This window comes from Halichoerus grypus, chromosome 13 (assembly GCF_964656455.1).
Source record: "Halichoerus grypus chromosome 13, mHalGry1.hap1.1, whole genome shotgun sequence".
Taxonomy (NCBI): Eukaryota; Metazoa; Chordata; class Mammalia; order Carnivora; family Phocidae; genus Halichoerus; species Halichoerus grypus.
The window spans coordinates 71873370-71989640 of record NC_135724.1 but is presented as its reverse complement, the minus strand read 5'-3'; the positions used below and the strand labels follow the sequence as shown (position 1 = coordinate 71989640).

Sequence of the window (116271 nt, the reverse complement as noted above, 5' to 3'; positions counted from 1 at the left end):
TTGTGTCCAATCCTGTTTCATCCCCACCCTCACACTGCTTCCTCTCTCCTGCCTGGACTATTTAGAAGGAAATCCTAGCCCCGTACCATCTATTAAGTATTTTTTTTTTTAAGATTTTATTTTTTTGACAGAGACACAGCGGGAGAGGGAACACAAGCAGGGGGAGTGGGAGAGGGAGAAGCAGGCTTCCTGAGGAGCAGGGAGCCCGATGCAGGGCCCGATCCCAGGACCCTGGGATCATGACCTGAGCTGAAGGCAAAGCCTTAACTACTGAGTCACCCTGGCGCCCCTCTATTAAGTATTTTAAATATGCATCTCAATGGTAAGGATTTTTTAAAACATATCCAAATGGTATTTAATGTACCTTAAAAAATTAATAATTCCTTAACGTCATCATATATCCAATCATTGCTCAAATCTTCCTAGTTCTCTCAACTTTTTTGTTCAGTTTACTTGCACTGAGATCCAAATCAGATCCATACCTTGCTATTGGATTTCTCTTAAGTCTGTTACATCCATAGGTTCCTCTTTTCTTTCTCTTGCACTTTATCTGTTAAAGAAACCAGTTCATTTGTCCTGTTGAGTTTCCCACAGCTTCAGTTTTGCTGTATGCATCACTGTGGTGTTAATAAGCTCCTCCTACTCTTGTATTTCCCGTAAATTGGTTGTTAGATCCAGAAGCGTGACCAGATTCAGGCTTGGTTTTTTGGTATAACTATGTCATAAATGGTAGTGTATACTTCTTGTTGCATCATTTCAGGAGGCACATAATGCCTGGTAGTCCCTCTTTGTGATGTTAACAGCCCTTACTAATCATTGTCTAAAACAGCACCGTCCAACAGAATTTTCTGTCATGATGGAGATGTTCTCTATCTGCACTCTCCAACATAGTAACCACTAGGCACATGTAGCTAGCAAGCACATGAAACATGGCCCCTGGACTGAGGAACTTAATTTTCAGTTCTGTTTCATTTTAACTTAAATAGCCACATGTGGCTAATGGCTATCCTATCAGTGCGGATTTCAATTAATTTACAGGGTTTGCAAAATGATATGATTAAAAATGATGTGTTAAGCATTTAGAAACGAGTGCATTTCTGGGTAGAATAGGACAACAAAATTACAGAGAACATGGAGGGGTTATAGGAATAGCAGAGTGGTACAAGGGCAGAATGTATTCAGGAAAAAGAGTCCTGGAGTGAAGGGAATAGGGAGAGAAGGCTGCAAAATGAGATGTAGTTCGCTCATGAGGGCCTGGTTTGGCCTTTATTATTTTGTTGGCAACCAGGAACTGTTGAAGATTTTTGAGAGGCAGAGTCTGAACCTTAAGGTGGTTTTCAATGTCCAGGTTCTCATTTCTATAGGTCCAAAGAGTTGATTGTGAGTCAGTCAGCAGGATCTGGCCTCAGAGACTGACCAAATTATGGTCAGGTAATCAAACTATGAACAGGTGACTTGGACACTAGAAACCCACATCTTACCCAGGACTTTTCTGTCCTCCAGAAGTCCCCCTCGCATTCACAAGTGATCTTACACTATTCTTTGGATCTATATTGGAATAGTATCTCTTCGTTATACCATTTCTGTAGATTGCTATTTTCTTTCTTTACATTTCAATTTGTATTTCTCAAGAAATACCTAAACTTCCCCTCTGGAGGGAACTTGGGGGAATTGGTTATCCCCCCACTCACTGCTAGTGAACACCAGGAGGCTGGAGGTGGGAAGGAAGTGGAATGAGAGAGAAGACGGAGAAGAGACAGACCTGGGTGCCTTGCTGTGGGGCAGAGGAAAGGGAAGACAAACAGGGGTCTTGGTTCCAAGGCTGCCAGTGCCCATGAACCTGGGAAAATACAGCATAACTTCTTTGCATGTGCAGGGTGAATAAAATCCCTGCTTCCTTCTTTGCATGTGCAGGGTGAATAAAATCCCTGCTTCCTTTTTGCTAGCCACAAGGTGGCTTGTCAGAGTTCCCTGGATCCCTGTCACTTTAATTCAACACACAATCCTGTGGTTACTATAATCAGACCAGAGACTTCCTCAAACTGTAAAACCAACCACTGGAGGGTTCCCAGGAATTAAAGGAAGTCGGGCACATCCCCTCCCCCACCCCCTCAGCACTTTCTCCACACTCAGGACTTCAGGAGCCACCTGACACAACCAGAGGAGAACCAACTGACCTGCATCCGGTTTGGATTACAGAGGGCCGGAAGAAAGAATTGTGCTCACCTTTGCTTACTGGAACCAGATGCAGCAGGATTGAACTTTGTCCTTGGTGGGGGCATCATGACCCATTTCCTTGGGCCCCATCCCTGCCTCTTCCTGGTCATTTGGACACTTTTCCCATGACCTAAATCCAGTCTAAGGAAATGACAGTTGCCAAATACCCAGCACCAGAGAATCAAACGGGAGGGACCGCAGGTCCAGCTGATGTAGCCCACCCTTTGTCACGTGGAGGGCCCCAATTCCCTCCCAAGCCCAGTGAAGCGAAGTGGTTTTCAAGGCCCCTCAGCCAACTAACAGCTGCCAGGAGCCAGTCAGCTATTCTAACTCCTTGTCCAGTGCTTTCTCCTCCACAAAGAGGAGCCAGCAGGGCAAACTCACTCCACAAGTGTTTCCTTTGGTCTACATGGCATTTTTAAAATTTCTGAATGTTACCAACATTTAAAAAGTAGGAAAATTCACCTAAATACCTGGAGTTTTGGCTTGTCTTGAAAAATTGGAAGATCTGGTGTGCTGGGATTCATTTATATACCTATTTGGCTTCAAGAAGGATCTGCCTCTGGAATGTGGTTGCACCACCTTCATACCATTTTTGACCTAGAGATTATCTACTGAGTGCCAGCTTACTCAGTGGTGCAGATAAGTGGCTTCTCTGAGCTGGAAGCTTCTAAGAAAAGTCCACCCTCAATCCCCAAAGTTTTGTGGGGTAGCTTCTCCATATTCATTTTTTTTAAGATTTTTATTTTTAAGCAATCTCTACACCCAACGAATTTACAACCCTGAGATCAAGAGTCACATGCTCTACTGACTGAGCCAGTCAGGCACCCCTTCATATTCATATTCTTGATCCCAAACACTCTACTGGAAAGAGCTTTTGCCTGGGAGTTAGGAGACCTGGGTTCCCATCTCACTTCTGCTTCTAATGAGCTGAGCCATTTCGAGGTAGTCAAACTTGTTCCCTCGGGTCCTCAGCTGCCCGCATCTGTAAAATGGGCTGAGGGTCCTCTGTTGAGACCTCCAGGTTGTCCCGAGGACTCTCCTGACAAGCCACCTCACGGCTGCGCACAACCACCTTTACCAGCTCCGCGCCGCTCGCAGTAGGAGGCGCCAGGGCCCCCACAGAGCCCGAGCCAAGGGGCGGGGCCTGGCCCGGGGGCGGGGCGTCGGCGGGGCGGGGCGTCGGCGGGCGGGCCCCGGTGCCAGGTGCGATTTGGTCCTCCCCGGGCGCCGTAGGCGGTACATCCCGCTTGCGCCCGGGGCTGAGGTCCTCCCGCGCCTGAGGCGGCTGGCAGCGGGACCTGAGAGGAGCTGCTGCGGTCCCCGCCACCTCCCTATTTCCGCGTCCCCGGGACCATGGCCGCGCAGGCGGGTAAGGAAGGGCCTCCCCGTCCTGTCCCGCCGTTATCTCGGAAGCCCGGCCCAAGACGCCTGAGGGGACCTGGCAGCCTCGGGGGTTTCGGGCTGAGTGGACTCCCGTGGGTTCCCGCTCCTTAGCAGGAGAATTGGCGGGGGGGAGCACAACGCTCCTCGAGGAGGTTGTGGAGCTTCGGGAATTGGGGGACCGGAGACAGAAGGCTCCGAGGAGCAGGCGGTTTGGGCAGTTTTCTGAGAGTTGAGGTCCCTGGAGGAAGGGATGCAGGCTCTGTCAGGGGGCCAGCTTTTTTTGTGGATCTGGTGACCACAGGCCCTCAAATTAAAACTCATTTTAAGAAAGCTGGGGGCCTGGGTTCCCTTGGAATGAGGGATATGTGGAATATGGGGAGAGCGGGATCCTCAGGGTTCGGGGCAAAAATAAAGGGATAGAGAGTTACCCTGGGTTCTCGGTTTTCTGTGGAAAGTGGGGGATAGTATGACTTCTCTGACCGGATCCAAGGCTTCTCGCGGATATCTTGGTGCCTGTGATGCCCTGGTCTTAGGGCTCTTTGCAGGAACCCGGAGTGTGGGCTCCCTTGGAGTTTAGGACACGGATTAGGGGTTAGGGAGAGATTGGAGCATTCTTCCTGGGGAAGGTAGGCCCCGCGGGGTTCTGGGCCCTCCATGGGAGCTAGGTCCTCCCTTGGCTTCTCTGAGACAAGAGAGAAATGTCCAGAGGTGAAGGGTAGTTTTAGGGTTAGGTTAGCCAGACCTGCAGTCTCTTCCCAGTCACTTCACACACCACCCTGCAGCTTCCTGCCTTCCTGGCCTGTCCTCCCTGCACCAGGACTATCTGTTGACTATGTTTCCCGGCCACCTGTGTGGGGGGCCCGGCCTCTAGGTCGACCAGGGTCAACGTCCAGAAGCTTTCTAGAGGTGACAGGAGGGATTGGTGGAGGAGGGAGGCTGTCTTGGATATCTGCCCCAACTTCCTGGATTTCAGCCTGTGGACAGTCACTTCCTCCATCCTGAATACAAGGACCAGGCCACACATGGGTCACTTCCTCACCATGGAAGCATGGGATTTTTCTCCCCATTCTTGATAATAGGCTTCTGGAGAAGGAGGGCTAGGGGTATAAATGTTCCCTGTCCCTTTCTCTGATTTTTTTTAGCTTCCAGAGTTCTTCAGCTCAAATGATTTCCAGTGACTTTTTCTAACCTTTGTGTACATAAATTCCCTGTTTTGAACCTTGATTCACAGAAACTTGTAAAAGATCTTAGAGTGTAGTAGTGTTTATTAGATTCTCTGAATGAACCAAAAAGCTTTCTAGAGGTATTAAAGTGTCTAGGTGCATTAGTTTAGACATTTGTCCATAAAAATATTTGTTGGATACTTCTGTGCCACAAACTTAACCAAGCACTGAGTAGTATAATGATGAACAAAATGGACACAGTCCTTGCCTTTGTGGTGGTTACAGTTCTAGAGACAGAGAGTAAATAATTGAGGTAACAATGGAGATAAATGCTATAATAATTGAGATAAACAATGGAGGTAAGTGCTGTAAGAGTGTGTGTGTGTGGGGGGAGAGTGAATAGAGGATACTTTTCCTTAAAAAAGCAAATGTATTTAGGTCCTTGAGGATAAGTAGAAATTAGTGCATCAAAGAAAGGGCAAAGAACATTCCAAGTAGATGGAACAGCATAAAAAGGTGACTTTGAAGAGTTGAGAGTAGGCCAATATGGCTTTTTTTATGTCTGGGGAGACTCGGACTCAGAAATGACTTGTTCAAGGTTCTGTAGCCAAGTAAATGGCAGTGGTCAGAGTTCGTATTTTCCAACTTCAAATTCAGTGCTTTACCCTCTCACAAACACCAGAATCCTTTATTATCACAAACACCAGAATGAAGTTGTCCCTTGGAGTCAGAGAAGGAAGTGGGGCTTAAACTTTTACTTGTTCTGTCCAAACTGTTCCAAGACAACTCAGATTCCTGTGTAACAGGAGAATCAACAACAAAGAAAGCAAATATTTACTGAGTACCTGTGATGTCTAAGGCACTGGGCTGGGCCAAGTTCTACCTCTTAAAAATTTTAACAGATGCTAGAGCCAGAAGAGAGCTTGAGATAATGTAACTCTCCTTATTTTACATATGAAGAAACCTAGGGAGAAAAATGGATTCGTCAAGGGTCATTCAACTAATGGTAGAGCCAGGACTAACCTAGGATTTCTCCTCCAGTGCTCTTTCTGATATTCCAGGCTGCTTGAGATATAGAGTCTGGCACACAAAAAGTCCTTAGTAAATATTTGTGGAAATGAATAATACGTGGTTTGTCCCTTTGAGAGATTCACTGTCTATTGAGAGGAATTAAGGGGAAAAAAAGGGCAAATCAAAACAAACTATTAGAAGGCCTGTATGTGATAACATTATAGAATTTCAAAGGTAGGGGAGAGCTCTCTTCATACATCCATTCCAACAAATATATATTGAGTTCATACTATGTGCCAAGCACTTCTATGCCCTGGCGGATACAACAGGAAACAAAACAGACCAAATCCCTTCCCTAATGGAGTGTATGGTAGGAGAGATAGACAATATGTAAATATATGAATATCAAACATCAGGGATAAGTGCCCTGAAGAGAAATAAAATAGGATAAAGTCATAGGGACAGTGGGAGGTCAAGGAAGCCTCCCTGATTAATGACATCTAAACAGAGAAATGAAGCAAGGGAGTGAGCCATTTGGATATCTGGGGAAATAACATTTTAGGCAGAGGGAATAAAAGGGAATGAGCAAAGGCCCTGAGCCAGGAATGTGCTTGGCATTCTGAAGAACAGCAAGTTGTCCAGGGTGGCTACCAGATTTGGTCAGGAAATGCTGACCAAAATTTGAGGTAAAATTTGAGAAGTCTTAGGTGGATTAAAAGTGGTATGGGGGGTGGGGTGGGGTATGATATCCTGGTAGGGAAGAAACTGGAAGTAGGATGCATAGCTGGGCAAGTTTCAAGGTTTTCACAAAGGATGGTGAATTGATATGTGTGGTAGAGGCAAGAATGCACAAATAGGGGAATTATAGGAAGTGAAAGATAAAGCTGAGATGGTAGGTAAAGCCAGACCGTGTAGGGTTTAATGCTAGACTTGTGGAATTTTTCAGTCTACAGTAGAGACCATAGGTTTAGAGGCAGGGAGAGTCATGATGTATTTTATTTTTGACTATCAATCTGGCCTTTGTGGGCATGATGGATTGGGCAAGGGTGAGGAAGGCACTAATTTGGGGGTGGGTACAGTGGGCCCTGAGCTGAAGTGTTAATGATAGGAATGGGGAAGAAGGCACGGACCACAGGAATTACCTCACGTTGGGCAGGGCAGGGTAACTTGGATGGCCGTGGATATGGGATGGAGGGAGCGACATAGGGTCCAAGAGGACCACAAAGTTTTTTGTGTGTGTGTGTGTGTGTTTTTTTTAAGGACCACAAAGTTTTAAAGCTGAAAAGAAATCTATCATGTTCAAGGGGCTGTATTAGGCTTTCCACATTCCTGGTGGGTTTTCTGTGTCTTCTGGAGGCTGAGCTTATTCCCATTGCAGGGCTGGCTTTTGATCAGTGCAAATCTGGAAAGGGCTAGGGTTCAGGGGCATGTTAGAAGGGGTGCAGCATCACTTTGGCATTTCAGTGAGAGGACCTGGAGCTCTAGCATTCTTTTACAAGCCTATCATCCTTCTCACTCTTGACCTTTGTTTATATAGGAACAAGAATTAGACTCTTTTACCTATTAATCTGTACCCAGCGGGAGCTAGAACATGAAACCATTGCCTAGTTCTATTAGAGTATACCTTGAGCATCCACCCTGGCATTTTATTGTCAAGTCTTTCTGCCTGTAATTTCTTTTTTCTAGGAAAGAAAATCTAAAATATAGTTAAAGACATAAACTTTGGAGTTAGCAGACCTGTGGTCTAAACCCAGCTCTAACACTTGTTAGTTGAGCATTTCAGCTTCGTCTTCATAAAATGGGAACAGTAATAGTCTGTCTTCGTCTTACAGGATCTTTATATTCTATTAATTCATGCTCGCATGGTGCTTAGGACACCACTGTCATATTATAAGGATCAAAGTAGTTGGGTTTTTTTCCCGTATCATTGACAATGGGTAGAGAAATGCGGTTTGGGAATATATTAACTGGTTAACCAGTTCTCTGATAAGAAAATGCCTTCCCCCAGATAAGAAAATGCCTATTCATTCACAGTTAAGTAGACTTATGGTTGGAAGGGAGAACCTGAACGCTCGAAAGCCACAGGAACCATCTGTCTCATTTGTTTCTCTACCAAGTATTTTATTACTTTACCAAGTTTGCCCTGCTCTCAGCACCTGGTTTGTCCCTCTCTGACATGTGTTATTTCTGTACACATCCTTGTCTCTTACACTTCATGACTACTCACCAAGGGCCCCAGAAGTTCATGACCTAGTCTTTGTCTTGCACATGGGCATATAGAAAACATTCGCTGAATTTGTTTTGAAAACATTCCCTTCAGATTTTAGAGGTTAGTGTAATTCAACTCAACCTTTTCCCTAGCCAACCCTCTAGATATACGTGAAAGAAAAAAGAAAAGCTTTCAGTTGCCAACTAAGTGCCAGGCACTGCAGGAGGTATTTTCACATACATTAAGTTATTTCTCTTAATCTTCTTGGTAATCCTGTAAGGTAGGTGGTTATCCTCTTTTTAAAGATTAAGGGACAAGTTCAGAGAGATTAAATAATTTGCCCATGGACGCAGAAACAGGTTTCAAACCTAGGTCTAGCTCCAGCTCTTCTGCTTGACCCTTACAAAGTTTTCCTAATAAAATAAAAGGCAGATGGGAACAACATCAAGAATGAAACCTTCTGAGATGTCTGTGTATGTGCCTTAACCTGAAAAATGAGAGGCCCCTGGTTTGGTGTCGCCGATGCAGAGCTAGAAGGAATAATTTGATCCCTCCTCTTAGGAAGGAAGAATATAAGGTTCACAGAAGTCCAGAAGCTCCTTTAAAAATCATCTAATCTTTTTTTACACTCCCCTTGGTAATATTTGGTAAGCTAGTGAGGAGGAAAACCCTTTGGGATACAAGGGAGAGTATCTAGAGGAATGTTAATCATACTGTTAAGTCTTGTTGGTACTCACTTCATTAAGGTGTGATCTTTTCTCTCTTGGCTGTTCCCTACCAGTTGCTGCCCTGCCCCTCTGCTTCCTGCTTTATCCTGGGACAAGTGGGATTTATACACCTGACCCGCCAGTTCCCAGGGTGCACAGCAGTTACCGTACTAGTTGTTTTGTGCTGCACTGAATTGGCTGGGTTTTGTTCCTGGTTCTCATTGTCTAGTGGAACATGAGAAGCATCAAAGATTTTTCTCAAATGAAAGGATCTGTGCATGTTGGTTCAGGCTAGGCTTTATGGTCTCCTGAGCTTTCAGTGCCTGGAAATTTCTCACCACTTTGAAGTCTGAAAAGGACTGGTTTACAGAAACCCAGCTCTTAGACCAAGATTAAGGTGAACATTAGTGTCTTGTGAGAAATGCACAGGCAGAGCTGCGGTACCAGGCTGAGCCCTTCCACTGAATAACTGTGTAGTCTTAAGCAAGTCCTAACTTGTCTGAGGCTGCATATGATAATAAAAATGCAACTGGTCTGGTAGTTTCAGAACTTGGGTTTGAGCCCCTCCTGGACTAGCTTTCTGATGGTTAGGCAACCTGAGTCTCCTTCTTCAGGCCCATTTTTCTTTAAGAAAAATAAAAGGACTGGACTAAAGTAGATGATTTTTTTTTTTAAGTTTTTTTTTTTTTTAAGATTTTATTTATTTATTTGACAGAGACAGACACAGCGAGAGCAGGAACACAAGCAGGGGTAGTGGGAGAGGGAGAAGCAGGCTTCCCGCAGAGCAGGGAGCCCGATGCGGGGCTCGATCCCAGGACCCTGGGATCATGACCTGAGCCGAAGGCAGACGCTTAACGATTGAGCCACCCAGGTGCCCCTAGAGTAGATGATTTTTAAAAGCCCTTCCAGCCTTACCATCCTGTCATCCTACTCCCTACCCCAGTGGATTCAGGGATTATTTGAGGGCCATGTCACCAATTATTAAGTTGGGAGACAGAAGTGTGTATAAACTGAATATATATATATTTTAACTAAATATATCTTATGCCAGGATTCAAAAGATCCTGAAGGTGAGAACCTTTGTAATGAGCCATTTGTTGTAATTCTCCCCTCTTTGCATTGCACATTTACAACTTCTTTAAAGCAACAGATTCCGGTAATAACTGTAAAAGCAGTTTTCTGATTATTAAACACTTAATAAGGACCACTTATTGTTTTGAGGCCGCTGGGGACATTTACTTAATCAAACTCCCTTTCTGGCCTCTGACAATTAGTAGGCACTGTTGATAAGTCTGCAAATATGAGAAGTAAACACTATAGAGGTAGAGGGTGAAGGTCCTGGTACAATGAGGTATTTTCCTAGATGAAATATTTCCCAGGCAGACTGGACTCTGGATTGGTCTTTCATTGGGCCTCACAGAAATCTCCAGGACTTTGTATTATTATATTTCTCTTGCATTCCTTAGAATAAAGGTTGTAAAAGAGTTGGGGCCCCTGGCTGGCTCAGCTGGGGAAACATGCGACTCTTGATCTTGGGGTTGTGAGTTTGAGTCCCACGTTGGGTGCAGAGCCTACTTTAAAAAAAAAAAAAAAGTTGTAAGAGAGTTAGGATCATCAACTTTCAGGGCTGTAGGGAGCTGAAGAAGCCAAGAGTTTTCTTTTGAAGAGTATCTGGGCTTGAGAAGCTGAAAGCTTTGGATGAATATTCTTGCTCAGGTACTTAACTGAAAAACAGTGTGAATGCTCAACAGATAAACTGAGGCCTGTGCATCTACATGTGACTTTACCCATAGGTAGTCATCCTGAGAGCCTGAACCCTTATTCAATGGAATCATTCCTGCTGACCGTTGGAGCTTATCTTTGGAGATTACCTTCATAGTTGACAGTTGGATCCAACTTTTCAGTTGGATTTGCCACACAAAGGAGTGTCTCTTCTGCATCAGGTTTCATGCTAGGCTCTGGAGATTTGAAGATGATCAAGATGCAGTCTTTGTCCTTTAGATCTAGGAGTGGGGATGGGGGACACAGAGAGGGAGGGACTGAAGGAAATAGAAACATAATGAACTATAATTACAAAACTAATGATGTAAAGCAGGTATAGACAAAGTGAAAAAAGTCCCCCTCTGGGGGACCATCAAAGAAGGATAGAAGTTCGATTAAGGAAAAAGGTGGTAGGGGTGCCTGGGTGGCTCAGTCATTAAGCGTCTGCCTTCGGCTCAGGTCATGATCCCAGGGTCCTGGAATCGAGCCCCGCATCGGGCTCCCTGCTCGGCGGGAAGCCTGCTTCTCCCTCTCCCACTCCCCCTGCTTGTGTTCCCTCTCTCGCTGTCTCTCTTTATCAAATAAATAAATAAAATCTTTTTAAAAAATTATGTTAAAAAAAAAGGTGGTAAAGTATCTTATACACAGAATAGCTTGAGACGTGAATGTCAGGATGCAAGAAGATGAATGTGTGCAGCAGAAACAGAAAATAGATCAAGATGTGATTAAAGCATCTCTTTGTAACAGATGATGAGAAATAAAGTTCTTTGGGGCCACCTTGTAGAGGGCCATTCATTCCTTTAATAAATGTTTGCTGAAGGACTACAGTAGACCAGGGACCTGTCTTGGTTCCCCTAGTCCTTTGGAGCTGACAATAGCCGACTTTAATGATGTGTGAGGAGTTTGCATTCCTACCTCCGGACCTTTGCACATGTCTTCCCCCTCACCCCACCCCAGTCTCCAGTGTTATCCTTCCCTCCTCCTCTTTGCCTGGTTAATTCATATTTGTCCTTCAGAGCTAAGCTTGAAAATTATTTCCTTAAGGAATACTTGTTTGCCCTTCCCCACCCCCATTTTCCTAGTTATGAACTTGATTTCTCCTTCATACCACTTGCCCCCATTATATTATTGTTTCATATCTATGTTAAATCTGGGGCACCTGGGTGGCTCAGTCGGTCTAAGCATCTGCCTTCGGCTCAGGCCATGATCCCAGGGTCCTGGAATTGAGCCCTACGTCGGGCTCTCTGCTCAGTGGGGAGCCTGCTTCTCCCTCTCCCTCTGCCTGCCATTTCCCCTCCTTATGTTCTCTCTCTCTCTCTGTCGAAAAAAATAAATAAAATCTTTAAAAAATATATCTAGGTTAAATCTCTTTCTCATTTGCTGCTCTTTCCCCAGAACCGTGTTAGACACATAGTTGGCATGGAATTAATATTTGCTGCAAGAATGACTAAGGTGTGTCCGTTGAATTTAGCAATAAGCGGTCACTTTGGCCCTTGGTGAGACAGTTTCAGAGAAATGGTGGGGGTGGAGGTCAAGGAAGTGAGGAAATGAGGGCAGTGATGTGTAGATAACTTTTTAATATGTGTGGCTGTGAAGGGAAGAAGGGTGGTAGCTGGAGCAGAAAACAGGGTCCAGGTTTTTTTTTTAATGGGAAAGACTTGAACTAATGTAAATGGTAATTGGAAGGAGCCAATGGAGAAGGGAGTAGTGGTAGAGATAACGGAAAGTGCACATCTTCTGAGAGATGGGATAGGATAGAATCTAGGAGTGCCATGCTAAACAGTTGAGCCTTTCTTCTGTAGACACTGGGGAGTCTGGGGAAGCCAGTTAAGACTGGGAAAAGAAGCCAAAGATCTGAACTCAGGCTGTGGTGAAGGACAGGGAAGGATTGGAGAGACATTTGGAAGGTGGAACCAGGTGGATATGAGAGAAGGGAGTAGGGCTCTTGATTTTGTACCTCTAGAGCCTAGCACAGAGCAGGTGCTAAATAAGTGTTGATCGGATGGCTTTGGGTTTATCAAGACTGGAGAAAGGGCAGGCTCTGGAGGGTGTGTCAATAACAAGTCATCTTGAGTATCCTCATAGTGGAAAGTCCTGATTATTTTTGAATTTTGTAAACAGCCAGAAGTTATTGAGGGCCAAGATGCTGAATTGTTGAGTAAGTGGGTGGTCAATTTAGAGACCATTCCTTTGGGTTAAAAAGTAAAAATAAGAAACAAGATGTGGCTTAAAATAATGAGATTTGCTGGGGATAGGACACAGCAGTTCAAAAACTGACCTAAAAGCCCTTCCCTTTAAGAGTTCCAAAAATGTTTCAAACCTGGCAGATTCACTTGGATGTCTGTCTTCATTGAAAACCTTATGGGGGCGCCTGGGTGACTCAGTCGGTTAAGTGTCTGCCTTTGGCTCAGGTCATGATCCCAGGGTCCTGGGATTGAGCCCTGCATCGGGCTCCCTGCTCAGCAGGGGAGTCTGCTTCTCCCTCTCTCTCTGTCCCTCCCCATTCCACTTGTGTTCTCTCTCTATCGCTCTGCTCTCTCTCTCAAATAAATATCTTTTTTTTTTTTTTAAGATTTTATTTATTTATTTGACAGAGAGAGAGGTAGTGAGAGCAGGAACACAAGCAGGGGGAGTGGGAGAGGGAGAAGCAGGCTTCCTGCCAAGCAGGGAGCCCGATGTGGGACTCGATCCCAGGACTCTGGGATCATGACCTGAGCCAAAGGCAGACGCTTAACGACTGAGCCACCCAGGCACCCAATAAATAATCTTTAAAAAGAAAAGAAAACCTTACTAATTCATTGCTTGCCCACTATCCATAACCCAATTTGAATAAGTTTCTCAGACTTTGTGCCTTGGGGTTTGTGAGGATAATAGCGCATTCTCTGGGTCACTACCACCTAAAAAATCAAAAAGGCCCCTCTTGAGAGTCCGAGAATTTTTAGATTCATGTGGTGATCTCTCCTATCACTGTGGAACTGGAGGAGAGGAGCAGGTGGGTCAAGGTTTTAAAGCCTTCTTGTTTAACTCTCCTCTGGGGTATGAGGACAGCTGCCTGTGTCCTGGCTGCCCCAGAATGCTGCTAAGCAATCTTGAAGTGTCCGGAGCTGTGCATTGTCTATTCATGACCCCTGTGCCTGTGAAACAGGGTTCAGTGACTGTCACTGTGCCTGTGGCAGTCTGGAGTTACCCAGAGAGAACAAAGCTGCATACACGGAGCGTACAAGGGAGTCCTGTAACAACCTTGTCCTGCTTTCTAGGGCTGAGTCAGGTACCACAGCTTGATCTCAGCTGCCTTCTTTATTTCAAGAAGTTGGCATCTAAGCCACAGCAGGAGTGTTGTGTTTTGTCCCTTTTGGAGGGACATGGATTCACTCTGTGTTATTGCCTATGCTAATCTCTCAGCCTACACAGCCCTTCCCCATCCTTTCTCAGCCTCTGGCAAATCTTCCCCATCCTTCAAGGTTTAGCTCAAGTATTAGCTTCCCTTACAAAGACTTTCCTGACTTCCCTAAGTGGAATGAGCAGGAATCAACGTGGTGGAGTGAGTGGAGAGAGCATGGACTTCAGGATGAGTTGGGCCTGAGTTGGAATGCTGAATCTGCTGCTTGGCCTGACACCCCCTAGCCCCGGGTTTCAGTTCTCCCACCCCTTAAATGAATTTAATACCTGTTTCACATGATTGTTTTGAGAATTACATGCGATTGGGTCTCTGAAAGCACTAGCACAAGCCTTGGTATATAGGAGGTGTTCATTAAATGTTCTTTCCCTTCTATACCCATAACTTCTTTCTCCGAACCAAAATAGCACTTTGCTTCTAACTCTGAAATAACATCTAAGGGAAGAATTACAACATGGAAGAAGGATTCTTTTTCAGTGGATTTGCTCCTTGAAGAGCAGAGATGATGTTTTTGTTTTTTTAAAGATTTTATTTATTTTTTGACAGAGAGACAGCGAGAGAGGAAACACAAGCAGGGGGAGTGGGAGAGGGAGAAGCAGGCTTCCCGCTGAGCAGGGAGCCCCATATGGGGTTCAATCCCAGGACCCTGGGATCATGGCCTGAGCCGAAGGCAGACGCCCAATGACTGAGCCACCCAGGCGCCCCAAGAGCAGAGATGATGTTATCCAGCAGTCTCCAACATAGAGCTTGGAGAGGTCCCATGGGCCATGATGTTGGTTGAATGAATGAGCTCTTGCACTCAGTGATGGAATATCTATACAACGAGGGCTTTTGAGGAATAGGAAAAGGCAATAACACGTTCAACCCAGAGAAGTTTTTCTGGGTGCTTCCTGGGAATAGTCATAGGAAGGGCTGACCCTGAAAAGAAAGAGACCTTGTTCATTTCATCTACTCAGAGCTATAATAAGCAAGGGCTGAAATTCTAGGGAAAGGCAGGTTTTGTTTCATTGGAAAAAGGAACAATCAGAACCATTTCTAAAAAATGGAATGAGACTCAACTTTTGAGGCCATGAATTCCCTGTCCCTGGGGAGATGAGCAAGCTGGATAAGTGCTTACCAGAGATCTTGTGGAGGAGGGAATTGTGCATTTATCAGAGCACTGGCCAGCCCTTTCATTATAGGTCCGTTAACTCAGTCTAATTCTGCACGGTAGGAGTCCCGTCCCTGTACATCCTGCTACTTTGGGCCTCTAAACTCCCTGGTTTCGTGTGCAGGGGAAGATACCTGGAAGTGTCGGGGCTGTGGGGACCATGTCGCTCCAAGCCAGAGGCGGTACAGGACTGTCAACGAAGCCTGGCACAGCTCTTGCTTCCGGTGAGTGGGTTTGTCCTCCTGTCTTTGTCAGTGTCCTACAGGCCAGCCACTCCTTCATGTTCTGGAAAATACAGAAGTTTCTGACTTGACAGTTCCCATTTTGGTGTGGGTTGAGGGGAGGGGGAGGGATGTGCCAAGGAAGAGCACATGAGCCAATATCTGGTGTGAAAGTGAAAGAGCCACAAATGGGCCAGGTACAGCTAGAAGTAGGGTGAAGGGATGGGAGCAGCCCTTTCTGGGGTGTCTCAGCACCACCCTCATTTTACAGATGAGGAAACTGAGACCGAGAAAGAATGACTTTCCCGCAGCTACACTACTGATTATGCAGGTGCCTTAAGGGTTGTTTTTAGTGCAGTTGGCAGAGCCAGCCCTTCACCACAGGATGCTTCCCTAGTTTCTTGCTTTTTGTTATCTAATTTTATTTTAGCTCTTAGATTGTTTGAAGGCAGCTCAGTTTCTTAAAAATAACAACAGAGACTTTAAAGTTGGATTTGTTCCTGTTGTCTGAGACTCAGTTTCCTCATCAGGAAAACACAGATGTTAAAAATTTATCTCATAGACTCGTTAAGATCAAATGAAATCATATATGCCAAGGGCCCAGCTCATGATAGGCACCCACTGAAGGGTTATTTCTTTCCCCTGTGAGATTGGAATCTTCAAGAGTGGGAGCTTGTCTGCATTCTCCAGAACATAAAACAGTGCCTGGCCTACAGTCATTCCACATTGCAGGCTGGGTGGGCATGTGTGCCCCCGTGGTCTGAAGTGGTAGGGCTGGTGCTCACATCTTGAGAATGAGACAGACTGTAGACAGGCACCATGTGCTCTAGATTCCAGCTCCCACACACAGCTCGTGTTGCAAAGCATCCCCCGTGCTGATATCAAGTAATTTAATTGACCTTTAAGCACTTGCCTCCACCCGGGAACCATGTGGGGGGTTGTCCTGGAGAGCTCTGGCCTCTGGAAGAGCTGGAGAGGAACTAGCATTTTTCTGCCCTTTGAGCTCTAACTCAGAGCTCTCCAGTCTTCTCTGTGGATCTAATTGCCTTAGCTCTTCCTTTTACCCTCAGGGAAGTTGATTCTTTTTTTTTTTTAAGATTTTATTTGTCAGAGAGAGAGAGAGAGCGTGCACAAGCAGGGGGAGCACCAGGCAGAGGGAGAAATGGGCTCCCAGCTGAGCAAGGAGCCCGATGCAGGGCTCAATCCCAGGACCCTGGGATCATGACCTGAGCCTAAGGGAGAGGCTTAACCAACTGAGCACCCCAGGTGTCCCAAGGGAAGTTGATTCTTATTAAGGATTGGAACAGAGTGTCAGAGCTATAAGGGACCTACAGACAAAGCCTTTGGCTAGCCCTCTCATTTAGAGGTGAAGTGAATCCTAATGAGTTGCTAGACCAAGGCTCGCCTTGGCACCTAACCCATATGGTCATATTTATTCCTGCTGTTTTCCTATTTGTGTTAATATTTTCTATCCAAAATAAGCAGGATAGAGTAGAACAAGCTAATTTTTGGAATTTCTGGATTCTCCTAACACTAAAGAAGTTCAGAACCAGAAGGGACCACCTATTGTGTGATATAACCCTTCATATCACTGTTGAGAGGCCTGAAACCAAAAAGACAAAAAGAGTTACAAAGACAGGTCATGGATGACCAGAGCTGACCTTAGAACTGAAGTCTTAGGTCATTTGTGGGTCCGATCAGATGTTAGCTTGTTAGGGAACATATTTGTGTGTGCGTGTGCGGGTGTCAGATTGGGGTGGTAGAGAGGAAAACATACACATATATACATGCTCAGAAAGAAGTAAGGCACGTTATCATGGTGGATGAGTGCAGACTCTGGAATGAGACTGTCTGGTTTCAAATCCTGGCTTTGCAATTTATTAACTGTTCTTGGGTGACTGCCCTGAGCTTTAGGCACCTCATCTGTAAAATGGGGATAAGTACTCATCCCACAGGTTGTCGGGGAGGATTAAATGTGATAACCTATATAAAGTGCTCAGTATAGCATCTGACACATAGAATACCCCTAATATTCAGTAGCTGTCACTTTATATTATATTGTATGTCTCTATACACCTACGTGCATGCATTTCTTTCTCTTAATACACACCCATTGGTGTTCTAATGTGGAGCCTCAGAGATTAAGGTTAACCTTGAACTACCCTGGCACAGTTACACCAAAGATCACGCCTGTGGGGGAAGTAGAGCATCTGGGGTATGTCTCCTATTTACAGCTTTGTCTCAAGGACATAGTCTCTCTGATCCAGCTCTATTAGAAGGAGCACATTTCCTGACTTCTGAGCTTTCCCACGAAAGCTGGATGACATGAAGTCCTCAGATGGAGCCTAGTAATTTGCCCTGGGGAGACTGGCTGCTTTGGAGCCAGCTGACTTTTGCCCAGGTTGAAGGAAGATCTTCAGGGCTGGGAACAACTGTATCTGACCCCAGAAGTACAGAAGTAACCTGGTTATAAGGAGCATGGGGCATCAGCCTGAATGGTCTTTTAAATTCTCTGATGAATTCAGGTGTCTAGGCACAGGCCTGCTGAAAGCAGGACCCTCTCTTATGCTACCCAAAGAAATTCATTCTTCATGACTCCCTTCCAGCCTTGCTCTTACTCAGTTGAGTTAGTTACAATAAAGGAAATGACTTTTCTTTTCCCCTTCCCCCACACCTTTGTTTTCCTAGTCACAGGGTGGAGCTGGATATTCAATGGAGAAATTGCTGGGGTTTGGCCCAAACTCTCCTCCCTTTGCCTTCTCCTTACATTACCCCATCCCCCCATCTGCAGCCACATCCGTAATCCTGCCTCTGATAGACTTCCGCCAGATTCTCAAGTGCCTGGGACAATAGGAAGTCACTGAAGGCTGGAACCTGGGACTGTATAGCAGAGGCCAGCTGACAAACCTCCTGGAAGTAGCTTAGTTTGGTGCAATTGGGCGCCTGGCCAGGATCTTTCTGATCCTGGACACTTGTCTGAGTAGCCCTCCTGCTTCCTCTCCTCAGACTTCCCAACAGGCCTATTTGGTCTCTAGCAGTGCCACTGGTTCTAGAATTAGGGCCATTCTCTCTGAAGCTCTCTGGAACTGGCTTCCCTCTCCATGGAGGAGGCCAGGAAAGCAGCCAGACTGCATGTTGCTTGTAGCTGAGGTTAAAGTATGGAGCTGGCATGTTTTATGGTGACTTGGCATGTTGGAAAACCAAAGAACCTTGACAAGTTTTCTGATGATTGTCCTTTCGCCCTCATCAGAAGTGCTTAGCCAAGGAGGAGGGGTTGTGGAAAGAGGGAAAACTGCCTCTATTAATTCGTCTTTTTCGCCCTTACCTGGGACTCTCTTGCTTGACCTGGTTCCTAAGGGCATTATCAGAGGGGAAAAAAATCACCATACTTAAGGCTCCTGGGAACTCTTCAGGGCCTCTTTTCCTGGGATCACGAACATAGACTCTTTGAGCTTTCTCTTTTGAGAAGTGATTTCTAATGCCTATGCTCTGGAAAAGAAATAATACAAATATAAAGCTGTTGTCACTCTATCAGGTAACAGACCATTTCTGCTAAATTTGTGCCTTCAGGATAGGCGAGTGAAGAAATTGTACACATAGCAGCCAGAGACTGTGGTGTCATGGGCTGGATGACAACAGGATGGCTTCTGTGATGCTGAAAGCCATGCTCGTTTTCTCACCCACACCCCCACCTTAACAAGTGCAGTGCATCATAATTATAGTAAGAGCTACCGTTTATTGAGTGTTTACTATGTACCAGACACCATCCTAAGCATTTCATATTTGTATCATCTAACTTAATTCTTTTTTTTTAAAGACTGATTTATTTATTTCAGAGAGAGAAAGAGACAGCGGGGCAGAAGGAGAGGGAGAGGGAGAAGCTCAGCGGGGAGCCTGATGTGGGGCTCCATCTCACAACCCATGAGATCATGACCTGAGCCAAAACCAAGCAAGAGTCAGATACTTAACTGACTGAGCCACCCAGGAGCTCCATCTAACTTAATTCTTATAACAATATAATAACTATAGTACTGGTCATACCTATTTTACACATATAGAAATGAAGTTTACTTGCTCACAGTCACAGAGCTGGTAAGTAGCATAGCTGAGATTTGAACCCAAATCGTGACTCCTTGCTTACAAGAGTCTCTTTGCATTCCTGAACATGGTCATGTCATTTAACCTCCCTGAAGCTCAGTTTCCTCTTCTGTAGCTTCAGAGTAAGAACACTCATCCTGCCTGCCACACACTGGTGGTGTCAGATAACACTGAAGGGTATTGGTTTAAAGGCTTTATGAACTCTCAGGTGTCAAAAGTGCTGTTACATTTCTCCTGGGTCGCTGGCTGCTGGCATGGGAGTCTGTGGAGCAACCCTGCCCTCTGCTGTTATAATGTTGATGTTGCTGCTGCATTTATGGACCCAAGCCTTTGATTTTAGTTTGCTTATTTGTCTAGTTTATCTCTAAGGAAACAGCCAGCCAGCAACTCATTAAGGCTGGCAGTTAAACGGGGCTGGGGCGTGCCTGACAGAGGACAAACACCTGGGCCTTCCTCTGCCCGCACAAGGGAGTCCAGCATGAACACAGAGTGGGACTTCTAGTATATAGCAACATTATGTGACCTTCAACATGCCTTAATACTGCTCTGTTCCTTGGGAAGAGAGAACGAAGATCCCAGAGAAGCCCCACAGCCGCTGTTTGGTGCAGAGATGAAGGGGGGTAGGGTGGGGCCAGGTATAGACAACAGATATTTATTAAGCATTGTATTGGGAGTTTTGCTTAGATTATCTGATTCAACCCTTACAATAACCCTACAACCCCATTTTACATGAAAACAGCAAGGTCCAGAAAGGTAGAAGAACTTGCTTAGGGTCACATACATTTGAACTCAAGTCTCCCTGGCTCTGAAGAGGGTCCTCTTTCCACTGGGACTCCCCAGAAAGAATAATAGACTTGGAGTCAGAAGAGCTGGATTTGAGTCTTAGCTGAGCCAGTCTGGCTGTGTAACTGTGGGCAATTTCCTATCTCATCGTGAGCTTCAGTTTCTCATCTATAAGATGTAGTAAAAGTAGATGCACCTGAGTGGCTCAGTCGGTTAAGTGTCTGCCTTCAGCATAGGTCACACTCCCAGGGTCCTGTGATTGAGCCCCATGGCGGGCTCTCTGCTCAGCGGGGAACCTGCTTCTCCCTCTCCCTCTGCTGCTCCCCCTGCTTGTGCTCTCTGTCTCTGTCAAATAAATAAATAAAATATATATTTTTTAAGTTAAAAAAAAAAGATGTGGGACGCCTGGGTGGCTCAATCGTTAAGCGTCTGCCTTCAGCTCAGGTCATGATCCCAGGGTCCTGGGATCAAGTCCCGCATCGGGCTCCTTGCTCAGTGAGGAGCCTGCTTCTCCCTCTCCCTCTGCTGCTCCCCCTGCTTGTGCTCTCTCTCTCTCTCTGACAAATAAATAAATAAATAAAATAAATTTAAAAAAATTTAAAAAAAAAGATGTGGTAAAAGTAATCCACCTCACGAAGTAGTTGTGAGGATCAAAGAGGTGATGGAGGGGCGCCTGGGTGGCTCAGTCGTTAAGTGTCTGCCTTCGGCTCAGGTCATGATCCCAGGGTTCTGGGATCGAGCCCCTCATCGGGCTCCCTGCTCAGCGGGGAGCCTGCTTCTCTCTCTCCCACTCCCCCTGCTTGTGTTCCCTCTCTTGCTGTGTCTCTCTGTCAAAGAAAGAAGAAAGAAAGAAAGAAAGAAAGAAAGAAAGAAAGAAAGAAAGAAAGAAATCTCTCCCACTCCCCCTGCTTGTGTTCCCTCTCTCACTGTGTCTCTCTGTCAAATTAATTAATTAATTAAAATAAAAAAGGTGATGGATAAGAACACACACTGAAAACTTGAGGATGGTATGATGTAAAGGGTTAGCAGCAAGCAGCACATGGCAACTTTGTGCTTCTTACATACAATTTTGAGCATCATTTGCTATATTAAAGGCACCGAATTAGATGCTGTTGGGGATACGGATTTAACCTAGTGGCCTGGTCTCCTAACTGGCTCCCTCAGACAGCTGAAAAACAGGTAATAATGTGGAGCATGTCTAATAATGGGCTCTAGTCTGGCTTCCATTCTCATTCCCCTGAAACAGCGTTCCCTTAGTAAGTTTCCCGGGGACAGCCACATCGGTCCATCCACTGGCCATTCTTCAGGCTTCATCTTTTATGACCTCTCAAATTGCACTAGAGGTAGTAGAGACAAGTGAATGAGTTTGGAGTCAGACTGCTTGGGTTTTCATCCCAGTTTATCTTGAGTCAGCTGACCTTGAGTTTCTTTGCCACAGTTTCTTCATCTAGAAAAGGGGAAGTGAAATGCTTCCCACTTCAAAAGGTTGTGATGCTGATTAAATTTGATCATGTATTCAAAGCCCTTCGCTCAGTACCTGGCCATAATTAGGATTTAATAGATGTTATCATTTATTATTAGTGTCTTTGTCACTCTTGAAACCCTTGAATTCCATGGCATTCCATACTGTCCTGGTTTCCACCACCCCCCTCTTTCTGGTCATTCTAGTTTGCTTATCCTCTATCCAGCTCTGGAATATTGCTGTTTCTCCAGGCACATTCTGTTTCTCCCTAAGCAATCTCACCCACACCTATGGCTTCTATTGTCCTCCACTCACTGATGACCCCGAAATCCATATCAACAAACCTTTCCACTGGGCTCTAGTCCTGTCTATCTTGCTGTCAACTTCTCCTGTCCATTTGAGTGTCTTCCAGGCATCTCAGGCCCAGCTGGACTTTCGATCTTCCTCCCAAAACCAGCTTCTCTTCAATATAACCTGTCCTGTTGAATGGCACGACCATCCACCCCACTCCCTAAGTCAGAACCTGGAAGTGCTTCTTGATACCTCTTCTCTCTTATCCCATATCCACACCTGTCAGTTTTATCTCCAGATTATATTTTGAATACGTCCATGTCTTTCCATTTCTCCTACCACCACCCTGTTCAGGCTACCATTGTGTCTCACCTGGATAATTACAGTAGCCTTCTAACTGTGGATAGTCACTCACACCACCCAATCCAATCTCCACAAAGTGGCCAGAGTGACTGACCTTAAAAAAAAAAAATCTGACCACATGGCACTGCCGTCTCTCCATCTTTATATATCTCCACGACTTTGTAGCACTCTTGGATAAAGACCAGTCCTTAATGTGGCTGGCAAAACCCCTTGTGGTCTGGCCTCTCCCCACAACCTTCTGCTCTCTCTACTTCAGTCTCACTGCTCTGCTTCATGGGGTCCAAAACACACCCTGCTTCCTCTGACAGGCCCTTGTTCCTGCTGTTCTCTCTGCCTGGAATGCCCCCTCACTCCCTTTTGGCCTAATTAACTCCTGCTCATCCTTCAGATCTTTACTTGGATGTCTCAGGGAAATAGTTAGAGAATAGGTCATGGCCCCTGTTTTATGCTTTCACAGACCTTCCCTTTGAAGCTTTTTTTTTGTGGTTTTAACTTTACCTTTATTCATTTGGTCATCTCCTTAGTGACATCCTGAGACCTCTAATATTCTGTAAGTATAACCTAGTCATGGACCATGGGACATTTTGCCTCCCCATTGTGTCACCACTGAGCATATCGTTGGTATGGGGGAGATATTTGTTGAATGAATTGCCAGGGGGGCCAAGAGATAGGATGTAAGCGAGGCTTTTCCCTGCCCTTCCCCATATCCTTCCCTTAGCAGCCACTGTGGCTGCAGTTACTGTAAGTGGCAGAGATTGAGTTGTTTTGGAAAATTGTCTGGAAGTGTCAAGGTGAGAAGTTAAAGCTTTGTCTTCTTCCTCCAAAGGAAACAGAAAGGATGACCCAGAGCTGTACTTCTCTGTAGGTACCAGCCAGACAGGAACAAACCCTGGAGAGAAAAGCAGTAGAGGGAAGAATGAGTCCAGCTACTCTAGACCAAAATAATTATGAATTGAAATCTGACAAATTTCAATTCTAATCATCAGTTTGTTTGTGTAGAGGGGGAGAGAGGAATAGAGGGAGAGAATCTTACGCAGGCACTATACCCAGCACGGAGCTGACATGGGGCTTGATCCCACAACCCTGAGATTATGACCTGAGCCAAAATCAAGAGTCGGATGCTTAACTGACTGAGCCACCCAGGTGCCCCTATTTTTTAATTTATTAGAGAGAGAGAGCAAAGTGCACAGGGAGGAGGGGCAGAGGGAGAGGGAGTCTTAAGCAGACTCCATGCTGAGTAGGGAGCCCAATATGGGGCTCGATCTCAGGATCCCAATACCATGACCTGAGCCAGAGTCGGACACTTAACTGACTGAGTCATCGAGGTGCTCCTATTTATTCGGTTTTTTATATTTTATTTTTTTTTAAGATTATTTATTTGAGAGAGAGAACATGAGCAAGGGGGAGGAGCAGAGGGAGAGGGAGAAGCAGACTCCCCACTGAGCAGGGAGCCCAATGTGGGGCTCATCCCAGGACCCCAAGATCATGACCTGAGCTGGAGGCAGACACTTAACTGACTGAGCCACCCAGACACCCCTGTTTTTTATATTTTAGAAATCTTTGAAGGATAGCATTAGCTAAAGGTATACCTTAAGTATAGTGTGGAAAAAATGGAATACTTCCTTTTACTTATGGGTGATTTTTGGCAGGGAGTGGGTGAATAGGTTGGTGATTCTCCAAGAAGTTGGAAATGAAGTTTGTCCTCTGGGGGTTAAACTACTCAGATCTACATCTAATAAGAGCAGTATCATGTGGTCATTAAGAGCACAGACTCTAGAACCAGATTGCTTGTGTTCAGATCCTGATTCTGTCATTTATTAGTTGTGCACGTTGGGCAAGTTACTTACCCTTTCTGTGCTTCATTTCTTCATCTATAAAATGGAGATACTAACCTTCTGCCTAGTTCCTAATGTTATCATGGAGGGGTAAATGAGGGAAGTCCTGTGTAGTACTGGGTAGGAACAGGGCCTCACATGGAGTGAGCACTCATGAGTGTTAGCCATTTGTTATTAGCTACTAGGGAGCCACATGTCTCTCAGAGCTGAATAATATGTGAATTGGTGATTGTCAAATATCTGAAGAAGTAATGCTCTTTTTTCAATTAAAAATTTTAATTTAGAGCGCCTGAGTGGCTCAGTTGGTTAAGCCTCTGCCTTTGGCTCAGGCCATGGTCCCAGGGTCCTAGGATTGAGTTCCGCATCGGGCTCCCTGCTCAGCAGGGAGCCTGCTTCTCCCTCTCCCTCTGTGCCTCCCACTGCTCATGCTCTCTCTCACGCTCTCTCTGTCTCAAATAAATAAATAAAAATCTTTAGAAAAAAATTAGTTTAAAAGCCAGTGGAGTAATGAGTGGCCAGCAGTGAAACAGAAAGTGAAAATCAGTGAGGCAAAACTAGTCACGTACGTGTCCAGATAAACATATTGAATCTGGATTTGGTCGCCAGAAGGGGGTTCTTTGGTGTAGACAGAGCTGGTTTGGCTGGCTCACTAGTGCCATCTCCCTTTAAGTCCATGCTCCCAGAACAACCTTGTGATGCCTAATTCAACTTCTTGGACTTCTTGATAACTGGAAGGGTCTGGAGGTGGTACCTGTATAGAGGATGTAGGTGTTGTAATTTCAAGTGTGAATTCATAAATGGACCGTGGGATTAATAAATGGTTAGAGCCATCCTAGAATGTCTTCACCTCTCTGGGTACCATGAAGTCCTGTTTCTGGACCTCAGAGGCCAAAAACGAGGCCTGAATTAGGGTCATTCACCAAGGTAATGCTAGCCTTGGAGAGGTCTCTGGGTGGACAGCCAGTCAACTTTTTTCTGACCACAACCCTTCCTTGTGTCTCTCTTCAGTATTGGCTTACTGGTGTGGATTTTTTTTTTATTTTTTAGCCTAAATCCTTCCTTTTACAGAGGAAGAAATTGAAGCCCAGAAAGGTTTAATGGCTTGCCTCAGATCACATAGCAAGTCTGTTTTTAGCCAGGTCAAATTATCAGGTCTTCTCTTTCAGGCCAGGGTTCTTTTCCTGGCATTACCTGGAGATTAAGGTATCCAAAGCATTTTTTTTTTTCCAGTACAGCCAGGAGAAGAGTGTCTATGTAAACACAGTTTTGGACACCAAATGTTGGACATTAAGTTGTATCACAGAGCAACAGTAGATGATTATCTATAAGGGGTCACAACCTCATTCTTACTTAAGTGCTTATAGCCCATATGCAAATCTCAGCTGTTAAAATGACCAGCTCAGTAGCGATGTTGCCTGAGGATGAAGCCATAGTTTGCTGTTAGTGAAACTAGTTGGCCAACAAACTTCATGTGGACATATCTGCAGCCAGTGTAGACTTGAGACATAAATGCCCATTCAAGGAGACAAATTGACAACTAAAGACCAGCACTCTCTTTGGTGTTTTAGGCTTTATGTTCCATTCATTAGGAACCTCTGCTTGCTTAAACACCTCTGATAACTCTTCACTGCCCATGGGTGACTCTTTCACCTGACAGACCTGCCTCTTGGTAATCTGCCCTTGCCCTCTCCCACCATCCCAGCCTCCTCTCTGATCACCTTTCACATGTGCCCTGCTCTGCAGCTTACAGACCATAGTCTGTTATGCCTCAGTGCATTTGCACATGTTGTTCCTTCAGGCTGGAATGCCTCTTGTCTGCCTGGTAATCAGCCTTTAGATTCAACTGATACATCTTGTCTCCTGTGGAGGAGCCTCACCAAACCCACCCTGAACCTTCCCCACCAAACAGAGGAGACTTTCTTCTTCTTTGTTATTCTCATACCTCAAAGTTCTATTGGTATTTGTTTACACATCTAACATCGCTCTTAGAGTATGAAATTCTCCCAAGTCTGGAGCCATATCTAGTTCGTCTTTGTATCCCAGAGCTTAGCAGAGTGCCCAGAGCGCAGTGGGTGCTCAGTGTTTGTTAGGCAAATGATGTTTTTGTCAAATGACGGCCTTTCTCTTTGGACATGTGGATGAAGCCCTTTCAGTATGCATCATCACCATCTCTTTGCTCTGCAGTTTTCTCCTAAGCAAGAGCTTTCCTTCTGAAGTGGGAGCATGGAATAAGACCTATGTCTATAAATGTCATTACAAAGCCTAAAACCATCAAAGCTCAAGGGATGGCATGCCTTTTGCACTGTGGCAGCTAATTTGCCTTGTATTTTTCCCCCAAGGGCTAGAATCCCCCTTCCCTTGGGCAGTACTGGAGGGGTGCTAACAAATTCTCTTTCTCCACATCCATCACTATTACCAGGAAAAACCTCCCAAGTACCTCAAACCAGATTTGAGGATAGTTTTCTTCTCTCTGTCAGTCATCTTCTGGTCATACCTTTCTGAGGCTGCTCTGTAGTGATCCTGCTTAGATCAGAGGGTGCTCTACTGGGCTCCCATCAATAGCACTGACTCTTACAGTGGCATCAGCTGTTTCTGAAATTGGCTGATGTCAGCCCTCATGTTTTGTTTCAGTTCCAAACGTGGCCTTTTCATGAGATGACCCTATATGCTGGCGTCCTCTTTTCCCACTATACCCTGAGTACCACTATAATGTCACTGAAGAAAAAAGAGAGGCAGCTACCGTGGGGTTACAAATGAGTAAGAACAATACCAGGAAGGTGAAAGTCCTCAGTGAGCCAAAGCTTTACAAAATGTCAGCCACCAAACATTTATTTTTTAAGCTCAATCCAGAATAAGAAGGTGAACAACCTATCTTTGAATCATTTCCTCATTTGTAGCCAGGGGGTAATAATGACCTATCCTGCTTGCCTCTCAAGGTTAGTGTGAGAGAAGAATGAAATCAAGTGGAAGAGTCCCTAGGAAAGAGTAAAGTAGTGGATTCAGTCTTCAGTATGCATCAGAAACACTGGGGCTTGTTTAAAATGCAGATTCTTGGGCTCAGTCTAAGCAATTCTTACTATATAGGCTTCTGGTAAGGCCCTGGAGTCTTCATTTTCAACAAGCTGCCCCCGGGAGTCTGATGCTGCTGTTCTCTCAACCACGTTTCAGAAATACCAACCACTGCAAATCAAATAGCAAGTGTAAAATAGTTATTTGAGGCAACTTTACTGTCTTGGACCTGGAATCCAAAGACTTGGGCTAAATCCCAGCTCTGCCAATTCCTAGATCCATGACCTCAATTCACAACCTTCTCTGTGAACCTTAGTTCCTCATATGTAAAAAGGAGATAGCAACCTCAACCTCACAAAGTTTTGAGAATTAAATGAAAGCATATGTGAGCAAGCCTACCTCAGTGCCTAACTCATGGAACTTAGTCAGTGTTTTGCAGAGTGGGAACTAAGTGTCCACGACTTCTGGAATGTGGTGTCATGTTAACAAACACCCAGCAAAAGATAATCCTTGGCATCCGTCTTAAGTGTCATGGAAATCTGGATAGAACCTTAGAGATTTAGTCCAATCCTTTGATTTACAGCTCATGAACTTGAAACTAAGAAGGGAGGATGGGAAGCCCAAGATGCATGAGGGTACCCAATCACATGAAATGTGTTTAGTTTTTAGACAGAAAATTATTGCCCAGTATACTGAAAAAGAAAAAAAAATGAAAAATCTTTGTGGCATAGTGGCAGAACCACTATTAGAAACTTTTGAGAGACCTTGTAGAAGGGGAGCAGTGCCCAAGTATGATTATTTGATCCACACCTGCCATGTACCAGGGATCTATTAGCAAAATAAAGGTGGAAATGGCTAACTGGCTCAGTTTTCAAAAAGGAGGAGAAAGAGCTCCTGGGAAAAGTAAACTCATAATCCCTTTGACTTGACTCCTTCATCAAATCCTAATGGAATTCTGTGGAATTTTGCAGATGATAGGACAATGAGCACTTAGAAAAGAGCCCATCACTAGGATTCAGCAGTAGTGAATTAGTCATGACTTCATGTTTTCACTGGGTTGCAAGTCATGAGACCCTCTCTTGATTTCCACAAGGCATTTGGTAAGCTTTTTCATGATATCCTGACAGTAAGAATGTGGACAGGAAACCTAGAAAAATCAGATTTAGGAATTCAACGCACCCAGGAGGTTGGGGCCCTATACTGGAGAGTTGGGATTCCTAAACACCTTGCTGGGGCTCACGTTGAAGAAAGGCATGGGATTTGATGTCAGCAAGGTGGCTTTTAATCTCAGTCTTGCACTTCCCAGCAGTAACCTTGGATGAATCACCTAACATCTCTGGGCTTCCCTTGCCCGGTCTGTGCTATAGGTATTCCTCATGAGGTTGTTACAGGGACTAAACTAGATGATGAGTATAAAAGCCCTCTGTAAACTGAAAATGCTTTATAAACATTAGTTACCATCATCATTCTAGTACTGTAGTTGCTGATAAGGAGGTTCCTGAGTCATACGCTTATGTACTGGGCATCTTTGGATGCAGGGTGAGCCTGGTATGGGCCTCATGTAGTTTGATCTGGCACTAGATAGATACAGGCTCAGAGCCATTCCTGTGTGTGGTGCTTAGGGACACATCAAGAGAACTCTTCCCAGAGGAGATTGAGTGCTCTGTTGGAGCTGGACCTGGAAAAAAGAGGAGACAGCCACCAGCCTGAAGATGGAGGAGGCTAGAGGAGGAGCTAAGACAGCAAAGGCTTGGGAAAGCCTACATGGCTGGATCAGGAAGTGGAATGGGGCAGGAGGTGGCCAGAGCCATGACCCTGGTGGGGAAGCTGAAGGAAGAGCCCCAGGAGGGGTGCCTGGGTGGCTCAGTCAGTTAAGCATCTGACTCTTGATTTCAGCTCAGGTCATGATCTCAGGGTTGTAGGATCTAGCCTCGCATCAGTGGGGAGTCTGCTTCTCTCCCTCTCCTTCTCCCTCTCCTCCTCCCCCCACTCTCGGGCATGCACTCCCTCTGTCTCTCAAATAAATAAATAAATCTTTTTTAAAAAGAAAGAAAGAAAAAGAAATAGCCCCAGGAGTCTTGAGTGCAGTGCACCCAGGCAGGCTTTGTCTTTGGACAAGAGCACTAGGAAAAAAGTGTAAGGAGGTGTTTGTTCCAAATCTTGGGACTTCTTTTTGTTGTTATCCATTTATCATTTTAAAAAGCAGCACTTAAGGGGCGCCTGGGTGGCTCAGTCGTTAAGCGTCTGCCTTCGGCTCAGGTCATGGTTCCAGGGTCCTGGGATCAAGCCCCACATCGGGCTCCCTGCTCTGCGGGGGGCCTGCCTCTCCTTCCCCCACCCCACCCCCGCTTGTGTTCCCTCTCTTGCTGTGTCTCTCTCTGTCAAATAAATAAATAAAAATCTTTAAAAAAATTAAAAAATAAAAAGCAGCACTTAAGTGTAAGAAAAAAATGCAGACAGTACCAAAATGGTAGAAAATCAATGCTGTTTTTAATCCCTGCTTCCAGATGTCTCACTACTTAAAAGGAGAAACTGATAACCAAGTAGTGGAGTCTTCCAGATGTTCTCTGAGGATTATGCACATAGAGTTTTTAAATAATAGAATTATAGTGTACACTCTTTCTGATACTTGGATTTTTTTATGTAACGCCTTACCTCATTATTTTTAACAGCTGCATAATATTCTATAGTATGCATGTGTAATTGTATTTAGCCCACTCCTATTTTTTTTTAAGATTTTTTTTCTTTGACACAGAGAGCACAAGCAGGGAGAGTGGGAGAGAGAGAAGCAGGCTCCCTGCTGAGCAGGGAGCCCAACGCAGGGCTCGATCCCAGGACCCAGAGATCATGACCTGAGCTGAAGGCAGACGCTTAACTGACTGAGTCACCTAGGTGCCCCGAGCCCACTCCCTTAATAGACACATGACTGTTCCTAATCTTTTAGTATTAAACAGGGCTGGATATGTGTTCTAGCTCATTCGTACTAATATTTCTCTGGGCAAAATTTCTTTTTTTTTTAAAGATTTTATTTATTTATTTGAGAGAGAGAGCACACATAAGCAGGGGGAGGAGCAGGCAGAGGGAGAAGCAGGCTCCCCGCTGAGCAGGGACCCCGACCAGGAGGCTCAGTCCCAGGACCCCAGGATCATGACTTGAGCCGAAGGCAGATGCTTAACTGAGCCACCCAGGCGCTGCCTCTGGGCAAAATTTCTATCAATGGAATTTCCAGGACTCCTGTTTTAGGAAGATGACTGCTATAGTCATGTTGAAAGAGAGGAGGAGCAGAGACTGGAGAAATGGTCAGTAGATGGGGGCAGCAGTGCTCACCTTTCAAGATTCGGAAGCTATGGAGTCTCCAGGAGCTCCCTTCCTTGGTTGGAGTCATCCCAGCCAATAGAGGGCCCCACAAGAACACAGTTCCTTGGGCTTCAGATCATCTGAGCAGAGCTGCCTTCTGAGGAGAGGTCCGAGTGATTCATTCATTCACCACTTCTCACCCGAGTGCTCACTTGGGTCTGCCAGCCTTGAAGGCTGTTGCCTTCAGCCTCTCGCATCTCATCTGGTTCTGAAGAATCAGTTTGCTTGGCTCCTCTTCAGGTTTCCAACTTGTGAAATGTGCAGATTAGTACCTCTCCTGCCACCTTATCCTGTCCATAACTGCCAGTCCAAGGATCCTTGCAGTTGCCTCTGGCAGCCATAACTGCTGAATCCTCTGCCAGCTGCTCTAGGGACCTAGAAGAGCAGCTTTCCACCCAGGGCCAGTATCCAAAGGCAGGAGGGGGAAGTACAGTCTCCAGTGTGACCTTTCACCTCCCAGTTCTGGGTGGTTTAGGCCCTTTGAAGTTGGCCTTGAGGAACCACACACTTGGGTCTGAGCAGCCAACAGCTTATCGCATCTGGTGATCAGTCCTTCAGTGATTCCTCCCGAAGTCTGGATTTATGGAGGTCAGATGGATTCCACCTAGGAGGGGCTTCCACTCATGACATGGGGAGACGGCTGCCCCTCTTTGAGGGAGAAGCAGTTTTCATGGCAATGAGAAGCCCTCACACTAGTTCCCCACACACCCACCCACCCACCCACCCACTGAGTCCTTTGTAAGCAGAGTGGGGGGAATCGAGAAAGCCTGCAGCCTCCTGCTCACATTCCTAGACACCGACTCACTGCGCCCGCCGCCGCTGGAACAGCAGAGCTGTGTGAAATGTCAAGAGGAGTTATGCTCATGGGCTCCCTGGCCCCAGTCTCTTTGTGGCTTGCATTTTCTTCCATCTGCACTCTGTTCATCAGATGGAAATCAGAGGGTGCAATTAGAAGATAATTTGCTAGTTCCAGACTTAATTGGGGGCCCCCTTCTTGCCTGATCGAATTACAAGGGAACATAATAGATTTTTGGTGAGAAATAGTTGGCTCTATCGCTGGGAGAAAGAGAGCTCCCAGCTTTCCAGCTGGATGGGCGTTTTGGTATCCTGTGTGTTGTTTCTCCTTTCCACCCTGCCCGACCTCCTCTGTTGCTCCTGTGTGGCCCCCAGGTTGGGATCCCAATCACCTCAGAGCTGGCTCAAGAGGTTTAAACTCAATTTGAGACCCAAGGAAAACAGGAAGCCCTCTGTAACCTCATAGGGTTGACAAATGTTGAAGCTGGAAGCTATTTAGAGACCTAACCAAGGCCCAGACAGAGGCAGCGACTTGCTGAAGGCCACATAGCTAGCCCATAGTGGTAGTAACAATAGTCTTAATGATATTAGCAGCTAACATTTATCAACCCTTAATGTGTTCCAGACTCTGTGCCAAGGGCTTACACGCAGTGAATTGTCGCATTCAAACCCAGACAGTCTGGCTCCGGGCCCAGACTGAGCTCCAGCATAGCGATGGTGGACCTCAGTATAGAAAGCCTGGGTTCGAACCCTGGCTTCTCCTCTCACTTATACAACTGGGTAACCTCATACAAGCAATTTAGACTCTGTACTTCAGTTCCTCCCTCTGTAAAAAGGGAGAAAGCATAGCACTACTGACTACTGTGGGTTAAAATTCATTCATATGAATGAATGCTGTGAGCAGTGCTTGGTGTAGAATGAGCGCCCATCCAGTGCTTACTCCCTGCTGGCTGCCTCTGGGGCTGAGCGTGGTGTCTGTGTGCCAGTAGATAGATGTGGCTGAGTTCTGCACATATGCCAAAAGCTAGTCTTCACTATTAGGGGCAGTAAACAGTGGTTGAGGGCCTTGGCTGCAGAGTAGAGGTTGGCAAACTATAGCCCATTGCCTGTTTTTGTATGGCCTATGATTTTTACATTTTTTAATGATTGGGCATGGGGAAGCAAAAGAATGTTTCATGGCACATGAAAATTACATGAAATTCAATTTTCACTGTCCACAAATAAAGGCTTATGGGAAAACAGCCATGTCCATTTGTTTATATTTTATATATGGACACTTACACACTGCAGTGACAGATTCTGTATTTGTGTAGGCCTGCAAAGCCTAAAATTTTTAGTATATATGCTGCCGAAGCGAGCACTTGCAAAGCCTAAAATATTTGTTCCCTGGCCCTTTAGGGAAAAAGTGTCGTGACCCCTGATCTACACTCACACTGACTGGGTTTGAAACCCCGCTGCACCACTTACTAGCTGTTTGTCTTCAGGTTATTGACATAACCCTTCTGAACCTCAGTTTCCTCATCTGTTAAATGGGGATGATAACATCTACCCCCATATATTAGCAATTTAAGTATGATAGATAACAAATGGAGAGCACTTACCACAGAGCCGGGAACATACTAAGTGTTTAATAAATGGTATCTTATAACAGGGTGCAAACACAGTCTCTCTTATCACATTCATTGTTACCCATGTTTCCAATCAATAGAGGAATGGGAAAAGGTTCCCTTGTATCCCAGCCACCACCTTTGCCACAGACTTTCCTGTCACGGTGACAGGGTGACTTCAGTGGAGAGGAATGTGTGCCTGGTGGGAGAGAGCTGCTGTTACTCCCTCAAGTCCAACAGTGAGGTCTGGACATGTCCCACTTCAGCAACCTTGCTTTTCCTCTCACAGTCCTGCAGGCAAAGGGATAAGGGGCTTTCCCAGTGGTGGGCTCTGGTTTGGTCATCCCATCTCAGCTGGTACTCCTCAGCCAGGCCGCCACTCCAGATACTTAGGCCCAGCATCCCCACAGGCACTCCCAGCCTTGTCCTCCATCGTGCCCCATTTTTCAGTTTGAGAAGCCTGGTTGCCATGGACACAGCAAAAGAAGCACCACTGCCCGCTGAGGCCAATGGATAGCGTTCTGGCAATGAAAGGAAAAATGAGAGTTAACAGGTGACCTGGGCTCCAGTTCCTGGGCTGTCTCCAACTTGCAGAAAGGCTTTGAGGGAGATATTTCCCCTTAAAGAGTCAGAATGAGCTCTGGGCTGAGAGCTCTTGCTGTGGAGCTCTCACAGGGGCTACATTTAAATCCCAGCCCTGGGGTGCCTGGGTGGCTGGTCGGTTGGGCATCTGCCTTTGGCTCAGGTCATGATCCTGGGGTCCTGGGATCGAGCCCCGCGTCAGGCTCCCTGCTTAGTGGGGAGCCTGCTTCTCCATCTCCCTTTGTCCCCCCCACTCGTGCTCTCTCACTCTCTATCGAAAATTAAAAAAAAAAAATCTTTAAATCCCAGCCCTGCCCCTGAACAGTATTTTGCCCTTGGGTTAGTTAGCTAATCTCTCTGAACCTCGCTTTCCTTGTTTATGGAGCTAATTCCCATCTTGGAGAAATAAGAGAGTGCTATACAGGGCTTGCTACGTGGAGAAACATCAGGTGTCAGTTGACACTCTAGGCGTCTTTTCCTCATGCTCAGTACAGCTCTGCCCAGAAGTGGAGTGGCAACCCCCATTGGCTAGCTCTGGGGGCTGTCCCCAGGCCAGGCAGAGGAAAGAGATGAATGGGGACCCTAGCGCCAGGACCCAGTAGATACCAGCCGGAGTAGAGAGAGGGCAGCTCTCTGGACCTGGGTCTCTAGTGTCTAGACCTGCCTCCCCAGCCCAAGAGACCTCCCCCTCTTTGGGGGGGGGCGTGGCTTGGCCTGGAATTGCTATCCTGTGCTTTCCTTCACCTCCGAGCAGAGTTAACTATCCTTTGGGCAGCTCCTCAGGCTGGGGACACTTGGAGGCAGATGGGCTCGCCCTCTCTCTCTGCCCTGCCCTTCCCGAACTCAGGGATGGACGCTCAGCTAGTCCTGGTTATTGTCTGTGGCGCTAGCCTGCAGCCTCCCTCCAGCCCAGCTCCACCCCTTGCCTGCAAGGTCTATTTCCTAATAGCTGCTCCAACCACACACCTCGGTTCCGCGAAGAGCCCCTCCTCTTCCTCCCTCCCTCCCTCCCTCCCTCATCAGGGGAGGGACTGAAGAAGAAGGCTAACTTGACAGCAGCGCTTCTTTCTTAGCTAGTCACCGGCCCCGGCCCAAGAATCCCTGTGTGTGTGTGGCCTCTGCAGAGAGGTGTTTCTCCCGGAATCCCGAGGGTCCATCGGAGCTTCCGAGAACTGGGGAGGAGCCATCCCAGCCATGACCCCCTGCGGGAATCTGCCGGGGGGCAAGTGGCCCGGAGTCCTCACGCCCCTCCGGCTTCTCCGGAGGGAGAGGTGAGCCCTGGGCAGCCCGCCCACAGCCAGAGGTGCCGGGAGCCCTGGGCCTGTCATGGTGGCCGTCCGCAGCCAGCCTGAGGCACTCCCAGACAGGTTTGCAGCTGAGCTTGTTTATCTGGTGTGGGAAGAAGATGGGGAGTTACTTGTCCGTCCCGGCTTACTTCACCTCCAGAGACCCCTTTCGGTGAGTTGGGCTCTGAGTCCCCCTCTCCATCTTCTCTTCTGGCCCCTGGTCCTGAGGGGAGGGCAAAGGCCTCCCTGAACCTGCTTCTCAGATTTCACTTGTCCCTTGACCATCGGTACTGTCAGAAAGAAGCTAGCAGAAGCTCTTCCCAAGCAGAATAGGCCTGGTGAAGGCTTCCACCATGTTCTAGGAATGGTGAGGTGAGGGATATGCCCAGACGGAAGCTCCTGGGGAACTCCGGCTCTCCTTCCCAGGCACACCTGGAAGAGCCTCCAAAAGATGCCGGTGACCCTGCCTGTTCTTGGTGTTACTGCTTCCGGGGGAAGGGCACAAATAGGGTGCTTTCTTCCAGCTTTCACATGTCTTACCTGCAGGCCGTACTGTCTGCCAGGAATTTGTCCCAACAAGCAGGATGGGCAGGTTTTGTCAAACAGCATAGAAGCTGGCAAGGCCTGGGTGTGGGCAGCCTGGTACACAGTAGGTGCTCTATAAACGTTTTTTCTATTAATGGCAAGCACATTTGCCTCTGGCTCTAAGGGCTTTTGAGCTCCCAGGTGACTACAGTTGCTAGGGAAAGGCCTGGGCAGGTGCTTCCGAGACTGGGGCAATTGGCTTTGGAGTGTCCTGAGCTTCCGCCCACCCCCCCACCTCCTCACTCCCGCCCTGCGCAGACCAGGTCCCCAGGCCTGAGACCTCTGCGGGCCTTTTACTGCAGGGCTTCTCAGAGGGAGATGTGGAAACTTTCTACTTCTGACCTGCCTTTCTTTGCTCTCTGCCCCACCCTACCTCCAACAGAAACTCCCCAGGGGGTTTCTGGCCCTCAGGGTCCCTCCTGAATGGAGCCATTCCTGGCCAGGGTGGGGCTTGTTTTCATTCTTTGGGAGCAGCCTGTTGTTCCAAGGGCTGCCTCCCCCTCATCAGTGGTCCTAGTCGACCTCTCCCTTTTGGCTTCCCCAACCCAGCTCCATGCCCAGACCTCGCTGCCAGGATACTAGTCAGGTGGCCATGCCCTGAGCAGAAAAGCACAACACCATGTGGTTTCCCGGAATTACTGGACCCTGGTAGAGTGGTGGGAAGCCTTTGGATTTGGGGGAGGGGGGAGGGAACTGGTTCTCAGTGCTAACTCTTCCAGGCATCCTGTTAGGCACTTTATCCTTTGATTCTCTCAAAGCCTGATGGCATTATGTATCCCCATTTTATGGAAGAAGCAACCACTTTCAACATAATTAACATGTGGGGTCTCTCTGGTCAGCCTTTCCCGTCTTCCTGGGTTTGTTTCATCCTTCAGGAGGCTGCACCTTCCTCTGCTCACACACCCACCAAGGGTAAGTCTCAGGTTTGCTTTTCTTTCCCAGCAGAGAGTCCAAAAAGGGCCCCCATAGTTTGCCTGGCACATTGAAAGGATGGCAAAAATTCTTTTCTGAAGAGCCAGTGGGAATTGATCTTGAGTTTAGGAGTAGGTTTTACCATGTGGAATCAAGATGCCAAGTGTTTGAAGTAGCCACTAGTTTAGACCAGGGCCTCATTAATCCCTCTTACTCTTAATCCTGGAAAGGCAGCATGGGGGAGGGGTTGTTCCCTTAGGAGCGAGGAATGCCGTGCCCCTTTTAATCTCTGAGGACAACTCAGGAGCTGGAGCAGATAATGAACTCTCAACCTGGACCTTTTGAGGTTCATGCCACCAGTGCCGCCCAGGTCTGCCTGTTCCTTGTCTTGCTGTCTCAGTGCCTCTGGGGAACTGACTACCTTCTCTCTGCCCCAGTTCTGGTTTGCCCAGCTGGAGTCAGGGGGGTACTGACTCACTTTAGCCCCTCCCGCCTCCCTCAAATGAGAGGCCACATTCCTGGAGCCACTTCTGAAGAGATAGCATGCAGGGCTCTGTGCCCCACAGGAGGGAGCACCCAGACCTTCTGCTCTCCCAGGTATCAGTCTGATCAATCACCACTGTCACTGGTCAGAAAACTGCTCCCACCATCAGCCCCCTCCCTTATTACAGGGCATCCTGACCAGATGCCAGTCCCCTCCTTAGGCCTCAGTTTGCTCTGCTGCAGAGCATAGGGGTTGGACTTTCTGGGCTCCTGAACACAACCCTTGCCAGATTCTGTGAAACAAATTAAGTCCTTGACCCCAAGTGTCTGGGGGAGTACAAAGTCCACAGGAGTTCTAGGGCTGTGGTTGAAGGAAAGTGACGCAACCAAATTCCACGGGGACATGATCAGGCGTGACAATGCACAAGGGAGGGACGAGGGAGCAGGGAATGAAGAATGTAATTTCTGTACCCTGTACACCTCTGCCGAGTGTGCGGTCTTCTCTGCCAATGCCACTAGTGAAAGGGGGGAGATACAATTATAGGTGTGCTTCCAAGTAAGAAAATGCCTCCAATTGGAATTTACAGAAGAGGTCAATTAAGGAGTGACTTTTGTCTGATATCTTTTTTTTTTTAATAGAGTGCTTGTTATCTTTTTTTTTTTTAAGATTTTATTTATTTATTTGAGAGAGAGAGTGAGAGAGAGAGAGCGCACAAGAAGGGGGAGCGGGAGAGGGAGAAGCAGACTCCCTGCTGAGCAGGGAGCCTGATGCGGGACTCGATCCCGGGACTCCAGGATCATGACCTGAGCCGAAGGCAGTCGCTTAACCAACTGAGCCACCCAGGCGCCCTTTGTCTGACATCTTTAAAGGATTTTTTTTTTATAGAATTTCCCTTAATGTCCAACATTGATTTAATGGGTTTGATTTACACATTGTCTCTTGAAGAAAACAAGTGTATCTTTGTATTCTAAAGCAACCCATGTTTAAAGGGAAAAATTATTCTTAACTCTGCCCAGCTTAGCAGTAACATTGGCAGCTGCCTTAGGTCCTCTAGGACTCTTTATCTGAAAAGTGAAGGACTCAGATCAGGTGAGTGATTCCTATAACTCCCCAACTCATGTGGCTCCTCAGAGACATATAAGCTCTTTTCCACTTTTTCCTAATCATGAAGGCTTTACCCTTAACTTCAGTATGACTGCACACATTACTTGAATCTACAGGTTTCCTGGCTTTTGGTTGGAACTGAATCAACACACTCTGGTAACACTTCTTGCTGATGGGAAGCTTATTATGTGTTTGGTTAATTTTTTTAAAACAGGATACCAAGGTGTCCATAATAATTACAGCTTCATTGACAGCCTGTTTCAATCTACAAGGTCTGCAGGAAAGAGGAGTAATAAAGGGATTTTCAGTGGTAGGAGACTGGGTTCTGATGGGCCAGTGTCTCTAGGCCCCTGTTATATCTGCCCTTCTGTGCCTGGGGGAGAGTTGGCATCCCTGGTCACAGTACCCTCAAGCTGTGACAGAGAGACCTGCCCATTTTCCCCTTTTTAGCCCAGTCAGAGCTCAGAGGCAAGGGGCTGGAAGCAGCTTCTCCCCAACAGTCTGTCTGCTCATTCAGGGGCTAAGGATGAGCATCCAACCAGGCCTTTACCAGGACATGGGAGGGCTTGTTCTTTAACCTTTGTAAATCCACTGTAATAGTGGCTACTTCAACCACATAAGGTTGAAAACTTAACCTGTAAACATTTGATCTGAAGAATGTGCATGTGAACGAGGGCTGGGCCAGTGTCTTATATCACTTGGCTTTTCCCAGCACAGCACCTTGCCTGTTTGGTCTTGCAGATCCTAGATGCACAGTAACTATTTCCCAATTGATAGGAATTGATAATAATCGATTGGCTTCTAATTGATTCAATAAGTAATTCATTTTAGGACCTTCTCTACTCACAGAAATCTGTTTGGTTCTGGGCCAAGATACAGATCCATATTGCTTAGGCATGGAGGGAAAGGAGTCTGCCTACTTTTGCCCTTGGTGTTCTCAAATTAAAGAGGGGAGGGAGGGAAATGAACATTTACTGGGTACCTGCTCTGAGCCTGGGGTCATTCTAGGCATTTGTACGTAATTCTCATAAACTCATGAGGTTTTATCACCAATGCACAAATGAGGAAACTAAGGCCCAGAGTCATGAAATAACTGGCTTGAGGTGACATAGATAGTAAATGGCAAAGAAGAAATGTGGACCCAGGTCTTGAAAAGTTATTTGTGAGAATCTCAACCTGATTATCTTCTTTTTTTTTTAAACTGTGTTCCCTGCTAACTCAAAAGTCCTGAGTTTGGGGTCTCTGGCTGGATTGGTCAGTGGAGCATGTGACTCTTGATCTTGAGGTTGTGGGTTCAAGCCCCACATTGGGTGTAGGGATTACTTAAAAATAAAATCATTAGGGACACCTGGGTGGCTCAGTGGGTTAAGCATCTGACTCTTGATTTTGGCTCAGGTCATGATCTCAAGGTCCTGGGGTTGAGCCCTGGGTCAGGCTCCATGCTCAGCGGGTAATCTGCTTCAGATTCTCTCCTTCTCCCTCTGTCCCCCCCGCCCCACACACACACCCTGCAACCCGCTTACGTACTTGCTCTCTATCTCTCTGTCTAAAATAAGTAAATAAAATCTTTTTTAAAAAATAAAAATCTTAAAAAAAAAAAAAAAAAAGTCCTTAGTTTGGATCTGAGCTGCCCACTGAAGTGACCAGCAAGTTTCAGTTCACTTTGCGGCTCCCCAGGCCCTCTACAGTGCTTTGGGAGAGGAATTTTGGAGGTTGTCCTCAGTGCATGTGGACCTCTCTCTCATCTCTCCTGGCTGGGGCATTTCAGCTCTATTCACTCTGGTTGCTTGGGAGAGGGTGATGACTGATGCCTCAGACCTCGGTGCATGGCTCCGCCCGTGGCTCCACGACTTCTAAGCTGGATGCCCTTGGGCAGCCCACAGCTAGGGCAGATTTTGACTTAAACTTGAAACATAAAAAGATTGAAAGCTGGAACAAGGCCTTGGCTTTGGAAGAAACATATTGTGGCCATGGCCTCCAAGAATCTGAAGGGGGAGTTTTTTGGGGTAGCACCTTAAATTTTCAGAGTGTGTTTTGGATTCTTAAAAAGGCAGAGACAGCTGGGGAACACAACGCTATGGACTAAAGGAAGGAGAATCATTGTGCCAGTTAATATTCAGTACTTGGATTTAAGGAGAAACCTCATTACATGTTAACACTAAAGGGACTTCAGCTCTCAGGGCTCCAGCCTCATTTTCACAGATGCAAATCCTGAGGCCCAGCTTAGTGGATGTGCTGCATTACTCAGGTGATGCAGTCTAGTGGAAATGGCTTCATAGCCAAGTACACACAAGTTAAATCCCCAGCTCCATCGTGTATGTATTGGGCGACTTTGCAGAAGTGACTTGACTCTGCTTTTCAGTCTCTGGTCTATAGAACAGGGATAATCCTATCACCTTGCAGGATGTGGTCAAGATTAGAAATCATGGAAGTAAGGCACCTCATATAGTGCCCAGAATATGGTTGGCATTCAAGAGTTAGGTAACTAACTCTCCTTAATATCTAAACTAGGACTCTAAGTCTACCACTCCAGTGACCTGAGAACCAGTTGTGTTCTGTGACAAAACAGCTTAGGGACCCACAGCCAGCCCTCCTATCAGCTGTTCACCTTCCTGTTCTTCAGACACCTGCGGCAGCTGACTTCAACTGTGTAGCTGGCCGTACCCTTCAAAGGCATTCCTTGACACAGATGTGTGCATTGGTGATGTCGTTCTCCAGGCAGGTGTTCTTCCCAGAAGCCTGGCGTGGCTCTCCTGCATGTCTGCACTCGTTTCTCTCCCCACTCTCCTGGGCCTGGCCAGGGCTACTTGCAACAAACAAAAGCAGGATATTGGCAGTGGAAAGGAGGACGTGTTCTGGTACTCCTGTGCCCTGCAGCACACATACCATTGAGAGGGTGTAACAGGGCCCAGGCCTGCAGTTAGGTGCAAATACATGTGCACCAGCTTTTCTCCACTGCAGATAGCAGAAGGGCAGGACCTGGTGACCGTGAGCCACAGAACGCTTATGCTCCCATCTGGACTGCTGGTTCTTGCTACTCCCACCATTTTCAGTTTGGAAACCTTGGCAAAGGGCTTACTCTGCTGGGCCCTTTGTTAGGTGCTGAATCTACCAACAGTAAATGGGACACTGCTCTTGTCCTCAAGGAGTTCACAGTCTAGTGAAGGAGAAAGACAGGTACCTAAGAGCTTCAAGTCAGAAGCTGGGAGGCAAGAAGGAAGCCCCTGCTTCTAGTTCTATCCTTTGCTAGGCTCCACAGTCATTCAGAACTGGATTTAATGTCCTCACTGCTACCCAGAAAGTAGGCGGTAATGTTGCCATTGCACAAATGAGAAGTGAAGTAGCCAGCCCAAGATCAGTTAGGTGGTAAGTGGTGATTCTGAGATTTGAACCTTGGATCATGTAGGGAAAGACCTAGATATGCACAGAATTAAGGGGATATGGGGTATAGTCTAATTACCTCATTTTACAGATGGGGAAACTATATGCAGAGAGAGAAAGGGCCTTGTGCAAGGGCATATAGCTCCCAAGAACTTGAACCAGGCCTCGTCCCAATTCGGAGCTCACCTAGCATGCCTTTTACATTGAAAGGAATTTGAACTGCATGCCCAGAACAGGGTCTTCCCCGCCACCTCCTATAATTCATGGTTCCAGTTGCGCCATTCTAGATACTTCATATCCATACTCTTGAAGTCCCTGAAGTTCAGCATCCAAAGAACGAGGAAATGCTATAGGATAGGAATGACTGGTGGCAGAAGCCATCAGTGTTGAACACGCAGGGGGATCTGGATACTCCATAAAGAGATTCTCAGGGCCCTGCTTCTCTAGACCTCCCTAGCTCAGTTGCTTTCCACAGCTGCTTCAACTCCTTCCTGTCTCCCTCCTCTACCTCCTGCAGTGCCCAGAAGTAGTGGCGCCCATTGTGACCTCTCACCTTTAAGTTTTGTTTAGACTTTCTCTTCCCCAACTCATTAAATTTGTATATCTTTTATATCTGCAGTGCCTAGCAAGCTACTATAATAATACGCTTGCTTTGCTCTTCACAGTTTGCAAAAGGCTTTCCTCATATAGTAGCTCTCTTAGTCTTCACAGTGCTCTTTGTAGTAAGATGCTATTAGTCATATTTTGTCAAGGAGGAAAAGTGACTGAGAGAAGTTGTCCAAAGCTATCCAGCTAGTGGAGGAAGTGGCAGATAATGTGAACAGCTAGCATTATCATCTTTAAGAGCAATTAACACTGAGTTCCTACTGTACTTAGCCTTTTATATAAATATCTATTTGGTTTGATACATGTTATTTCATTTTCACAGTAGTCCATTTTACAGATGAGGAAACTGGGGCAAAAAAGTGAGGTAACTTCCCCAAGATGACATGAGTTGGCAGGGTCAGGATTCACACTAAGAGGCCACTCCATCCTGCCTCTCAGAAGCAAGGATGTGGCCAGGATGGGTGGTACAAAGTGTTGACAACAAGAAGAGAGTCTTCACTGGAAAGATGGCATGGGCTCCGCAGGCCAGGAAGCCCTTAGCTCTGGGTGCTGGGAAGCTCAGAAATGAGGAGGAGCTTATCTTGTATAGACTTGGCTTGAGAGCACACCTAACCTGAGGGGTGGAGCTTTACAACCAGATAACTTGGAGGAGAAAGGAGTTGTGGGTCTAACATGTATCTCCCACAGTGCTAATGGAATTTTGCCCCCCCCCATTATTTTATTTTGAAAATTTTCAAATATATAGAAGAGTTGAAAGAATAGTTCAAAGAATACCCATGTATCTTTCACCTAGATTTGTTAACTTTGAGCCAGTTTCTCTCTAAGTATTTACACACAACACACACAATGTACTTTATTTTTGCTGAACTATGAAAAGGTAGGTTGTAGATGTTTTGACTTTCACCCTTATTCTAATATGTTTCTTCTAAAAATTCTGTATAACCAAAGTATCGTTACTGCACCTAAGAAAATGGATAGTAATTTCACAATATAATCAAGTGTATAGCCCAAATTCAGATTTCCTCAGTTGTTCCAAAAATGTCACTCATGGCTGTTTTTCAATCCAGAATTGAATCCTAGGTTAAGTGTTACATTTGGTTGCTGTGTCTCTGGGCTTTTTTAATCCCTGTACTTTTTTCCCCCTCATGACATGAACTTTTTGGAAGAGTCAAGACCAGTAGTCTTACAGAATGACCCACATTCTGGATTTGCCTGATTGTTTCTTAATGCTTAACATAATTTTTTCACAAGAATGTTACATCAGCAATGGTGATGGTGATGGGTAGGTTTTTGAACAGAGGTGAGATTGAGCTTCTTTGGTTCATCAAGATACCTGTCTAGACCAGAGGTTCTTAACTGGGGCCATGACTAGGTTTCAGTCCTTGACACACACACACACCATACCTAAATAATAAGCACATTTTCCTTGTATATGCCTTTTTCTGAGAGGGGCAGCTTCTTTTTTTTTTTTTTAAGATTTTTATTTATTTGTCAGAAAGAGAGCACAAGCAGGGGGAGTGGCAGAGGGAGAAGTAGGGAGCCTGATGCAGGACTCGATCCCAGGACCCTGGGATCATGACCTGAGCCGAAGGCAGACGCTTAACCGACTGAGCCACCCAGGTGTCCCTGAGAGAGGCTTCTTGACCCTTACTAGATTCTCTAAGGGCTTCAAGACCCAAAAAGGTTAAGGTCTGCTAGGTGAGGCAGGCAATACAGAACTGGTTTCTGGGATCTTCTTGACGCTGAATCAACTTCCTTTGGGGGGATGGCAGTAAACTGTAACTTTCCCTCATCCTGGCTTTGGATCAAAGAGAGGTCTGTCCATTTTGTTAAACCTGGGAGCCAGAGACAGCCTGTGTATCCTGGTTCCAAGGATCCAGAAGAATTTCTTGTCTCCTGTCTTTCAGGTGTTCAGAATGCCAGGATTCCCTCACCAACTGGTACTATGAGAAGGATGGGAAGCTTTACTGCCACAAGGACTACTGGGGGAAGTTTGGAGAGTTCTGCCATGGGTGCTCTCTGCTGATGACAGGGCCTGTCATGGTGAGTGAGACCCTCTTGGTCATCAGAGTCCATTGACGGCCCCTCTGATTCCCCATTGCCTTTCATCTTCTAGTCTTCCATCAGCCAAGGCCTCCCCTTTTATTTCTTCAGTCATTTAATAGATGTTTGTTGAGTACCAGTTAAGTGCCAGGTAAGATCCTTCCCTTAAAAACTTAACAGTCCGATGTTGGGAGTGGGTGGGTGGGTGGGTGGGCAGGGAGGAGACACAGTACAATGGGATTAAGGCCTCAGAGGAGAGCATTACAGGTTGAGGAGGATACACCCAAGTTGTGTGCAGAGAATCAGAAAAGGTGACCCTGGAATGGGCTGCTAGAGAGTGGTTCCACCTACCTGCTCCAGAAATGGGCTTTAAGCCTAGTCACAGATTTGCCAACCCTGCGTTGGAGGAACTGTGCCTTTCTAGTGGGGATGATGACTTCTGGCGACTTGCTGTCATGGCTGAGACCAAAACAGTTTTTTGTAATCTCAGAAATGACAGGGAGGCACCAATCTGACTCGTCCTCTGGAAGCTCTAGGGCAGGGAGTGCAAAGGTGGATTGTGACTGGGACCTGTAGATCCTTGATTGGAGGTCACTCACCTACCCCTACCCTCCAGCAGTGACGGCTCACTTCCTCTGTCTGTCATCTGTCTACCCTTCTCCCTATCTGCTCACAGGTGGCCGGGGAGTTCAAGTACCACCCAGAGTGCTTTGCCTGTATGAGCTGCAAGGTGATCATTGAAGATGGGGATGCATATGCCCTGGTGCAGCACTCCACCCTCTACTGGTAAGGTGGTGTCCATCCTCCCCCTAAGAGTGGCCAAGAGAGAGAAACAGATGGCATGGCAGTGTGAGTTGGGCAGAAACAGTACGAAGGTATCAGAGCACTGGATTCCTATCATCGCAATGCCCGTAACCACCTCGGTAATCTGTAAGCAGACAGTTAACATCTCTCTGCCCTCTGTCCTCTATTCTACTGTGAGAATAATGACACTCTGCCCTGCAGTCCTCCCAGAGGGAGAGAATGGCTGGGAAGGTGCTCTCGGAGAAGGATCCCAGAAAATTAAAGGCAAAAGCCCCTTAAAGCTCACTCAGTCCAATTGCCTCAGTTGACAAAGAAGGCTGAGGCCCAAAGAGGGGGAAGGGACTTGGTTCTTACTGAGAGTCAAAAGCAGAGCGAAGAGAACCCAGGCCATCGCACCCACACTCCCAGCCTACCCCAGGGACCCTGGGCTCCTCATTCTGAGCAGCCAACTGGAATCATGGCAAGGATGGTAATAGTGGGAATGTGGGTACTATTGCCTGAAGCCACGTGGTGCAGTGGTTGCTGGGGCTTCCAGGTGGGGCTCCAGGATCTTAGCCCCCTTTATGTTCGTCTTCCCAGTGGGAAGTGCCATAATGAGGTGGTGTTGGCACCCATGTTTGAGAGGCTCTCCACGGAGTCTGTTCAGGACCAGCTGCCCTACTCCGTCACACACATCTCCATGCCAGCCACCACCGAGGGCAGACGGGGCTTCTCCGTGTCCGTGGAAAGTGTCTGCTCCAACTATGCCACCACTGTGCAAGTAAAAGAGTGAGTATTTTGAGGACCCCTAGAGTAGGAGTTCTTAACATAGAGTCCTTGGATGGGCCTCAGGGGTTGCAGAGCTCCCTTCACCCTCATCTCCTATCTTTCTCCTGGAGCTCACTATGCTCTAACCCCACCTGGGCCTCGGCACTTACTCTTCCCTTTGCCTAGCTTGCTTCCCGCCAGATACTTAATGCCAGAACGGCTCACCTTTCATGCATGAAGTTTCAGATCGTGTGTTCTTTGAAATTATCTGGCTTGATTATGTATATTAGTTTATCATCTGTCTTCCTGACGAGTTCCTTCTGGAACTTAATCTTGTTCAGTACTGCATGCCCAGGGCCTAGAACAGTGCCTGGCATGTAGTACATGTTCATTGATTATTGTTTTGTTGGTTGAGTAAATGAATGGAGGAAGGAAAAGAAAGAAGTTAAGACTTCATCCTCTGTCCAGGCCAGAGACCAGATGGGGAAAGAGTCTGTATTTGTCTAATACCATTAATGAGGCACCTGTGGTTGCCAGCCCCATAAATAGTGACTGTGCATTTACTGTGTGCTGAGCACTAGGTACTTGCAGTATAGGTGAGAGGTACGAGGGTTGGGGAAGTCAACAAGAGGTGAGATCTGCACTAAAACCTCATTAGATGAAGAGGGGAGGGCATTGTGTTCAGTGCAGGGGTGGGAGTCTGTGGTTGTGTCTGGTATAGATTGGGTGGTTGGGAGTAGCCAGAAAGGGGGCTATTAAGTCATGTAGGGATTATGAAGACTGAGCAGGTCTTTTGAGGGATAAGCAACAAGGTGATGCAACCAGGTTAGCATTCTAGAAGGATTGCTGGGATGGGTGTTGGATGGGAGAGGAGCAAGCCTGGTAGTGTAGAGACCATTTAGGAGGCTATTGAAAGATCAGATGAGAGGTGTTGGTAACTATGGTGATGAAGTGAAGGCAGGATTTTCGAAGACAGTGAGGGTTGGGGTGCATGAGAGAACTCCAGATAGGGAAGATGTCATCCAAGTCTCTGGCGTAGGCCACTGGGTGAGAGGGGGTGCCCTTCACTGAGACAGGACACCCTGTAAAGAGCATTGCGTTTCCCCTGTGAGTGGTCTGGGTTTTGGGGGCTGGTAGGAGCCTGGCGCCTGGTGAGCCTTCCTGCACAAGTGAAATTGGTCAGGTGCATTTTTAGGATGTCTTCATCCTGACCCAACTCTTGTCTGGCCCAGGGTCAACCGGATGCACATCAGTCCCAGCAACCGCAACGCCATCCACCCCGGGGATCGCATCCTGGAGATCAATGGGATCCCCGTCCGCACACTCCGAGTGGAAGAGGTACAATGTGTGTCCAGTCTGTCGTGGGTGTGGGACATGGAACAGACCCTCTGGGACATCAGGCTGTGGCCTTTGCCTTTCTCCACCCCCAGTCTATCTCTGTCTTGCCACTGAGCCTGTGACCACTGGTGACCTCCTGTATCAGCCTGGCACATTCCCAGGACAGCAGGGATGGCCTGACAGATGGGATATCTGACAGGATGCCAGGGAGAGGGCACTATGGGGCTGCTGGCAGCTGGAGGCCACCATTAGCCAAGTTGAACATTGGCCATACTGTGCTTGGATCATCTGGGCTGACGGGTGGCCTGGGTTGGGACAGCCTGTGGGAGCCAGCCTTACACTGCTCTTGGCTACAGGTAGAGGATGCAATTAACCAGACAAGCCAGACGCTTCAGCTCTTGATTGAACATGATCCTGTCTCTCAGCGCCTGGACCAGCTGCGGCTGGATGCACGACTCTCCCCCCACATGCAGAATGCCGGACACTCCCATACCCTCAGCACCCTGGACACCAAGGAGAATCTGGAAGGGACACTAAGGAGACGCTCCCTGAGGTGCTACCTCCTATCCTGATTCCATGCTGACCCATGCCTATCCCTCAGATGAGGTTGAACTGGCTTTGGGAGGCCAGCAGAAAGGGAACCCGCCAGCCAGGGACGGGCCATGAGGATTGTGCTGACCCAGCTACCCCCATAGGAATCACAGTTCATAGCCAGGGCCTGTGCGTGATCTGACCCAGCTGTCTGCCAGGTTTCCTTAGAAACCAGAGAATCAGCCCCTGTCCACTGAACTCCTGAGCTAGACAGAAGGCAGCAATGCCGGCCCCTAAAGGACCAGCAAAGGGAGGTGCAGGGCTCAGAGGCTGGAGTAGGGGCACAGGGAGGATTAATAAGTATAAATAAGAACACTGAAAACTATAAAGCAAGAGATGAATGCAAGCTGTTTTAGATTTGAGGGCCCAGTGGTCAAAACCTCAGGGTTGTCCAGGTCCAACAGGAGGGAGTGGTTGCCCTGGATGCAGGTGCCAAGTGGGGAGACTGAAAGGAGTCTGAAGCAGTGGCTCTCTAGATGGACACACCTATACCATGCCTTTGAGCTGAGCTCTCTCCCTTCACATATCACATCATCTCTCTGAGCTTCTGTTTCTGCATCTGTGAAGTGGGGTTGTAAGACAAAGGTGGCTGTCTCACCAGTTATCTAAGGATTCAGTATGGAAAGGGATGCAAAGTAGCACAGTGCCAGCAAAGGGTCAGCACTAAGTGAGGTGTTGTTAATATCTCTAGGAGTCAAGTTCTCTATCTGCCCTCCTGATCAAACAGACTAAATCACTCAGGGCCCTTGCCTGGCATCTTTTGGAAACAGGGCCCTCCCCACAGGTTGCTGGCATGAACTTCTGGCTGCCCTCTTGGCCTCGGCACAAGTGAGCTGGTAGAGGTAGGGCAGGGAAGGCCTGAGAACGTGGCGGGGGAGGGGGGAGGCAGTTGGCCAGAGAGCTGCTTAGATATCTGGAAGGCCATCATGCAGGAGAGACGGCAGCTCACCTTGTGTGCTTCTGTGGGCACGGTTGGTGAGAGGCAAAGCAAAAGAGCAAGGGCTAAGAAGCTTGTGGGCGGTCCTTTCTGGGTAGCCCAAGTGAAATAGGATGTGCCGGAGAGAAGTTTGCAGGGTTGCAATTCACCTGCAGTGCTGTGGACTTCAGCCTTCTTGTCCCTTCTTCAGGAGGTCAGTAACAGTTATCAACCATTACTATTACTGGCTGCTTTTAAAAATGTAAGTACACTGGCGTTATTGCTGTAAAAATCGTACATGCTTATTATTTTAAAATTCGGGAAATGTAGACAGGTAGAAAGGTGAGCAAAATAGCCAGAATCCTATTTGGTCATTTTTTGGATGGTGGTAGGCTGTCACTCCAGCAGACCTGGGAGGTGGTGGGATGACCATCTTCCAGTGCTGTTATATATTGAGCACTATAGGCTAGTAGTCGTTCCAGGTGAGTGCTCAGGCTTCCTGCTCTGATTCTTAAATAAACTACTGATGTTTGCAGCCCCAGAATGGCACATCTGTCTGACGTAAGAGCTCCCTCCCCTCATCATAGCACCTGAACTACAGACATTGGGGTGGATAGGGTAGTAGGGTGGCCTTGAGGTTTCTACCTCCAGGGTTTTACTGGCAGGTCTCTGAGGACTACCCTAGCCCTACCCTCGTCTTTCCTCATCTTCAGGCGCAGTAACAGCATCTCCAAGTCCCCTGGCCCCAGCTCCCCAAAGGAGCCCCTGCTCTTTAGTCGTGACATCAGCCGCTCAGAATCGCTCCGCTGTTCCAGCAGCAATTCACAGCAGATCTTCCGGCCATGTGACCTGATCCACGGGGAGGTCCTGGGGAAGGGCTTCTTTGGGCAGGCCATCAAGGTGAGCACAGGCAGCAGCTGCTCTGCTCCTTGCCCCCAACCCCTCTCTCACCTTCTTTCGGGGAGTTCTCATGACATGATCTCACTCCACACCCTACAGGACACCAGGCCCCCTTCCTGGCTGCAGGTGATGGTGTGAGGGCTACACTCCTGCCCTCCTAGGCCACCTAAGGGCAGCGTTGCTGTCGCAGTGAGCTTGGTGGACCTAGAGACCTAGGTTGGGATGAGTTGTGCCCACAGCCCTGCTACCTCCAGTCAGCGGAGGCTTTTAGGTCCCCTGAGGCCTCAGTGCTGGGCATATTGCAGGGAGCACACGGGGGAGTTGTCCCTGCCTCCCTGACAAACAGTCTTGGGGACTAACCTCTCTCTCTTTCTCTCCTCCTCCTCCTCTGCTGAGAGCTGGGAGGGGGGGTCAGGTAAGCCATGTGTCTCAGCTTTCAGGGCATTGGGGCTGGAGAGCTCACCCTGACCCACCCAGCTCCTGGTGCATGTCTGTGGCACTGACCCTCCTGTCCCCAGACTTCTGTTCACCCAAGGGACTCATTCCTGTGTCAGATGACCAGAGCCCCTGCTTGGCTTGCCAGTGTCCCCTCCTGCCTCCTATACTTCCCTTTTCTGCATTCTCGCCTCCCCTCTGTGCATGCCCAGCTCTCCAAGGAAGAGGGTATGCTCCCCTCTGAGGCCCCTGTTGCCTCATGGCTGTGTCTTCTACACATGAACTCTTGTCAGTCTGATCTGGCTCAGTATGTCTTCCAGGGGATGGGATGGCCAGTTGCATATATTTCCACACAGTTCCCCAGAACTCTGCACCAGTAATAGTTGCCCTTCTTTGTAACTAGGTAACACACAAAGCCACTGGCAAAGTGATGGTCATGAAGGAGTTAATTCGGTGTGATGAGGAAACACAGAAGACTTTTCTGACTGAGGTAAGAAGATGGGGTGGTGGGAGCTAGGAGTTTGGTTTCACTGTTGGAAGAGGGAAGATTTTACTAAACAGTTTCAGGAGGAAACTTATTTTAGAATTGCTTTCTTAAAAGCTGAGCAGAAAAGAGCTCTAGAGGAATGCCTAATTATCTGTTCAATGAACATTTACTAAAGACAGCATGATCTGGGTACAAGGGATACAGTAACAAATTGGATGTGGTTCAGAGGAGCTTACAGCTAATGGGGGTAATGGACATGAAAACAGACCAGTTTAGGACAACTAGTTACACTCACCACCTGAACACCCTGCTAAGGGAGCCTGGAGTGGGGCCTCCCAGAGAACTCTCACCCCTGTGGAGCATTTACACAGTTTTTACCACACCTCCCAAGTTGTTCCATTCCTTCAGTTGGTACTCCCATGGTCTGGGTATTGCCCTCCAGGCCTTTGTTTCACTCTCAGACCCTCCCATTCCAGTTCCCCCCAATAAAATTCCCAGAAAGGCAGGATCCCAAGGGTGAGGCCTGTGAGGCATCCCCATCATGTAAGACTGGAGGTAGGAGATGCAGGTAACACTTGTCAGACTGACTCCCTGGAGGAAAGGGGGTGAGGAAGACACAGTGGGAAGTAACCATCCACCCTCCTTGGCCTCTACCACCCCCAGGTGAAGGTGATGCGCAGCCTGGACCACCCCAATGTGCTCAAGTTCATTGGTGTGCTATACAAGGACAAGAAGCTGAACCTGTTGACAGAGTACATTGAGGGGGGCACGCTGAAGGACTTTCTGCGCAGTGTGGTGAGCATACCACCCTTGCTGCTTTGCCTGCAAAGGGTCATGCTGAGCAGAATTGGGCATAGGCAGGGGGGGTTCGCTGGCAGACCATGTTGACCCATGAGCCTGGATCCCAAATGGGACAGGGCCCCACAGCCTCTGATGGGCATTCCCCCATCCCATAGGACCCGTTTCCCTGGCAGCAGAAGGTCAGATTTGCCAAAGGCATCGCCTCTGGAATGGTGAGTTCTGCCAGCGGTGGGAGTGGTGGCAAGGTGGGGGTGGGGAGTCAGGATAGGTGTGGGGATTGCTGGCAGGTACTGGAAGGCAGAGACCCCAGCCTGGGCAGCTTGTGTGGGCTGGGTCGGTCAGCAGCTGCTTATTGAGCTTCTTTCGGTGCCTGTGAAATTGCCCCCAGTTGCCTTTTCTTAGCTCACAACCTACTCTCAATGGGTTCTAAATCTTCAAGGGCAAACAGGGCGTGGGTAAGGCAAACTAGTAGTGTCCAGCTGCTGTGGGAACTTGGTGCAAGTAGAGAACCTCACTGCCTATGAAATCAGAGAAGGGAGAGATGTGTTCTAGTTAAGCCTGAAGGATGGGTCAGAATTAGATAAAAGTTCCTCTTGGCAGAGAGACCCCAAGGTTGAGGTCTGTTTCACCTGGGAAAGAATGAGACCAATTATAGTAGTAATACCAGTGACCGTTGCTGAGTGCTTTCTATATGCCAGGCACTGAGCTGAGGGACTAACATGTATGTATGTGTTCCTCACGACAACCCCGGTTTCCAGATGAGAAGCTGATCTAGAAAGGGACAGGGCAAGGAGCTTAGGCTAGTCAGTCTGACCCCCAAACCTGAGATTTTAATCACTGCCTTCATGTGGGGCCCATGAAGACTATGTTAGTCTGGAGGTACATTAAGATCTCTGTGTTTCGGAGAGAGTCTGAGTCTGGACTTTACTTAGGAAGCCAAAAAGACAGGTGTAAAAGATACTTAAGCAAGAAAGTTTTGTGAACAGAGCTGTTTTTTTGAAGATGGGTCCGGTGCGGTCAGTAGATGGCGGTCGAGTTAGGAGAACTGAAGGCAGGGAGACCAGGGGTGGGGCTAGTGAAACATTTCAGGTTTCTGAATTAAGGTATGGAATTAAGGTATGACTGTGGGGACGGGAGACTGGGAGGCGGGGTGCAGAGAGACTGGTTGGCAGCAAGGGAGCAGAGGTAGGAGGAGAAAGAGTAGGGGTGGCTTGAGGTACCTAGAAGAATGGTGGTGTCATTTACCAGATGTTTGGAGGGGCAGCAGTGTTGGGGAAACAGGTCTGGGAAGAACTAGTGTTGCCTGAGGCTGATGTGTGGGGGTCAGCATGTGTAGAAAAGGTGGCTTTGAGGAGGCTGGAAGGAAAATGCAGGCACACAAGAGTCTCAGGAACAGGTAGCATGGGAGAGGTGCGGGCAGTCTTGGGAGAAAGGACAGGCAGGCAGGTCACAAGAGCTACAGCATTCAGGAAGAGCTCCCTGGGTATGTGAGCAGAGCCAGGAGCCTTGGGGATGGAAGCAGTATTAGAAAGGACTGGAGGGGGGCACGTAGGGAGCTCCTTCCACATTGGCTGGGGAAGGGAAGAGAAAGAAAAGGAAGTGGCTGCAGAGTGACAAGAGCCAGGAGTAGAGGCCTGGATGTTAGGGGGGCCGGAAGCAGAATAGTAAACAGAGACTTGCATGAAAACACTGGGGTAGGAAGAGGAAGAAGTTAAAGTGTGGACAGGGAAGAGCAAGGAGTATGCTAAGTCTCAGAGAAGGAGAATGTCAGGAATATGGAACCAGCTGGCCAGGAGGAGGTCACTTCTTCCCCTATCACAGGCAGGAAGGATCCAGGGTGGCTGAAGCCAGAGATTGGGGTGAGGATGGCAGTGAAGGGGGCTAGGAGCAGTGCATCTGAGGGCACTCACTTCAGGTGGCCTGGATCTATGTAAAGTGGGTAGAGGGGCTGGGGGCATGCAAGGACCTGGGCCCATAGAGTTGGGGACTTTAGGAGGGAGCAGTGAGTGTCTAGAGCAGCCACTGGGTTGGGGTCAGTGAACAAAGGATGGTCAGAAGGTGGTAGCAGGGAGAGAGAGGAAGCCCAAGCAGCCTTTGGCTTTCTGTTGGTGTTGGGATAAGGGAGTGACAGCAGGCGGCCCTAGCCCTAGGGTCCAGATTGGGTTCTGAAGCTGAATAGGGATGGCCTGGGAGAAGAGCAGGCCCCCAGTTGTGGAGTCTGCATCTGCTTAAATTACTGGCCATTGGCCTCAGCTCGTACTTCTGTTCCAGGCCTATTTGCACTCCATGTGCATCATCCACCGGGATCTGAACTCACACAACTGCCTTATCAAGCTGGTATGTCCCACCACCCTGGGTCTCCCTAGGGCCAGCCCTCTTGCCTGGTCACAAAGGAGACTGACTGTTCCCCATCTAAGGCTCCTGTCTTGCCTTTCCTGCCATACCTGATGCCCTCCTCTGTCTTCTGGGGGCTCTCAAACACATGTAAACACAATTACACCAACTCCCAGTAGCAGCCTTTGAAATCCTTTGGTTAGAGAGAGCTCCAGAAGTTCCTTAACTATATATAGAGCCCTGGTGTTTTTCCTGGTTTCACCCCATGGTAGTTCTGTAATGCAGCTCACTACAGACCCTATTCTACAACTGTGGCACCTTGAGGCCTCACTCTGAGGCCACAGAGCTAGTAAATGTATAGTGGCCAGTTTGGGGTCAGCATTTTCCCCACCACCCATCAGCTCTGGTTGTTAGCATGTCATTTATCCTGCTAGCTTGCAGTCTAGCTCCCTGGGTGTCCACTAACTGGCCCTGGCTCTTCCCTCTGAGTCCATACTAAATAATCTTAACCCTTTTCCACATGACTGCCCTGTAGCTATTTGAAGAGCTTATCTCCCCCAAGTCCCCCCACTAACTACCTCTACCTTATCTTTTTCTGTCTTATCCTGGTTCTAGCCATGCCTTAAATCTTTTGGGGAACAAGGCAGAATGGGATTTAAAAAAAAAAAAAGAAATCCCTTTTTCTGCCTCTGAGTTCCACTCTCTAGGTCCCAGAGCCTTATCCCTCCAGGCTCCAGGGGCTCTGCTGTGAACACCCCCAGGTCTGGGGACTCTGCTGTGCAGATACCAGACTGTTAGAAAACAAATAACCAAGCCTTGTCTGCCAGAGAGCACTTTAGCTGTGACTCCCCTTTGCTACTTAACTTTTCTCCCCTTCTCAATGACTTCTCTTGGGAATGTCCTCACCAAGTCCTGACCTGGCCCTTGTCCTACCAGGACAAGACTGTGGTGGTGGCAGACTTTGGGCTGTCACGGCTTATAGTTGAGGAGAGGAAAAAGCCCCCAGTGGAGAAGGCTACCACCAAGAAACGCACCTTGCGTAAGAATGACCGCAAGAAGCGCTATACAGTGGTGGGAAACCCCTACTGGATGGCCCCTGAGATGCTGAACGGTGAGTCCTGACATTGGACAATGGAGGGGACATGCCCCAAGAGGGGAGTTTGGGGGCCACATCTTGGAGCAGAGTCCTGGGTGTTCAGGGGAGGCCTGTGAAGTAAGGCCAGGTACCCATAGCTGATGGCTAGATGATTTTTATCCCTTGCCACACTGGACCTCATAAATTCCTTCCTCCCTGAGCTCCTGGGCCTAGGGTGAGGTCTGACTGCGGCTTTTGTGCCCCAAGGATAGCTGAGAACTCAGGCTGTTTATTGCCAGAGATTTCGCCTTTTCTTTCTCCCTGCTGAGAACTGAAGTATGGTGCCCCCTCGTGGATAATACTCAAACCAACCAGAGATACTGGCTAGGATTCTTGAAATGAACAGGGTTGTGAGGCCTCAGAAATGGCCTGATTCAACCCTTTTTTGGAGTCTGAGGCCCAGAGAAGTTCAGTGGTTTGCCCAGGAACATACAACTAGCTAACGACAGAGTCCAGGTGAACCTTGATCCAGTTCTCTTTCACTGTCCCATGCAGTTTCATTTTGGGCAGTGTGTTTTATAAGATCTCTCTGAGGCAGCCCACCCAGGGCTGAGGAAAGATGATATTCAGAGGGTGCCTCTCCTGGGCAGCCTTTACGGCATCCCTGCAGAGCCTGTTCTAGCCCTGGTTCTTGGCTGTGGCCTGGTTTGGCCCCAGACTTAGTACAGAGCAGATAAGAGACCAAACCTAACAGCCTACTCTCCTGTGTTCCCCAAGGAAAGAGCTACGATGAGACGGTGGATGTCTTCTCTTTTGGGATCGTTCTCTGCGAGGTGAGCTCCAGCCAGCACAGAGGCCAGGCCTGAGGCAGCGGGCCTAGTAGTTCTGCCCTGCCCCAGAACTGGGACTGCTCCTCCTAATGATGGGCAGTTCACCATAAAATCAACGCGAGACACATTTGAGTCTCATGGGTCCCATGAGAAGGATTGGGCAGGGTTTTTTCAGGTGAGAAAACTGAGTCTCAGAAAGGGGCAGCGACTTGCTCTTAGTCCCACAGCCAGGAAGGGGCAGATGAGTGTCCTTACGGTTGTCCGTCTAGCTCTTGGTCCGGATGCAACCTTTCCCTCTGGTCCCCCGTCCCCAGGCCCTAGTAGTCCCGTGGCCGTCAGCCCTACAAGTGGAAGTAGCCACTGTAGCAAGTGTCAGTCTGTCTAGCACAGGGCTGAGCACGGTGGGGTGGGTAGAGTGAGTCTTAGAAAGATCTCTGCCATTAGGAGCTTAGCTCAGTGTGTCTGGAAGCACTCAGTCAAACACATATGTTCAAAGTCTTTTGTAACTCCTACAAATGGTGAGTGGTAGAGGAGAGACAAGGGACAGTTGGAATAATGAAGGAGGGTTTTTTAAAAATTGTTTTCTTTAATAAAAGTCAGTTGAGCATTTACTGTGTGCAAAGCACTAAGCTGGCACTGAAAGGTTTCAGACATGAATCAGACCCTATGAACTCTGGCAAGGGACATAGACACGAGGGGACACAGCAGGGCAGAGTGGGATGTGTGGAGCTGCCTCTCCAGATTTGGAACATCTTGCTTCTGCTGCAGTGAAGCCTCTTCTAAACCCTCCTCAGTAACCAGACTCTCAGTTGAGAGAAAAGTCTGGATTCGTGAGATCTGGGCATGGGGGACAGCTCTCTAACCTTGGTTTTTACCTCCCTCTTCTGCCCATCCTTCCTGTCCATACACCAGTATCCCACTGCCCTGTGACCGAACCCACCACAGTCCATTCCTGACCAGCCATCTTTTCATCTGCAGATCATCGGGCAGGTGTATGCAGATCCTGACTGCCTGCCCCGAACACTGGACTTTGGCCTCAACGTGAAGCTTTTCTGGGAAAAGTTTGTCCCCACAGACTGCCCCCCAGCCTTCTTCCCCCTGGCAGCTATCTGCTGCAAACTGGAGCCCGAGAGCAGGTTGGTATCCCGCCCCTTTCCCCCAGCTCCCACAGGCCTGGGATGCGTGCCCCAGCCTTCCGCCGTCCCCAAGCCCTTCCCAGGTACAGAGGCGGCAAAAGCCTTGAGCTCAAGGATGCGCTGTCCACCACTGAAGCCACTCTACCAACTCTGATATGCCTGGTGGGGTGGTTGGGGGGACAAGGGCATAGCCGTGAGTGACCCGGATATAACACAGACACAGCCATGAAAACAAATTGTAACAGAAGAAAATTCACCCAAACCTATGCCATTCTAACAGAATAAGTGTTCCTCATGTTCACCTATCTATGTCCAAACAAATATAGTTATAATCTCAGATAAAGAAAAGTTTTATATTTTGCCCGCATTTTCCTTGTTACTACCCAGTCTTCCTGTTTATCATTTTTGTTGACTATGTGAAATTCAGTTCAAGAGACTGTCCGAACATACATAATATACATAATGTAGGGGCGCCTGGGTGGCTCAGTCGTTAAGCGTCTGCCTTCAGCTCAGGTCATGGTCCCAGGGTCCTGGGATCAAGCCCCACATTGGGCTCTCTGCTCGGCGGGAAGCCTGCTTCTCCCTCTCCCGCTCCCCCGCTTGTGTTCCCTCTCTCGTTATGTCTCTATCTGTCAAATAAATAAATAAAATGTTTAAAAAAATAAATAAATAAAAAATATACATAATGTAGATACTCAGGTTTTTTCAGTTTCTCCTTACAGGTATTACTACAGTGAGCATCTTTATGCATTTAGCTAATCATCTCCTTTAAAGAAAAAATTTTTAAGTGGCCTTTATTCATCTCAAACTATGGTTTTCATTATTGTCAACGTTACCCCAGTTTTTTCCAGGTTTGTGCATTAGAGAACTAGAATCTGTGTGTGTTTTTCTGCTCTCAAAAATCCTGTTTCTTTTAAACAAATTCAAGGGGCACCCGGCTGGCTCAGTCAGTGGAGCGTCCAACTCTTGATCTCAGGGTTGTGAGTTCGAGCCCCACGTTGGGCATAGAGATTATTTAAATAAGTAAATCTTTAAAAAAAAATCATATATGACTAAAATATATAGCACAGAAAGTGCATGTTTTCTATAATCATCTAACCATTGTACCCCTCAGCTCTTCTCACTCTCCTGCTCCATCCCCTCAAGATAACCAGTTGGCACATAGCCTTTATTTCAGAATGGTTTCCAGAGGTCCACATTAGAGTTGGGAGGCTCTACATTTTGTTCTTTCATGGGCCAGAGGACTGCAGTCCTTCAATAACACCAGAGTAAGAGCATGAGGAGAAAATGTGAAGCTACACAGTATTTGTTTGCTAATATCCCTTCCTAGTCATTTTAAATGTCTGTGTTTAATTCACTCAAAAAATACAGACTGAGTGTCTGTCCTGTGCTCGACACTGTCCTGAGCACTTGGCTGAGCAAAGCAAAGCTGCCTGCCCTCCTGGAACTCACATTCTCACAAGGAGAGATGATAAACAATAGATAGAATACCCTTCATTGAATATTAGGAAGTGACAAGTGATATGGAAAAAAGACTTTCCAGCTCTCCAGACAGAGCTGAAGAAAGAGGATGTGTAGGGTGCAAGTTGTAATTTTAAATGTGGTGAGAGTGGGCCTTGCCGAGAAGGTGACAGGATGGTTAAACAAAAACATGGAGGAGATGGAGGAGTAAGCCTGAGCTGGCTCAGGCTTCCAGGGCAGCTAAGCTGTTTCCACAGCACTGGGAGCCTGCTGTTTGTTTTCCCCTTGGGAAGAGCTGCTGAGCCTATGAAATGTCCCTTCCTGAGCAGATCCATTGATGTGGAAATAGTCTGAGGACTGGAAAGAATCTTTAAAAAGGCACTTAGTCCAATTCCACCTTTGATGATTGCATTTTCTCCAAGACATGAGAGGAGCCTTTTTTCCCCTGAACTTGTTTTTTTTAAGCTACCCCTTCAAGCAAGGCCAGCCTTGTCACAGTGCTATCTCATCGTCACAGCAACCCTACACAGTAGCTGTAACATTATGTAACATCCCCATTTCCTGCAGAGGCACAAGGTTAAGGGGCTTGCCCAAGGTCACACAACTAGGAAGTGGTTGAGCTACAGGCGGGTGCCTTACACAGCACCCTGTGGCCCTGCCCTTGTCTCAACATGCCTTCAACTCACCCCCCCCCCTTTTTTTTTTCTAGACCAGCATTCTCAAAACTGGAGGACTCCTTTGAGGCTCTCTCCCTGTACCTGGGGGAACTGGGCATCCCGCTGCCTGCAGAGCTGGAAGAGCTGGACCACAATGTGAGCATGCAGTACGGCCTGACCCGGGACTCACCCCCCTAGCCCTGGCCCAGCCCCCTGCGGGGGGGCGTTCTGCATCCACCATTGCCCCCTCTGCGCCCCATCCCTGCTGTGGGCAGGGCCGTCCGGGCTTCCTGTGGATTGGCAGCTTGTTTAGAAACAGAACAAGCCATCCCTACTACCTCCCCAGGAGGCGAGCGGGCGCAGCACCAGGGAAACACATCAAGGTTTGGGGGTCTGGTTACTGTCTGTAGATCCAACACTCGCCTGAAAGCTGTGAAGAAAAAAAAAGAAAAAAAGAAAAAAAAAAAAAAGCCTGGCCCATGGGCCAGGAGGAATCTGTTACTCGTGACCACTTGGGACCTCCCTGGCATTGGGATTCCAGGAGGCTCTTGCTTTTACTAATGAGCATGACCTGGACCTGCTGGGCAGGATTCCAGGGTGAACCTGCCTGTGGGCTCTGAAGTCTGTAGTCCAGCTGGGTACAGGAGGACTTCCAAGTGGCAGTGTGGACGAAAGACTGGTGGCCAGGCGGCTATCCAAGGATGTGAAGTGACAGTGGTGCTACCCCCCCCCTCCACTCTGTGTCCCACCCTCCTCTGGGGCAGGGGTTGAGGGAGCAAGTTTTGAAGAGTCCCTTAGTTTGTGGTGGAACTGGCCAGGAGTCAGGGGAAGGGCTAGTTTGCTCATCTACCAGGCCTAGGGGCCACATCAGTGTGAGGGGGAGCTTCCACCTCATGTTCTCAAACTGTACTGCTAGAGGCTTGCTGAGAGCTCCTGGGCCTCTCTACCTGCAACAAGCACTCACCCACAAATGCAGCAAGAGGCTGGGGCCTGGAAAGAAAGGGGCCCCGCCCTCTAGAAAGCCCGTATCCTGGCTGCTGTCATGCATACCCTGGTGGGCACCTCAGTCAGAAGCCCAAGACATTTAGCTTAGTGCTAGATAGGTTCTGGAGGATTGTGTGGCTTGCTGCAGGCCCAGCGTATGAGCCAAGAGAGTGGGAATCTCAGCAGTCTCTTGGCCCTTCCCTTGTGGCAGCCATTGCTCACCCTTCACCATGCCTGGTCCAAGTAGCAACTTGGGCAGCACGAGGTGGTGGCAGAGTCCCGGAGCTGGGATGCTGGGGAAGACTGCTCCCTGAGCTGGGCTTTCTGGCTTCTACCTCCCTTGTTGGTTGGCCCAGCTCAGTAGCTCCTTGTAGCTCCTGGCTGCAGCTTCCTGACAGCTATGGGCACTGAAAAGCGCTGGAGGCACCCTCTACATTGGCTCCCAGAACTCCAGGGACCCTTCAACACAACAAAATTTGCCTCCTCCTATGTGTCTGTGAGCTTGCACCGTATTTAACAAATTGGGAATGGGTTTGGGATATTACTGCAATGTGTGGTGGTTGTGTTTTTTTGGGGGGGTGGGGGGAGGTAGTAGAGGAGGAGTGATCCAGGAGAGTGGTTGATGTTAATACTGTTTTGTTGCTGTATCTGTTGGGTGATATGTGAAATACTGTACATAGGCCTGATAAGTTGTGGGATTAGATGTCCTCTCTGGACAGAGTTTACCTGCTATATAGACCATACTTACATGTGGAGTGTGCAAGCTTGCTGTAGCGTTGAGCCCTGGCTCCGAGTAACCCTAAGTCAGAATTTTGTGGCTGGTTGTGCCTCAGCTGTCCCCAGCAAGCATGGGAGTGGTGGGCCCATGGTGGGCCATTGAGCAGACCAAATAAATTAAGCAGTTAACATAAGTGATGTTACTGAGAATAAAAAATTGACTTGGGGCCTGACTCAGCAGGAGGAGGATACATGGGGGGTCTGCTGGCCAACTTTCAGGCGCCTGCTCTGTGACTCCCCACAGCAGGGGACTACTCATGCCCCGCCCCACCCCCAACTCTAATTCCCTCTTATATAGACACCAGTCTGCTCCAGGGAACAAGCGCTTCCCACCTGAGGCAACCCAATCCTTGAAGCAGGTCTGACTGACCTGTGGGCCCAGTCCTTCCTTTGGGGCCATACACTTCCACCCTCTGATACACGTACATTCCTGTAAGCCTGGATATCTTCCCTGCAGAGCCGGGTGCCACTTTCATAAAGGGAAGAAATGAATGCAAGTCACCTCCACCCCTTGTGTTTTCCTTCAAGTGCTTGAGAGAAGACCTGGCCTTGCTTCTACACATGGGAGATGTGGGGCACTGGACAGGATGGTATCTGGCTAGTGGGATCCTGGGCACAGTATAAATCCATATACCCGAAGGTGATTTTGCCCAAAGCTTGGGGAGTTCAATTTAAGGACAGAATCTGGTTCTTGGCAAAACTGGTAAGCCAGGGCACCCCTTGTTTGTAGAACTACAGAGCAATGTCTAGGCATGGGCAGAGATCACCCTGGGTGTTCCTAGAGGCAGAGAACATGTTGCTGAAATCTCATGCTGAAAAAGTCCAACAACTTCCCGTTGGTAGCTTCTTCTAGAGCCCTAGGGGTCACCCCCACAGGGGCCTTCCTCTACCCAGAGCTGCTCCCTGCAGCCCAAGGACCCATCCCCCTCTGCACACCCATCCCTCCCTTTGGCGGCTGCAGCAGCACCACCACCCATCACTTCTGTCTCCAGCACCTGCGAAGGGCTGCCTGGATGTTCATTCTAACTACCTCCACCTCGGGAAGAATGCTGAGGGGGGAGAAGATTTGCAGTGACCAAACTGCCTGTGGGGAGGCCAGCATACCCACCTTTCCTACAGCGTCAACCTGAATGATTCCTAGTGAAGACAGAAGGCAGGGGCAGCAGCTACCCACGAGTTGTTGCCGCCTCCCAGTTATAGGGCCAGGGTTCATGACAGAAAGCCAGCGCTTGCCACACAGGTGTGGGCAAGGTAACCAAAAACCAATCAACTTAGGGGAGGAGTGTCCTGGCACCCCATAAAAACTTGGCAATACAGAGTTTTGGGTTTTTTGTTTTTTGTTTTTTTAATTTATACAAGTCAAATGCAGAGCAATTTCCTGCACTTTATATGCAGGTATCAGAATGAGGTATATAAAACATGTACACAGAGAAATGGTTTTATAGAAAAGTAGAAACCAGTAATGTACTGTTCTTCAGTATCACTAACACCAGGGGACCCATGAGGCCTAGGTCCCCTCAGCAAACCACTCCCAGGAATAGTCTGCTGAAGAGAATGGGCCCTACTGACCCCCCTCTCCCATGTGGGACAGTGGAAGGGCTTTGGGAAGGAAGCTCTGGATAGGGAGCACTGCTAAGGCCTCCAAGTGTGACATCAGGGCTTGGAGGCCCTGCTGAGCCATTGGCTCAGTGTGGCACAGTGCTGTGGAGAAATGTTACTCTCCTCTTGGCCATGCCAGTAGCTTGCTGTATGACCTTGGGCATCACTTTCCCCCTGTGGGCCCCTGTGTCCAAAAGGCTTGAGGAACCCTAAGGTCCCTTCCAATGGTTGATTGATTTACAAGTTAGGGGTGCACTGGCCTGGAGGCCACAGAGCCACCTGCAAACTCAAGCCCTGAAGCACTTTATTACCTTGACTCTGAGCTTAGTTTCTGAGTTAACCTCTCAGAAGCAGCTCACAAGGCCCCACAGTGTAATTCCCGTAGGTTAGTTGGCTCTTGTCTTACCCCTGAAAAACAAAAAGAGGTCATTGTCCACCCTGAACAGAGACTGTCTAGGGTACCCCAGGCCTCCCTCAGGTCCTGTGGCCTAAAGCGGCCGCGGATCCTTCTCTACCCTCTTCCCAAGTGGAATGTTCAGTGCGATTCTTCCTTTCCTTTTGAAATAGGAAGAGTCCCTGGGCCCTGGGCCAGCCCATGGTTATCAAGGCACATCACCGCCAGCAAGCTGGAGCACCCCCAGGAGCCCCTAGCCTAGATCCCATTCTCAACCCACAGTTTTGACTTTTGTACGAACTCATTTCTGGTTCTCAGAGGTCAGTAGGGAGTTCCATCCCAACTATTTTAAAAACTGTATTTTTTAAATACTGCCTCTCGACCGCTTGACCTGAACTATGGATAACAGTATGCGCCGCTCAAGCCCACAGAGAACAAACGGAAGGGCGGAGACCGAGGCCATCTTAGATAATAAAGCACAGAGGAGCCTGGGGGAGCTCCTTGTCTGTCCCTGGTTCAGTTCCAGGGCACAGGCAGTGTTTGGAAGCCCTTGTCAGCAGCACTGCTGTGGGGGCTGCCGCTGTCTCCATCCACAGGCAAAATCCTGCTCCAGGGGATGGAGGAGGAGCATTGGTAGGACCCTACCCAGCCTCGCCCTCAGCACAACACCTGTTTCTGTTTTAGAATTCATAAAAAAAAAAAAAGTTGAGGGAGGGTTTTAACCACAACAAAAAGTGTAGGTCCTCCCAACTGTAGGAGGGTAGGCTGTCCTGCACCAGTATCTGCATGGGCTCCTGCCCATTATTGGTGGCTCATGCCCCAGGAGTGCCCGCCTGACCCATGAGGGGGGCGCTGCCCTCCTGAAGGTCCACTGGAGTCTGGTTGGTGTGGACCACAATAGTCTTCTCATCCACGATCTCACAGGTAGGGTTGGTGAAAGCAGACAAGGGCAGGGTAATTCGCTGCATCTCCCTCTCACACACTTGCTGGTCATGCTGCTCTTTCAGGTCCTTCCCCCTGGCAAGAAAAGAAGGAAGCATTCAGGCTGTGCCTCCTGCATGGCTTTGCTCATTAAATAGCATTGCTGCACCCAGGCAGGGGCGAGGGCTAAGCATGGTCAGAGCGAATCAGTGGCTGATGTATGAGATTTCCATTCTGCCAGACTGCCTTAACAAGAAGCTCCTACACCTCTGGTCTCTGCTTCCTCATCTGTTAAACTAGTGTATAGTAGCATGAACCTCACCACAGCTGCAGACAGGCTCAGTGAAGACAGTGTGACTGAAAGCAAGATATGGTTTTGTTCTTTCAGCCAAGGGCTCCAAGAGACCCAGAGAACCATCTCAGTCCTAACCCATAAAGTTGTGCAGAAAACTTACCTATTCTAAGACAGCTGTCTTATTCTAAAGTCCTTGGAAGGTGTGAGCGCTGGCTGGAAACAAGGACTGTCCCCAGCCCATGCAGGGGGCAAAAGGGACTGAGGGCTGCTCTGGTCAATGGAAACAATGAGACAATGACCATCAGATCCCTCCATGTTCAAACATCCTTCGAATTCTCATGGTGCTCGGTGACCCAATCAGGCCCTGGTGTTGCCCCATTTTACTCAAATGGAGTGCTCACTCCATGCTAAGAACTTTGTGTACATTATCTCACTTCATTCTTGGCTGAACCCTAGGTATTAGGTCTTATCATTCATTTTACAGATGAAGAAATAGCTCAGAGAAGCGAAGGAACTGTGCAATAACATAATGGGCTCAAACCCAAGTCTGTTGGACTCCAGCTGATACTTAGAGAAGTTCTGACCTGATCAGTGTCACCCCAAAGAAATGGTGGTACAGGGACTCAAACCCAGTCTTCTGGCTGCACATGTAGGGCCCTTCCTACTGGCCTGGACCACGCCTGTTGCAGGCCAGAGTTTGGTGAGTGCCTAGCATACTGCACACCAGAACCAAAACCCAGGACCCAAATCAGCATACTCTGAAGTCACAACTAGACACATGGGCTCAACTGTCAGAGGAAATCTTCCTAGAAGGAGCCCACCCCAAAGAGGCCTTGAAACCAGCAGCTGATCGATGACTTGGTGAAACAACACAGGCCTACTTTAGACCGCAGGGAGATAGCTGAGATCAGATGGATTACATATCCATCATATGAGGTACAATGACAAATTTCCAGAGACTGAAGGATATTGAGAAAACAGCAGGGCCTGGAGGGGATGGAGTCTGCACAGGTGCCTCAGAACTATCTTTAAATCAACCAGTTCTATTGCATTCTAGTACCAGCTCAGCCTTGGCTGAGTGACACCTGGCGAAACACTTAGCCTTGCTGAGCCTTGGTTTCCTCATCTGTGAAATGGGGATAATATCTGCCTCAAAATAAGATAATGAATGTGAATGCATTTTGAAAACAGCAGAACTGCTGTAAAACTCACAGAGGAGATTATTATGATTTGCCCTGAATATGACTTGACTCACCAAGCAATGTTTTCTTAATCTGGTTTCCCAAGGAAACTCCTACTGACCTGCCAAGGCAATTATTGTTTATGTGACCTCAGCAGCTCCCCTCCTTTCTGGACCTTAATTTTACCATTTGTAAAACAAGGACTTGGGCTTGATAACCTCCAGGGCCCCTGACATGCTGTAAGATTCCTCACATGAGATGTGCTCTGATTCCCTATTTTTCACTGTAAGGTCACAGAAGGCAAATTTGTGAGCTCATCTCCCTGAGTCACCCTGGGTGCCTGAGTTTCTACATGTGCAAGCCTAAGGCGCTTGCCCCATCCTTATCATTAGCCTCTGTACTGGATACCGCCAACTCCTGCAGCAGAATAACTCCCAGAGCACCCCAAAAGGAAATGGAGGGACATGGGAAGATGGCTGTCTGGCCCACTCAGCCTAAGATTCATTTTGCCCTTGGGCACTGCTCATCAGTTACAGCTGCCACCACAGAAGGAAACACCTCCTTCCACAATAAAACAAAAAGCCAGATTCTTCAAGGTTGCCCATGTAAGGAAAAACTTGGAAGGTCTGGATTTAATTTTATTAAGGGAGCCCCAAGCCAGCAGAAGGCCAAAAGGCGATTAACAAAAGAGGTGGAGTATGCAAGTGTCCTTTGCCAAGGCCTGAATTTCAAAATCTAAGGGGCTGGAGGAAGAAGGAAAGCGAGAATTCATAGATCCTGAGTATGTACTAAGACGCTAGGAAATGACCTTCCCATTATCCATGATGAAAAGAGCTACCCATGCACCTACTGGATACCACACCCTTTATATATGTACCATTTCCACGCCAATTCTGCAAGATAATATTATCCACTTTTTTATAGATGAAGAAACTGAGGCTTTGGAGTTGTCCTGCTTTCCTCAGCTACCTTCTTTACCGAACGTCTGCATGTGGCCAGCTGTTGATAATGGTCAGGCTACATCGTAAACAAGTCTTTAGGGGAAAAAAAATCAATTCATATTAATGGAGCAGAACAGGACTGGAAGAACAGCCAAGGGTAAAGGAAGGAGGTGCTGGGATTCATCTGGATTATAGTCTCATCCATTTAGAAGCCTCAAAACACACCCAACCCCATGGGCCTCCTGTTATTGGTGCCTAGGAGTGCTGGAGATGCAGAGGCTGTCCCCAGCTCCTTTCAAGATCTGAGAGAGGCCACCAGGCCTGCCGCATTGACCATCAAGCAGCTCAGCCCCTTCCTACTGCCTTTGGGGGGGGGGGGGGGCAGACTGTTGTCTGGCAGCCAAGAAGGAACAAAAGGCTTATTCACTGACTCAGCTCCTCTCCTAAGGGGGTGGAGTAGTGTTGACTTACAGTTTTTCCCTTGCCTTTTTATCAGAAAATAAATGCTCCCTCCGGATAGCACAGACACTGCTTGGGGCAGGGACGGGGAGCTGCAGACTGGCTGGCTCAACCCCGTAGCCTAGACAACCATGACAAAGACCCGACAGGCTGAGCCCTCACCCGCCCTCACCCATCCCCACCTGCGGCCCTACTCCCCTGAGCGGAAGCCTGATTCCTGCTCGCCCTTCCCAGCCAGGGGAAAGCTCCATCCAATTAGCCTCGTGGTCCTTTGCAGAGTTCAAGGGTTACAGTAATTCTATCCATGACTGCTCCAGAGCCATGATCCAGAGCTGGGCTGGCCAGAGTCAGCAGGTGTGAATGGAGCTGCTGTCTGCCTCTGACATCCTCTTTGGAGTGATGGAAACACCCCACACTTCCTTCAGGCAACAAAGGTTACTTCCAATTATTCTCTCATGATTTTCCCAGTTGGAAGTAGTGCTATGCCATACTGCTGCTCAGGAAAAGTTCCTCAAGGCAGCTAAGACTATGAACACAAACCCTATGCCCAACTACACTGTCTAATTTCATCCTCACAACAAACCTATATGGTGTCTATTAGGATCCCTGTTTCAGAGATGGGAAGGCAGATGCAGAGAGGTTAAATCATTTATTTAAGCAAATAGCAGAGCTGGGATTTGAACCCAGTACCGTCTACAGCCACCAGCAGGTAATATTGCCTTTTCAGGAAACATTAGAGCTGAAAGGATCATCACATCTAACCTCCTGCCTTTACACTTTTTACAGATGAGGAAACTCTGAGGAAACCAGAGAAGGTAAATTACTTGTCTAGTGTCACACCCAGAATTGGCAGCAGTTGCAAAATTATATCCTGGTTCTTTGACTTCCAGACCCAGCTATTTTATTTTCAAAGTTTCCATGTTTCCTACTGCCCTTTGCAATTCAAAGCAAATTTGCATGATGCTGCTGAGCCTCGCTGGGCTTTTGGGAGATACTGATAATCCTTGGACACATCTTACTGGCTGTGAAGCTTAGACATGGCACTTAATTCTTCTAGGTCTCAGCAGCTTACTGTAAAACGGTGTAAAAAGTGAACCTTGTAAGTGTGGTCATGAGGCTTGGGCCAGATCATCAGGAAGAGCATTCAGTAAGGCCCTATTTATTTAAAAAGCATGCAATAAATGTTGGCTGCTATTATGATTATCTAACCTGATTGGTGTTCTGCTTATACTTAATACTTATGATAATCTTGGGTGGGTGGGTATGGGTGTATGGAGGGGGATATATCCCCATTCAACAGTCAAGAAACTGAAGTGCAGAGGAACGGCAGAACCTACACTCAAGAGCTCTTTCCAGGACACTCTGTTCTCTGACTTTGGAGAGAGATGGGAGCTGAGAGCTTGCCTCTAGCCCACATGTGGTTTCCTGTTATAGTCGTTCTCAGAGCACTTTTGCTGAGAAAAGGGGTGGTCCGGTGGTTTGTGACAGGTAGTCTGGTGACTTGGTGCCTTGCCCTGAGTTCACAGGACAGTAAATTCTAGGCCTCAGGGCAGTCCTATGACAGCCTAGAGAAGCAAATTTAGAAGAAAAAAAGGCCTGGATTCCTTATTGGGCACAAGAACTGAGCTTAGAATTAAGAACGTTTAGTCAGTTCAAGCACCTGGAGGCCTGGAAACTGTCACAAGATTGGAGAAGAGCCAACTGCTATCCAGTGGCTGAGGAAGGAGGAAATATTTCAAGGGCTCAACTCAGCCAACAGGTTTGGGTCTGATTATGAATTGTAGGCCAGGGCTACCACATCATTTCCTTTAACTCACGGAAATGAACAAGCAGGTATCCCTGGACCTGCCATGTTAACCATCCCACTGAGGGTAACAGCCTCGGAATGGAAGACAGGAGACCCTCTTGGGTCAATACTTGGCTCTCTCTGAACCTCTGCTTCCTGAATCACAGAAAATCACATAGGGAACAAGGGCTCAGAGAGTGCTAGTACAGGACTCACATTTTACAGAAAAAAAAAAAAACAGCTATCATTTACTGACCACTTACTATGTGCTACACACTGAGCTAAGCTCTGCAGTAGGAAACAGAAGCAACTTGCCCAAAATCACACAGATAGCTAGTTCATGGGAAGACTTAAGACTTGGCTCCACCAAAATGCTAGGTGTGTGACCTTAAGCAAGGTACAAATCCTCTCTTGTCTGTTTCCTAATGTGTAAACTGGGGATAATAACAACATTTACCTCATAAGGGTGATTGTAAGAACTGAGTTGAAGCATGCAAATTGCTTGAAGCAGGGTCTGGTATATGGTAAATGTTCACTTTTGCTGCTGCTGTTGTTATTCTTAGCCAACACTTCCCCTTTTTCATCTGTAAAATGAGGAGGCTAACTACACAGTCTCTAAGGACATGCTAGGTTTATTTAATGCTGGGTGACCCACCGAGGCTGTGAGCTCAGACATAGCCCTTACCACTAGAAAATGCAAGCCACCTTGTCACTTCCCTTTCAGAAAACCTTCTCAGACCATAGAAGAGAAATATCACAAGCACTCAGGGCTAGAAGTCAAATCCCCTGATATTGCCCAGAATGGCAAATAATTTTCCCAGAACCAGCCAATGCTGTACAAATGAATGCAACTCTGGCTTATCATCATGCACCCATCATGGACTTTGAGAGCTTTTTCCATATGATATTTCAGGGGGCCTCTCAAAATAAGCATTTCTCCTCCTGTTGTTCCAGCCACAGGTCAGGTCCCTGAGTTTCCCAGGAGCTTCTTTGGCTTTCTCATATGTGGTGATGAGTAGCAAACAGGTTCCAAGTCCTCCAACTCATTTTTTCCTCCTGTTCTGAAGGAGATCCCACTGCTTATGGTCCAGGGAATTCAAGCCCCAAATGCAAAAGGAGTGACTAGGAACCTTTTCTAGTAGGATTTTATTTTATTTTTATGTATTTTATAAAAGGGGGAGGGGCGGAGGGAGAGAAAGAATCTTAAGCAGGCTCCACACCCAGTGAGGACGGAGCCCAATGTGAGGCTCAATCTCACAACCCTGAGATCATGACCTGAGCTGAAATCAAGTTGGATGCTTAACCAACTGAGCCACCCAGGTGCCCCTCTAGTAGAATTTTATCACTCACAGAAAGAATGCAATCTCTGGGACCCTGCAATGAGTGTCCAGCCTGATTTCTGCAGCACCACTCACTTCCATACCAGGCATGTTGGATTAGACAGCACAGAATCTGGCATCAAAAGAGCTGGGTTTGAATCTAAGTTTTGCCACTCCCAGGCACTGTGACCTTGGGCAAGTCACTTCACCTCTCTGATGAAAGCATCCTCATCTGTAAAGTGTGAAACAAGAACTTCTACCTCACAAGGCTTTTGGGTGAGGAGTAAAGGCACCAAAGGAAAGGGTGTGTCAAGGTCACCTGGTAAACACTAGAACCAAGTCTGTACATGTTAAGCTAGTTCTCCTCTTTCAATACTTCACTTCCTTTTTGGGTATGTATGCCACAAAGAAGTCGGATTCGACTTTATGTACCTTCTTCCCCTCCTCTCAGAGAGCCCAGAAGAGAAGCTACTGACCTCTTGTAGGTATAGCCCAAGACGATGCCAGCTCCGATGGCGATGATGATGACCATCATGGTAATGCCCAGCACATAGCCTGCCAAGGAAAGGACACAAGGTCCCATTAGCCTCACCCCAGATGATCAGAAAATATTTCTTGATGATTTGCACAAGGAGGGGTTGCGGCAATCATACCGAGGGTTCCCAGGTCTTTTTTCTCCTTGGAGTTCACCCGCACCCGCTGGCTGATCCCAATCACTGGCTGCACGGCTGCTGCCTCACTCCGGGCGGGCAGGGCATTGGCAGGAGCGAACACCTGCACCTCATCTCCACTTGGCACTTCAGACGCCTCCTCAGTTTCTGTTGTGGAGGTTGGAGGGGACAGGGAAGTGGTCTCTGGAGGTGAAGTGTAAAATATGTCTCATTAGAGTAAATTCCACAGCTGAAACTGGCCTGGAGTGTTGGAGGAGGTAAAGGGAAGGGAGTTCACCTTAGGATGCCTATACACACTAAAATCCATCCTTGCCCCAGGGGCAAGACCAGGTCTGAGGGGGCCATGCTACAGCTGGGACAAGGCAAATGTGAGAGGAAGAACGTAAGAAAGAGCCTCTCCTGCCTCCCATGTCTTTATCTGTTCAGATTCTTGCCATCTTCCAAGGCCCGGCTCAGTTGCCCTCTTCTCCAAGGGAAGAGGCCCCCTCTGCGCTAGGAAACAATCCATGAATCCACAGTTTGCCAATCCCTATGTTATATGCGTTACACATCCCATTTAATCTAATTTCAGAGAAAGGTCTCGCCGCCTCGGGAGCAACTAGCCTTTGCTCTGGATCCTAAGAAACTTAGATTCAAATCTGGACCCTGCCATTGCCTTCAATATGTCGCTGAACTTCTCTGAGGTTCAGATCTCCCAAATAGCTTCTTTCCAGGGTCGCCGTGAGTAGAGTGCCTAACACACAGCAGACGCTCCACAAATGGCCACTAGACGCTAAGGGACTCGCTAAGGGCGTGGGGCCGGGCTTCGAGCCCCGTGAGCTCCCAGAGGCTGCGCACCACTCAGGGAGCGCGCGGCCAAGAGGTGTGGCCTCGCCTCCCACAGTTGTTTACAAGGCGCTCGCGGAGGATGAGCTCACTCGGAGAGGCGGCAGCAGCCAATGGGCTTTGGGCCCTGAGGCCTGGAGACAGCCCTGGCCAATCGGACGGCGCGGGGGCGGGGCGGGGCCGGCCGGCGACGCGCGGACGCACGTGCGCTGCGGGTGTCGCGGCCGCTCCCAGGCCTCCCTGGGCGTGGGGGTTTCGGGGGTCCTCAGGTCCTCGGAGTCTGGGAGGGTACCTGGGCAGTGCACGTCCTCGCAAGGCCACTTCTCGGGAGCGCCGGCGTCGCCAATGACGTAGCACCAGGGCCCGCGTGGGTCCTGGTCCGGGTTCCGGCAGTAGCTATGGTTGCCGGCATCTGGGAGGGGAGAGAAGGCGCCATGGGACGGGGCCAGGACCCAGACCGCGGCCGCCGCCCGCCCGCCGCCCGGGGCAGACACTCACCCGACTCGGGGGCAGACGCCAGGCCGCTCTGCGCCTCCAGCCAGTTGAGGCAGCGCAGGCCCGGGGCTGGGGAGGGCTGGTCCGCCCGGTACAGGTGGCCGTTGTCCCAGAAGCAGTCTGTGAGGAAGAGGAGCCCCCCCGACACTGAGTGGCCGGCAGGGGAGCCGGGCCTACCCCGCTTGGGCGACCCTGGGCCCGGCTGGGCCTCCCTGACCTCATGTGGAAAACCCCTGCTTCCTTGAAAGGGTTGTTGTGAGGCCCGGAAAAAGAAGGAAGAGAAAGCGCGTCTAAAGCCCTTCTGGTGCCCGGCCCTCAGCGCTCAGAGAATAAGCTTTGCTGTTCTTTTTGTAAGACGGAAAGCACTGCACAAGTGCAAGGGGTTGTTACTCTGGAACTTGTGGCCACTTTGGAGGAGTGTGTGGGGGACGCCTGGGTTCGGGTACCTTTTTGGAGATGTTGGGAGTTTTGGTTCGGTCATCCTTGTCTTGTAATTCCATGTTACATAAACCGGGGTATTCCTTTCACGGATATGGCCACATTTGCACTGGCAACACTCCCACCCAAGAGAATTCTACAAAAGCCTTGATTCAGTCAGGCAAAAGAGAGCCTCAAACGGAGGGAACCTGCCTCATCGCTGCTTGGATGTGACTCCAATCTCCCACTCCCCTCAGCAGGAGAGCCTGGGGAAGGAGGGCCTGTGCCCTAACCACACCATGCAAAGCCCCTGAAAAGAACAGCACTTAGGGAGTAGGGGAGATGAATCCCAAATTCCATCCACTCATGAGCCACAGGCAAGGAAAAGGACAGAGAAAGTGGCTACTTGCCTTTGTTCTTAATGGCAAATATGGAGCTGCAAGCCCCTGACAGGGAAAGGAGGAAGAAGAATAATGAAAAAAAAAAGGGAAAAGAAAAAAAAGCCTTCATGGGACAAGAGAAACCAGCTAAAAGCTTCATTTCCAGTGATCTTCCTGTCTAGCCTGGCCATGCTTGGGAAACAGCTTTACCCTTTCTACTTCATTAAGTTGCTGCAGGAAGGAAAGATTGTAATCTCACCTCCAGATCCATAGGCTTCTGCTAGGAGCATGTTGCTGATGAGGAATGTTTGCACCCAGGCTAAGAGCATCCTCACCTCCTTCATCTTGCAGGTGATTGACCAACCAGTGTCCAACCGGGGTCCCCTTAGCGTCGGCTCTGCCACCCAGTCCCAGCCTTGCAGTCAGACCTGCCCTTGTTATGCTCTTCTGGTAAACAGCCTCTCTTTAGAGCTGGGAGCTTCCCAGCTAGCTTGCTGCAGCGAGGTGTTTTTCGGCTGAAAGGCGCCCCCTGGGTCCTAAGCCTCCTATGCCACGCGAGATCACTAAGCCAAGAGAGGATCTCCGCCCAGAGAAGAGAGAGGCTGAGTTCAGGTTGTGCTTAGCAGAGGATCAGTTTGAGACCTACACTGACTGCATCCCCAGGGCTTTCATCTCTTCTGTTTCCATTTGTGTGAGTACAGAAAGAGTAACTCTGTCAGGAGGCATCATTGTGGGGAGGAAGGTTTGAAATTATAGTCCCAAAGGCAGAACAGCTTAGGACATGCTAATTACACAAACAGGAGGAACTCAAGACCACATAGGGGGCTCAAATAAGAGTATCCAGGTGGAAGGAACACTTTATATCCATTTCTGAAAAAGAAAAAGGGCCTTTGTGGTTTATACGTTTTTATGAACACTGGCTTTTTTTTTTTTTTTTAAACAGTATAACTTTGCCAGGATCAGATCAGTCACTTTACTTTGTTTATATTTGGGTTTTGGGGGTATCATATATAGTAGGAATACAGAAGGGGTCTCTTTAGTTGAAAACACATGTTATGCAAACATTGGGACATTTGCTCAGCTATATTTAATAGTCTACCCTTTCTACCAGCCCTGAATTCATATAGAGGAAGTAAAGTCAAATGTTTGCTTTTTTTCTCCACCCTGTGGAGAAATCCATTCGCAGTGATTTATATCCATCATTAAACCTCACCACATTCATATGACTTAGGCCTTTTGGAGTTAGGCAGAAGGGTCCTCTTCCTGTTTGGCTGACAGTTTGAGTTCCCAGGCAGCCTCAGTAAATGGAGAGACAGAACAGAGTGATTCTCCAACACTACCTTGTGACTCAGGCAAATCTCAAAATAGAAATAGGAAACTGTTTCGATCTGAGGGCTTGTATCTTTAGGCAGTAATTTAGGGAGAAGAAAAAAACTTCACTAAGTTTCAAAAGCTTTATCAAGGAAGAAAGCTAATGTCAATCCAACCAATCTGAAGTGAATTTGAATTTACTACAGTCAGATTTCAGACATGGAAAGGACAGAGATAAATTTAGTTTACTTTTACAGAAGTTTGCTGACTGTGTTTGATTCCTTCAGTCCATTTAATAAGACGTGTTGCTTTGTTTATGCGATCATGCTTCTGTCTCCCCACAAAAGCTTCTGATCCTCTGACTCCTGGACTTGACCTATGCTGGATATTACACAGAATCTGTAAATTTACTCACATATACATATACACAGATATGCCAAAATTTAGTAATTTAATAATTCTAATATAGTATTCAGGGGTCTTTTTAAAACACTTTTATTAATTTTACAATTTTTTTGAGAACTTACCACATACTAGATATAGTTCCAGATACTGAGAATGTATCTGTGAAGAAGGATGGCATCTTGAGGGATGCCTCGGTGGCTCAGTCCGTTAAGCATCTGCCTTCGGCTAAAGTCATGATCCCAGGGTCCTGGGATCGAGTCCGGCATCATGCTCCCTGCTCAGTGGGGAGTCTGCTTCTCCGTCTGTCTCTGCCTGCCACTCCCCTTGCTTGTGCGCGCTGCGCTCTCTCTCTGTGTCAAATAAATTTAAAAATCTTAAAAAAAAAAAATACTTGAAATCTCTGCCCTTATGAAGCTTATATTCTAGTTGGGAAAGATAAATGATAAATATGTAAAGTGTCAGGTGGTCTTAAGTGTTACGAAAAACAAAGTGAAATGGTCAGGGAGAGAGTAATGGGGTATACTTCATTTGTTAAAGAAAGCTTACATTATTTTCAGGGAATTAGGATATTTATACAGGCAGAAGGCTGAAGGGGAAGGGTTCTTTGCACAATTTTCCTTGAGGATCCTAAATACTCTTACACCACTGCAAGAGAAATATGATGTACATTTTGTTTCATTACATAAAATATATAGGCTTGAGAAAATGAGAATGCAGTTTTTAATTTCAGAGTAGCAGGGAGTTCTTTTGGATTGCTTCCTCAGCATCTAATCTATTGCCTTTGTATGCAGTGAGTGTTCAGTTATTATCTGATGAAATGCTCCTCAGACTCTGAAGGGCTACTTCTGCCAGATTATAATACTTTCCCCTCTGATTATAATAGAGACAGGCTATACATAGGCCAGCACTTGTACCATTTTCAGATTATTTACTGTGCCCATGTAGGGGTGCCAGTATTTCTTCCTCAGAATCCCAAACTTCGTTACCTGTTGCTATTATCTAAGTTTTCTATTCAGAAAACTGCTATCTTCTGTAACTTACCTTGATGTACAGGGAAACCATATTTTGTGCCATGTGTCTTATCAGGAACAGCACTACCTAGAAAAGATATAAGACAGGCTAGAGAAGATTTTTTTCAGCTTAGTCATCTCTGCTTTTTCTTGCCTGTAAGACATTTATCTGCATGATTTGATTTTTTCTAGAATGACAGGCTTGTTTCTCAGTCCTTCAAAGGCGTATTCTATTATAATAAGTTCAGTACCTTCCTTCCTCAAGGAAATTGGATTTAGTTCAGAGATGTGCCTTTCATCATCATTGATGATGTTTTGGTCTTTTTCTTATAATCTAGTTTTGAACTTTGCTTCATGTATTGGTGTAATATGGCCATATTTCATGGCCTACAGTTAACTCCAAATTCCATATTTCTTCTGGAAATATTACTACAATAGTAATATGATACAGCACTACTCATATACTCATTTTGGATTGTATATATCCCTGAAGACAATGTTGTGAAATATAATAACTCATATTTTACTAAATATTTCAGGGATGTTTGACTCTCAATTTTATATTAAATCATTACTGATCCAGAGAGACAAAGCCATACTGTTACCTCAGGAAATAACCTCCAGAACATTTCCCAAGAAAGATGGGCAGTTCATTTTGATAATAGGGAATGTTAGTGGAAGAGCTCTAATAAGGAAGCCATAAAGCTGTTAAAAGACTTAAGAATCTTTTTTGTCAGCAAAAGAGGTCTAACATGTTGGTAAAAATCTTTGGAGTAATATCTAATGAGTTGGCTCCAGCTATTCTCTCCATATAATGTGTTGTAGAAGTAGCTGCTGAGATTTTGCTGAAAGATATTTGGGTGTATAATTGCAAACTGAGCAGAGGATGACTTTATGAAGATTGTTAAGGAAATAATATTCCAATATCTAAACCCCAAGACCATTTTCTTTGAAAGTATGGCCTTCAATGAGTTAGGTTATTTGCATTTTTTTTTTAAGATTTTATTTATTTATTTGACAGAGACAGAGATAGCGAGAGCAGGAACACAAGCAGCGGGAGTGGGAGAGGGAGAAGCAGGCTTCCCCTCAAGGAGGGAGCCCAATGTGCACTCGATCCCAGGACCCTGGGATCATGACCTGAGCCGAAGGTAGACGCTTAACGACTGAGCCACCCAGGCGCCCGGTTATTTGCATTTTGATACACAGTTAAGTGTTTAGTAAATGTTTGAGATAAAAAGGGAAAAGCAGAGTACCACATAAAGACAAAGAGTCTAATAAGCCTACAGAGAATAGTAATTTTTTAAGGGTAAACAATAAAACAGCCAAGAGGGCTTGTGGATCATTGTTAAGGGTAAACAATAAAACAGCCAAGAGGTGACTTTCAGAAACAAGACATTCTACACTGAGGAACTGAGGATCCACAAAAGCAGAGAACTTGGGAATATCACATAACTGGTTTTGAGAAATAAGAGGAAGAATAAATTTCTGAATGAGAGTAGATTTTTACTTAGAGGCCAGTCTTAGAAAACATGGGTTTTCACATTGAGGAAAACACAGTCTTCAGTGTTGCAGGGATAACACTAGAGACTATATAAACTTAATTGGCTTGTAAGGCTAGGCTGTTGACATTTAAGGTAAATTAACCCAATAAGCTACAAGGATGCCTCTTTGGGAAAAGAATGTAATATTCTTCAATCTCAGTAAACCGGAGCTGAAGCTTTTAAAATTTATCAACACCCAGTATGAGCTTTAGTGCTGACATTTAAAGCAAGAGGAGCTGTATGCCAAATAATTAAGAGTGTAGGCTTTGGAAAGACCTGGGTTCCAGTCTTAGCACTACAGTATGGTCTTGGGTAAGTTACTTAGCATCTGTAATTCTCAGTTTCCTCAGCCTGTTCTCACTGTGGTTAAGAGTACAGGTACCAGTATCAGAACTCAAATCCCAGCTCTCATTTACTAGCTAATCATCTTAGGGAAGCTACTAAATTCTCTATGACTCAGTTTCCTCAAATGGAGGTTGAGAGAGATAAAAATAGTACCTACACCATTGGATTGTTGATGTTCACTCAGCCCTGAATAAATATTAACTGTATCAGTCTTTGTGTCAGCAACCTCTAACTTTGAAGTACTGAGTATATTTGCTATCTTCCAGGAACCTAGAATCTGGTTATAAAGATCAGGCTAACACATATGAAAATGAAAATATTATACGGCATTTATAAGTAGATGTTAAACAGTGTGATGCAGACAATAAAGGTTTATTGATTCAGTGATTATTAAACATCCACTGCATACCAGGCAGGCACTAAGCTGAGTTCTGAGGATACAACAGTGAACTCTGCAAGGTCCTTGTTCTCAAGAAGCTCATAATTTTGTGATAGAGCAGATAGTAGTAGGCAAAACAACAGTGAAATAAATGCCACAGTGGAGATTAGTACTGGGGGCCGTGGGAATGCACAGGGGGTGCTTATGGCCTAGTTTTAGGAGGTTAGAAAAGGCTTATCAGAAAAAGTAAAATCTGAATGGGGAAGGAGTTAGTGTTCTTGGCAGGTCAGACAATGTGCAGAAGTCTGGAAACGTAGGCTATCACTATGCTAGTGGGGCATTCAAGGTGGTGATTAAAATGAGGCCAAAAAACATGCAGCCAAAGAGGTATATACTTGCTGACCAGATTATGGAGGTTCCTGAGTGTAGACTTTATCCTGAAGGCAGTGAGGAATCAGTAAAAGTTTTAAGCAAGAGAGCGACATGTTTTAGCAAGATCACTCAGGCTGCAGGGTAGAGGATTAGAAGAAGCCAAGACAGAAAGATGGAAGACCAGCAAGGAGGCTGTTGGACTAATGTAGGTAAAAGAGAATAGTGGACCTGGACCCAGAATTAAGTCAGGCCACCTGGGTTTGAATCCTGCTCTGCTGCTTAATAGCTATGTGACATTATGCAAGTTACTTAACCATCCTAGGTCTCTTCCTAATCTGAAATTTGGAAATGATAATAAAATTTACCTTAGAGGTTTGCTGTGAGGATTAAAGCACTTAGAACACTCCTGCCCGGCACATAGTAAGTGCTCTACAAATATAGGTAATGAGGCTGAAGAGAGGCAAACTAGGAAGAAGAATAAGTAAGACTCCATGACCAAGGGATGTCAGGAGCAAGTAGGAGAAGCCAAGGAAATTGGTTTCTGGTTTGGAAGCTTAGAAGATGGTGGTGCCATTCACTGAGATAAGGAACAAGAGGAAAAGCAGGTTTGCGGGAAGCTGAGAAAAAGCAGTCAAAGATGGGTAGATTGCAATCAGGAGAGTGTGGTGTTAGAGAAGCTAAAGGAAGAGTGTTGTAGGAAGGAGGGAGTGGTCAACATTGTTAAATGCTAGTAGAGGGTCACTTAAGATAAGAGCTAAAAAGAATCAATTGCTTTTAGCAACAAGAAAGCCATTAGTGACTTTATCAGGAGGAATTTTGGTTGAGGGGGGTAGTTCGGGGGAGCTAAATGTATGGATTATGAAAGGAAAAGGAGATGATGAAGGGAGAATGTGAGAATGGACAACTGCCTAAAGAAGTTTAGCTGAGTAGGACTGGAAGTGGCTGGAGGGATTATGGGCAAGGCTGACATTGGACCCAATACACTGATTTGGCCTACTGGCAGGTAGATTTCTTAGTGGTTGTGCATCCATTCTATTTGATCCATAGCCATGCCAGGGAGGTTGAGAAGGGGAGCTGATTTGGGGATAAATAATGGATTTGGCCTCAATGGTTTTGAATTTGACATATGCATGTAGAAATGCCCAGCAAGCAATTTGATATGGGACTAATGGACAGAAAAATCAGAGTAAGACGCAGGTGAGTGGGGATGAACTAAGCAGGTACCAGAACAAAAGCAGGCTGGGAAGAATGCACAAAGGGAGCTCTGGATCTAGCCTTAGAATTCATGAGCATAATGAAAATGTGTGACCTCCATGAAGGCAGGTGCTTGTGGGTGGGAAATGGGTCTCAAAGCGGAAGTGAGAAGCCAAGCCTCATATCCTGACTTCATTGCTTATCAAGAGCATTTGCAATAAACAGAGTTGCTCAGAGATGGAGCCCAGGAGTTCTAAGCTGTCAGGGAGAGGGAGCAGGAAAGTCCTGAGTTTGGAGTTGGAGTGATCAACCTTGGCTGAATACTAGGCCTAGTCTAGGCAGTCATGTGGCATAGGCTCTATGGGTTAACTTTAGGAAGGCAACACTTTTGTCCTGATCTTTGCTCTGTCTTCAAAATGTAAAAAAAAAATTCATCTGGGTATTTCAGCTGTGCCAAGCCCTGGACTGTGGTGTTTGCCATGAATTACTTTTAATTTATCATTCAGGGTTGTAGTTAGCATTTGTATTTACATAAACAATATGTAAATAAGATGTTTATCTATTGAATATATGCTGGGTCTGGGAATAACAAGGTAGCTGGGAAAATACGTCTGTTCCACCTTTAGAATCCTGGTATTTCATTCTCCTGTTACTATTTATTCTCTCAGTCCCCAAACAGCTCTTGAGTATCTTCTGTGTCAGGCATTGCTTTTCCTTTTATTATCTATCTCAGTTCCCTCCTGGGTGTGTCTGTCATTTTGCACTGTCACATGAACTATTCTCTTCAAAACTTTCTTGACCTGTCTTTTCTCATGGTTGGCTCCATCCCATCTCCTCTTAAGAGAGATCCTTTAAAGGATTTGTATGTCAGGGAATACTAATATATGTTACGTATTCTTCACACTTTGTTACAGTGAAATGGAGAAAAGAAAAAAAGGAATCCCAAACAAGATCATAGAACGATTGTGGCTGGAAGGAAATGCAAGGACAGGAGAAATCACATCTTAGTACTTTGAGGCCCAGCCGTAAGAGATTGCTGCCCTAATTACCTCTGTGAAGCCCAGATAACAGAAATGAGCAGTATTATAGGCACGAGGGGGTGTCATAAGTGGACTCAGATTGGTCCCAGCATGGCAAGAGCCTGAGTTCAATAATAGAAGGTTAAGTACCAGCTTCAAACACTCAGTGTGTTCTCTGAGTTCCTAATGATATTTCTACCTGGAGCTTTCTTTTACATTTACCTTAATGGCTCAGTTGGAAGTCAGCCATCACTGCTAAGTGTCTTGAGTTTTATGCAGTATTGGCAGCAACTTCCTTATTATCCTGACATTAGAAATAGAAATGCTGCCCAGTTGCAGCCAGGCTGTTGATACCCAGGCAGTGGTGGAACATTTCCACTTTCTAGGATCTTGTCCTCTCCAACACTGAGTGGTCTAACCTTTTGTCACCTTCATAAGTCGTCAGATTTATGAGAAAGCCTCCCATTCCTAGAATAGCTCTGCCATCAGGCCAGTAACATGCTTTTTGCTCTGAGCTTCTGCTCTCTTGGATATAGTAGGGAAATCTGCTCCAATAAACATTAAATTAAATACCTCACATATTAAGAACTTCTGCTATTATTGTTAATGTTGTTGTTCTTGTTGTTACTGCCACCATGTAGGATCAGAAGCTAGAGCCTAGCTGAATCTCTGATTTTGCTCCTTTATGCTGGATAGTTTAAGCAAGTTCAAATTATCTGGAAATGGAGTTGAAAATACTTGATTTCCTCTCTTTTATAGCCATTATCAGCTCAAAGAGTCTTAAAAAGGTCAAAGTGTTATCACATTAGTATTTTTACTTATTAGAGATTTAACATCTCATCTCTGGATTCCTTTCTTTTTAAGATTCTATATATTTGAGTGGGCGGGGAAGCACAGAGGGAGAGGGAGAAGGAGAAGCAGACTCCCCCGCCCAGCGTGGGACTTGATCCCAGGACCTTGGGATCACAACCTGAGCTGAAGGCAGATGCCCAATGGCCTGAGCCACCCAGGTGTCCCTCCTCTCTGGATTCCTAAGAGACTATAGTCCTCACTTGCCAGTGAATTGGACGATCCAGTAATCTCTGCCTAGAATGATGTACATTTTATCCAGCCATCCAATATTTACCAAACAGTAGCTCAACACGGGACAGTAACAAAAGCATCGTAACTAACATTTATTGAACATTTAGTATGTGCCAGATACTGCTCTGTTTTTTATTAAGATTTTATTTATTTATTTGAGAGTGAGCAAGAGAGAGCACAAGTGGGGGGAGAGGCAGAGGGAGAGGGAGAAGCAGACTCCCCACTGAGCAGGGATCCCACTGTGGGCTCAATCACAGAACCCTGGCATCATTACCTGAGCTGAAGGCAGATGCGTAACCACCTGAGCCACGCAGATGCCCCATGAGTATTTTTATATATATACTATCTCATCTATTCTTCATAAAAACCGTATGTGCAGGCACAATTATAATCCTCATTTTGTAAATGAAGAAATGATCATAGGCTAAATAGTTTGCCTAAAGCAAAGGATAGTAAGTGGAAGAGCCAAGGACATGTACCCAGGCAGTCTGGTCCCAGAGCCTGTGCTAAAAACTGCCTCACCAGGGCGCCTGGGTGGCTCAGTGGGTTAAGCAACTGCCTTCAGCTCAGGTCATGATCCTGGAGTCCCGGGATCGAGTCCCGCATCGGGCTCCCTGCTCAGCAGGGAGTCTGCTTCTCCCTGTCCCGCTCCCCCCTCTTGTGCTCTCTCTCTCTCTCTCTCAAATAAATAAATAAAATCTTAAAAAAAAATAAAAAATAAAAACTGCCTCACTGTACTGACGGGGAGAACCCTTGATTTGCACAGAAGTCCAGTTCTGATCTCAGCCCCTCTACTCCATCACTTAAATTGAATGATCTTGGGGCACCTGGGTGGCTCAGTCTTTAGGCATCTGCCTTCGGCTCAGGTCATGGTCCCAGGGTTCTGGGATCGAGCCCCGCATCGGGCTCCCTGCACAGTGGGAAGCCTGCTTCTCCCTCCCCCACTCCCCCTGCTTATGTTCCCTCTCTCGCTGTGTCTCTCTCTGTCAAATAAATAAATAAAACCTTTTTAAATAAATTGAATGATCTTGGGAAAGATACTCAACCTTTCTGAACCTGTCTACTCATCTGTAAAATGGGGATGGTAATATATACTTTACAGGATGGTTGTGAAGATTAATGTTTATATACTCTGCACTTATTAGGCATTCAGTGTTGGTTTCTTCTCTTCCTATTCTGTTCTAAGCACTGCACTGGTGGTAGAAATGGAATAGGAAAGTTGCACCTCCTTAGGGTCCTTGTCTGAGGTGAAGAGGGAAGAGGGAGGAAAAGAGACCAACATGGCACTAAACCATTACAATAGAGTATAAGAAATGCCACCGTAGAGGAACATACAGAGAGAGGTACAGAGAAAGTACATTTTCTGAGCTGGGGTAGGGCAAAGTTGGAGGAGCTTCAAGGCACCAGTGACATTTGTGTTAGGTATTGAAAGACAAGATAGGATTGAATGAGGTAGACCGTGGGCATGAGTGTCCAGGCAGAAAGAGAAGCATGAGCACAGGTGCTGGAGAATGAAAGACCTTGGCGGTCTGTGTTCTGGTAATGTCTAGGGGTTTGGTATGCAGCTGTGGATCAGGGATGAGATGGGAAATGAGGATGACAAATGAGTTGCAAAGAGAGAGGGACCCAAGCCTTCAGATTTCAGTATGTCCCTGCATCATTAAGACCAAAGACACGTTTAAAACACATTTAGGGGCACCTGGGTGGCTCAGTCAGTTAAGTGTCTGCTTTCAGCTAAAGTCATGATCGTCGGGCTCCCTGCTCAGCGGGGAGTCTGCTTCTCCCTGTGCCTCTCCCTTAGCTCTTCCCCGCCCCAGCTCATTCTCACTCTCAAATAAATAAATAAAATCTCTTTTAAAAAATGTAATGAACTTAAGAAAATATAACAAAAAAACTTATGAATGCTCCACTTGTTAAAATTGAGCTATAATTCACATACTCTAAAATTCAATTTACAGCTACATTTGAGCAGTTTTTAGTATATTAACAAGGTCGTGCAACCCTCATCACCATCTTAATTCCAGAACATTTTCATCACTCCAAAAAGAAACCTACTATCTGTTAGCAATCACTCTCTATCCTCTCCTCTCCCCAGCCTTGATCTACTTTCTGTTTCTAGGGATTTGCCTATTCTGGACATTTCATATCAATGGAATCATACTACATTTGACCTTTTGTGTCTGGCTTCTTTTACTAGAAGTAATGTTTTTGAGATTCATTTGTGTTGCAACATGTATCAGTATTTCATTCCTTTTTATGGCTGAATAATATCCCTTGTATGGGTACACCACATTTTGTTTATCCATTCATCAGTTGGTGGTTTTTTCCACATTTGGCTATTATGAATAATGCTGCTATGAACATTCATGTACAGGTTCTTGTTCAATAGTTGTTTTAAGTTCTTTGGGGTATATACCCAGGAGTGGAATTGCTGGGTAATTCTGTGTTTAACTTTTTGAGGAACTGCCAGTCCACCGTGACTGCACCTTTATGTTCTCACCAGCAATGTGGGAGTGTTAAAATTTCTCCATATCCTTGCTAACACTTGTTATTCCCATTCACCGCCCCCCCTTATTTTATTATTGTCATCCTAGTGGGGTAAAATGGTATCTTATTGTGGTTTTGATGTGCGTTTTTTTTTTTTTTACTTTTTTGTTGTTTTTATTATGCACTACATTAATACACTGCATAACCTTCTAGAAGGGGTAGATGAGTATGACTGAGTTATTTTTCATCAATCAGGAAAATGCTTCCTTAATTGATATTCTCCCAACCCTTTGACAAGAGTAACAATTAACCCCAGAGACCCGCCTATCTCTTTGCATGAAACTCCACTGATAATGGATAATAGGCAACCCTTTTTTCCTTGCCGCTGTTACTGAACCTGTGGATGTGCGCTGTGGCTATGCCGGGGATGACCAAGCACACGGCCATGACGCCGATCCCGGGCAGGATCTCGAACCACATCGCAGCCCGGTTGCCAGAGCCAAACCCCTGCCTTCCCGGCCTGGTAAAGGTGCTGATTTGCGTTTTCCTAATAACTAATAACAAGATGTTGAGCATCTTTCCATGTCTTGCTGGCCATTTATCTTCTTTGAAGAAATGTTTATTACAGTCGTTTGCCTGTCTTTAAATTGGGTTGTTTGTCTTCTTTGCTTTTTTTTTTTAATGTTTTTTTTTAAAGATTTTATTTATTCATTTGAGAGAGAGAATGAGAGAGAGAGAGAGCACATGAGAGGGGGGAGGGTCAGAGGGAGAAGCAGACGCCCTGCTGAGCAGGGAGCCCGATGTGGGACTCAGTCCCGGGACTCCAGGATCATGACCTGAGCCGAAGGCAGTCGCTCAACCAACTGAGCCACCCAGGCGCCCTGTCTTCTTTGTTTTTGAGTTGTAAGAGTTCTTTATATATTCTGGATAGATTTTTATCAAATATATGAGATATTTTCTCCCAATCTATGGGTTATGCCTTCACTTAAAAAATTTTTTTATAAAGATTTATTTATTTATTTATTTATTTGAGAGAGAGGGAGAGAGAGAGTGTATGAGCAGGGGGAGAGGGAGAGGGAGAGAGAGAATCTCAAGCAGACTCCCCACTGAGTGAAGAGCTCAACACAGAACTCGATACTGGGACCCTGAGATCATGACCTGAGCCAAAATCAAGAATTGGATGCTCAACCAACTGAGCCACCCAGGCGCCCCTTTTAAGTTTTATTTATTTTTAAAAACAATTTTTTTTAAGATTATTTATTTATTTATTTATTTGACAGAGATACAGCGAGAGAGAGAACACAAGCAGGGGGAGTGGGAGAGGGAGAAGTAGGCTTCCCCCCGCCCCCAGCAGGGAGCCCGATGCGGGGCCCGATCCCAGGACCCTGGGATCATGACCTGAGCCGAAGGCAGACGCCTAACGACTGAGCCACCCAGGTGCCCCAAAAATCTATTTTTAAAAAAGATTTATTTATTTGAGAGAGAGAGAGAGAGAGCACAAACAGGGGGAAGGGCAGAGGGAGAGGGAGAAGCAGGCTCCCTGCTGAACAGGGAGCCCAATGCAGGCTTGATCCCAGGATCTTGGGGTCATGACCAAAGCCAAAAGCAGATGCCCAACCGACTGAGCCATCCAGGCACTCTGCCCCCCCTTTTTAAAAAAGATTTTATTTTTAAGTAATCTCTGTACCCAACATGGGACTCGAATTCATAACCCCAAGATCAAGAGTCCCAAGCTCTATCCATCAACTGAGACAGCCAGGCACCCCTGTTTTCACTTTCTTGATAGTCCTTTGACGCATAAAAGTTTTTAATTTTGATGAAATCTAGTTTTTTTTTCTTTGGTTGCTTGTCCTGTTGGTGTCATATTTTGCATATGTCTATCCAGCTGTCCCAGCACCATTTGTTGAAAGACTATCTTTTCCCCATTGAATGGTCTTGGTACCTTGTGGAAAATCAATTATTCATAGATGTATGGATTTATTTCTGGACTCTCAGTTCTATTCCATTGATATATATACTTATTATCCTTATGCTGGTACCATGTTGTTTTGATTACTGTAGCTTTGTGAATTCTCTACTTTTATTATTGCAAGCCTGCTCCTGAGTACATTTGTGTATTGTGAACAGTATTTTGTATTTTTCTTTTCACTTTTTGGGGAACACACACTTCTGTGTGGATCATTTGTATAATCAGTACCCTTGTCATTTAAAATAATTATGAAGTGTTTGTTTTATTTTGCCTTGCTCTGCTGTGCTATTTTTGTTAAGTTTTTATTTTACTTGTTTTCTGGGTTGCTTTTAACTTTTCTAGATCGCCTTGTTTGCACTGTTTCTTCTGGACCCAGACTCATTAGCTATCAAGCCTCCCCGCCTCGATGTCAGAGAATGCTGGCTGCTTTTTTAGGTCATCCTCATAGAAACACAGACTACTCCGATCTGCCTCAGCTCAGATCCAATACTTCCTGCCAGTTGTGAGTTGAGTTTCTGGGGTAGAAGGCCTCTAAGTAAACCTCTTTCTTGAACCACAGCTGTGCAGAGATCAAGAGTGGCTCCAACCTTACAATCTGCTGTATGCTTATTTGTGAATAACCATTCCTGAGATGTCACACTGATGAGATACATGGGAAAAAACTTGTCTTTTGGACTTTTCTTATGCTGCCAAAACAAGCATTTACAAGTGCTGTTTCCATATGTAATATGTCCCTGCCTTTAGAAAGGAGGAGCTTCCAGAGATTATGGGATTTGTTCAAGGTTGTCCAGTGACCTTACAGTGCTACTGGGAACAGAATTAATCCCCGACTCCCATTGATCCCCTTCTCATCATCATTACCACACACTCCTTCCTTATTGGGCAACAGAAGATAGAATTTACTTCTCAGTATTTTCCCCAAGGGAGGTTTTGAGTTTCTTCCCCGCTTTGGTAAATAACACAGGTAAGAAGCCTCAGTGAATAATTTGCATTCATTGTACCATTCTTTGAAGGATCAAGATCATGGGCTCTGGCAACAGATCTATGAGAGAAGTGGGGACAGGTGAGAAAATGTTCACAGCCTCAGTGTGTTCTGAACTCTTTAGGAATTTTGGATGAGCAGAGATGCTCAGTTTTCCCCCATAACAAATAGGATGTCTCCTGTGAAACTTGTCTGTAGTGGTTATTGATCAAATTGTTGGTATATATGAAATTTTCCTATGGGAATTTTCAAAGATATGCAAAAGTAGAGAGAATAATATAATGAATTAGCAGGTACCTGCCACCCGGCTATTGGAATCATCAACATGTGGCCAATCTTGTTTTATCTCTACTTCCATTTACTCCTTATCCCCACTGGATTATTTTGAAACAAAGTCGGTATATTGATCAAGTTTTCAGTTTCTACTTGTTCTTGAAGCTATTTCCCTTAGATAGTGGGATGTGTGCTCTCATTTAGATTGCTTTTAGCAGCTTTATTGGGCCTGACATTCTTTCTCTGGCAGTTTTTTGCATTGGTAGAATCATAGGTGTTTTCTGGCCTCAAACTCTGTTCTTTTGTCTCTCCCACTCCCAGAGTTCTGTGAACCTGTCATGCATGCACTTTGATCCAAGTGCCTAGACCTCACTTACCTATTCTCCCTCCTAGTTCACCAACTTTAATGTATGAGGTTAGGGACTTCAGCAGTCTTTGTCATTAATTACTCTATATGCAATGCCTAGTCTGGCATGTAGTAGGTGCTTAGTAAATAGTTGTTGATGACTGAATGGATGAATTCCCTTTGGCTTTCCACTCACCTGAACCTCACAACCAGCTGTTTTAACAGGGCACTTGGTTCTGTGTATCTTAAATGAGGAGAAAATTAGCTGAACCTCTTTAGAAATAGCTTTTATCCTTGACCCCTTTTGTCTAGCTGAAGAATCTGAATTTTCCTGGCTCCCCCTACTGGTCTCTCTGGGGTAGTTGCATACAGGTGCCGCTGGTGGCAAAGGGTTGGAGCCAGAGGCGGGTTCTGCCAAGGGAAAATAGAACATTGTTGTGGAGTGCCCTAGCCAGTCCAGGCAGGTCTGAGAAGGAAGAGAGCAGCTTGTTGAAAACAGTTCAGGGAAGTGCAGCTTTCTGTATAAGGGGCAGAGAAGGTAGCCCAATGCCAGCTAAGGTCAGAAGAGCAGGGTTGGAGGCTGCAGCACCTGAAGACCATGAGTATCATGACTGCGTGGACCCATAAATGAGCTGGTCGTTATGTGGGAATCAGCCTCTATATTGAGAATAGAGATGTGCTCCTTCTCCCCTTAAGACAAAGCACCCTGAGATCAGACATAGTCACCACGCAGGTTGAGTGGCTACCGAGTTTTATTTTGGCCTCCTGTGAAAGTTGAACCAAGTGGGGTGGTGAATGTAGACGGGAGCGTCCCTAGAGTTCATGGTCTTATGTGACCCCATCTCCCAACTCTTAAGACCAGTAACAACTCTGTGGAGCTCTGGGTGTATGCTCTGCTAGGTCCTCCTCCCTCCACTCTCCATAAATACAATAAATGCCCCATACCTACCCACTTCCTAGATCACATTTCTTGGTTATTTACATGTATTTGTCTTTACCACAATGCAACTTCCCAGAAAGTGGGCTGTGGCAGAATGCATCTTGCCAGACTCCAAACTACAGACATCAGGAAGAGCGTTAAAGATGGTCAGACACTAAGGGCAAATCCCCTCCTCTTCTCTCCAACCCCAAACCCCAAGTGCCAGGGCAATTACACTTAAAGTTGAACATGGAAATAGGCTTTTGTTACCCTTCCTTCCTAGAAGGAAGCATGTGATTTTCCCCAATACACAGGGAAGGGAACCCAATCCAGAAGAACCCAAGGGCATGAAAATTGCCACCAGACTTGGGCAGGTATATTTATGAAATGGTCATTATAAAGAAATGTTTGGAAAGAATTCACTTCTTTACTGGGTATTGGGGATGTAGCAGTGGGCAAAGTCCAGCATTTTAGTGGGAGAAGGTAGACCATAACCAGATAAATATGTAACATGTCAGGGGTGCTAACTGCTAAGAAAGGAGAAAAAGCAGGAAAGAAGGATAGGGCAAGAGTGTGTTGTTTTAAATTTGGTGATCAGGGAAAACAACTCTGTTGAGGTGAGGGAGCAAGTCCTGTGATCATCTGGAGAAAGAATATTCATGGCAAAGGAACTAGAGAGTGCAAAGGCCCTGAAGCAGGAGCATGCTTGGCTTGTGGGAGGAACAGTGAGAAGATGGTGTGGCTGGGGCTAAGTGACTGAAAGAGAGAGTGGTAAGAGCAAGGTCAGAGAGGAAACCAGTGGCCAGATCATATGGGGCCTTGTACACCTTGGCAGGGGATTTGGGGTTTGCTTTAAGTGAGATGGAAAACCACTGAAGGGTTTGAAAACAAAAATGATGTGAACCAACTTAGGTTTGACAAGGCTTACTCTGGCTGCAGTGTGGAGTCGATCACAGGGAAGCAAGGGTAGAGGAGGAAGACCAATTGGAGGATGGTTGCCAGAGAGAGGTGATGTGGCTTGGACGGGGTAGTAGCAGAAGTGGGAAGAAGCTATTGACTAGTAGGTTTGGTTTAAAAGTCAGCAGGGTCTGCTGAGGGATTGGATGTGGGTGGGGTGTGAGAGGAGGAGAGGGCCACAGCTACCTGCAAAGGTTTTGGCTTGCATCACTGGAAGAATGGAGTTGCTGTTTAACTGAGATGGAGAAGACTGGGAGAAGAGCTGGGTTGGGGGGGCGATATTCACCAGTTCTGTTTCTACCTATTAAGTGAAATATCTATTTGATCTCTAAGTGGAGGTATCCATTTCAAATAATAGTAGACATTCTTGAGGCACCTGGGTGGCTCAGTCGTTAAGCGTCTGCCTTCAGCTCAGGTCATGATCCCAGGGTCCTGGGATCAAGCCCCGTATCGGGCTCCCTGCTCAGCGGGAAGTCTGCTTCTCCCTCTCCCACTCCCCATGATTGTGTTCCCTCTCTTGCTGTGTCTCTTTGTCAAATAAATAAATAAAATCTTAAAAAAAAATCAAATAATAGTAGACATTCCAAATAATAGGCTCCTCAAAGTAATAATAATAGGGAATATTGTTTACATAGTGCTTTATAGTTGATAGTGCTCCCACATACATTATCTTGTTCTGTTTCCACATCACCCACATAAGGTAGTTTGTTTCCTATTTTACAGGTAAGGAAGCTGAGATTCAGAAAGTTCTGCACAAGAGAGCCAGTGTTTTGATGTTGCCACACAGAGGAAGATGGCAACCAGCAGCCATTTAGCCTTGAAGAGCAGCAACCAACCATCAGAGAGACCCTGGCTTTCCCTTAGTTGTCAGGTAGGAAGACCTGGGCCTCCCTAGCTCTGTCCCCAGCCCTCCCACAGAGAGGAACCAGCGGGGAAGTGGAGGACAGGCTGTGTTCCCCTACCCTCACCTCAAACCCCCGGAGCCATGGCCAGGTCTAGCTTCCCTGGGAAGGGGCAGAGCGGAGCTTTGAAGAGGAACTTGAGATGGACATTTCAAAAATGAATATTTTTATTGTATAAACATTTAAAATTAATCTTAAATACCAGAAGGAGACTGACTATTTGAATTCCTGAAAGTAGCTGAGAATCATGGCATCCATCATTAAGCTACCCAGTGAGAAAAGGGGGTCTGGCATTGTGTCACTGAGGGCAGCTATTGAAAAAGATCAGAAACCTTCAAGTTTATCCAGGATAAGATGCTGGGATAAACTAGTGGCAATTGCATTTCTTTCCAGTCTTTTTCCCCATGTATCTTTCTAACATTGTTCAGATCTTATCACATAGGCAATTTTGTTTTTCCATAACCTGCTGTTTTCTCAGCACTACTTTTGATACAAACATTTCCCCCCATGGTACTAACCATTTTTTGTAATCATCATTTTCAAATGATTGTTTATTAACCAGCCATTTAGGCTGCTTCCACAATTTATATACATCTTTTTGCATTAAGCTGCTGAGGCTTACTTTGTTAGATATCTTCCAAAAAGTAGAATTACTGGTTTAAAAGATATAAACATTTTTAGGCTTTTGGTAAATTCTAGTAATTTTCCAGAAAAGTTCTGCCATTGGTATAGAAAAGTAAGAGTGAGCCTTGGAATCAAGATCTTCTGATTCTAAATCTCAGGCTTTTTTTTTTTTTTTTCTGTGCTGGTTTTCTTCTTGTGAAATGGAGACAAGTGTATGTGTCATGATCACAAGAATCAGAACTGTGTCCTCAATAAATAGCAGTAGTTCTTGTTATAATGAAAGAAGATTTGCAGAATTCCCCTAGGAAATTGTCTTTGTTCAGTCACCCACACTAGCCCCCACATTGGAGCACAGTCTGCCCTAACTAGTTCTTCTCAGTCTGACGGCTGGCTGACTTTTCCCAGCAGCTCCTACACAGTCTGAAATGGCCCTTTTCTCCCTCAGTGGCATGAAGGGATTTGTCACTTTGATCGTCAGCTGGTATCTGGACTTCAGATATTTCTGGACTGGTATCTGCCCATGTCCTTCCTTCTCTGAGCCCTCTTGCTCCTCCCCCACCCATCCTACATCTTCAAGTCCTAAGGGTGTTCCAGGGTCCTACTCTAATGGCATCTTCTCTGACCTGGCTGGCACATCATCCTTCTCCAAATCATCAGAGAATTTATTTTCCCTTACCTCCCATGTTATATTCTCTCTTGTGGTACCAACATCTGTTTAGGTATATGTCCCATGTCCTGTTCAACTCTGTATGCTTAAGCTCCTTGAGAACAGGAATTCAGTCTTTCTTAGCACACAGTAGCCACTCAGAATATCTGTTGGATGAATTAGTGGTTGCTCAGTGCCAAGCATTATTCTAGGTATTGGGAATACAGAAATGAATTATCTTTGCATGAATCCCATTTGCAAAGAAACCTGATCTCATATGAGGAGATAGATTCATAAAAAGATGATGCAAGAGTAGAAATATGCACAGAACAGGGAGATGGCACAGAGGGAAACACAGCGATGGAGCCCTGGGCTCCACAGCCTGAGCAGTTCAGGATTGGTCAGCTCTACCAACTTCACAGCTATGTGACAATGGCAGTTACTTAATATCTCTGGGCCTCAGTGAGAATAAAATAGTAGCTACCCCTCTGGCGCAGTGCATGGTACATGGTAGTGATGTAATAAATGAAAACTCTCTTCTGAAGGAACAGAGAAAGCTGTACAGACAAGGGGCTATGTGAACTGAGCTTTTGAATAAAAATTCCTCAGGTATGCAAGAGATAAGGACTTAACAGGCAGAGGAAACTACATGAATGAGCAAATAGTTTATCATCATCCAAAAACAAAAAAACAAAAAAACCCACAAGCCCTGCCACTCGTGGAGCTTGTGCTCCTTAACATGACACCAAAACATTCAGCAGGCTCAGGGCACAGATTTTGACTCAGAAGAGAAAATCAGAAGAGAATGCCCTTGAAGGAGAGAGGGAGATGTCAATAATCACGCAGTTTCCTCTCCAGTGTTGCCACAGGCTTCGACCTCTGCCTGGTATGGACTGGCCATGGGGTAGGGCACCAGATTTAGGGAGGGCAGCAGATTTTCCCTGAAGCAAAAATAAGTTATTTTCCTGTTGTACCCATCCACAGTGATACAAAGAAGCTTTATTCAGAGGCACCTACCTCCACACTGCCCTGTTCTCAAAGGAAACATGTTTTGTTAGGACAGATTTCTTCTCTTAGATAAATATTTGGTATTTCCCTTCACAGCAGTTTAGCAAGAGATGCACATCCAGACATTTATTGCTCTGCCCTCCTCCTCTCCACCCACAGGGAGAATGCTTCACGGGGTCTAAAGGCATCCTGCACTCTTGGAGAGGTTCAGAGGACGGTCAGAGGTAGCCATGAGAGGGGGGAGGGGAGTGTGTAAGGACTAGAATTCTGGAGGCTCTGCTGCCAGGCACTCGGTAGCCAGGCACGATTATGTAAATTGGAGGAAATCCCACCAGCCTGCTTTCTCCAAGGCCCAGAATGGATTTTAGAGATGCTGGTGATAACTTTAGGGCAAGTTTTAGGTAACTTCAGGATGAGTGCTGACTACTATCATTCAAATGTAAGAGGGGGCATGACCGTGGAATTTCCTCCTGCAAGGGGCACTCAAGAGAACTGTGAAATTCTGAATTCACTGCCCAAGCTAGCAGCCTGGTGCTTCATCCCTGGTGCTTCAGAGTCCAGACCTTTCAGAAAAGTCAGAAAGCAGAGATAAATCAGCCCTAAGGAAGAACTGGAGCAAGCAGTAACAGGATTCATTCACCACTCCCTACAACGCCTTCCTTTTGCCAGCTCCCTGACTACCCTTTCCCCTTGACCTTCCTCCTCTACTTCTACCCTCCTCTACTTCTACAAACAAAAGGACCAGAAAACAGGATAGGTGACCTGGGCAGGCCATTCTTGTTCTGAGCACATTAGGCCCGTCTTTGCATAGGCTCTGGAGTTCTTGGAACGACCTCGGTTGGGGGATGTGGCATTGCACTCTGCAGGGATCGATGGATTGATCCGCAGACCAAGAAATCACAAGCTCTGGGTGTCAGAGCAGCTTAACTCACACAAACCGTGAGCCCATGGTAGGCTGGGACCCCCGTCTGGGTGAAATCCAAGATTTGAAATCCGGGGAGGGCCTGGAGAAATGCCCTTGGACAGTGGTCAGCAAACTCTAGCCGGGGGGCCAAATCAGGCCTGCCAACCTGTTTTTGTACAGCCTGTGAGCTATGAATGGTTTTTACATTTTTTAATGGTTGTGGGAAAATCAAAAGAATAATATTTTGTAACATGTAAAAATTATATGAAATTCAGATTTCAGCATCCATCAGTGAAGTTTTATTGGCACAAGCCATGCCCATCCATCTATGTATTATCTGTGCCAGACTGCTTTTACACAAGGGGCAGAGCTGAGTAGCTGTGACAGAGACCATAGGCCCACAAAGCTGAAAATGTTTACCCTCCGGCTCTTTACAGAAAAAGTTTGCCTATGTTCATTTTTAGGAGGGTGTAGTCTGGTGAGGGAGATAGTACAGGTTTTTGAGTATTTCCTAATGTGCTCATAGATACCAGTCCATGCAATCCTCACAGCAGCCGTGTGAATGAGAAACTGTTACCCTTGTTTTCCACACCAGGAAAAGGAGACACACCTGCCAAAGGTCACCCAGTTGGAAAGTGGTGGCACTGGGATCTGCACCCAGCTGGCTGTCCCTGGAGATCCCCGTGAACCAAGGCACAGTGGTGACGACCCAGGAGAGCAGCAGCAATGAAGGCTGTGGAAAGGGTAAGATTCAGATGCCCAGAGCTGCTGAGGAAGAGCTTTCCAGGCAGAGGGCATTCTGTGGGTAAAGGCCTGGCCCTGGGAATGAATGGTGTGCACGGAGAATGGAAGGAGCTGCGTGGGAGCTCCCAGGACAGCTGGGGTCAAGCCGTGGCACTCCTGAGTGCAGGGCAGCAACGAAGAAACAGACTCTGGGCCTAGGTTCAGGTCCTCGGTGCACCACTTAAAGCTGTGTGTTTGGGGTGAGTTGCTTAACTGTAAAAATAGTCCCTAACTCTTTGGGCAGTTGTTAAGGACAGACTGAATTTAATATATGTGAAGTGTTTAGAAGGGCATCTGGCACTTAGTAAACACAACATATGTTGTTATTATTAAGGTTATTATTGTCAGAAACTGGATGTGATTTGAAGGTTGGCATAAGTAAAGGCCTGATACATGAAAAATGAAAGCACAAGTGGGGACTTGTGCTTGGGGCATACCAAGTAGGAAAAGTGGGATTGGAGCCAGGGAAATACAGAGGAGGCAAGTTGCTGTGAGTCAGTTTTGGGGGTCCCCAAAGGCTCTAGAGGGACAGAGGCAGAGAGCAGGAACAGAGGGGGCCAGGGAAGGGGCTGAAGTTCATTCTCATGCATGGGGAGCCTGGCTTTGTGCCCAGCACCTGGTATACGTTATTAATCCTCACTACAACCTTTCCAAGTCAGTCCCCCATCATCCCCACTTTACAGACAAGGAAGCCAAGGCTTGGAGAACTGCCAGAATTGTAAAAAGTATCTCACAAAATATATCCTGAGACTGGCCACAGCCCCAGACCTGCCAGGCCCCCAGGTCCCACCCACTTCTGCCTATCAGTGGTCAGATTTCTCGGGTAGCCCTGTGCACCAGGGTTCCTTGGTGCCACAGGACTTCATTAATCTCTGCCAGGGGCAGAGATGGGTGATCAATGCTGTGGGGAAGTGAGACCAGTGCCCAGTCTTTGCCCAGCCTATCAGGTAGTGGCTGGATGGGTTCCTGGTATGACAGCTCTGCCTGGAGCAAGTGACTTGAAGTGGGGTGCAAGTCACCCCAGAGGGTCACCTAAGCATGAAGAGTGCTTACTCACAAAGGGTCTCTGGGCACTCCTTCTGGCACTGACCCTGACTTCCTCCATGGCTTTCTTCTGCTGCACTGTGTAAACCCTTGTTCTGGGGGCCTGGCAGGGTAAGGGCCTGCTCTGTGCCAAGTGTGGTAGTGGGCATTTACATGTGTGTAAAGGCACGGTCACTGGAGCTTGGGAGTAAAGGTTCTGGAGTCAGAGGACAGACCTGAGTTTGTACCCTGGCTCTGGCACTATGTGACCTGGGGCAGAGGTGGGAGGTGTTTGCTGATCTGCAGGAGGAGAATTGTAATGGAACCAACTTCACAGGTTGTGCTGAGAATTGGGCACAGAAAATGTTAGCTCATGATGGTCTCCCTTAATCTTCATGCCTTTTGTACTGATGAGGAAACTGAGGCTCAAAGATTTGCCCAGGGTTGACAGCAGATGGTAGAGCTGGAGCTCAGGCTCTTTACCCTTGACCATGGCAAAGTCATTCCACTTTTATGCACCCATGTTCTGCACAGCTTTCTTCCCTGTGGCCTGACAGGCACAGGTATACAGAGGAGATCGAGGTTGGGGGGCATGCAGGGGACCTCCTCTTGCTGCTCAGGCCTCCAGGTGAGTAGTGCTTTGTAAGGAGCAGCCTGCTTGCTTTGTTGTTCCCCTCCTGCCATGCACAGATACTGCTTCCTGACTGCGGCCCCTGCCTGTCCATGGACATGATCAGGGGCTTGGAGGAGGGCAGGACTAATAATGTTTCCAGTTCAGGGCCAGGTTCTCTGCTGTAACGCTTGATGGGTGCTATCAGCTGGCAGATCTTGTGGTGGTCACAAGGCCACATTCACAGGGCCTCAGCAGTTTAGGGTTACCCTTTCCTCTGCTACTGATACCAAGGGGCCTGAGCCTCTATCCCACACACTCCACAGAACCCGGCAACTTACCCAAGATTTCATGTAGATGGCTTAGAGGTTTTCTTTTTTTTAATCCAGCTCAGAGTCTTTGCCTTAAACCAGAGCAATGTAATTAATGGTATTAATGTGGGTCTAAATCATTTTATGCTTTGTTTATTCCTCCTGGTCTGTGTTTATTTTTCCCTCCTCTATCACTTCTTTTCCTACTTGTTTGGAGGTTACATGCTGTTTTGCTTAGTTGAAGGGTTTCCTTCTCCTTGAGGTTTCTCAAGATGACCAGGCTGCTTTAAGTTGGCCAGTCCCCTCTCCCTGTAATTCTTGCTCCCATTAATTCTTCCTTGTGTTCATTTCTTGCCTCTTGTTTGCTGTCCTCTTTCCCCCTTCTCTTCATACATTCACCACAAAGGGTGCAACAACCTTTTACTTAACCCTGTAGGTAAAGGGGGTTGAGGGGGATTCACGTTGCTGAACTTCTTAGAGCCCAGCCCCTTGGCCATGAGAATTCTCTCCCTGCCCATGTCCCTCCTTAGGTCTTAGCTGGTCGCTACACTGGGTCCTCTCTAACTCCAGGTCTTCTCTCCCAGAGCCCCAGTCCCTGCCCCTCACCATCCTGGACCACCCTACCTACCCTCTCTCTGTCACTGTCCCCACCTTGCCTGGTTTTTCTCCCTGGCCTTCTAGTTACCTGAACTCATGGTTAAATCTGCTTACTTGTTAACTGTCTCTTTCCCGATAAGCTCCACAAGGGTGTCCTGCTCACCAGGGTTGTCTGAGGCTGGGGCTGGCACACAGCAGTGAAGACAACAGGAGTGAATATTTGTTGAACAAATGGGTGAATGCTGGCAGCTGGGTCCTCAGTGGGAACACCCAGCTATCAGAGTGGTCCCAGTGCAGCTGGTACAATGAGGAGGAAGAGAAGTCTCCTGGGATCCCACCCCCCACCCCAGGTGCCCACCCTCTGGGTCCTAAAGGGCCCCCCACCTATGGCTGAAAAACCGGACTCAGGGGAGCAGGTAGATTAATGTACTAACGTTTTTAATACAGTCTGATCAGATCAGTTCACATCACCAGGTCAACCTGGGCCTGCTCACGTGACACAGCCGAGGCACACAGTGTCCCCACCTACCAGCTCTCCTGCCTTCCTGGCTACCAACAACACTGAAACCCCCTACACCTCCCTGACCAGACTGGCATTTTTAAAATTTTGCATAAAACTATTTCTTCCATAGACTTCAAACAATCAACTAGCCAAGTTAATTATGGTACATCTAAACAAAGTTTAATACTAACCCTAATGTGTGACTGCGGTTTACAAAGAGCTCTGTATCACCTGGGATAGCTTTCAGTAGCAATTCACTACAACTGGTCCTAAAAAATAATAACAATAATAATAATAATTAGAGAATTAAAACCCAACAGCAAGTTGAATGGTTAAAATCACATAAGAACTGGAATTTGGGGTGGGGGTGTCCTCAATAGCTGAGCTTGTCCTAGTAGCAAAATGCCAGCCTCCAGGTAGGGCTCAGAAAGGTCTGGGGCCCTCCAGGTCAAGGGTCAAGCTCAGGGGCTCTCAGAGGGCACTCACCCCATGGTCCATGGGATGCTGTAGGCTTCCAGCTTCCTTGAAAACAGTTGGGCATCAGCATTGTGTAAGTGTGTGGAGACCCTAATGTGGTTTCTCTTGAAGGATATGAGAAGGGGGAGGGGACCCAAATCACTGAGGTCCCAGAATGCCATCAGGTGTGGGTTTGGGATTGGGGTCACTAAGAACTGAGCACCAGGAATTCCAGCTTCTGCCCATTAAAGAAACCGGGACTGGTGTTGCCTTGGAGGCCTATGTAGTGTTTTCTCCCCTTATCCCATACCAGGTCTCGCAGATATTCCTGCAGAGTATCAGATGAGAATCTATTTCTAAAGACCACTGAGAGGATGGGTGGTAGAGTGGGGGTGGGTGGGGTGATAGGGTGGGGGGAAGGGGGAGTTAAAAACGAATAAAAATCTCTCAGCTACAGAACCCAAAGACATTACTTTCCTCCGCATTCACAGCATTTCTCAGCAGTCCCCGGTGGCCATTTCCGTGGGGACACCGCATCTGCCTCACTTCCCCTCAGGCCCCATGGGTTGCTGGTCAACCTCAGGATCTACTAAAGATGATGCAAACGCCGACTGAACAATCTGAAACCCAAAGGACTCGAGGAGAGACATGTTCTGCTGGGGAGAGAAAGGTGAGCCGAGGGCAGGACCCAGGTCCCCCAGGGGGCCCCCGAGGGCCCGGACATGCACCTTCTGGATGTGTTTGTTCAAGTAGGACTTAGAGCGGAAGAAGCTCCCGCATTCAGGGCAGGGGTACTTCTTCTCCCCATCAGACTCCATTTTGTTTTTGGGGCCTGCCATGTCGCAGGAGAAGGAGCCGTTGGCGCTCTGCTTCTCGGGCGTCTTCAGGTCACTGGCGTCCGAGAGGTCACCGTAGGAGTCGGAGCTCTCAATCGGATCCTGATGTGAGCATTTCTGGCCTTCTAGGAAAAAACAAAACACACAGGACAGATGAGGCCAGGCTTTGGAGATGCCCCCTCCTGGAGGGGTCGGGAAGGGCCAGCTCACAGGCCTGTGGAGGGCAGCGGATGGCCAGCCACCGCCCTGGCAGAACCCCCGGAGGTTCAGCTGGTCGGTCTGGGAGCCTGGTGTGCCTATGGGGGTGAGACAGCAGGGCCCTGGGGCTGCCAGCCTCCCTCGCCGCGGACTCTTCATGCAGGTGCACGTGTATGGCTCACCACCATCTCAGCCTGCTTCGAGGAAGAGGGTATGGAGAGGGGACCTCCACTGCTTCCACCCAGAACAACATAGAGACCCCCAGCTCCTAGGCGCTCTGTTGGCTGCCCCTGGGGGTAAGACGGCTGTTCTGATGATGCTGAGCAGGTATATCAATGGCCTCACCTCCACACCAGACTAGCTGCACCCTAGCAAGGCAGAACCAGAGCCGAGAGGTCCTCAACCCAGCAGACCCCACTGATGGCTGAGACAGAAGCCAATCCTTTGCCCAATGCTGCCAACACAAGCCCTGCCCTTACCGCCTTCCTTCTGCCAAAACCTATCCAGGGCCAAGTGGCCAAAGCATAGAGATTAAAAAGCAACTTGGAACAACTCAGTCAGCTGACTGTCCCCACACAGGGCTCAGGACAAGCTGGGCCTTGAGGCAATCCTCATTGCTCTGCCTTGCCCTGCCCACACTGCAGTCCTCCACCAATCAGCAGCTTCCTGCCTGGGTTCAAAGAGCCATGCCGGGAAGGGAGGTCTGTGATGGGAGCGTGGAGCATGCCATCTCTGCCATCTGCCAAGCCCCTGGCATCATCCCCAAGGCAACAACGTGAAATACCACAGAACACCCTGAATCAACAAGTGAAGGTGGGGCCTAGGGAGCTCTCTGCAGACCAACTCCAAGTCAGAGGCAGTCACGTAGCTCATTTATCGCCATGCATCTCACAAATGCAGCCAGAGGCCCTCCAGAAAGGACCGCTCACAGCAACCAGTCATCCCTATAGAGGGGGAAGCCAGCCCTTGGCTCCCCCTTGCCCACAGGGTGGAAGGAAAAGAAAGCATTCAGCCACAGCTCCACACCATCCTTAAAGGGCCACAGGCAATGGACAGGCCCAGAGTGACTCATCATGCAGGGCTCCTCTTCCAGCCTTGGGCCCGGGGCATCCCTGCAGGGCTCCAGACAGTGGGGGCAGGCCAGGAGCAAGGGAGGAGGGCTGGGGAAGAGGAGGCGGGGGCTGGATCTTGGCAGTGCCCTAAAGCCTCACTCACTGCCCTGGAGTGAGATACCCACTGTGACTTTTGTCCTGGAGGCCACTGCCACTCAGATCTCAGAGCCTCCTTGAGGCGGCCAGCAAGCCGGCAGCCTTCCCGCCTCCCCACGCCCGGCCCAGCGCCCCCACAACACAGTCTGCGCAGAGAAGCAAAGTGCAGAGCAAGGGGTCGCTTGCCTTTGTTGCCATAGGTCCTGGCGCAGTGGAACGCTGCTCCCCCATTCGGGATGGGCTCCTGGTGCCTGGAGACCTGGGGAAGGGGAACACCGTGGTGGGTTTTAACATGGACCTTTAAGTAGGAGGCAGAGGAGAAACCTAAACAAGACAAAAGGAGATGAGATCCCGCGGCCAGCACAGAGATACCTCTCTGCTTCCCCCACGCCTCTCCTCTGGCCGCTCTGGCTAGCATTCCCAGGTCAGCTGCACCTAGAAGGGGCCCCCTTGTTGGCTCAAGAACGGTTGCAACCACAGGAGCCACCTGGCTCAGGATGGGCGGCACTGTCCTCGAATCGGCTTCTCTGCAGAGCCCGCTCTGCAAGGCTGCGGTGGAGAACCGAGGCCGGCGGCCTGGAAGGGTGGCCTGAAATCCTGCTCCTGCCAGGACCAGAGGCCAAATGCCTCTAGGCTTGCTTGGTGCCTCAGTAGTGAGCGGTTGGAGAAGGTGTCCCACAGCCCCAGGTCAGCTGCAGAGACCATGGCTAAAAATGTCGTCAGAAAAGTCATGAGGCTCAAGGGCAGCCGCAGGACTCCAGCCAACAGAATGCCTGCTTAACACGTGTAAAGGTAAACTGCACAACAAACCGGATGGAGGCAAGATGAAATCCCAAAGGAATGCCTCTGGGAGTCTCCCTTCTTCTATCTAGCAGGACATGTTCTATTTTGCTACTTTCTCACTTTCAGAATAACTGGATTTAATAACTCTTCAGACCTTTTGAGGAACAAAAGAAATAGCAACTTATGTTAAAGAGGCTCAGTCGGATCTTATTCATGGTCATCTTTTTGGTTTGGTTTTGGAGCATCCATCAGGTTCAATTAAGGAAGAAACAGATAATCTTTGTCTTTATTTTGGAGGAGGGGCAATCCAGCGATCTTGAAACTGCAGCAGCCCAACCCAGATGCTCTGGTCAGTTTGAGCCAGGTGGTATCTCAGGCTGGGAAGAGTAAATCTTGGGTCAATTTCCACACCAGCCACAAGTCTGAGGACATAAAACCAGGTAGGCCAGTCAAAGGATACTGACTTGGGTTTTGCAGGAAGTTGTGTCATCCAACTCTACCGTGGTCAAGGATCAGAACATGCCTTCAGCAGGATCTGAAGCGTTTTAGCATAAGGTCCACTTGGAGCGCTAGTGCCCTTTAATCTACTCCAGATGTGGTTGACACATTCTCAAGTGCTTTTATTCCCCTTGAAAATTAGTCCTAGGATAACAGTGGGATCCACGCTTAACAGGTCAGAGGCTGCGGAGTACTGTGTAATGTCTGCACAAGACTTGTTTTTAAAAAATCTGATTTGGCATGGTCTTTCAAATGCTGCTGGAACAGTAATAAAGGTTCACTTTTAGCAAGTGATAATGGTGTGCCAGGGCCCAGCACGCTGCATGCGTTCTTCTGTAGAATTCCCCCAGCCACCCTATGAGCTGGGAATTATGAGTATACCTGTTTCGTAGATGAAGAAACAAAGAGGGTTGGTGAGGTTAAGTAACTTGCAGTCACATGTGGGGTTACTAGATGGCAGAGCCTGGCCTCCAACCCCAGGACCCTGTGCCACCATGTGGTCCTTAAACACTGAGCAGACTCTTCAATGGGCCCTGGCCCTGGAACCATCCCTTGGATTTCGGCAGTAGGTTCGTTATCACCATTCACACTTCTGTGTTTCTCAGCCATATTGGTGGGTTAGACTGGAAGCCGCTAGTAGACAGGAGCTAACCTGTGGCAAGCTTATTTAACAGACACTCCCCGGGCAATGGCAGTTGGTGGTTTTGGAGGAAAGGGGGACTGAGTGGATTTTCCTTTCTTTCCTGATGCAGCTACTTTATAGACCTGGCTGGTTTAAGAGGATCCCATATAAACATCCCTAAGAGGGAGGCTGCAGTCAGGAATGAGGAGACAAGGCTAACAGGAAAGAGGACCTTAGCCCTGCCCCTGGGATTGGTGCTGTGGCCCCTGGCAACCAGCATAAGATATCAGGACTTTCCAATGACACCGTGACTCCACTTTGGAAGGGATTTTCTTTTGCTTTTTAATCCCGGTGGAGCCTCTGAAGTGGTGTGAAGCCCTCTCCATGGTGTACCAGGGCAGGTCCACTGAGATTAAAGGGAACAGGAAAGGAGGAAAGGAGCACCAGGAATTATTATATTTACTCCTTGTGGGGAGAGCTCTAGTAGGGGAATACAGCAGACGCTCAATGAAAATTTGCTCTGTTTTCCTGAAAAACAGTCTGAGGAACACTTGACTTTACCCCAGCTGCAGACTGTACTATCTATAGCGAAACCACATGGCAGGGTGGTAGGAGTGGATCCACAGCTGCCACTTACAGCCCAGAACTTAAACACAGAGCAACTCAGCAGCCAAGTGTTGGGATAAAACAGAAGTCGAGTTTCTGAAAAGAACATATCTTTGAAGCCAGAAATGTTTAGCCGGAATTCTGAACTCACCTGCCCATTCACCACTGATTAACCAAGAACCAAAGAGGCAGCTTGATCCAGGCACCAGAACGATGAAGACAGTGAGCACACATGTGACTTCACTACAGCCAACAGGTCAGTCACCCTCCCTCGCACTCCAAAGATGAAGAATTTACAACCAAAGGCTACTGTTCCTCCACTGCATTTTCTTGCTTGGTACGTACACTGCAATTCACACTCCAGAAGTAAATCTCCTTTTGCAAGTTTCACATCCACACAGGGGTCAGGGACTGCCTTCTTCTTGTCCAAACCCTGACAGGGTCATGCCCAACAGAGCTGTGTTGGAGGGAGGCACTAAGTAGGTCTGTATCAGCTCAGTCCAGGGGTATGGCAGGCTGTCTGTGTCCATGACTGGCACTGGTGATAACTTGTGTGCTCACCTCTGACCGGGGAGAAGGCTTCTTCTACCTTTAAGCAATGATGTTTGAGTTCAGATGTTGTCTCTGTCAAAGGCAGACTTCCAATAAGCTATTCCTCTTTCTCATACCAGTACATGTGAATATACAAAGGCCCTGCTACAGAAATTTAAAAAGTAAGGAAGAAAATCATGGTGATCTACCAGGTCCTTCTCTCCTTCCCACCATTCAACTCAACTCATTTCCTGGATTCGCAAATGAGGAAACAACCTTTTCTAGCCATCATAACTCCTTCCACTGCAAATAATCTTCCTCTACAGATGGTATGCCCCACATCCTGGTATGTCTCTAGGACAAAGACAAGGTCATCTGTCTCAAGTGTGTGGTGAGAGCAGCCAGGCTGCCTCCGTTCTTTCTCATGCTTCATGAGGAAGAGTCATTTGTATGGCAAAGACTGGCAGATCTATAGCAGTTAAGTTGACTGCTTGAGAACTGTTGGGATTGAAGGGGTTCAAAGGGCACCGGATCCAGCCTCAACCATCTGACCATCTAGCTGACATCAGCCTTTGCTTGAACCCTTACGGAGATAAGTACATTCCTTTTTTTTTAAGATTTTATTTCTTTGACAGATAGAGACCTAGTGAGAGAGGGAACACAAGCGGGGGAGTAGGAGAGGTAGAAGCAGGCTTCCCCCCCGAGCAGGGAGCCTGATGGGGGCTCGATCCCAGGACCCTGGGATCATGACCTGAGCTGAAGGCAGACGCTTAACGACTGAGCCACCCAGGCGCTCCGGTAAGTACATTCCTTTATTTGTGCACCTCCTCCTATATCACAGCCTTGGTGGTGGGCAGAGTGAAGGATGACCCAGAGTTTGCTGCATTCTGATTCCAGGGGCTTGATGTCTTTGGTATCCTTCTCTTCTGGACAAACTACCTTCCTCTTCTTTTTCTTTTTCTTTTTTTCCCTCAGGAGTCGTCTCCTCCTATTTCTGCCCAATAAATGAGTCTTGAGGTAGAATCCTGTTCCTTCTCTTCTGATAAAGACCAAAATTGTTTGCTCTTCCCTTTGTATGCCTAGGGAGGGCTGGACCAGAGCCCTCTTTTGTCTTCTTGGAGGAATGGGACTTCCCATTCTGACTCTGGGACCCAGAGGTATTCAGCCTATGATCCAGATCTAGGCTTGGCTTTACTGAGAAAAGATGGGCTCTGGTTTAACTCTTCTGGCTCCCCGAGCCCAGTCACAGGGCCTGTGGCTGCGGCCCAAGTCATGACGTAGAACAGTAGTTGGCTTTGCCACATCAGCTGTCTCCGAACTGGGTCGACTTTCCCTGCTGTTCCCTGCTGCTCTCAGCTCTTCTCTCCTCCTGAGCTGGGCCCCCAGGGGCTGTGGCCCTGGGTCTCCCGTCCAGTTCTTGCCCCACTCTGCAATCTGAGCTAGGCTCTGAGTTTCATCATTAACATCCTTCTCCACTCTCACTGGTTTCCTGCCTCTGGTCTCTGACCTCAGTTCTCAGATGGAGAACCTCAGGCTTGAAAATTTGACCAAGCACCTGCTGACAGCATGTTGCCAGTTTAGTTATTTGTGAGGCGTTGGTGAGGGGGAAGGGGATGCTGTCAGGAAGCCGGGTTAGGATGAAGTAAGATAAGAAACCATCTTTTTCTAGAGCTGGGGCAGCCACAGTCAGGATGGTCAGCCACAGCCTGATAACTCCCTACACGCACAACCCCACAGCTCACTACTCAGGGGAAGCTCCTGCCAGGAAGGGTTCGACTGACGTGTCAGAAAATAGGACAGACGCTTCAGCAGTTTTTATGACCACCTCCCCGCTTTCACAGCAGGTTTCCTGGTGGTACAAACATCCATATCCAGTGGGTTTCATGGCAAACCCCAGGTATGCAATCCCAGGGAGGGACCCAGCTCCAGGGCACCAAGAACACCCAGCTACTCCGCAGTCTCCCTCCACCAGCGACCTCAGGGCACATGGAGACAGCACAGGCACCCAAAGATTCCAGCCAAGGACTGCAGGGGTGTTGTGCCTGGTCCAAACCAGAGAGTCAGTGAGCTGTGTCTTTCCTAACACGGTTACAGAGTGTAAGGACGGGACCTCCCAGTGTGCAGCTCCTTATGGGGAGTTCAGAGAACTTTCACCTACCTTGTCTCCTGGGACCATCATGACAACCCTGTGAAGTGGGCAAGGTGGGGTGTTCTTAACCCCTTTTAAGTGATGAAGAAACTGAGGCTTAGAAAGGGGAAGGGAGAGCTCAAGGTCACAGAGTAGGGCAAGGTAGGAGGGGTGTGGACTAAACCCTGGGTCCCCTGACTCCAGTTCAGTACTCAATCCACTAAGCCATACCCAAGACTTACAGAGGCATTGGGACAAGACTGTCCCAGGAGAAAAGACTTCCCAGCAACGTCCGCACCTGGCCAAAGCAAGCGCATCGTGCAGAAGCATCTTCACACCCACCACAGACGGCTGCCCCGACCTCCTTCCGCACAGATCCGGCGCAAGCCTCCTCCGCTGACACTGTGCTTGCACAGCACAAACCTTAGCCCTCCAACCACCAACAAGCCCTGGCGGAAGCTCAGGGGCAGGCCTGACTCCATCAACACAGCACTGGGGCCACAGAGCCAGACTCTACCTAGGCCAACCTCAGCCTCAAGCACGCTGTCCTGCGCAGAGCACCTTCCACTTTCCTGTCTCATCAAGACCACCGCCTACCTGGGTTTGGGCTCTTTTCCGACCATTTGTTAGAAACTTTCTGCCCCTTGTCCATCTCCAGACTCAACCTCCTTCCCTGGTTGTTGAATTTCACACGCCAGTGAATCAGCCAGCAAAAGCTCTCAAGCAGGACCCCTTTTTTCCCACCTCTTGGGGCCTAATGACTCTCCCACTGACCTCAGTAGTTCAGTGGTGTCTACGAAATGTATCCAATCGTGCCATCCGCACAGCACATGTGTTAATGAGCCCAGGCTTGGAAACAGCACTCTCTCCTTCCGTTCCCATTTGCTGATCTCCTGGGAACTCCTATTCCAAGCATCCCAAGGATGGGAAGGAAGAGGTGTAGCTAGCTGGGTGATGAAGGTGTTTATTGTTCAGTGGGAAGGGAGGGCCAGCCGTGCAAGGAGTGGAGTCTGAGGCAAGGTGATCAAGACACCCCTGGCCTCCCACACAAGCTCAGGCCCAGCCCCTGGAAGTGAGGAAATAGCAGGGAGATTACCTCGGTTACAGATACTGCAGAAGTTGCTGGGCCCCTCACTGTGCTTCTTCAGGTGGTCTGCCATGTAAGCTGCCCGCAAGTACTTCCCACACACCTGGCAGGGCACCTTATCTTCATGACAGGCCAGGTGGGAGCGCAGACGGTCTCGAGTGGCGAAAGAAGCATTGCAGGTCTGAGGGCAGAAAGGAAAAGAGGATGAGGTGAAAACTGGCATTACACTCCTGACTCCCCACCAAGCACACCAGGAAACAAAAACTGTTTCACAAGGCCAACACCTGGAATCCCTGTATAAAGAGAGCTTTACATGTGGCCCATGCTTCTTCCCCAGAAGGCAAGCAAGCTGCTCTTATTTCCCATGATGCCTCCTCATGAGACACCTGAGTTGGGATTATTGGTTCCAAATGGCCACCGCAGCATGCCCAGACATGGTACACTGTCACACTCTTTTACAAAATAAAGATGAGGCATTTGTTTGTTCTTAAACATGAAGAGTTGACTTTAGTTGCACTGACTGTAAGTGAATGTATAGAAGTAAGCTGGCATATGAACAGATCCGTCTTCCTGTCCTCCATCCTGGGTTTTCCCTACTTGCTTTATACAAAGAATTCAGTTTATCCACTTTATTAAAAAGTGACCTTAGTCTTGGCCACAGGGAAATGGAAAGGAAAGGATGGACAAAGCACAGAGATTACTCCTTATAATATTCTTGTGAGTTTGTATTGAGAAAGCAGCCCCTAAAACGATAGCATCGACTCTGCTAATGTGAGAATTAGCAGAGCGAAGGAAGGCCACATGATTCAGAGCATTTGTGGGACGTTAAGCTGCGGAAGTGCTGGCAATAACAAGAATGATACCACCCCACATCGATCGAGCATGCATTCTATGCCAGGCAGGTGCCATGATAAGCCTGTCAGAGGCACTGATCTCATGCAATCCATCCTTACAGGAGCCCTCTGAGGCAGGCTGTGTTATTACCCTCCGAGAGAATGTGGCCATAGAAAACTGTGGTGTGAGCACCAACTCCTAGCCAGTTCCCAGGAGCTGAGGGTCAGCACCAGCACTCTGGGAGGCAGCCCCAGGTCCCCAGGCATTTCCCACCCCTGAGGCCTTGACTCAGTCTCAGTCCCTGACCTCCAATGGCCCTTCCTCATCTAGGGCCTTGCCCAGGCACCCCAGCCTTGGAGGTCACAGAATGTCAGGGAAGTCATTGGGGGAGTTCAGCCTAGAGACTTTCAAAACTATTTTGGTTCCATGGAGGTGTTTCAGAGGTTCATGTCAAGTCTGACTAATTTTTCTATGTGTGTTTACTATTTAGAACTCCCACGAGAAAGCAACATTCCCCTCTAAGTGCATTACAGAGCGAATATTAACCCATTGGAGAAGACCCGCCACCCCATTAACTCACTAGAATGGAGCTGCTCCTGCCGTCTCTGTTTAACAGAAGCACCTCCTGAGACCAGGACCTCAAGGTAAATGTCTGAACACCATCACCACGTATAAATGTTTATCTCCTTACTGTATACGGTCAAAGCAAGAAACCAGTGTATGCGATACTGTGGAGGCCAAAGATTCTGCTGTTCCTGCTCCAATCCCAAATGTTTGTGAGCATCAGGGCTGGCTCTGCTGCTCTCAGTCATTGTCTCTAAGTGACTGCTACACATCTGAACAGCATACCTTATGCTAATGAAATACTGTCTTTATCTGTTTCATGCATTGAGTTGATTCATTTGACAAATGAGGAAGCCGAGTTTGGAGAATGACTGGCCCGAAGCACACGACTCAGGTACTAGAGGAAGCAGCAGTCAAAACCTTGTCGCTGCCAGGCCAGCACCCTCCCTACCCTCCCGGCTTCCCTGAGGTCTGCCTCCCTTCCCCACCCCACAGCTGGGCAGACAGAGGCCTGGAGGGGATCCAGGCCGGCTGGGATGTGAACCAGCCCCTGAGCCTGCGCTTTTCCCATTTCCAGACTCAGCAGGGAGAGCTTCTGGTGGGAAAGGTACGGATACTTTTTAACAGTGTGCGCGGTGGCCAGGACTCCCCTGAAAGGGAGAGGTGACAGCATTTGTGCAGAGAAACTCTCGAGCACTTAGGTGACTCAGGAAGCATCCTGGGCGCTTGGTCTCATGGCCACTGGTGGGCCCCTCCTCAGTCAGGGACCTCTTGACCCAATCACAGACAACAGTGGGGGGAAAATTCCATCTTCCACCCAGCCCAGTGGCCCTGCAAACCAGAGCAAAGCCTGCCAAAAACACCCTGGGGGGAGAGGGGTGCACCTGACAAATTATCTGGGGGTCATTCACCAGCTATGCCAACCAGTGACCTGAGGACCAGCCCTCCAACAATGAGAGGCAGTGTGGTCTATGCCTAAGAACTCGAAGGAGCCAAACATGGACCAGGTGTAAGAAAATGCGGTGAAAGCACACATTCAGAATTTCATCTTCTGCAGTCCCCGGGAGAGGCGCCACTAGAGGGACGTGAAAGCGATGCCTTGTTTCTCCTGCCAACCTCCTTTTGGGGTCTGTCCTTTAAAGCACTGCCTGTCATACTGTGCTACCTAAAGATAATAGACAGCCAAACCTCAATTATCCACAAGTGGATTATCCATTTGAGGGATTAGCTAGGCAAAATTAAAATCCCAGACCAAGCTGACTCCCCCCCCCCCCCCATTGATTATCTTTCAAGGCATGAAAGCTAACTTTAGCCTGAGCAAACATAATTAGGAATGTAAATCTGCTGCTGGGGGGAAAAAAACCCCACAAACACAACAAAAACTTTCACTGTATTACAAAGCCAAGCTGGAGTTGGCTTCTCTGAGTCAAAATTGACCCTTCATGGCTGCAGTCCCCAAGGTTTTTTGTGGGGGAATTGTCAAAGTGTACAAGCCCGAGTCTAGGCCTGTCAGAAGTTAGACAACACAGAACATAAAGAGCCTGGTTACATGACACAGAAGAGTGGCCAAAGGAGAGGCAGATCTCAAAGAAGGGGACACCTAGAATCTGTATACTGGGGCCACTCAGGAGAAAGGCACTTCTCATCCTGGAGACAGAGAGAAGACAGAGCAACCCTGACGGGACAAGAGCGAGCCAGCATAGCATGTTCTGATCACCCCTGATGTTCAGAATGGCCGCCACTTTGCCCTCCACCCTGTGCACAGGCAGCCTGTTGCTGTCAAGAGCACACCTGCCAGGTCCCAGCCCAGCCACCCTGAGCTTAGGTCTCCTCTGGTCTTCCCCACTCAATACTGAGTCCCAGTCATGCTCCCTTCACTCCCCAAATAGTTTCTCCCCATCCCAGAATGCCTAAAGCTTTTTTCCCCAAGGGCTGAGCAGCTCAGGAATGGGGCCCAAATGGTATCAGGGACACTAGCACACACCCAACCTTTGGTGGCCTTTGAAGTCTGGCAGCCTGGAGGTGGGGGGAAAGGGGGTGTGGTCTCAAGCAGTCTTTTTTATTATAGCCCTGGAAAAGTCTAACGGCAATACATGGAGGCCCACTGCCATTGGCCTCGCTGGCCCCTTCCTTCTTGGGGTGTCAGCTCCCTTGTTCCCACTTCAGTTCACTCCTTCTCTAGTGAGCTATCCTCCAGCCCAAACCACCCCAACTAGCCCCTGAGAAGTGGGGCCACTGCAAGTAATGGGAGAGGTCTTGAGTTGCTCTAGTCTCTTGGCTTCAGGCTGAACTCCATGTGGGGGAAATGTCCCAGCCCCACTGTGGTCATTAAGCCAGCAGCGCCTGAGGGCATCTGAGCCAGTTAAGGACACTCAGGCCAAGCCCTGAGGAGATCTGTGTGTCACTGACAAGCCTGAGGCTTCATACCCCAACATTCAGATGGTCTTTTCGCTCAAGCTGTGGCACCAGCCTCTGTAACTGGCCCCTTTTGTCGTCTGTGGCATCAGGAAGGGTGGAGAGGTATAAGCCCGTGCCCAGCTCTTGCCCAGGGAACCAACTCCCAAAGAGCCATCTCTTCACCTCTGATGCTTTCAGAATACACACCATGCAAAACAGATGCCCCTGCTGTTTAACCAAGCCCAGGCACACCGGCCAGCCAGCCCAGAGCATGAGAGCCAGCATGTCTTCACCTGCTGGGTCATCATTAGGGGAGTTCTGGCTAATGGGGCTGGAGGCTGGGCCAGCAGGTCTGTGTGTTGGAGGCGCGGGGCAGGGCAGGAGTGGGCTCCTTACGTACACCGTACACCGAGGGACAATGATGTCAGTGTTATGACAGAGACCAAGGACAAAACACACAAAGCCTCAAATGTTAGAATGAAAACTTTTATCATCACTCCTGTTATCCCCGCGGAGGCTGCGGGGGCTAAAGGGCATATCACTGGGATCCGGGTGGGGGGGAGGGGTCTACATCTGCTTTATCAGCCCCCAAAGCCGTATATTGGTTAAAGCTACTGGTTAGTCTAGTTCCTGAGTAGACCTGCTAGTAAACCTCAAAAACACAGAAGTCTAATTCATTAGCCAGAAATGAGAGCAGGACCTGTCTGAGTGGGAAGGGAAGAGGGCAGCATGGGTTGACCCAGTTGGAGTTGCTCCATTCTCCTCTGGAGGGGGATTCACCCCTACAGTGGGGGGAGGGGTGGCCAAGCCCCATTCTAGAAACCCCACACCTTGCAGGAGGTGATGCTAGGAGAGGGGAAGCACATAAGTCCGTGACTTGGTTCTTGGGAAAGCACCAACCCCTAAAATCACCCAGGCAAGGACAGATACCCGGGGGTGCCATCTGTTAAAGGGGGAGAAAAAGACAAGAGAACCCAGAAAGAAACCTGGAGGCCATGGGGGGACCCAGAAAGGAGCTCCTTACTACCCCTGGGGTCCCTGAGCTGGGAAAGACTCCAAATCATACAGGAAGGAGCTGGGCATGGTGGGCAGGAACCATTTTGCTGGCCTCTCCCAAAAGCAGGGGTCTCAGAGCAACCGCCGTTCCCATTCCCCTCCACAGAAAAACCCTCTCTGGGGAGGCCCAGGCTAGCCTACAGGCCACTGGGTAAAGGCCCGGCTGCCTTCTGAGGCAGTCCAGCCCTGCCTCAGATATCCCGGCGGGGCTGGGCAGAAGAGAGCGCTGCTGGAGTGTGCTGGGCCCAGGTTTTCGAGGGCTGGGAATGATTTTTTTAGAGAAAGGGAAAAGGCGGTGTCAGGAACCGAATGGGACGACCTCCACAAAGCAGGCTGGGCAAAGTCCCATGATGGCAGGTCGCTAGGAAGAGATTCCAGGGGCGGCAGGCCGCTGCTGCTCCCAACCCACACCTGGAAAAAGGGCAGAGAGTGCAGGTTACCCCCCCAGGCCATCGGGCACGCCCCCACTGCCCTCTGGGCTCCTCCTACTCTGCCAGGCTGCTCAGCACGCTACCTGGGAGAGTCAGAATGTGCTCTGTGATTAGAAAATCAGAGACAGAGAGAAGGCAGCGAGGCACAGACGGATCCCAGCATGCCCACCCTGGGTCGTCGTCCTCGGGGGAGGCCACCTAGCCTGGCTGGCTGTGAACACCGTCCACACCTGGCCCCTGGGGGCTCACTGCCTGACCTACAGCACGTCCATTCCTCCCTGCAGGTCTCCCTGAACCCTCCCTCCTTGCCACCAACAGAATAAGAGAAGCGGGTTATCCTACCAGACACTGTAACAAGCACCCCACCACTCTGTCTCCCCCTCAGATGGCGGGAACTTGGCATAGGAAGGGGGATAGCCAAGGAGAAGAAACCGGTGTTTTCCATCCACACAGGAATGCTCAGTGGCCAGGAGAGGAAATTCAATTTTCTGGGTAACACAGGGCCCCCAGATCTTGTTGAAGCAGACACACCAAGAGTGAGAATCTTGCCCAGCCTTCCCTAAACCTACTGCTACACAAAGAGCTCACGGGGAGAGGAAACCACCTTGCTCTCCAGTCCTTAGAAGCCCTGACTGTTTGCACACATGGTTCAGGGTGGGTAAAACAGGTGCCAGTGCACCTGAATCAGAATCAGACCATCCACTCTTATCCTCCTTCACTGTCGTTCCCACTGCCACCCCTCGTGCCCTAAGCTCAGGGGGACCCAGAAGGTCAGGCTGCCTGGCAGACAAGGGGAAGTGTTGTTAGCTGGACCACCAGGAGCTCTTTACAAACCCTTGCCTCTCCACGGTGGCTCCTGCAAACTGCTAGGAACCAGAAGCCAGGCCCAATGGGGAGCCGGTGCCCCCAGGACGACATGTGTGCAATGTGGCCCACCATCCAAGGAGCTGGCAAATGCCAGGAGAGGAAAAGCCAAGCAAAAGACAGAGACAGGGTGGGAATCAGGACCCAGCAACCAGGAAGGAGGGGACACCAGCGGTGGGGGGGAGGGGGCCAGGGGGAAGAACAAAGGAGGAAAGCAGACAAGGGTGGACGGACAGAGGGGGAGGTGTGCAAAGCGGTGGTGGTCAGTCAGCCAGCCCAGCACACACATCAGCTGGCTTGTGGCCGGGCTGTGAGAACAGCAGTGTTGTCTTTCAGCCCATCTCTGCCCTGGCCCCGACCCCTACCTGACACTTGTGAGGCCGCTCAGAGGTGTGCACCTGCTTGATATGTCCATTCAAGTGATCAGGCCTGGAAAAGAGAACCAAGAGAGACTTTAAAACAAGACCTCAAAAGATGGGGCCGCAAACTTGGCCAGACTCCCCACCCGTACCTGCACACACACGGATGGAGGGGACTCCCTCTTTCCCATCCCAGCATGACAAAGACAAAGTCACCACCCAGCTCCATAGGCCCAGGCCTCTCTACCCTGGTTTTTTCTAGAGGGGGAAGGGAAGTGAGTGTTTGTCTCTGACCTTGCCTACCCGTTCACCCCGCCCCCCACCAGGCTCAACCGATTTCTAGGACCAGAGGAGGTGGCTTTAGAATGAGACAAGACTGCCTTACTGCAGCCTTTCTGGGAGGGGGTATGTGTGATTCATTGTCCAGACTAAAGCCCCTTAGAAACTCAGTATTCCCCTCCCCCAGCCTCTCCCACCAGGGCAGCCAATGAATGCCACCCGGATGGAATTCAGTCCCCAGAGGCCAAGGGATAGAGCCGTAAGTCCCCAGCTGGGCTGGTAAACCAGATGCCCGCCAGAGCAGGTGGGCAGGGGCTGCCTGACCGGTAAGACTGGTTCCTGGTTGGGGCCCCTCCAAGGGAGTTCTCCATCCGTAGGTTCACATACACACAAGGTCCTCAGTATCCAGGCAAGTTAAAACCAGCCTTTTATTCTGAATACTCTCTTAAGAGGAAAAACAAAACAACCCTCTGCTCCCAAACAAGTCCTCAGTTCCCTATCAGGCTCACTAAAAAGTGAATCTAGAAAGATATCCTGCCCAACTCCTCTCTGTCCTGAAAACATAAAGGGGATCTATGGGTTCAGTTAGGCTCTGGAGCCACCAGGTCAGAGCAGATCAAAGATTTTGGTGCTAAGAGACTCTGGGTGCAGAACTCTGTGCCCCACGATCCCAGGAGGGTGTGAGGGACGAATCTTGAGTCTGCCCATCCAGGATGGCTAGTGCTCTGTGGGGGGGGGGCGGGGGTGGAATCTGGTGGCATGGAGTGTAAGGAGTCCCAGATGCACTTGTTTCAGTCCCTCCCTGGGCAGCCATTCATGCAGGGAAAGTCGCTGGAGGAAAAGCCTCCCGCCCCCAGAGGGGGCCCCACGCCTGGTGCCGGAAACACAAAGGGAGCCCAGGGAGAAGAATGGTGAGGCCCCGTGGCTGTGGCCTGAGGAATCCAGCCCCTTCCCAAAAGGCCCAAAGGAAGACAGACAGTAGGGCACGCCTAGTGCCACAGAACTTCCCTGTGGGAAGAGAAAGCAGCTCTTGGCCACAAAACCAGGGCCGTTAAAATACTCTCCCCAAACCTGATGTGGCCCTAGAGGGTCAAGTGACTCCCACAAATCCCACACCCCCAGATCTAAGCAAGAAACTGTCCCATGAGCCAGGAATAGGACAGGTCATGGGGTAGAGGGCACCATTCCTCACCTGGAGAAGCCTTTCCCACAGCTCTGGCAGATGTAGGGCTTGCCCACCGACCCATCGTGGGACCGCACATGGTAGGACATGCGATCTTTTCTCTTGAAACGCAGCCCACACACTGGGCAGGAATAGGGCTTCTCCCCCGAGTGGGAAAGCTTGTGTCGATTGAGATGGTACACATCACGGAAGATCTTGCCGCAGATCTCACATGCCACCTGCTTCCTGGTCCGGCTCCTCTTTCGGGGGCCATCGGGGTCCTCAGAGATGGGTAGCCCATTCTCACCCAGCCTTGGTGGAGGAAGGTCGATATAGCCCAGCTGGAGGCTGGTGACACCATGCTGGGCCTCATGCTGCCGGAGCCGGTTGGCATCAGTGAACACCTTCCCACACAGGCCACATGGAAGGATGCCCGCCTCCCTCAGGCCCCCTGGGGACCCGAACATTGAGTCCAGCAGGTTGGCCTTCCTTGGGCGGCCCCGGCCTCGCTTGCCAGTCAGGGGAGGGGCACTGGATGCCACATTGGGGAATGGGGAAGTCAGCAGTTGGGGGGATAGGGGTCCGGCCACCATGGGCAAGCGGTCCACCCCAGGTAACACAGGCAGGGAGGCCTGGCTCGCAATCGCTGCACCAGCGGCCCGGGCTGCCTCCTCCTCGGGCTGCATGCTGCCTGCGATGCCATTGCTGTTGGCTGCCAAGGCTGCCCCGTTGGTCATGTCCAAAGGGAAACCCAAGTCCGAGGTCCCAGGGGGACGAAAGAGCATGATGTCTGCCCGGGCAGGGGGCACCAGGATCTGCACATTAGATTGTTTGATGACTTCCTGGCAGATCTCAATGACCGACCTCATCAGTAGGAACTTGGCAGCCGTCATGAGCTCGGGGAAGCTCTCCAGGCGAACCACGATGCGGGAAGTGTAAGCGAAGTCCAGGATGTCCCCGAACACCTTGGAGCTGATGGTGTGCATCTCCAGCTCCCGGCTGCCCCCAGCCCCGCCGCCTGGGGCCGCCGCTGCGCCCCCCACGTCAGCGGGACCCCCGTCTGCAGCTCCGCCGTCGCCCAACTGGGCGCTGAACACCGACTCAAAGTACTCGCTGCAGGCGGCCAGCACGGCGCGGTGCGCTGGGAAGCTCTCGTCGCCCACCCGCAGGAGCACGTCGCAGAAGCGCCCGCCGTTTTTGCGCTGCTGGTTGAGGTTGTGCAGCATCTCTGTGCTGTGCCTGCTCACCTGGTAGGTGTAGCAGCCCGATGGGCCGCAGGAAGCGTCGTTCACCCGCTCCATGGCCGCCGCCCCCTCCCCACAAACCGGGCCGCGGCACTTGCCCGCCCCCCCTCCCTTCCCCTAGGCAGCGAGAAGCGGGGCGCAGCGGACGTATCTACACTCCCCACACGTGCCGGCCCGGGGCTCTGTAGTCTCGCAGGTGCGCCGAGCGCACACGCCCCCTGCCCGGATCGGTCTGTCTAGACCGCAGGGCGCACCACCTCCCACATAGCTGCCCCCACCCCTGCTGGACTGAGCGCTCCTCTCTCCTCTCCGCCGGCCCGCCTCCCCTCCTAGGTCTACCTCCGGGGGGTACGCGAGCAAAGAGGTGCGCCCCTCCTGCAAACGCGCCTGCCACCTCCCCTCCCGCCCGCCAGGCGGCGCCGGCGCGCAGCCAAAAGGGGCGCGCGCGCGCGGGGAGGAGGCGGAGGGGTCTGCCGCGCAGGCGTGCGCGCGCGCGCCGCTGCTTTTCCCGGGCCCGCTGGGGGCGCGCGCTGCGTCCCCTGCAAAGCGCGAGCCGGGGCGGGGGCGCCGGAGCGGAGGAAACAAAAGGCGAAGGCGGCGGCGGCGGGGCGCGCACGGGGGCGGCAGCGCGGGCCTGGTCCCGGAGCCTGGCGGGCGGTGGCGACGGCGAACGCTGGAGCGAGCGGGCGGTGGCGGCGGCAGGGTGGGCCCTTCCCCGGGCCGGGCGAAGGCGGCGGCGGAGCGGCGGAGCGGCGGCGCTGCGGCCCCGGCCTCCGTGTGTTCGGAGCGGAGGAAAGATGGCAGCGGCTGCACTTCCTCTTGCACTTTCACCCCTGGGGGGAGGAGAAGGAGGGGGCGATACCAACAACACCCCCCCCTCTCGCTTGCAGGGAAAAAAAAAAAGAAACGGCGAGCTCGGCGTGGGGGGCCCCCGGCGCCCCCGGCCCTGCACGTGCGCACCCAGATCCCTGGCCCGGGCCGCCCGGCGCTGCAAACTTTCCACTTTCTTTGTGCCGAGCGCCCCCCCCTCACCCAGCCGAGGATGCACGTCCCCCCTTCCCTATTTATACACCCCCCCCCGCAGCTCCGCTCCCCCCGCTTCCTGCCCCCCCTCCCCATTCCCCAGCTCCGCCAATGCTGGCGCAGACTGAGCCCCCGTCCGGCCCCCGCCTCCCCACCCCGCCCGCGGGGCCGGGGGCTACAGTCTCAGCCCCCCCGGACCAATGCAAACGAAGCGCCAAGCCAGCAAACCAGCTCCCACTGTCCCTCCCTCCCCGCCGAGAGTGGCGGCGAGCGGACGGGAGGGAGGGGTGAGGGACCGAGGGGTGCAGACCTGGGCCCCCCAGCCTGTGGTGTGCACCCGTAAGTCGAGCGGGCGTCGGTTACCCTTCGGGCCCCACTTTGATGCGCGAAATCCCCAGAAGTCGCCTGCGACCGCCTCCCCGCTCGCAACCCCGGCGAGGGCCCGGGGTCCTGGCTGGGGGCAGGCCGAACCTCCGGAGCTGCTTCTGCACCCCGCTCACTGACCGAACCGAACGGGCTGCGTGCCTGGGAGAGCTGGGGAGATAAGGCCATCGTCCAGCCTTTCTCCCAGACCACCACACGCTGAGCTTTGTGCCCCGGGGAGCGGGAAGTCACTAGCTCAGGGAGGCGACAACATAGAGGCAAGGGCGATGGACAGGAACGGGGGGTCTCCGCGCACCCCAGCAACCCCCAGGGAACCGGGGATACTGGCGGGCCCGGGGAGCGCCGTAAAGCCTCCTGGGGCCGGGAGCATCCCCAGCAGCCGCAGCCCAGCGAGTCGCCGAGCGCTCAAGCCACGGGCCCCACCGGCAGGCCAGGGCGCTTTGTCCCCGGCGGGCGTGG

The 116271-nt window shown here is 48.4% G+C and overlaps 3 protein-coding genes, 2 long non-coding RNA genes and 1 pseudogene across 16 annotated transcripts; 2 read left to right on the top strand and 4 right to left on the bottom strand.

Annotated features, from left to right (window-relative positions):
• Positions 1 to 3436: 3436 nt before the first annotated feature.
• Positions 3437 to 60211, top strand: LIMK2 (LIM domain kinase 2). 6 transcript variants are annotated; one of them, XM_036074546.2, is made up of 16 exons: positions 3438 to 3589; positions 15126 to 15225; positions 43670 to 43805; positions 44482 to 44591; positions 45189 to 45377; positions 46589 to 46694; positions 47051 to 47247; positions 48915 to 49101; positions 49940 to 50026; positions 50687 to 50818; positions 50980 to 51036; positions 53096 to 53161; positions 54095 to 54269; positions 55011 to 55066; positions 56042 to 56199; positions 58370 to 60211. In XM_036074546.2, the coding sequence occupies exons 1-16, from the start codon at positions 3574 to 3576 to the stop codon at positions 58512 to 58514; spliced, it is 1917 nt and encodes a 638-aa protein (XP_035930439.1). In that variant the 5' UTR covers positions 3438 to 3573; the 3' UTR covers positions 58515 to 60211. The 6 variants fall into 6 exon arrangements, with proteins under 6 accessions (XP_077916881.1, XP_035930439.1, XP_077916882.1 ...); XM_078060755.1 differs by lacking the exon at positions 50980 to 51036 and having other exon boundaries at positions 3437 to 3589; XM_078060756.1 differs by lacking the exon at positions 15126 to 15225 and having other exon boundaries at positions 3439 to 3589.
• LOC144379796 (uncharacterized) lies at positions 32824 to 34358 on the bottom strand. Its single transcript, XR_013443182.1, has 2 exons — positions 34149 to 34358; positions 32824 to 33343 (listed from the first exon to the last, which is right to left on the bottom strand). It is a non-coding gene; the product is annotated as an uncharacterized LOC144379796 (long non-coding RNA).
• Positions 60212 to 61396: 1185 nt separating the features above from the next.
• On the bottom strand, positions 61397 to 72154 carry PIK3IP1 (phosphoinositide-3-kinase interacting protein 1). The gene is made up of 6 exons (XM_036074558.2): positions 72020 to 72154; positions 70967 to 71083; positions 70761 to 70880; positions 69626 to 69826; positions 69449 to 69527; positions 61397 to 63087 (listed from the first exon to the last, which is right to left on the bottom strand). The coding sequence occupies exons 1-6, from the start codon at positions 72102 to 72104 to the stop codon at positions 62883 to 62885; spliced, it is 807 nt and encodes a 268-aa protein (XP_035930451.2). The 5' UTR covers positions 72105 to 72154; the 3' UTR covers positions 61397 to 62882.
• A 164-nt stretch (positions 72155 to 72318) lies between these two features.
• Positions 72319 to 106927, top strand: LOC118524405 (uncharacterized). Of its 2 annotated transcripts, XR_013443458.1 has the most exons (5): positions 72355 to 72451; positions 89076 to 89223; positions 93032 to 93180; positions 97210 to 97388; positions 106540 to 106927. It is a non-coding gene; the product is annotated as an uncharacterized LOC118524405 (long non-coding RNA). The 2 variants fall into 2 exon arrangements; XR_013443459.1 differs by lacking the exon at positions 89076 to 89223 and having other exon boundaries at positions 72319 to 72451.
• LOC118524404 (NADH dehydrogenase [ubiquinone] 1 alpha subcomplex subunit 1 pseudogene) lies at positions 83052 to 83430 on the bottom strand (annotated as a pseudogene).
• On the bottom strand, positions 96182 to 114515 carry PATZ1 (POZ/BTB and AT hook containing zinc finger 1). Of its 6 annotated transcripts, none has more exons than XM_036074551.2 (5): positions 113192 to 114515; positions 111727 to 111790; positions 105225 to 105396; positions 99147 to 99284; positions 96182 to 97679 (listed from the first exon to the last, which is right to left on the bottom strand). In XM_036074551.2, exons 1-5 carry the CDS (start codon positions 114460 to 114462, stop codon positions 97261 to 97263), a joined length of 2064 nt encoding a protein of 687 aa, XP_035930444.1. In that variant the 5' UTR covers positions 114463 to 114515; the 3' UTR covers positions 96182 to 97260. The 6 variants fall into 6 exon arrangements, with proteins under 6 accessions (XP_035930444.1, XP_035930445.1, XP_035930446.1 ...); XM_036074552.2 differs by having other exon boundaries at positions 96182 to 97676; XM_036074556.2 differs by having other exon boundaries at positions 97506 to 97679; positions 99147 to 99219.
• Positions 114516 to 116271: the final 1756 nt, after the last annotated feature.

Coding starts and splice junctions, on each gene's coding strand:
- LIMK2 (XM_036074546.2), top strand. Junction 45,378..46,588: donor ACCACTGTGCAAGTAAAAGA/GTGAGTATTTTG, acceptor TGTCTGGCCCAG/GGTCAACCGGATGCACATCA. Junction 55,067..56,041: donor TTGGGATCGTTCTCTGCGAG/GTGAGCTCCAGC, acceptor TTTCATCTGCAG/ATCATCGGGCAGGTGTATGC.
- PIK3IP1 (XM_036074558.2), bottom strand. CDS start 72,104: ATGAAGGAGGTGAGGATGCTCTTAGCCTGGGTGCAAACATTCCTCATC. Junction 69,827..70,760: donor CGAGGACGTGCACTGCCCAG/GTACCCTCCCAG, acceptor CTTCACCTCCAG/AGACCACTTCCCTGTCCCCT. Junction 69,528..69,625: donor AAAAGACCTGGGAACCCTCG/GTATGATTGCCG, acceptor TTTCCTTGGCAG/GCTATGTGCTGGGCATTACC.
- PATZ1 (XM_036074551.2), bottom strand. CDS start 114,462: ATGGAGCGGGTGAACGACGCTTCCTGCGGCCCATCGGGCTGCTACACC. Junction 105,397..111,726: donor AGCGGCCTCACAAGTGTCAG/GTAGGGGTCGGG, acceptor TTCTGCCCTCAG/ACCTGCAATGCTTCTTTCGC. Junction 97,680..99,146: donor CAGGACCTATGGCAACAAAG/GCAAGCGACCCC, acceptor GTTTTTTCCTAG/AAGGCCAGAAATGCTCACAT.